Source organism: Phoxinus phoxinus, assembly GCF_949152265.1.
Source record: "Phoxinus phoxinus genome assembly, chromosome: 5".
Lineage (NCBI taxonomy): Eukaryota > Metazoa > Chordata > Actinopteri > Cypriniformes > Leuciscidae > Phoxinus > Phoxinus phoxinus.
Genome location: NC_136880.1, coordinates 40,140,489 through 40,284,667, shown reverse-complemented (window position 1 = coordinate 40,284,667; position 144,179 = coordinate 40,140,489). Strand labels below are relative to the sequence as shown.

Here is a 144,179-nt window from a genome sequence, read left to right as displayed (position 1 = left end):
AAGAAAACACAGATACTTTTTTTTTCAGAAAAAATAAATAAATATCTTCATTCATTTTGCATCTCAAGCAAATGTATCTTTATTTAGGAATTGTTTGCAGTGTTGCTAGTAAATATTACAAATAATAATTACAAAGAAACGCAAAGTAACACTGAAATAAAAATGACATTTATACGTTTTTTTGTTGTTGTAAAACGTAGTCCAATAGTATTTATTTACAACTTCGAAAAATATTTTTTACAGTGTACGTATATGGGCAGATTTTGGTTAAAATGTGCCTTCATTTGTGAGAGAAAAAAACCCCTTCTATTTAGCATTTTATAATTACATAGGACTTCATTATTATACAAATAAACTTATACACTTTTTTTTATAACAAATTTAATTAGCAACATAACCATAAATGTTGAAAATGCACATTAATTACATTTGTGATTCAATGGAAGCTCTAAATCTGACCGTTTGCAAAAAGGCTTGATTTGTGACCTAAAATAATGCATATTTTTTTAATATGTCATAATGTTTCGTTTCTTTCTTGACAGGTCCTGCTTGTGCTTCTGCGTGCACAGACCAGTAACTCTACATTAAGTCTGCACTTCGTGCTCAGGGAAGAAGCTGTACATCTGCACCAATTAGGTGACTTTTGGTAAAGTTGTCTGCTTTTGCATATGGGCGTGTGCGTTTCCATAGCCCTCTCTCCAAGTTTCCAGGGAAACAGACGGGCAGATCACAGAACAGCAAATCAAACACAATTATAATACATCCTCTTAGAGCACTATTTCATTCAAACAACCCTCTCTCTCTCTCTCTCTCTCTCTCTCTCTCTCTCTCTCTCTCTCTCTCTCTCTCTCTCTCTCTCTCTCTCTCTCTCTAATATTCCAGCGGTTGTGAATAAGACACAAAGTGTTTAATTGACAAGGCGTTTTAATTTCCTGCGTGAAAATAAGCACACTGTCTGTTTTTGATTAGTCTCGTTTTGGTTATGTTGGGATTGCAATATCATGCTATTGTCTTTTGAATGTGCCGCTCAAGCTTAATTGTCATATATGCGCTCGAAATAAAGTATACTTGCACTATATTAAATCATACTGTGTGCTATATTATATAGTGTATTGATAAATTAGCAAATGTAAAAAATTGCTTTAATTATTAACATGATAACTGAAAAACCACTAAGGTCATGTGATGACAACGTAGAACACTGAAATATTGATCAATGCATAATGCGTTTTGTTTACAAATAGACTATTAAAAAAAATATTGGTGAGATTTTTTTTTTTTTTTGCAGTGAAATGTGTGCTAGTATTCATTTCCTAACTTTGCCAATATGTACCCTTACACAAACTATTTAAGCAGTAATAGCCAGTATATTCCATTCCAAACATAACAAATGTTTACTTTTTGCATAGGCTGTTTTTTTCTTATTTTTTACATATCGGTTTTAGAACCTAAGCAAGTTGTCTATTCCATTTATAACATCGCCAATTTGTATTCTTTGGCATTCTATTAAGTACTATAGGCTGTATACAGTGTATTAAGCAGTACGCCAGTATTGATACGGACTGCGAGTAATTCCAGAATGGTGCGCGTTACCAAGCGCGCACTCCCATTGGTTGACATGCGCGCGCACGGGGGGTTGGTGCGCTATTATTAAAGCCGCGAGTGGACGCGCAGTGCCAACAGACAGTTCTGTCCTGGAGTACCGGAGACCCGAACGAGGGTGAGACGAACAACAACATATGGATTGAAGCAAGGACGTTAGGACCACAAACCACTTCACGTAAGTTCAACTGAGATTCAACAGGTTTTTAATAGAGGAGCAGTTTGGGAAAAGTTTAAATCCATTCAGAAATGATATGCATTCATATGCATTTAAAACTAAACGCCTGAGTCCTTGAGATGCAGTACTGCTCACTGGAAATGTGTTGTGGAATGTGGATATCGCAGACACGTCAGTTATACAGCGCTACAGGTGTTTTGAGATTAACTATTGTCAACAAGGTTTCTTAAAAATGTAAAATTAAGGTTCTTTATTGCAATTGATGGTTCCATGAATAACCATGGAATCTTTCCATTGCACAAAACTAATTTAGTGTCATTGTTTTGAAAACCCCAATTTTAAACCCTTATTTTAAGAGTAGGCTACATGGTTACTTCAGTTAGTTTATTGTAACAAAAAAGTAATTAATATTGTAACAAAAAAAGTAATTAATACTTACAAAAAAGTATCATGTTACCATGGTATTCTTGGAAGTTCCTTGATTCCTACACAATTTGAAGGATATGGTATTTTATTCGAATTTTATTACTGTGGTATATGTTTTTGTAAGGGATAGCCTTATCAATCATTATCACTTCACATGATTATGCACATGATTTACTTATGAATAGATACATTAAATGAATAGATTAATTTATTTACTTCAGAATAGATACATTACCCCCTTTGCTGCTCTGTGTCAGTGTTGTGCTTCTGTAGTCACAGAGCAAATACTGCGCAATACATATTTCATATCGCAATGTGCTGCGGTCTCCACACATTGAACTCAGATTGTGCAGAGGAGAAAGCTGTGTGCATCAAGTGTGTTCAGGCATTATCTAATATTAGGTGTTTTCAACATTTACATACCAACTCGGACCAAGACAAAGCAGCCTAGGGACTTAAAAAAAAATAAAAAATCTGGGTAACACTATTGCTTATTGTGATATATACACTTTACAAAAATAACTTAAAAAATAGTTGACTAATAGGTTATACCAGTGAAAGCATTTTTTTAAGGGTCAGATCAGGAAGAAATAGCTCACTAAGAAGACCTTCACGGACCTCAAGGTGTCAATAGTTGAATATCCCGGTAATACAAATTGAGAATGTATAAAATACTTTAATGTGTTAGGATATAATTTAATATTTCTGAATTACATAAGGTTACACCATGCAGCAAAAATCTAATTTTCATTAGAATAGGGAGAAAAAGCTCTTTAAAGTTATTTTCATTGACCGTGTACCTGTACTTGCATTTAATAAAATGCACACATTGAGTTTATTGGCTTTTTGAAATCAATTTTGCATAACCATAAGCTTTGTGGCATGAATACATAATGAAAGAATGATGTTGAGTGCATGTTAAGCGGCATCTCCACAATGTGACAGTCTACAATTAATAATGGAGAGGGAGGCAGGTGTCAGCTGTCTTTAACAATTGTTTGTTTAGTGTTAACAATGTGTTAAGATACTGTTAGAATCTCCCAAGAATCCACTGGGTGACAGTGTACCCAAAGCAGTGAGAAGGTGGACTGAATTCAGTTTGTATTTGCATTCATGAATTGCAGGTGTCAGTGTGGGTTGATGATTCTTCGTTTCACTATCTGTGCACACAGGGTGCAATTGCACATCTCTCCCAGACCTCGCAGAGAGATGTGGCTGCTGGAAAAGATCCGCGGTTCAGTGGAGGGAAACGTTCTCCGGCAAGGAGACTCGGCGGACAAACAGGGCAAAGCCCCCACCTACTGCAACGTCCTCACCCCTGACAAGATCCCTGACTTCTTTATTCCACCCAAATTCGTGTGCTGCCCACCAGAAGAGGAGACGCCAGAGATGAAGCCAAAAAACGAGCTCCACTCTTCAGCGTCAGAGCAGACCATATGCTGCAAGAAGCCTCAGGGCAGTCCGCGCAGCCCACGCCTCATTAACAAGTTGGCTGGAGACACCAAGAACTTGCTCAAATCTGCGAACCGCCACATCATCCAAATTGAGAGCGCAGATGACTTGGTGGCTGGGGAGGTGGGTGACCTCAACACGAACGCCGACCCGCAGTCCCAAACGGCCATGTCCCTGCCCTACGTACCCAAAGCGCAAACCTCCTACGGTTTCGCCACGCTCATGGAAAGTCCACACACGAGACGTAAAGAATCCCTCTTTCACAGCGACCCCACAAGTCCGCTAACCTCACCCAACACCCAACGCAAGTCGCAGGGTAACCACCTGAACCCCAGCGACTGCAACACCTCCCACTCCAACCCCTACCGGTACTTCAGCGGAGGGGAAAGTGACACTTGCTCTTCGGCCGAGTCCTCCCCATTCAACTCCCCTCTATTATCTCGTTCTGCATCTCTCCTCAAGGTGTTCACCCACGAAACCCAAGCCAAAGTATCCCGGGCCAAGCGCTCCTTCGCCCGGCACAGTTCTCTCTCCACTGATGAGTGCAGCTCTGTGGAGACCAGCCCGAATATTCAGAGGCGCCTCCGTTGCCCTCCTTCCCCTGCTTTCCGTGGACGGAAATACGGAGGTAACATGGATCGCTTCACGCAGCACACTGTCAACCTCCACAAGGGAGGAACTCTACGCCTCTGCACAGACTACGACATCGATGCCGCCCGGCTTCACGTGCGCGTGCTGGCGGCCGAGGACCTCTATGATAAGCAGTTTGACGTGAAGAGCATCAATTGTTGCGTGGCTCTGTACCTGAACCCGGGAAAGCTCCAGAAACAGCGTAGCACCATTATCAAGAACAGCCGCAACCCCGTCTTCAACGAGGACTTCTACTTTGACTCCCTTCCTGTTACGCAGGTGAAAAACCTTGCCATCAAGATGAAGGTTGTCAACAAGGGCACCAGTCTGAAGAGAGACCACCTACTGGGCGAGAGGGAGGTGCCCTTGAAGGAGCTGCTTTCTGGGATCTAGAAGTCTAGTTTCGTCCACCACCTGGGCATGGGACAAACGCCTCAATGCAGTCTTCAACTAGAAGAACCAGACAAGGAAATATTCCAGCTTTGATTCCAAGTATTGAAAGTGATTGGAGTTGCAGAACTCTTCAACTAACTGTGTGCACCTTCCTAATTTGTTTACCAGCAGTGAGAGTGTATGGATGTACTGTATGTGTGAGATCTTCTGTATATATCCTCTGTATGAGTGTACAGGCATGCTCCGATTGTTCCCAGGGCTTGTGTTTGTGCTGAGACCAACGTAGTCTTGATATCCAGACCCTGCTGGGTCTCACTGTTGGAGACACAGATAGATAAAAACAGCTCCCCATCCACATCGCTATCTCGACGGCAACAGCTCGTTTAGTTGACTGATGCTTTGAAGTCACTTAATGCCAAAACACAAATGCATGCTTCATCAGCTGGTTTGAGCCTTAAAAATTATGAGAATGATAACTATATATCTGTCCCCTGTATTGCTGTAATAACAGTGTTTCGCCTTATGCCTCTTTAATTCCAATTTAGGGTTTGAGACTGTGACATTTCTCTCAATCTCACTGTTAAACTACTGGACTTTTGCTGTTTTTCTTTTTGAGAATTGAATCTGTGCAGTTAACAACACCCTTCAGCCTTACTGAGTAACAAGCTGTTCACTTTGAGTGACAGAACTTTAGGGAGGGCGTGATTCGTGATTGGTCAGAACATATGACATCATCGTGCATGTCATGACATCATGACTTCTGTAAATAGAAAGCTGTTCTAAATCTGCTTTTAGCTGCACCTGAAATGACTCCCTGTTCCTTATAAAGTTGACTAAACCATGCACTGTTTGGAGAAAGAGTTCAAAATTGGAAACAAAAAATTACCATGGTATTACCATGCTAATTGGACCTGCTACTGTGGTAGTGCCATGACTTTTCTCTTCTTCTTTTTTTGCAGTAACTTGGATCAGCATGGGCTTTTGGGCATGTACTCTATTAATACTATAGATTTTTACATTTACAATGGTTATTTATATGAATATAGTAATCATTCAGAACCTAAAGTACACACTACAAAATGCTGGGTTGTTTCAACCCAATTTTGGGTAAAATATGGACAAACCCAGCCGTTGGGTTACAATTTTAAATTACATTTTTAACCCAATGTTTGGGTTTGTCCATATTTTACCCAAAATTGGGTTGAAACAACCCAGCATTTTTTAGAGTGTAACATAATCTGATACCATCACTTTATCATGGTAATACCATAGTTTTTGGATATGTGCCGTGTTTTCAGCACGAGATAATGGCATTCTAATTATAAATGGCACGAGAAATAACATTCGTCGTATAGATATGCACTTTCATAAGATCGTGTTGGGTAAAACCATGCTTTTGGACAAGTGCCATGCTAATACCATGGCAATACTTAAAGTACCATATTTACATGGCAGCCCATACCATGTAGTCCAAGATTTTGGATATTTACCCTGATTATACCATGGTATTGTTTGAGGTGCCATGTAAATACTATTCATTCAGTACCATGATACTGTGAATATCAAAGTATTGCTTTACCATGGTACTGGCATATACTAGTAACTATAAGCTACACCGGGTAAAGTGTTATATAAAGGCTATGCTAACATACACCACGTTTGCAAAGAAGTTTCTTTGGAAACTTAACGTGTGCGTTTATGTTTCTAAAGGACATTTACCGTGCCCACTAGTGCCATTTTAGCTCCAATCTCAGGTTAGGGAGCATATTGCTTTTTAGTACGTGTGCACTTTAATGGAGTATGTTGTTGATTTGCAACAGTTTATGGTGGGTTGTGGGTAACGTTTAGTAAAGTATACAATTGTTCAATGAGATTTGGGATATCCCCCAGGAAGTATGGCGCTTTTTCATGCACTGTTTATGTTCATAAAGTGTTCAGATGAGTATTCTTCTATTAAATATATATGTGCACTGAGTTTTGGCATGTTTATAGTAGATGTATGTGTAGATGTTTACCAATGGGAGCAGCATGGCAAAGTGTTCAAGCCCTCACAGTTTCAGAGTCAGATTATGAAAGTAAGATAACCTCGCATCTTTTCTTAACATCTTCCCCTGTGTTGGATCCACATCACTAGCGTTATTTTGTGTACTGTACTTTAATGTTTATGACGCCCAATTAACCTGTATTTTTCTCATGCATTGTCTTCATTTGGGATTTCAAGAGGAAAAAAAGGTGTTAAATAGTAATGAAAAGTCTGTCTTGAAAGATTTATATCTTTAAGTTCTTTTAAAAAATATTTAAAGAAAATTCTCTATGTAGAAAATGTATGGGATTTTCACCCCAGAACAGAACTTCTGTTGCACTCAAATACTGTTGATTAAAGCAAAGTTAGATACATTTGGACTTTAAAATTACTGTTGTATAAGACACTGTGATGCGTCATACATGGCAAGCTCTTTGTATGACCTAAAGAGTGTCCGGTAATATTCCTGAGAGCTCTTCAATCAGGTTACTGCGCTCCTCGGATCTTGAGTGGATTCACACAATTGCACCGCTATTAGAAGTGAGACAGATTGTCTCACAGTTCTGGCTTCAGTTCAAGGAAACACATCTGTGCGTTTTTGATGAATCATTTGCATATCCTTAAGGGTGAAGTGTGTAATTTACATGCCACATCTAACACCAAATGGAATTGCAACTAGGTTTTCACATTTCCCATTGAAATGTGAGTGATGTTTGCCTGTGCAAAAGTTGCTATGGAGTTGTTGTTGGTTGCTAAGGTGTTCTGAGTGGTTGCTAGGCCATTTGCAACTTCCATAATCTGGCATTTTTCTCTGTGAAACGGGATTTCAATGAGGAAAATCTCAGGTGGGAAGGACTTGATTCTATCCATGAGAGTTGATTGAATGGTGAAAAATAAGAGGAGTTGGTGATGTCAGAAGGTCGTTGGCTTTTGATTAATGATTCAAAATTTAAAAAAAATTCCCTTTGGAATAATAAGGACATATGAATCATGCCCAATAGGGATGTTCATGAAGCCGAATATTATGTTTGGAAAGGAAATGTCACATTCTACGGAGCCCCTAAAAGGACATGGTGATGAGAGAAAAAAAAAAATTTCATGCTTTTGCGTTCTCTCGCAATTATATATTGTATAATTATATTGGCATCAGGGAGTCAATATCGATATGTGGCGTATTGAAATCACTTTTGAATGCACACTAGCTTTTTACTTTCACTTCTTTCCAATTCGCAATCATGCATACTCTGTTTATAGGGAGTGGAGGTGCTGACCACACATTTTACAAGATAAGATATTTGTAAAGTCCTCCATCATCGTCAGTCGTCAATCATCTCTCCTTACTATATTCATGTGATAAATCTGATGTACTGTAATGTGACCGACCATATAATGCGTTATTCATTTTCTGTGCCTTTTCAAATTCGGATTTAGGCATCGGACACATCCCAATGCACAATAAAGGTGAGGTCACATTGGGAGAATTTTGCAGCCAAAAAAAAGGTCTATTGTCAATAGTGTAGCGATGCATGAAGCAATAAAGCAGCTTTTTGTTGGTCAATGTGGCAAACCTGTAGCCTGGAAATCCAGACCCAAATCCGAAAGATTAAGGGTCTGGCATTGAGTAATGAAAATCGCCCAACTCGAGGGGCGGCACCAAGCATGCGTTTGAAAATCTCACTGCACGCAATTGGATAACACTACAACCAATCACAACAGTTTTCGCTAAGCCCCATACGCTTAGCTGCCAGTAGAGCTAACTGGTAGATTAGACTCTTGCCGTATTTGGTCGGCAAAACAGCAAAAACATCCTTCTTGCAAAGGAACGATTCAAGCGCCGTCTTCTGTTCCTCTTTTAGATAAAAAGCCAAGTCTAAAGGTCCTTGCACACTGAGTCTGAAATTTTTGTATGCGTTTTTTCGTATTCGTGATTCGTTGGCTCTGAATTGTCAAAACACCACTCAAAATGCTTGCTACGAATGCGAAAAACACAGAAAATCAAACCCGATCCGAATTTTTTTATGACAAACGAAAGTTTTGGAAGCAGTGTGCAAGCGTGATTGACTTAACGTGAGGTCGTATTTATTTTTTAACGTGCGAAAATTTCGGACGCGAATTTCGGACTCAGTGTGCATGCCTTAACTCGTTCATTGTAGCGGCCAAAGCCGTTTCAAACAACTGGTGTTCATGATCATCCATAGCCATCTTGCAATGTTTACTAATGACTTCGACGTCGCAGTGCTGTCGTCATCTGTTTAGCTCACATCTGGCCCATATCAGATACACCAATGTGATTGGTGCAGCTCCACATTAAGTAGTTAATGAGCATCATTACTCAATGCCAGAGTGACTCGCTGAGCAAATTCAAATTGTGCTCTCGTGAGAACTCTGGATTTCCAGGGTGGCAAACCTGTGTGACTTAAAGAGATAGAGATAGTTCACCCAAAAATTGTTTAATTCTGTCATCATTTACTTCCCCTCAAATTGTTCCAAACCTCTATGAGTTTCTTTCCTCTGTTGAACACAAAAGAAGATATTTTGAAGAATGTTGGTAACCAGACATTTGACAGTAGCCATTTACTTCCATAGTTGGAAAAATTACTATGGAAGTCAATGGCTACCATCAAATGTCTAGTTCAAAATATCTTCTTTTGTGAAAAACTCATACAACTTTAGGGTGAGTAAATGATGAGTAAATTTTCATTTTTGGGGTGAACATCATTTTAAACCCGTTGCGAGATCTGCATGGGGAAATCTTTCGCCCATGTGCAAAATTCACAATCTCATGGATTTCATTTGAAACGACTGGATTTTGGCAGCAGAAATTCACCAAACAAAAGTAAACGTGACTGCGTTGAGAAAAGAGTTTTCATTTCATCTTGACTTTACTTGCTACTTTAGATTTTGACACCTTTCTCTCTCAATCAAAATCTGCTTAAATTTTCGGCTTCACTTTAAGTTTCATGAAATAGCATGCTGCATAAGTTTAAATGATCAGTTTTAGTGCTAAACAATCTTTCCTTTTAAATGCAATGACATAATTGATGAATTTGCCCTTTTCTAAATCACATTCCTGGTTTTCCTTCTTTCATTCATCCATTCATACTTGGGCATTTTCTGCTCTGTTGAGTTATCATCTTTCATCCTTCATTAAAACACTTCCATGTCACTTTTGCCAACCTGAAAAACCTTTATTTTAAAGAAAAAAAGCCTGAACACCTTGAGCACACGGTCTGTAATTACACTCCGGATATGAATCACTCCATATGTGCCTCATGCGTATTCTCCACTGTAGACGTTCAGAGTACAATGATTCATTTATTAAAAATTTTCCATTTCTATTTTCATCACTCTTTTAAAACGGCCAAATCGCCGCTGTATTAGATTTCACATCAGAGCCATATAGAAATCAAAAAGTCTTATTCCTTTTTGATTGGCAGAGATTTTAAATTAGAAGAAGAGAATGGATTCCAGAAGAGATTCAATACGGGGGGGTGTTAACTCACATTTATTTCCGTAGCCATATTGCTGTACGTGAGATTAAAGTGTCTCACACTTGTATTCGGATAAGTCATGGAAAATGAAGTGCCTATCCAATGTACTTGATTCCCGTTCCTTCCCTATACGCCCGTCACCAGCCACAGCGTTCCTATGCATGTGTACATAAACACACGTCACCTGTGAAGAAGTGCCATTTCAATCCCGGAAATCAACCTTCCTTTAATCGTGTATCTCAAAGATGTGGTGTTTCGGCTTGTTGTTATTCCGAAGATTGATGTGGTTATTATTAGATGCACTGTCGTCATGCCGTCAATTTTGTTTATCCAGTGGTTTATTCTCTCTTTGTATCTCTTCCTCTTTTCAGACTGATTTTCTATCCATAACTTTTACTGGATCATGCTATTGCTTTGTCTGTTTTCTTACCTTGCTCAATAAAAGTTGTGTAGATGTTGTACAAAGATTGCTTTCTGTCCTTTAACCCCCAGTTTTGAGTCCATAATGTTTGTTAAAAGCATGATCTTACATATTTGCAGCCTCACGCACAACGTGTGTGTGCACATTGGTTATTGTATGTTTGCATGGGCACTAAAACATACAATATCAACATAGCAGCATCTTAAACTTTAGAGACACACAAAACAAAAATATACAATATTGAATTCAAAGCTCAACAAAAAGAGTGCAAATGACATGACTTTTATTAGACCCATCTGTATTTCATTCAAGTTATTTTTCAGGCAAAGTGTTTCTGGTAAACGAGAGTTGCACTAAGGCATTGTGTATTAAACTAATCGACTGCATCAAAGGTTATGTGATTCAAATAGATTTGTAATATTTCTACATAAGAAAAGTCCTCAAAAAAAGTCCCAATGATACATGTTAAAATGATTTTTCACAGGTATTTTACCGCAATTTTGAATTACGCATTCGTTTGTGTTGTGCTTTAGGCTTAAAAGAAATATTAGTAAATTTGAATGGAAAAATTATTTGTAATTTTCTGCATGTACATTATCTGAAGTTTTTTTTTAAGTTGTAATGCAAAAAGGTTTACAATTTAGATGCTGCTTATATGTTCAAATTGTACGCTTATACTTTAAGTGCAAAAACCTATAATAAAGGATGAGATCACCATGAAATGTGGTAACCGTTGTCAGATTCATAGATGATTACTGATGTAGTCTAATAATAAATAAGAAAATGTTTAGAAAATCAATACATTTTGTCTGAGCCTGAGAAATCATAATTGGAGACACATTGTGTGTCCTGGGCAGATTGTGTGTCCAAATGGCAGATTTGTTGTTTGTGTTTCTCCAGCTGTTCTGTCGAAACGTCTGAAGATGCAGTTAATGGCAAAATGACAAAAGTGTGTTCATGTAAAAAAAAAAAAAAAAAAAAAGCACTGTAAACAAAAATGAAAGTGGTGCCAAAGTTACAGCTTGCAGTGATACAGTATGGCTGCAGATAATCATAAGTATGTTTGATAAAGTTCATTAGAGTTTTTGTGCTTTCCACAAAGAAACCTTATAAGCGACGTCAATTTGTAATGGTAAACGATTATTTATATGAAGCCGCAATGGAGCACTTTACATTAAACGTTTTAATGAGGATCATTAGTGTAGTTTCCCATGGCCAGGTTGCATCATTAAATGCTTGGATATTTTAAAGCATCTTCACAGCATGATGATGATGCCAAACAAACATGGTGTTTAGTCTGATGGCAAAAAGCCTTTTAGTCTCAGCAGACCGAAAACCCTTCTTCCAGCTGCTTCAGGCTCTCCCACAGGCTTTCTGGCAAATCTGAGATGTCATTTGGCGTTTAATGGCAGTAGCTTCTCTTTTAAGCCAGTGACTGGTGAAGGACTCGAACAGCAGTTGTTGTTTCTACAATGTCAGCCACTGAAGCTTGTGGCTCCTTCACAGTGGTCTTTGGTGGCCTTCATAATTTTCACGCTTGGTCCGCTTTTTGAAGATGTCCTTGTAAGGCCCGGCTCGATCGGCCCAAAGTAGGCATCCGGCCAGCGGGGAAGGTCTCTGCGTGTTACCGTCTTTCCTTGTGGCAAGTCATTTTGAATAAATGCAATACATTTTCTCATGTATTAAACTCGGTATTTCATCTGACATCTGGTTTTAATGATATATGTGCATCATTAAAGGTAGCCTACATTGTGTAGAAATTTCTCCCATCTAGCGGTGAAATTGTATTTTGCATTCAAACGAATAGTGCTCTCTAGCGCCTCGCTTTTCAAATGTGTGTTGCAACTACGGTAGCCGTTATGTACCAAGACCTTATGACAACGTCTTCCAATAGTACTTCATCGAGTTTAATACATGTTGTTATGCTGCCTATATAATGAATTACACAACCAAGCAATGGAAAAAAGCTTGTAATTTAGACCATAACATTGACTTACCCGTCGAGAAGAAAGCAGCAACCTTCAGTCTCTTTCAAAGTCTTTCTCCTTCATTAGCTCTTTCCACCTGGGAAAATCTATCCCGATATTTACCCTCGTTTTGAATTCGCCGGTAACGTTTCCTTTTAAATTCAATTTTCCAGTCACCAGTCACACTGAGACCTTTCAAATGATAGCAAACATGTATAATACTCGATGATAATTATTCACATTAAACCATATAGAATCACTCTCTGAGACGACTCGGTAGTCCTGAATCATATTAAAGATTCGTTCAAAATGAACGGATCATTCATGACCAACCCATCACTACTAGTATCTGCAAACGCTTGTTCTGAGACACTGCTTATGATTTATGAGGATTAAAAAAGAGGAGTGGGAGGACTTTTACCATTATAGAGTGGTTGTGTACACACACTCCCGACACACATTAAGTTCAAACATCATGTAAAAGTGAATTTTGCATAATAGGACCCCTTTAAACTAAACATTTGTGGTGTAATAATTCATACAGTTCATATCATATGGACACCACTTAAAATATATGAATGCCATTGCATTAGACACAAAAGACTCAATGTCTGCCATTGCATGTTCAACTTTTTGGAGTTGCTGTACCTATATAGATTTTTTTTATGCTTTGCTAAATGAAAAGTGTTTTCTTTTCCAGTGCCTCCGGCAAGCTGAACAAAAAATTAAGTTGTGTTATCTTCTTGTGCGAGTATCTCGGTTACCAAGGTCAAGTTATTTTGGGGAAATTGCAGTAAAAGAACTTTGCCACTTTAATTCGACTTCATATTACGACGTGATGTGTCATATTTGCCATTTTGCAAAGAGGAAATCCAAATTGTACAGCCTGAAACAATAGCGTTTGAATGCTCTTTTCTTCTTCTTTGCACATCATGCATTAATGACCACATATATAACAACAAACATGCTGTGCTAACATTAGCCACTGCATAAAGTGATTGGCAGATGTGTTTATTATTTGTGTAAGGATTCTGTGTTTCCACAGATGTTTAATGTTTTGGACACATGTATTTGGCCATATTTTATTGGCAGTCACTCTTTTATCGAGGTGACTTATAAGATGGTGCGTTATATTGTTCTGTTACATCAATTACATCCACTGCAACAAAAAACTAAACAAAAATCAAAGAATGATGTGCTATTAGCAGCAATAGGATACAGAAATCTTGACAGTTATGAAACTCAAGACAGTTATAAACCCATAATGAGTTTTTGGATTAGATTTCGGAGCTCTCTCTACTAGAGTAAGTGAGTTTGATGTGTGTAAATGTGTTGCTAGAGAAGTGCACAAAACGGTAAGCAGCCTTTGTAAGCCAACAAAAGAAAACATTTAAGATAGTTAAAGGGATTGTTTCCCCAAAAAATTATCATTCTGTCAAATTTATTCATCTTCATGTCATTTCAAACGACTTGCTTTCTTCTGTTGGAGATGGAGATTCTGCGACAAATCAATAAAACCAAATATAATGAGAGAATCTGTCTAAACTGGAAGCGACATGACAAATAAATGATGTCCTGTTTTATTTCTCACGTTCTCCAAGTGCTTTCAATACTTCTGACAAGAATGACAAATGGAAACTTTCAGTAACACTTTAGAATACTGTACCTTCATTAATGAATAACTACAGGAACAAATGAGTAATGTACTATTAACATAGTAACTACTATTAACTAACAAGAAGCTCTGATTAACGAATTAGTAAGTAATAGCGCTCAGTTGAATGTGGTAGTTCACTATTATAGCTAATCAGTAACTACTATTTTTCATACCTCACTGAAGACTACTGTACCTACTACCATATACAGGTTAATAATTAATATCAATAATGTATAATATAAGGTTATGGTAACCCTTATATAAGTATAAAACTTTCTCATAAATAGAAAAAACAGATTTCATAAAGCCCTACTTCTGACTATAAGCAACTACATGTCAACTTATTATACTAACTTGAACCCTTTATTAAACCATAACAGTCATAGTCAACTATTATGACACTAGTTGACATGTAGTTGCAAAGTTACTTTCAGTTAGTAGCCTACAATGTCTAAAGTGGACCATTAAACAAAAAAACATAATGAATTATGTAACCATAATTAGTTTTTCCACTCAATTCAACAAGCTTCACACAGATCAAATCAGGTCAGACAGATGTGGAAACCTCTAACCAAGGGTCAACAAGTCAAGAATCAATACATATTGCGATAAGTATTACATCGACCGAAAATTAGCTGCACCTATTTCAACAATGCACTAAAATTACAGGCGCTCTCTAGACGTAATAACATGATTTTGCCATATGGATGCTCATAAACATAACTTATATTTATGCTAATTATAGCTTTCATGCCTGACTGAAGAAGTCATTTGTCAGTCTTTCAAGTGGCTTTTCGGCAGAATAACAGCCAACTGCAAAAACTCTGCCATATTGCGTTATGGATTGTGGGTTTGTCCGAGGGTTTCTATGGCAACTATGCAGAACATTTACCGTCCGGTTTGGAATCCAAGTTGGAATCCAAGTTGATCAGTATGTTCTGTGCATCTGCTTTGAAAAATACTTTTAGAGAAGCTTCTGGAGTGACAGATGAAGACCACAAACTGACTGCAGCATTTCGGTCAGGTTAGCCTGGACTAGACTTTGTTCTGTCGTTTTTTTCTAGACTTTTTGAATTGTATTATGTTCATATACTGCCAACATACATCTTGCACGGGCAAGTCTGACTTTTTTACTAAAGCTTCTCAGTTGAAGACAGTGTTATAATTGCCTTTATAATAGGAAAGGTCAGTGGAAAGATCAAAGGTTGACAAACTATAGAGTATAGACAAAATCAAGGTGAAAAGCACTGTATCTTTGGCCCTGTTTACACATGGTATTTAGATGCGTTTCGGTCGATCGGATCACAAGTGGACGACACTAAATAGGCCTACAGGTGTAAACGGGGGCTAAAATGTTTTAAGCTTGTCCACTTTAGACCACTTAGTTGAAAATGCATTCGACCCGATTGCTTTTGTAGTACAGACGCTCAATTGGTTAAATGTGTTCAAACCGCCACAAAAGACCATCTACTCTCCGCCTACTGACCTAATGCGTAACATTATGTGAAGCGTTCTAGCCAGACGGGGTTTAAACTGTCGGCTGGAGACCCAAGATTAGTTTGAAGATGAAAAATGTACCAAGCTAGGGATGCACGATATATCGACCACCATATCGGTATCAGCCGATATACAGTATCTTCATATTTAATGTTATCGTTATCAGCCCGAAAGAAAATATATCAATAAAGCCGATAAATTATGGATTATTTCCTTCAGGTGAGACATTTCAGATGCGAACTGTTCAACACGATTGTTTTGAATTGCTTGAAATATGAGTGAAATCACTTCAAAGTGAAAATACAGTTTGTCTGTCATATGGCTATACATAAAATTACAATGAGAACATCATTATAATTGTGGGTTTAGGACATGGTGAGACTTTTGTTTTTGTAATCAGGCTCTCAAAAATTATGTAAAAATTTGGATTTCGATTTATCGACCAATATGGGTAATCGGCTTTCAAATATAAAGGGTTATCGGTATCGGTCGATATTTTCATATCGGTGCATCCCTATACTAAACACACTGTTCTCTTAACATTCCTGATTTCTAACACACACTCACAGCGTTCGGCTGTCAGAGCAGAAACTGAAGCTGATGCTCTCCGTGTGTTTTTCTGTTGTCTCCGGTCGCGTTCATATGTAAATTGCATGAGCTTATTTCATCCATTAAGATCCATTAAGATCGAAAGATCTGAAAAAACACACACATTCACCCGCCCATAGACCCTCCACTTGAAGAAATCAGGACAGAAGTGTTTGAAAGTGGACAAAAGAGACGGATTAAAACACCAGGTGTAAACGGGAATGTGTCTCCCTCGTCCACTTGTGATCCGATCGACCAAAACGCATCTTAATAAAAGCTGTAAACAGAGCTGTTACGAATGGCCTTGGGCGGTTGGAGGCTCCAATTGACAGCGGAGACAGTGGTCATGGTTAACAGGGTTTTTATTGCAGTACAGGATGACAATCACTCAGGATTGATGGGACGAGAAACAAAAACAAAACAAACAAAAACTTAGATGCCACAAAATATTGATACAAAACATAAGGTCAAAGCAATCTACATCAAATAAGCATAACCTGACCTGTATGTGCAACTGTACTACATAAGCAGTACTTTCCCAGAGTCCCCAATTGCAAACTCAGAACTATTCATGGTCTGCCTAGACCTCTCCTCACCTCCTATCTCTGAACTATCCTACTAACTTTCTGGAGTCATTTTATAGGCCTGACTCCTCCCACTCGGGAACATACCACCTGGAAGATAACATAGTTCACATACTTTACAGGAGTACATAATAATAATAATAATAATAATAATAAAGAAAACAAAAACAAAAGTAATAAATACAAATGAACATGCATGCAAGGAAGCATATCTGCAAGTACACATATTCACGAAAACACATAACTCAAGAAACTATGAGAATAAACTCTCCGGTGACGTCACTCACATAAACGCGCCATCATTTGGCGCGTATACAAAGATCTATAAATAGACCGGATGTCTAACCAGACAGGTTTGGCCAAGGACTCAACATGTGGTAAGCATCATCTATATCTCTTCCACTATTCAATAAAATATGTAAATCAAATAGCCTACTCGTGGTGGTGATTTATTTCTGTACGAGGAAAGACAATTATATTATGCCATCATCATATGCACTCCTATTACGGTTGCTAGTTCTCATAACTCCGATAAAACTACATACAGGACATCATACACAAGTTAACAACACAATGATATCAAATGTCACACAGGTCAATGCATACATGAATATATGTCGGCTAACAGACTGTAACACATGACGCCGGTGTATGCGCGTAACGTGCATGTGTGCGTGTAGTCCGTGTATGTGTGTGTGTAGTCCGTGCACAGTCGCAGGCTTACCCTGTGACATTTCCTCCCCCTTCCCCAGACACCACTCGTGGTGTCCTGGAGAGGAAATCTGCAGTGCAGTTTTCCGAGCCAGTCCGATAGACAACCTCAAAATCGAATGGCTGTAGAGCCAGGAACCACCGTGTTATACGGGCATTTGTGTCTTTCATTCGGCCCAGCCAAACCAGTGCCCGATGATCAGTCTCTAATTTAAACCTCCTACCAATGAGGTAATACCTGAAAGAGTCTAAAGCCCATTTGACAGCCAGGCATTCCTTCTCTACGGTTGAATACCGTGTCTCTCGTGGAAGGAGTTTCCTGCTGATAAAAGCAATGGGTCTCAAGTGTCCTTGCTCTCCCTGCAACAGTACAGCCCCAAGGCCAAATTGTGAAGCATCAGTCTGCACTGTAAAAACTCGATCAAACTCCGGACTCTGCAACATTGACTCTTTGCATAACGCATCCTTCAAGTCCATAAAAGCACGCTCACAGTCTGCAGTCCAGTTAGGCTTGTTGGGTTTGTTCTTCTTCGTGAGCTCAGTAAGGGCTACGGCTTTCTCAGAAAAGTTCGGGATAAAGCGTCTATACCACCCCACCAGGCCAAGGAACGACCTTACCTGCTTCTTGGTTACAGGCCGCTCAGCCTGTTTAATGGCCTCAACCTTCCCAACCTGCGGGCGTATGACTCCACGCCCCAGCACATGACCAAGATAGCAGGTCTCTGTCTTAGCTATCGTGCACTTGTCTGAGCGAATAGTAAGACCAGCATTCTTTATTCGAGTTAACACCTCTTTGAGATGTACTAGGTGACCCTGCCATGTCCTACTATAAATAATAATGTCATCTAAATATGCTGCTGCGTACCTCTCAGTTCCCCTAAGGATCTGATCGATCATCCTCTGAAAAGTCGCAGGAGCCCCATGTAGCCCGAAAGGAAGCACGCGGAATTGATAGTGCCCAAACGGAGTCTTGAACGCTGTAAACTCTTTACTGTCTGGACTTAAGGGCACCTGCCAATAGCCTTTGCACAGATCAAGAGTTGTAAGGTACTGTGCACTGCCAAGCTTTTCAATTAAATCGTCTACTCTGGGCATAGGGTAAGGATCAAATTTGCTCACCGAATTGAGTTTTCTGAAGTCCAAACAGAATCTTAGGGACCCATCTTTCTTAGGCACCAGCACAATGGGGTTGTTCCACTCACTGACTGATGGTTCTATGACCTCTAGTTTCTGCATCATTTCCAACTCTTGCTTCATGATGGGCACCAGCCTTTCTGGAACTCTGTACACTGATTGTCGGATCGGTTTCACATCCTTCAAGTAAATGTGATGTTGTACCAGATCTGTCTTCCCAGGTGTGTCCTGGAACAGCTGATCAGGTATACAATTTTGCAGCTGATTTCTTTGTTCAACTGTCAAATGTTGAAGATTTAAAGGATACTCACTTCCACGAACAGGCAAGAACTGCTCCTCTACCTCGTCCTCTTCCTGTACTGCCCTCACCAAGAGCTCCTTCACCTCCGCTCTTACTGGTTCTGGCTGTGAAGACGGACTGTGCCACTTCTTCAACATGTTGACGTGAAAAGTCTGCAAAGGTTTATTTCTCGCTGGCATTTCTATTTCATACGTTACTGGACCAACTTTCTTACTCACTTGGTATGGACCTTGCCATTTGGCCAACAGCCTGTTCTCTGACGTTGGAAGCAACAATAAAACTTGCTCTCCTGCTTGGAAAGTTCGGGACCTGGCCTTCTGGTCATACCATGTCTTCTGCTTCACTTGTGACTCTTGCACACTCTCTCGTGCCCGGGTGGATGCCAATTGCAACTTCTCTCTCATTTTGAGGATGTACGAGAGAATATTCTGTTTGGTAGGCTTGTCACTGGCTTCCCAACTGTCTCTCAAAACATCCAATGGACCTCGGACCTGGTGAGCAAACAGCAATTCAAAAGGAGAAAACCCGGTGGATGCTTGGGGAACTTCGCGGTAGGCAAACAACAGGTAAGGCAGCCATTTGTCCCAGTCTTTTCCATTTTCAGACACAAACTTCTTCAACATGCCTTTTAAGGTCTGATTAAATCTTTCTACCAGACCATCAGTCTGGGGGTGATACGGAGTAGTACGGACTCTCTTAATGCCCAGTAACTGATAGACTTGTTTTAGGGTACGACTCATAAAATTGGGGCCTTGGTCAGTCAAAACTATTTTAGGGATGCCTACGTGTGAGAAAAAATTCAACAGTGCAGCTGCAATCTGTTTTGCAGTAACGTCTCTCAAAGGGTAGGCCTCGGGATACCTGGTTGCATAATCACAAACTACCAGAATAAACCGGTTCCCTTTCTGACTTCTCTCCACAGGTCCAACAATGTCAACCCCTATCCTCTCAAAAGGTGTATCCACTGCAGGTATCGGAATAAGAGGTGCCTTTGCAGGTGTCCTGCCAACTGCTAACTGACACTCAGAACAAGTCTTGCAATACTCTTTCACTTCGGCATACATACCGGGCCAATAAAACCGTTTGGAAACTCTCCTCAATGTCTTCATGAATCCCATGTGACCTGACCAAGGTATTGAATGGCTGAGCTCTAACACCTTTCTGCGCTGAGCTTTGGGTACTACTAACTGCGAACCTTCCTCTTCACTCTGTCTGTAAAGAAGACCTTGTTTTATCCTAAATGTCTCACCATACAATGAACTCACCGTTGCATCTTTGCTAACTTTCCCAAAACATTCAGACAAGGTAGCATCCTCCTTCTGAAGCTGTCGTAATTCACTGGGTATGACCAAATCTGACTCATCAATCTCTGGTTCTTCCCACTCAAACTTTGTTTGTTCTGAGCTATCCATCAAATCTGCAACTCTTTTTCTACGTTTGTCCAATCTATCTTCCTCAGACAACCCTTCTTCAGCTAGACTTTCCTCCAGAAAAAATGGCATCTCCTGCAGGTTGCTATCTACCGAATCTTCAGTTTGTGCTACCTGGGTAAACTTTTGAGCCTGTGCTCGAGTAACTACCCCACACCAAGCTGTCTCCTGCACCAAGTCTGCTAATATGGGCATATCAGTTCCTAGCAACACAGGATAGGGCAGGTTTGTGGTAACACCTACGTTCATCAAAAATGACTGCTTGTTAACCTCCAAATACACCTCAGCAGTAGGCAATTCTGACTTATCTCCATGTACACAACAAACCATTACGGTTTCCTCGGTCCAGGACTCCCTAGCTATATATTGTGACTGTACTAACGTACGTGTACACCCCGTGTCTACCAACGCCATCAACGGCTTACCATTCAACAACACTGAAATAATGGGCTCCTTATCCGGCCTCACCACTACTTTAGAGCTAGACTGGGGCACATAACATAAACTGGCAGCTTTAGGTTTTCTCAAAGGACAATATGGGCTAGTGTGTCCTACCTCTCCACAATTATAACATACTATATCACCCCTAGGCAATATCTGGCGTGTGACTACTGGCAGTGAAGGCTTCGGGTCGGTGACTTTAAAACTTTGGGCTTGACTTTGAGAGAACGAACTACCCGCTGACCCCACAGACTTACCTCTCGCCTCCGGAAAGATACCAGAGTATCGAAAGGTCCCAGCAGATCCCTTCCGCGCTGCTATATAGGACTCTACCAGGTCGGCTGCTTCTCCTGCAGTACTGGGATTCCTCTCTTTAACCCAGATCCTCACCTCTGGATACAGCACTCTCATATACTGCTCCAACACCAAGGTTTCCACCATCTCCGTTTTACTGCTCACGTCCAGTTGGACCCACTTTGAGAACAAGTCTTTTAAGCGAATGTACAACTCTGTTGGGGACTCCTCAGCGGCAGTGTTCAATGAACGAAATCTCAGTCTATAGGTTTCTGGACTAATCTCATATTTCTTGAGAATCACCTCTTTGACTCGGCCATAGTCGGAGGTATAGGCAGGTGCCATAGCGACAAAAGCACTTCTCGCTTTTCCAGTGAGCAATGGAATCAGATGAACCGCCCAATCCTCTCTTGGCCACCTGTACACCTCTGCCAGTCTCTCAAAGGTAGTCAGAAAATGTTCCACATCATCACTGTCTTGTAGTTTTGGCAATGGAGATACCTGATTCAGCACTCGTACACCTTCCTGATCTGAACAGATAACTTTGCGCCTGGCATGCTCCACGTCCATCTGCATCTGTGTGACCTGATGATTGAGGACCTTGTATTGCTGTTCCCGCCTTATTGACTCTTTCTCTTGCCTCTCGTCCCTCTCCTTCTGGTACTGCAGGAAGGCCTGAAACATCCCTGCCAGGGCTGTCACAGCCACATCACCTGTGGTGGTTGGGACCTCAGCAGGTTGAACCCCTTCCTCTGGAACTCCACCCCCTGCACCTTGATCTCCTTCTGCTTCCAAATCTGTAGTCAGCTGACCCCTGGTCTTCGGTGGCATTTTTGAGTCACGGTCACTTTAACCACTGTTAAACACCAACTGTTACGAAGCTTCACTTCTGACACCAATTGTTACGAATGGCCTTGGGCGGTTGGAGGCTCCAATTGACAGCGGAGACAGTGGTCATGGTTAACAGGGTTTTTATTGCAGTACAGGATGACAATCACTCAGGATTGATGGGACGAGAAACAAAAACAAAACAAACAAAAACTTAGATGCCACAAAATATTGATACAAAACATAAGGTCAAAGCAATCTACATCAAATAAGCATAACCTGACCTGTATGTGCAACTGTACTACATAAGCAGTACTTTCCCAGAGTCCCCAATTGCAAACTCAGAACTATTCATGGTCTGCCTAGACCTCTCCTCACCTCCTATCTCTGAACTATCCTACTAACTTTCTGGAGTCATTTTATAGGCCTGACTCCTCCCACTCGGGAACATACCACCTGGAAGATAACATAGTTCACATACTTTACAGGAGTACATAATAATAATAATAATAATAATAATAAAGAAAACAAAAACAAAAGTAATAAATACAAATGAACATGCATGCAAGGAAGCATATCTGCAAGTACACATATTCACGAAAACACATAACTCAAGAAACTATGAGAATAAACTCTCCGGTGACGTCACTCACATAAACGCGCCATCATTTGGCGCGTATACAAAGATCTATAAATAGACCGGATGTCTAACCAGACAGGTTTGGCCAAGGACTCAACATGTGGTAAGCATCATCTATATCTCTTCCACTATTCAATAAAATATGTAAATCAAATAGCCTACTCGTGGTGGTGATTTATTTCTGTACGAGGAAAGACAATTATATTATGCCATCATCATATGCACTCCTATTACGGTTGCTAGTTCTCATAACTCCGATAAAACTACATACAGGACATCATACACAAGTTAACAACACAATGATATCAAATGTCACACAGGTCAATGCATACATGAATATATGTCGGCTAACAGACTGTAACACATGACGCCGGTGTATGCGCGTAACGTGCATGTGTGCGTGTAGTCCGTGTATGTGTGTGTGTAGTCCGTGCACAGTCGCAGGCTTACCCTGTGACAAGAGCCTTTGAAAAACTGTTTATTCTTTTAATATTGGTTATACACTGCAAAAAAATATTTTCTCACTCTATATGTTTTTGTCTTGTTAATATCTCAACATTCTTAAATCAAGATACATTTCTTGAGAAGCATTACGTATTAATTTCTGAAAAATGTACAAATAAATTGAGTTTTTGCTTAAAACAAGACACATCTCCCAATAGGGTAAAAACAATTCTTATTTTCTCTTTGAATCAGGTTTATTTTTCTGACCCCAACAGCAGATTTTTGTTCTTGTTTTAAGAATATTTTTTTTTCAGAGAACAAGGCTTAATATCTTAGGTTAGTGTTGGATATTTTAGCAATTTTTACATAAGGCTATTTCAGAAATAATCTAAAATATTATAATGAATATTATAATGCACTTTGAAAATGCATTTTCTACCTGCTATCCTCTATAGCCTCTGTTACGAGACTGTGCAGGAAACATAGTAACAACTTTATATAGACGCAAGAATACCAAGTAGAAAGTGTTGCTATGGCAACAAAGGAACCATTGTCTCCTGATTTCAAAGGGTGAATGTTCAGAGAGTGGCCGTATTTCATCAGATCACATGAGCCGTAAAAGTTCAGAGTAACTCACAGAAGTTTAGGAAATGTTTCCTCTAAGGCTTGTTATGGTAATAAAACAGGCGCTGTGATCTCTCGCCGGTTTCTCCCGACAACTGTAATCACTTCCATGGTTATTCTTTACTGGCAGTTGCTTGCAGAGTCAAAACAAAGGAGTATCAAAGCAGCCAAACTGCAGTTTGATGTCAAACCAGGAACATTTAATATAAGCAAACTAAAAATTAAGCTTATTTGGGAGCCTTATAAAAGAGAGTTCAACTTTTTTAATGGGTTTCATTGCATTCATAAAATAACGGAACTTAAAGCATGACTGAATAAAATGTTTTCTGCAAATAATTATAGTGAAGGCAGGTAAATTGCACCATGTTTTGACAAATCATCTTCTCAACTGCTATGATTTATCCTCGCTGCAAGTGAAGTGCATTTAATGTAATCTAGGTTATATTTTATTTTACCTTGCACAGTTTTGCTCATGGTTTATGAGGATGAAGGTAGGTTGCATGTCTAATTTGTTTATCTTTTTTAATTTGTACCGAAATAACAGAGTTTGAATTTTTGAGATGTACAATTAGATAAATAATTGCATTTTATTTTTAGCATGCAGCATTGTGTTCCCCTGCTGTCTGTGACCATCAGCTCAGACCTGCGAATCTCCACTTGAGAACAAGTATTAAATGTCTATGGACATGCCTAGCAATTTCCAGAAGTGTCTTTTTGTGTCGAGTAGTCTTGGGTACTCTCCATTTTTTTTCTCCTCAGCTTTCGTGGTGCTATTACTGTAAACACATCTGCAGGAGTGTACTGTATGTAGCTGGGTTTGTGCACATGATATATGCATATGATATGAATAACAGATATCCAGGCATAGGGGTGTGACGATACCCTCATGTCACGATTCGGTTACACTTTATTTCGATAGTCCACTTTAGACATTCTACTAAATATAAGTAACTTTGCAGCAACATGTCAACTAACTGTCATTAGAGTATTAACAGACTGTCTGCTTAATATCTGATAACACTTTATTTTGTTGGTTCACCAAAATATATTCTACTGTCTATAAGTAACTTGGCAACTACAAGTCAACTTATTTTCCTAACCCGAACCCACTAGTCTACTACAGTCTACTAATACTCTAAGGAGAGGTAGCTGACATGTAGTTGAAAAGTTACTTATAGTTAGAATGTCTAAAGTGGACTATCGAGTAACCCATGCACGATTCGATACATATCGATACTGAACTCACGATACGGTCTTATTGCGATACACCAAGACATATGGGAAAAGGTTCACAAAAGAATTACTGTTGATTAAAATGCTAGATTTGGTTTTACATTGTGTGTGTAAATGAATAGGCTTGGACTTGGTGCTGGAAACCCGAAGCACAGGACAATGCAACACCAGAATAAAAAAAATATTCATGATTCTGAACCTGAAAATACAGAATTATTTTAGATGAATATTCTTGCGCTCTGTCACTGACTAGATCTATTTAAAATAATGCAGGCCACTTTTTACTGGTAACAGACATTTAGCATTATCAGGACCCACAAATATTCCCCCATTGCATTATTAGACATTATACTCAACATTATATATAGTAGTTTATTGTAGTACTGACACTAAAACACTGAAAACTTGAATTTTTTCCTCACACAGTGATTTTTATTTTGGGTGAACTATCCACAATACATATTGTCACTATCCACGGTATTAAGGCATTTTTGTATTGCGATATATTGTGCGCGTGTAACCATCACATCCTTTTGAATTTCCCGGCAAAAGTCCTTAACATAAAAATCAGTCAGTCTTACTTCGACAAACTAGGAAGTCGGGGAAAATATCTTTAAGTTTCATTTAAGTTGGTGGTTGAGGAGAGACCCGACATCATTGTAAAGCGCTTTGGGTGTACAGTAGTACATATGAAAGCGCTATATAAATGCCTCATTCTATTCTATTCTATTCTATTCTATTCTATTCTATTCTATTCTATTCTATTCTATTCTATTCTATTCTATTACAAGTTCACACATTGGCTATAAATAAAATGTTTACACATAGCCCCTTTAAATCAATTAGGGTTTGTAAAGACATTATTCAAGATAAGATATAAATCATAAAAAACACTTTTTTCCGTTTCAGATTTTCATAGTTCCATTTATTTAAAATATAAAAGCTACATTTTATTTGATATTATGTGATCATTTTAAAATTGTCAAGTAGATTTTAAGCCTATTCCACTTAGAAAATAACACCATATGGGTTTTGTTATTAATTTATATAGTATTTATTCATATTTTGAATTAGCTTTTATTTGTATATTTAGATTTTCAGTTTTCATTTTAATTTGTTTAATTTTTAGTCATTTTATGTGCTTTTGTCATTTTAAGTAATTTTTTTTAAGCTAAATATTTCCATTGAGCTTTCATTTATCTTTTATTTTCAGTAATTTTACTTTAGCTGTACCTTATTTTATTTGGGGGGGGGGGGGGGGGGGGTGTAATTAAGTTTAAGTTTTTCCACCTAATATTTAATTTAATTTATTTTTGTTTAATACCGAAAAGTTTAAGCTAACAATAACAACAATGGTTTGGAATGACATGAGGGTAATATAAATAATGAGATCATTTTGAAAAACGTTTGGGTTTCTGAATCTGAAAAGGTGGTTATTTTGTTTCCAAATTTAAACCAAGCTAACAATACAAGCAAAACCAGGCAATGATTTAGTCTGAATGTGTGCACTAATGTAAAACACAGGGTCCTTTACTCACCCCACTGTGGAGAAGGAACTGGTGCAGACTGGGAGTTTGCGTTTGATTGGTCGGTGTCCTCCCCCTTAGACGGCTTTGAGTGTGTAGATGAAAGCTGGCGTGGTGAGTTTTGATGATTGCGAGGCAATGGTGAATAAAGGAGCCAAAACGCTGCCGCACACCAATCACAGCCTAATCAACATGAGCAGAATGCTATGTGCTCAAAAGGCACAGGACTGTGTATTCAACTGCTATTTATAAAAGATCAAATGCTGCTGGCCGCTCAGTGATATTTCGGTCAAAGCACAGCGCTGAGTTGTTTATTAGATGGCAATTTAGATTCGACCTAAGAGTTTTTGTGTCCAGCTTTTGTTGGCTGCTTATGACCCACTTTATATCCTGAAGTGCACACACACACATACACACACATACAGTAGCTGCATATATTGTGCCACACTGATTATTTGTATTCAAAAAATTAATCAGAATGCACATGGGGGGATTCTGGTCATGAGATTCCACCCATTCAATAAGCCTCAAAACACAAAAATTGTGTTGCTGCCATAGAAACATGAGAAGAAATGCAAAGTTCTGTCATGAAACTCCAGATGGTGCAGGCTAATAGGTCCTTAACTCAACCTGCTTGCAATCACATCATTATCTATAGGGTACAGCTGATTGGTTCCTGCCATTTCAGCAGCCAATGAGCTCGCGTGCTCAACCTTCAAATACGAGGTTAGCATTTCAGAAACCCTCCACCTTCCCCAGCTCCACCTGTATAGATCTGCTATGGGTAATTTGTGTACTCTACATATTTAGGAAATGGAAATAATGCAAATATTTAGCTTTAAAAAACTGATAAAAATGACAGAAGCACATAAAATGACACACATAATGACTAAATAACAAAACCCATATGATGTTATATTTTTTCCTTGGAATAGATGTTTATGCAACCCCTTTACATACAAAGATAGTTAAAAAATGAACTTCACAATTTTAAAATGATCACATAATATCAAGTCAAATTTAGCTTTTATATAAAAAAAAAATTAACTATGAAAATCTGAAACATGAAACATGCATTATATCTTCTCTTGAATAATACAGCAGCAGCAAACTTGGTTTGGAGTCAATATTTGAACTTTATAGAGCAGTTGAGCAGTCATTTCAGTGTGTGAGTTTCTAAATCTCGGCTATGTGAACAATATTTCATAATTCACTGATATGTGTGGGACGACACTGTTTGCTGGCAGGCTTCCCGCTTAAAAGTGAAGTGTGTGATTTCTTTGCAACTAGCATCACTGTTGATCGAGCCAATGTTTCTGTGCCGGGCGCTTAAACAGATCAATGTTATGAGTGTGCCACAGTGTTTATTTCTTTCAGGAAATCAACTTACACATTCATTCTGCATATTAAGCTGAAAAGGAGAAAATTACACACATCACCTTTAACATGATTCATGGTGATCCAAGCGAAACATTCATCAGATATCAGTAAAGCTTGAATAGCAAGCAATTATACTGTCTGAGCTTCTGTATCTTGGAGACAAAGTTTGTTTTTGATATAAAACAAGAATCACAAAAATAAAAAATGCTTTAGTATAACATTTTGTAGTTGAATCATTTGAAGGCAAGCAGCCATACTAACTTAATACATATTTCTGGTCATATTGTGAATGATACATTGATTTTTCCAAATATCTTTGCACCATTGATAGGAAGAAGACCACCCTCTTTTACCATCCAATCAACTTACGATGCAGTGTGATATATGAAATATAATATATTCATCCTTAAGAGTCTGTTAATTCATGCTGTATCAGAAAAAAATACTTATAATAATGATGTAAAGGGCTACAGTGTATAATTCAGAAACTCTTATTATTAGCGACACCGGTGGCCGTTAAGTGAACTGCACGTGATTCAATGACCCTGGCTGTGGAGTGCAATAAGGAGACATGACGAGATGCGTCGAGTCAACTTTACTCTCCACTTCAATAATAAATCACTCTGTACAGCGAGTGAGATCAAAACAGCTACACAACGTTAAACCGGAACTGGTTTGCTGAAAACCTCTCCCTTAAAGGTACAGTCCTTAGGTGAATGTCTCTTCCAGTCTTACTTGTGGGTCACCACAACCTGATATATTCACGGTGAAGTTATTTTTTGTTCTTTGCTTAGAAGTAAAAAGTAGGAGATAGGCTACCTTTGCCGCAATATACTGTTGACGCCCAGACGCCGTCCACGCTGCTGAGAATGAAGTTTAGATGAATATGCCAATGTAAGTATGTGCTGCACTTTCCTCTCAAGAAAGCATCTGATCGGTAGTGGATATGTCTGCACGACACGAGCTCTGCAATTCAACAGCCTCACGTTGACAGATGTGGTAAGTAAAATTACACTGTTGTGATAGTTTGATTTATGCGAGACTATTTGAATCAAGCATTTTTTTTTTTTTTTTTTTTTTTGCATGACACATTGACAATACAGTACAAAATTACTATTGCCCTGATCATTGTGGGCAACTAGCATTCGTGTCATGTCATTTAACAAGAAGAGAGGCTTTCGGGAGCGCGTGTAACCGTCACATCCTTTTGATTTTCCCGGCAAAAACGACCCGAGACCTTCAATATTCAGTTGACAGGCTAGACAAGGATGTCGGGGAAGATCTCGTTTTTTATGTTTTGTTACACTTTGTTCACACATTGACAATAAAAAAAGTAAATGAAATGTCTTACATTATATATTTTAATTTAATTCAGTCTGTTCCTTACTCAGTGATATATTATGACATCTCAAAAGAAACAAGTTTGAGTTTGGACTGACATAAGCGGGTGAGTAGGCTACATTTGGGGTGAAAATAACCATCTAAGAGCCTATGCCTGAAAAATATTTTCTCTAAATATAGTTTTCTCTCAAAACTAGCACTCATCTGCATTTAAAGTGGGCATATTCCATTTCTGCTCGGTCAACATGGCAATGAAGAGGTGTTTGGCAGTTGAACACAGCACTTACAGTTCATGAGTGAATGATTATGTGATATTGATTCGTTCAGTGTGCTGGAAATGTGGTAGCCTAGTGTATATCTGTCCTCAGGTTTCAGTTCAAAATGTATTCCCCTTTCTTTCAAATTTGAATATAAAATAAATAAGATCACAATATATAACATATGACATAAAAAAAAAATGTTATGCATATAAAAATAAAACATCTTGGGAAAAAATGAAGAACAGTTTTTGGTGTATGGAAAAAAGCAGTGTGAACACCATTCAGTAAATAATCTCAGGATTTTCTTTTTGAGTGAAGATAGGATAGTGGGAAAAAGTCTGAATTTGAGTCCCAGCAATTTGGGAAATGGAATTAGATGCCAGGAGCAGTTGTGAGCTTTCAAGCTTTTATTTTCTTCCTATTGACCTTTGAAAGTTACCATTTTTCTGACATAAATAGCTCACAGTTAAATGGTGGCATCTCTGCATGGGTCTAATAATCCACATTCTGGCACTGAGAGCATTTACAGCTGGTATTACACTGTGTTGACCAGGATTATGAGTGAAATCCTTCCGTTTCGCTTTCTGTTATGAACAGAGTTATAGTATCATTGATATACTATTATATATTTTGCTTATATTTTAAACAAGATTATTTTTTCATTTTCATTTTATTTAAAGTTTGTAATTGTATTATTATTTTAAATATCTAAAAAATGCTGGGTTGTTTCAACCCAACTTTGGGTAAAATATGGACAAACCTAAACTTTGGGTTACCTTTTTAAATTACTTTTTTAACCCAACGTTTGGGTTTGTCCATATTTTACCCTAAGTTGGGTTAAAACAACCCAAATTTTTTTAGAGTGTATATGATGTTTTTATTGATTTAGTTTTAGTTTATTTACTTAAACTAAGCAAAAATTAGAAAAATTCCCTTTACAACTATAAAAAATAGGTTTTCATATTTGATTTAATTCAGTTAATGTTTATTTTATAAGTAATGTAAATATTTTTTGGTCTTAGTTTTAGTTTGATCATAATAGCCTTGGTTATGAATTATGGCTTTATGAAATTATGGTTTATGGATGCCACTTTTTTCCAGTACTCTATAAAAAAGTATAGAATAACTCAACATATGCCATTCGTATTCATTATGCAGCCTTTGCATACATTGTAACCGACATGCAAGAAATTGAAAAAAGACAATGCAATTGTGTTTTTCTTTTTCAGAAGGGAAAATGGCATAGTAAATGATACAATGTTAACATTCATGGGATGGAATGGGATTCCGCCAGGTTGTCACGGCAACCCACAGAAGCAAACACCTGTGAATTAGAAGTGCTCGGTCCCCCCCCCCCCCCCCCCCCCATCCTTTAATCAGAGCCTGAACAGGAGAGCGGAGAGGACAATGCGCTTTGTTTCTTCAACCCAACAATTAACACCAGCCTTCTATCAAATCACATAGAATTAGTTCTCAGCTCAACAATTCTGACTCGTGCTGGGAAATTATGCTTAATATTCCCATCAAAACTCGTCTTTTCTAAGTCTCTATTAAGTCTCCCTTTCTCTTGATTATGGGTTTCTCTGCAGATGCAGATGTACTTTTCTTGATGGGATCGGACGGAGTTCACAGCAGACGGACTAGGACAGAGAGGTAACATTAAAATGGGTTCTAGTATGAACAGACGATAGACGAGGATGAATTAAGAAACTTTATTGACGTCACAACATCTGAGAGGAAGCTACAGTATTTTGAAGGTGAAAATTAATGTTAATGATCCTAAAAATTCAGCTTTGCATCACAGGAATAAATTACATTTGAAAAGACATTCAAATAGAAAACTGTTCTTTTAAATTGTAATAATATTTCACAATATTACTATTTTTACTGTATAAAGCCTTATAAGAGAATAAGAGACTTCTTTCAAAAACATGAAAAATTATTCTAAACTTTTAACAGGCAGGATTCACATCATGATGTTTATAATGAACTTTAGCCATGCTCTCATTTGGAAGTCAATTAGGAGATGATGTGGATGTGTCTATGTGGGGGCGGGCATTAATTTCAATTATTTTAGTGCAGATCGAGTCATTTTTGCAGCCTACTATCAGTGAATAATGATTTAGGACTGGTGAAGAAGTTGTGTAAATGTTTTCAGAGTACTGTTTGCAAAAGAAATTGAAGCAGCTGAGATATGCATTAATGAGTGTGGCCAGGAATTTGCATTGCTGCAAGTTATACGTTGGTTCACCTCCATGAGTTTGGATTGGATTGCGTTCATACCCTGTATAATCGCGAACTGTACCAGAGTTCACATGAGCTGAACCTTTTGAAACTTTTCAGCTTTCGCACCAACCAAACGAATCCATGATGCCTAAGGCCCCATCCACACTACTGCGTTTTCGTTTAGAAACGGAGACCTTTTGCTACGTTTGCACCTCCCGTCCAGACTACAACGGCAAAAATGAAGACCTAAAACGGAGAAGTTTAGAAACGCTGCCGACCCCGTTTTGCGTTTTGAATCTCCGGAGGGCGTTTTAGTGAAGACGGTCAAAACGGAGGACTTTAGAAACGATGACGCAAAGGCTCGCACTCGGCTCTATGATTGGGTGTCATCAGTCATGGCGTATCCTTCCCTGATTCGATTCGCACGGGACTAATATTATCACGGGACCTCTGTGTTCAGCGAAATATGGTAGGTCATTTGCGAGGGAATTTGTACTTCACAAATTACAGACATGGCCGATTCGCACGGGATTAAGATCTCAGACAACCTCCGCAATTATTACAAATAACTAGAGGTCACAGGGTAATACTTATCCCGTACGAATAGGGCTTAAGGCCCTGTGTACACCTGGTATTAAGATGTGTTTTGGTCGATCGGATCACAAGTGGACGACACTAAATACAGGTGTAAACGGGGTCTAAAACGTTTTGAGCTTGTCCACTTTAGACCACTTCCAGATGTAGTTGAAAACTTATTCGACCGGATTGCTTTCATAGTGTAAAAATGTGTTCGAACAGCCACAAAAGACCATCTACACTCCTTCTACTGATCTAATGCGTAAACATTACTGGAAGTGCCCTAGCCAGACGGGATTTAAACTTTATCTGCTGAAGACCCAAGATTAGTTTGAAGACGAAAAACATACGAAGCACAAAGTTCTCTCATCATTCCTGATTTCTAACACACACTCACAGTGTTCGGCTGGTCTTGCGGCTGTCAGAGCAGAAACTAAAGCTGATGCTCTCCGTGTGTTTTTCTGTCGTCTCCGGTCGCGTTCATATGTAAATTGGGTGAGCTTATTTCATCCATTAGATCGAAAGATCTGAAAAAACAACAACATACATTTACCCGCCCATAGACCCTCCCCTTGAAGAAATCAGGACAGAAGTGTTTGAACGTGGAAAGAAGAGACGGATTATAACACCAGGTGTAAACGGGAATGTGTCTCCCTCGTCCACTTGTGATCCGATCGACCCAAAACGCATCTTAATACCAGCTGTAAACTGACCACAAAAAGGTATGAAAGTGACCTAAACCTCAATCACACTCGAGTTTGAAATCAGAGTTTGTCTTTCTGCGAGAGTCATACTTGTTTAGTGACAAAACGCATCGCAGAAATGAAAATGTTCTGTGTGGCTTCAGCGCAGAAGTGTGTCCTAATGAGCATGCTGTGCTGAATGCCACTGTTTCACTTAGACAGGTTGATAAATAAACACATGTCCATCCGTTCGTACAGCACCTCAGCTTTGATATTTGCATATGTCATCTGAACTTATCATTTGAAATTTAGAAAAGACGGATACAAAAAAAAAAAATTCTAGAAAGCAATGAGACTAAATTGAAGCCCCCTCCTTTTGGATGTTTCTCTTACAAAATGTCCACATACTTATGAAGGCACAATGCATGGGAAGAATTCTGCATATGTTATTAATATCTTATTTTGCTTTGTAATTTAAATCATTAGGCTTAGAGATTGTACTTTTTTCAACGCTTACCGGAGGAGTCCGGAAAACAAAACTGAACAGTCATTTGCCCAAGAATCAAAAACGTATTTGCTCTATATGCTTTTTAATTCACTAAACGGGACTGGCTCATGATAAGATAATAATTTTTCATGAATCGGACTACACTAATTATGAAGTAACCCGAACCGGTTCATAAGATTTGTTCATGGATCAAGCCGCCATTTCACCGTCTCTGTTAACTATAGACCCGATATAGTCCGGCTATGAGTTGGTTACAATTTGGTTACATGTTGGTTTTGCCTAAATAACTTGCGAGATGTATGATATTCCATCATGTAAGCAAAGTCAACAGTGATAACAAGGTTTAATTTCTTCACTCATTTCATTTCTTTATTAAATTGATGACTAGTCTTATCTTGGGCTCTGGTTTAGACCAAAGTTTGCCTTGTTTTAGCCTAGACGTCTGGGATGTGTTTGGACGGCTATTAGACGTCTTTTAAACGTAAAATTGCTTGCTGGGTAATGCATATTTTGAATCACTAATGGTGCGTTCACACCGGACGTCAGGCGCGAGTGATTTCAATGTTAAGTCAATGCAAAGACGCGTTACGCGCGTAAAAATTCCTGCGGCGCGAATGAGGCGTTACGCGCAAATGATTTTATGTAGTGCTTTCTGTGCATTCACGCGTTTGACGCGAATTCGCGTCTGCCGCCCGAGTTGAAAAATCTGAACTTCTGCGTCAATTCGCGCCGCGTTAACCAATCGGAGCCTGCTTGCTACTGTCACGTGGTGAAGTGACGTGATAAACGGGGGAATGCCCGATGTCATTTTAAATGTTTGGCCTCAATAACTTATGTTTGGCCTCAATAAATTATTTTGTAATGACTAAATGCCCGCGTGAAAGAAGGAATGACATTGTTCAGATGTTAACTATGAATGTGACACGACACTGAACACTTGCAGTCATAGGCTACATTTCTGAATGAGATGAAGAAAAACTCACATAACGTTAATTAAAGAAGTCGTTTGACCTACGTTATAACGAGTCATTCGTGTATTTTAACTTATATGTTTCATATAATAGAGCCGATCGCTATAGATTGTGAATTTAAACATTTCTCGTTTACCAGCGGCAAACGTCAGGAGAACTAGCCGAGGTAAGGCTGTTCCTGGCGGGTTACATGAGTGCCGAGCGCCCGGTGATCGCCTGGATCTCACAACTCCGAAACGTCAGATCAGATTTTTTAAATAGGCGCTATCTTTATAAACAAACCACATATTTGAGCTTTAAGCAATGTGTGTGTGTGTCACTTTTGCTTCAGTGTTCTATTACAATGTTTTCTATTTATTTTACTTCCTGAGCTTTTTTTGGACACATCTACATTGTCAGTAAAATATAATTATGTTGTAATAAATGGCTATAACTTGCTTAGGGATTGTTACATGTAGTCAAAATTTCATCTGGATATGTAGAATATCCAAGTAAAACTTTCTAAAGAAAAAAATCCAAAACTTCAGGAGGATTTGTTTGAGTTGAGTAAAAATAAACCACAAAAAATGTGCTACCGTTTTTCTTAAATCTGGTAAATTCATCCATTCCAAGACAAAATGAATGTAAAATTGGGAATTTAAATGAGCTAGATGGAAACTTCAGGTTATCCTGTTTAAAATGATATATGGCACTTGATGCTAACTGCTATAATGGATTAGAAAAACAAAGAAAAGAACAGGCGAGTCAGGTGCTCCAAAAATGTTCTAGGTCTTCAAGGGTTAAAGGGATAGTCTAGTTCACACAAAAATGAAAATCATTCGCTTTAATGGACTTCCAAAGTCAAACAGACATTCACACCCATTATCAAGAAGAGCCAGGGCATTTTTTAATATAACTCCGATTATATTCGTCTGAACGAAGAATGTCATATAAACCTAGGATGCTTCAGGGTGAGTAGATCATGGGCTAATTTTCTTTTTTGGGTGAACTATCCCTTTAAAACTGCAGTGAACCGAAGACAGCCTTGTAACCAATCAGGTCAACGTGTGATCGTCAACGAGTGGATCTCTGAGCTGCTGTGAGTGAGTGGAGGCGGGGCTCATTTGCATATTAATTATAGACCCGCGTATACTAAATGAGGCAAGGGTGTAGTAGAGTTACATTCAAGCTATTTTAAGAAAGAAAAAAAAAATTCCAAGGAAAAAAGGTTGAAATATTTCCTTTTGGTGATCAAAGATGAGTTTTCAGGGATACAATTATTGACTACAGGGGGACTTTAAACATTTCTCATCAAATTATTGCAAAATCAAATGATCTGAGCTGCTATATAATTGTATAGTTCTACGCTCTTGACAGTCACATCTGATAACTGATCACTCTAAACTCTTTTGCATTTTCTGTAAAGCTGCTTTGAAACCACGTGTATTGTGAAAAGCTCTATCAAAATAAATGTGAATTGAATCGACTGTATTCTGTATTTCACCAAATCATTTTTCTGTATTAAATGTGAACCTAAACAATTGAAACTTCATTAACTTTCCCAAGATATAAACAGACAAACTTTGAAAGACAAAATATCTCTGATTCATCCATGACTTTTAAAACTTGTTGCATTTCACAGACTAGCGTTTGGAAAACGCTTTCGTCATTGGCTTTTGGTGACCTCTCATTATTTGCTGTAACCTCTTGCACACTCATGGCTTTAAAGGTGAGGTGTGTCATTTTTTGGATGTTAAAATACTTTCTCCTATGCCGGTTTAATAAGCAAAGACATCTGTAAGTGAGACATTCGTTTAACTACCGGAATAGTGTGAACACTGTTGGCACTTTTAAAACATTGCTCTGTTTTACATGTCAGTTTGGACCAGGACTTGTTTAATTGGTCTCGCAACTGTCTAGAAACCATCCAGAGTCCTGCAATACATTTTTGTTGCACAGTATGTTTTAAAGGGGTGGTAAAGATGTAAAATAATTTTCACAAGATGTAAAATAAATCTCTGATGTCCCCAGAGAGAGAGAGAGAGAGAGAGAGAGAGAGAGAGAGAGAGAGAGAGAGAGAGAGAGAGTGTGTGTGTGTGTGTGTGTGTGTGTGTGTGTGTGTGTGTGTGTGTGTGTGTGTGTGTGTGTGTGTGTGTGTGTGTGTGTGTGTGTGTGTGTGTGTGTGTGTGTGTGTGTGTGTGTGTGTGTGTGTGTGTGTGTGTGTGTGTGTGTGTGTGTGTGTGTGTGTGTGTGTGAGAGAGAGAGAGAGAAGTTTTAGCACAAAATACCCCACAGATATTTTTATTTAGCATGTTAAAGTGTCACTTTTTGAGGGTTTGCAAAAACGAATTGTTTTGTGCCTGGCCCTTTAAATGCAAATGAGCTGCTGCAGAGGGCGGGGTTTCAAGAGCTAGTGTGTGTTAGCAGCTGCGATTACCTCACGCAGACACACACTAAAATGACAGAAACTGCCCTGTCTTTAATGTTAAAACGGAGTCAGACAAAGATGGAGAGACTCGAGAAGAAGTGACAACATGTAGAAGCAACAGGACGACTCTGAATGGTTAGTTGATGAATTTATGTTGCTGATGTGGAGTTAACTATCTTCAATTAGCATATTCGGTCATGATAATCTATAAATGGCTCGTATAGGAACTGTTGTGAGATGCTCACAGAGTGACTTTCTATTGCATGTGAAAAGATGGATGCTAAAGTTTGAGCTGACTCACAAATGTGCTCGACTACAACAACTCTTCCTCTTCTCAACATGGACTGTGTGTTCCCGGGGGCGGGGCTTATGTACATTTTAGGGTTGGTGATGTCACTAACCCCGGAGGAATGTCGTGTAGTCCCTACCAGCCGTTTGTTGTAGTCCTTTTCTTTAAAAGCAAATATCTTCCTTTGGTTTGAACTTTGAGCGTTGTAACTTTGCAGATGTTGTTTATGATCAAACAGCAACATTACACACTAACTACAGTTAGAAAAGTCAAATCATACTTTACCACCCCTTTAAGCCATAGTATTCTATTCCGAAAATTGGGAAAGTGTCCAGTTTTTACAAGGGAATATTCTGTTTTATTCCGGTCATAAGCGATAGATCCTCCCAGATCAACACTAGCTCTGGTTGCTGAACAGGTGACTGACTGATGGACATCTGTGTTGTGTCAAAAGCACCAATTTAACCCACACAGACATCAGTAATTGCTCTAGTGTGTGTGTGTGTGTGTATGTGTGTGTGTGTGTGTGTGTGTGTGTGTGTGTGTGTGTGTGTGTGTGTGTGTGCACTCGCGCTGTTTGGAATCAGGTTTTGTTGTTGTTGTTGTGAAGACATGTGGACACTTTCTCCTTATCCTTAACGTTTATTCTGGAAATATTTTGGTGGCATGAATGGGAATGATCAGTAAATTGCATGTAAAGTACAGTATAATATCATGTGTTTTTATCATCATATCATTTTAATGTTGGTCAAGGTTTCTTGTGCCAAAAGAGTTTAGTTTTCTTGACCATCTTCCACCTGCTCTCTGACCCTCAGGCTATTTTTGAGGACTGGATGTAAACACCCTGATGTTTTCTTGCTCTTTGCTGCTCTTCCACATGGACTGTGTGTTTGAAAAAAGTCTGAATAAATTAGTCAGCCTCACCAATTGACTAGTCATCAAATTGTTGATGAAATGGTTTGTTTAATGTTTTGGTTTAATGCATTCATTTGCCACACATTAGGAGTTGTAATGATTCATTATTACAACTCTTACATTTATTTTTTATTGTACAACACCTGTATATCAACATATTGGGTGTTCGCTTTTGGCTAATTTAATTATGATTTCAACTATCAATAACAGTGTAGTACTTCCATGTGTTATTTTTGTATTATTTATACTATTACAATTTTCATTCATATTTTTTAAATTAGCTTTTATTTTTATATTTTCAGTTTTCATTTTAAATGTTTAGTCAATTTGTTATGTGCTTTTATTATGTGCTTTTTTTCAATCGTTTTTTAAATATTACTATTAAAGTTTTAATTTGTTCATTTTGGTTTTAGTTTTAATTTGATTATGCTTTCAGCTATCAATAAGACACTAATTTCCTGTTATTTTAGTATTATTTATATACTGTTATAGTTTTTTATTGATATTTTGAATTAGATTTTTAAATGTATGTTATTGTTTAGTCGGTTTAATTCTTTAGTATTTTTCTATCTTTTTTATTATTATTGTTATTTTAAAATATTTCTATTAAGGTTTAATACATTTTTTAATTCTGCTTTAGTTTTAATTTTTATTTGTCCAATTAAGAATTTAAGTTTGTTTCAATTAGCTGCCAAGACAACATTTAAACTTTTAGTTTAGTTTAGGGTTTTAACCAAATATTTAAACTTTCATTTATTTCATAATTTTAATTAACAATTTAAAAAAAATAAAAAATATTTTAATTAACAATAATAACTTTAGTACTTTCAACAAGGGTAGGCTATTTTCTGAGAGGCTAGCAATAGCGAGCTAACTTTGAACGCATGAGATCCCGTCCTCCCTTCAGATCGTCTCCAAAGTCACGACTCCTTCAAAAGTTTCTAAACACATGAACACGTAGAGCAGGGAGCAAACAAAAGAGTCACAAGAGACGGCGTTAAACTACCTCATGTCTCAAAGCACATAACATTGCCATAATAATGAACATAAACTGAAAGAGCGCTGACCTGTACCACCTGACTGCTGCAGATTCATTTCAGTGTTGATAGTGTTGCCAATGAAACACATAAATTCGAGTCACAAAACGCCCCGAGTATATCTTCACGGGTTTCCAATCTCTTGCAAATAACCGTAGTTATGGCGTGAGCGCAGTATAAGCTGGTTGTTTTGGTTCGGGAGGAACTGTAAAAGTTGCTGCTGTTTTGTTTGTGGTGCTCAGTGACTGACGTCTGTCTCACTCTGCAGAGCATGAAACCGAATTCAACCAAAAATTTGGATCGAATACAATGATTGAACGAACATTTTATGGTCCTAAGCCTTCCACAGATGATGATACATATAAATACATTTAGATCCAAGATTCAAGATTTTTATTTGTCACATACACATTTATAAAGAGAATAACCAGCAGTGAAATGTAAAAAGAGGTCCGCTCCATGAACAGTGCAATCATTATCAGAATACAAACACAAGAAGAAACTACAAATAAATATAAATATACTGTACTAATAAATATTTTAGGTGAGCAGAAATGTACAAGAGAAGAATGTGCAAACCGGTTGTACAACAGTTTGCTTCTTAGTAGTAAAAAAAACAAAGTGCAGTGCAAGTGACAAGCCAGTATATTGAATATTCTTACTGATTATTAAAGGAGAACTTGGCAACTTTTTTAACTTAATAAAACAGTCTAGAAATCATTTGGATGGTTAAACAACCTGTTCTGGTGATATTGGTGACTTTCCCCGCTCCCCCCAGCGTTCCCAGGCGGAAAACCAACCTTGCAACTTGGGGATTACCGTCCTGGCAAGATAGAAATTGGGAGTCTCGTGAGAAGCGAGAACGAGAATGAGCGAGAAACACAAACTGCTTTACGTAAAATGTACATGTCAATGTTCTATGATAATGTGTATGATGTATTACCTACTTCGGTAGACATAGCTCCACACGATAAAGTTGGCTTGCTCTGATCATAACAAATGCACATGAGCAGCGGTAGAAAGGAGGAGGGCGCCGCAAGTGAGGTTTTTACGACAGTGTTGAGAAATATACGCCCCACAGCTGTAGGGGGAGCTCGTGAGGAAAACATGCGACAACAAAAGTGAAAATCAGCAAAGAAATGACTAGAGTTGCCGAGTTCTGCTTTAAGTGAAGTCGTGTGATTTTAAGAGACTGAGTTTAGGAGCCTGATGGCCTGGGGGAAGAAGTCTCTCAGTTTTGGCCATCAGGCTATACGGAAGCGCTTACCAGATGGCAGCAGGATGAAGAGACAGTTACCAGGGTTGTTGATGATTTTAGCAGCTCTGCTTTTGCAGTGTTTGAGGGAGAAGTCCTGCAGAGACGGGAGAGCAGACCCTGAGATGCGCTCTGCTAAGCGCACAACTCTCTGCAGGCCTTGACTGGAGCTGATAACACTGAATGCACTGAGTTTGTACACTTTCTATGGCCCCTGAATAGAAAGTTTCCAGGATTGCTGGATTTCCGCAGATGGTACAGCTTTATTCACCTGAGTTTGAATGTGTGAAGATGTACCAACGCTATCTCACGACCAGTGGTGTAGTCTACGTGATACGCATGCAGGTATACACCATATACCCACTAGGAAATGCCAAGTATTTCCGTATACCCACTAAAAAAAGCGTGAGGATACGTAACAACTTCGTTTTGTGACAGAACTTTCACACTTTCATTCATAAATTCACCGCGTCTGTGTTTGCAATGGACACAGATCAAATCGCGTGAATATTAAAAACTCAAAGAGACTGCAGTTGTTCAACGCGTCTCTGGGAATGAGCGCTCAATGTGTGCTCTACTACACACACACACTGAAGCAAGCGCGTGCTTGTGTCAGCGCTTCACTGTAGCTATGTATGAGGACATGATGTAGGCTACACATGATGACACATGAACTTCATCACAGAGCTGCTATGAGAGTCACTTCATTTCTAAAAAGGGGGGCAGTCACAGTATACTCACTACAAAAAACTAGACTACACCACTGCTCACGACCAATTCGTACGAATTTGTACGAGTGATTAAAAGGTGGCTAATTCGTACGAATTTGTACGACCTCACTCGTACGAATTTGTACGATTTGTCTAAACCCACGTGACGGTTGGGTTTAGGGGCGGGGTCAGGGGTAGGTCATTCGTATGAATTCATACGATTTTGGCAAATCGTAAAATATGTACGATTTAGCAAAAAACTTACAAATTCGTACGAGTGAGGTCGTATGAATTGGTACGAATTAGCCACCTCGTAAAATTCATACGAATTGCCGTGAGATCGGGTTGGATGTACACACCAAGGTACTTACCTGCTCACCCTCAGTCCAATTAACTTAGTGATTGCTATCAGGATGTGAAGAGACTCTCAACCAGCGTAACAACAAATGTTTCTGGAACAAATCACCGACCCTGCCTTTAAATGCATTCTGCAGAATTCCTCAGATTTTTCCCTGTAACAATCACACTTCATCAACACACTCTTTCTCCTCAATCAATCTCTTTCCCCCCAACGCAATTAAGTTGCTCTCTGTATCTCCTGTGTTCACTGAAATTGCTCAAATAATCATTCCGGGAATGTTTTGTCCTCCTCATTAGGGGACGTGTGAATGTCGTTTACGCAGTCGTGCGGAAGACGAGTGGCCCATTTGCTGCTACTGTCACTAACCTTCCCAGCCCTTTTTAATGAGCGTGTGTGGCACATCAAAACTCCTCCGTCTCCTTCTACATGCGGAGATCTTTTCCCAGAGATGCGAACAGTTATGAATAATCAGCTGATATTGCTCGGAGGGAGAACAGAACGCTGGTAAATCGACCACCAAACTATAAAGCTAATGTTTTCTAGGAAAATAAAGATAAAAGATGACCGGAAGGAAAATGGTTGTGTTATAATAAAAGCTTGGAAATGTAAGGCAAGTGTTTGGGAAATTGCGTCAGGACACATGCTATTAGATCTAGTCTGCTGGAGGAATACTCTTGTATTTTATTTCAATCAAACATATGATACAATCTGAATGTGCTTTATAAACAAGCAAACTCATTTAGTTTGTTCTTCAGCTTACTATGTAATATTTACTTTTTCTGTTCATACGACCACAGCTCTGAGAAAGCAAACTGCAGATTAATAAGGAATGATATCCTGTAGTGTGCATACATGTAATATGTGTGTGTGTGCATGTTTTTATGCATACTTCACTTACATGATAAAATAACAAGGAGCGCTATTTTGGATTTGTGTTTTCACTATAAATGTAGATTTAAATTTATAATATTATTTTTGAAAAGCTCTATACTGTTATTCCTATTTTTATTTTAGACAAGGGTGAATGAGTAACTCTCAAGCCTAACAATCTGTAACACATCTTTACCGTGGTAAAAAAAAAATTTTTTATAGTATTCATTTTTGCATTATTATTAATAGTAGTATTTGTTATTTATGAATGAGTGCTATAGTAAATATTATGTTTTCAAAATTGTATTATTAATCATGGGGATGGGGGGGGGGGGGGGGTTATTGTATAGATTTTTTGTTGTTGTATTGTATTATTTTCATTTTATTTTATTTATCTATAGACCTTTCACACAATAACTGGAAATACGTAATCGTTGCTGAAGCGGAGTTCCTGTCAAGCGTCAACACATCAGAAAAACACACCCGGGCAAACAAGTTTAAACAAGTCTAAACAATACCTGTCTGCAGCTGAATGTATCTAAGACCAAAGATAATACTATTGATTTCAGAACTGAAGCTCATTCTTCCCAGTTTACGTTCATTAAAGGGACACTGTGTAGGAATTTCTCCCATGTGAAATTGTATTTTCCATTCAATCGAATAGTGCTCTCTAGCGCCTCGCTTTTTCAAATGCGTGTTGCAACTACGGTAGCCGTTATGTACCAAGAAGCTATGACAACAATAGCCTTTCGTCGAGTTTAACTATACGTTACATGTTCTACTGTTATGCTGCCTATATAATGAATTACACAACCAAGCAATGAAAAAAAGCTTGTAATTTAGACAGTAACATTGACTTACCCGTTGAGAAGAAAGCAGGAAACTTCAGAGTCTCTTTCAAAGTCTTTCTCCTTCATTCGCTCTTTCCAACTGGGTAAAGCTGTCCCGTTATTTACCCTCGGTTTTTGAATTTGCCGGTCACGTTTCCTTTTAAATTAAATTTTGGCATTTCTCCTGTGGCTCGGCATAAGTATGATCCTGAATTATGAAGTATTGTGCAGTGCAACCTTTCAGATTTACCGGGGCAGTGACACGCAGTACGCCTCTCTCCTCGTCCGCTTCTGCTGGTGTCAGTCACGTGACGCCGGCTCTGGACGAAAATGCATTGTGGAAATGCGTTGAGGTAGCCTAGTGCTTTTTGTCCCTCTCTGCTATTGTAGTTTTTCAAGATGGCGGAACGACATGGAAGCCTCCGTGGAGTTACCCGTCCCATGTAAATAAAGATAAGAAATGATTTGCATACGAGGATAAGTCGGATCATTGGGAGAAGTAATTGTACACCATTGAGGACATATTTATGAATAAATTATTTTAGCTAATAAAATATATATATATAGAGAGAGAGAGAGAGAGAGAGAGAGAGAGAGAGAGAGAGAGAGAGAGAGAGAGAGAGAGAGAGAGAGAGAGAGAGAGAGAGAGAGAGAGAGAGAGAGAGAGAGAGAGAGAGAGAGAGAGAGAGAGAGAGAGAGAGAGAGAGAGAGAGAGAGAGAGAGAGAGAGAGAGAGAGAGAGAGAGAGCGAGCGAGCCTTTGGCTCAAGGGCAGGCCAGCATCCGAAAAAGCCAGAACAACAGTTACAATCCTCTTTTATCATTTCCCCCGACCATGTGACTAACACCCAGGTGTGAGTTATTCAAACTGACCAATCAGACAATCGCAACTTCCGCCATTGTCCAAAACCTCTGGCCTACAGGCCTAGATCACAGCCTAGACTTAGACCGCTGTGGCTTTAGAGAAGAGGGAGTGAAAAGCAAATGTGTTTGTTCCTTTTAAATATCTTGGATTATTTCCAATCTTACACAGTCGATTATAATGAAAACACATCCCAGAGAACGGTCGACTCGGTAACCATGTGTTAATTACCCCTAGGTTAATTTTGCACCACAATTGTCTTTTAATATATCAGCCACATTTTCTTATCGGGCCGATAACGATAACATTAAAAATGAACATCGGCTGATACCTGTATGGTGGCCGATATATCATGCATCCCTATGATCTACAGCTATTTTTCTCTTTCAGATCAGCCACTGTCATGGATCTTGAATAGCCTATAGGTTAAAGTAAATTAAACTGTTGACATGATAATAACCTGTCTGAATAATACATCTAATAATACATACATTCAGTGACAAACATTTGCTGGAAACTATCACCATGAGTCCTGAGGTTACTGCCACAATAACAGCGCTTTCAATGCACTGACTGAGCAAGTATTTTAATCATCACACTTTCATAGAATATTCTGTATATCTTCCTTAACTACAAACAATGAAGCAGACACTGAAGTAAGATCATTAGATGAATACCTCTCTCCAGCTGTTCTCCTCTGTGCCTGTGTTAAATCAGCTCTGCGTTTCTGATTGTCTTATTTGTGTGTGTATTTCTGTCTGTTTGCTCGCTGACTGTAGCGACTCAATAGAGCTTTGTAATGTGCAGTATTATAAAAAACAGCAGGAGGACATTATCAGCAGAGCTGCGTTTCTAACAACTCTCTGTAAATGCAGGGGAAAGTATCAGGACGCTGTGTGTGTGTGAGTTTTCAAGAACGCGCCCCATTGCTGCAGCTGGGAAATTTATTATTATGGCATTGTTTTTGTTTAGTGTATACTGTAGTAAGGACCAAAATACCATTTGCAAGATCATACTTGTGTAGCGGGGTCTTGCATATTCAGAGTGAAACATGATATTAAACAATAAAATGTAGGAAGGCACTTGACTTAAAGGGATAGTTCACTTTGAATTAAATTTTGGTATGTTTTAGCTTACCTCAAGGGCATCCAAGATTAGGTGTCTTTGTTTCCGCAGTAGTTTCAATTTTGATATTTTTAGGTCAAACCGTTCTTGTCTGTCAGTCGTATAATGCAGGTCTATGGTCACTGTCTCAAAGAGCACGCACAAAGAAGTCCAAATTTAACAATTCCCCATCGTAAGTACACATTGATGGCCTAAGACACGAAACGAGCGGTTTGTGTGAGAAAACGAACAGTATTTATATAGTTTTTACCTCTTGTACACAACCAAGTCCAAGTGATCTGAGTGTGTGACGCTTCCTGGTGTGTGACGTGTGCGCCGGAAGTGATCTCTCGTGCGTGTACGTCACTCGTTGTTTACACAGAACAGAGATTGTAGGTAGGACGGCTAATAGAAATGGTACTAATTTGCGCTTATCCGGGATGTTTAAACCGACGTAAAAGAAAACAATTACGTATGTTTTCTTTCCGGCGCTTGCACAGACTAAGCCAGAACGTGTGCACACGTCACACACCAGGAAGCGCGCGCCCTCAGATCACTTGGACTTGGTTGTGTACAAGAGGTAAAAACTATATAAATACTGTTCGTTTTCTCACACAAACCGCTTGTTTCGTGTCTTAGGCCATCAATGTGCACTTACGATGGGGAGTTGTTAAATTTGGACTTCTCTGTGCGTGCTCTTTGAGACAGTGTCCATAGACCTGCATTATATGACTGACAGACAAGAACGGTTTGACCTAAAAATATCAAAATTGAAACTACTGCGGAAACAAAGACACCGACATCTTGGATGCTCTTGAGGTAAGCTAAAACATACCAAAATTTAATTTCAAAGTGAACTATCCCTTTAATAATAATTAAATCATGTAAAAGTGGGAGTTATGTATCAGAATGGAGGGGCTGAAGGGATTTGTGATGTCAGCAGAAAAAGAAAGTCGTTTTGGTGCTGCAAGTTGTTGCATTTTTAAAATAATATGCACCAAATAATCACTCACAGTAATATATTTTTATTTTATGTCACATGGAAACTTGTTTTTGCAGCATATAAAGGAAGTACATGGTTGTAAGTTTGCGGTTAGCAAGATTTTTTTAAAGAAATTAATACTTTTATTAAGCAAGGATGCGTTAAATTGATCAAAAGCAACAGTAAAGCAACTTATAATGTGCTTATAATGATATGATGCTGTTCTTTTCAACTTTATATTCATCAAATAATCCTGAAAAATGCATGACGGTTTCCAAAAATATGAATCAGTACATCTGTTTTCAACATTGATAATAATCATAAATGTTTCTTGAGCAGCAAATCATCACATTAGAGTGATTTCTGAAGGATCATGTGACTCTGAAGACTGGAGTAATGATGCTGAAAATTCAGCTTTGCATCACAGAAATAAATTACATTTTACTAAATATTTAAATAGAAAACAGTTCTGTTCAATTGTAATAATATTACACAATATTACAGTTTTTAACGTATTTTTAATCAAATAAATGCAGCCCTTGAAGAGACTTCTTTAAAAAAACATTGGCAAATCTTCCCGACCCCATACGTTTGAAAGGTTCTGTGTGTGAGAGAAACACATTGACTTGCTCTTCTCAGTGCAGGAGATTTTACACAAGATTCAACGCAATAATGAAAATAAAGATGCAGAGGCGGATAGGCTAACCATTAAAACTAGTCAATGTACCGCCCTCATTTTTGTGCGGATAATCAAAACCCCTGTGTTGAATGTGTCCCCACACTTGTCAAATCATATACGCTCCGGGTTTTGGTGGAGGCATGCTGGGAGAAATATTAAAACAGGGAAGCTAGCTCTAACGTTTGATGGAAAGAAATGAGCATATTCCTCCTGAAGTTAGCTTTCAAACTGCATTAAATAAATCGATATTTCATAGTCAAAAGATCTTTTTGACTAGTGCTTTATTTTCTAAGTTGAACTTTGTGTCATGAATATAGGGATAAATCAAGATCCGTCAGAGAATATGAAGGGTTTGCCTTGGGATTGTTGCTGTTTGCATAAGAAGTGAATGAAAGTTGAATATCAAATTATGCGAGGCTCAAAGGGTGTACGGTTTTCATATATTCATATTTGAGAGTAATCCAGAGATAAACAATTCCAGACAATAAGATGTATAATATAGTGTATTTATTAACATATTAAGAAAATGTTGTCTGCGAGCTAGAGCGTTTCTTTTGCTGCTACTTTTAAATGGCTAAGTTGGAGAAATGCTTGTTCAGTGTTTTATTTTAATAATCAATGATTGCTATAGTGGATATTATTTGTTTTCACTGTAAATGTCCATTTTAATTTATAATATTAATTTTGAATTACCGGTAACTACTGTTATTTCTATTTTAGACAAGGGTGCATGGTTAACTCTAATGGGGAAAAAAGCCTAAAATGTCCCCAATTAACCATGGTAAAATTTATTATTTTTTTTATTTTTTTTTATTTATTTTTATTTATCAAGGAGCGCTCTAGAAGGATGGATGGGAAGCTCTTGTAAAAAAAAGCCTAAAAATCTACTAAACAAGGTAAATTATTGTATTATTTTTAAGTTTTTAAGTTTTTGATTAGAATTTTATTTTATTTTATGAATATTATAATTAGATTTTTTTTAATACAGTAAGTCGTCCACCAAGTAGTTCATAGCCTAACTGTTGGCAGTTAGGAACATATAATTATTCATTACAATTACACTTTTATCCAAATAGCTTAGGCCTGCAGTGCATTCTGGGTATATATTTGATTAATTCACATATTCCCTGCGAATCGAAAGCATGACTTTACTTCAACTTTAGATTTAAATCTACAGGAATGCATTAATATTGAATGTGCATTCATCTGCTTTATTATGGCATCCAATCAGAGTTGGAAGTGTCTGCTTTAAAATGTTAATTAACTTTTTGGTTAATTTAGGTTCATGTCAAGAGAGACGGAAATAATTACATATATGTGTTTTTAACACACGTATATTCCAATGGTATCTGTAATTGTGTGATGTACTCTGTTTATGTGGAAAAAATCAAAATAAAGTGGAAAAAAATTAGGTTCATGTTAAATTGATAAATTGCTCTGGTACTCTTTGTATTCCTTGCCATTTTCAACATTTGAAATAGTCTATTGAGAAACTCCTCCTTTCTTAGTCGTCAAGTCACCTGTATTTATATAGCGCTTTTTACATTAGACCGTTTCAGAGCAGCTTTACAGTGATAACAGGAAAATAATGCAACAAATTTGGTTTCATAGTCCAAAAATAGTGTCATAGTCCAGCTTAAGTAAGTTCAGTGATGGTTCATGTTTGTTGTAAAAAAGTTATTAATTTAGTTCATTTATCTATACAGCCGCTCTGGAGAAAACAGTGAAGTCATCGTCCAGCTCAGCTCAGTCCTCTTATAATGGTGTCAATGCAGGCAGATCAATCATATTGTTGAATATTAAATGTCCCCAATTAAGCAATAAATTAGTGAAAATGGTTGTACAATATTAGTGAAACAATGCATGCAGTGAAGCTTATGACAGAAGACTCCGGTTCTCACAAAACACTAATAAGTTTAAAGGATTAGTTCACTTTAAAGGTGCTCTAAGCGATCCTGGGTGACGTCACTTCTTATCAAACAAAACGGAGGCTAGCTAGACCCTCCCTCCTCCTCATCTCGTCTCCTATAAATTAACATTCAAATTCATAACAAACAGTGGATGAAAACAACCATTCACATAAATTGTCGCCATACTATTAATTTGATTGATCATTTACAATACAGATTGATCTCTAGTTGCTACAAACATATGTTGTATTCACCAAAGGTAACGCTGACTGCATAGTTCTAGCTAATTATATCCTTGTGTGGGTTTGGCGAACATAAGCATCAATTTAGAAAAACAATTTTTTTTACGTTACCCACCTGTCAAGCTAAAACAGAGCAACCTGAATGTTGGACTTGAAGCCCTTCTGTCGGCGGAGTTCTCGCCATCTTTCGAATGCTTTACCGATGTAAATTCGGTACTTGGTGCGTTCTTTATCCTTTTCCCTCTTCTATGTAAGTTGATCAACGGAACGTCGTCTCTTTGGTCGTGTGTCGGCCATTATTCAGACTTCCCTCTTGATGCTTCTCTCTCCTTCACTCACACACCCCCTTCATGTGCACGCGCACTAACCCCCAAGACCCACCCTCAAATACTTCTTGCCAGTGATTGGCTGGAACACTGTTTGTTATGTTTCGTGGACGGGTTAGCCCAGTTTGTTTTTGTTGCCGTTTGTGGAGCCTGTAATGTCTACAGAGACTGCGTTTTTTTACAGTGTGTTCAGGGGACAGGCAGCTAGCGGATAGTGAGGAGATGTTTGCTGTATGTGACAAAAAATATTTTGGCCTGACATCACTTAGAGCACCTTTAAAAAAATACTTTTGCTGATAATTTACTCACACCCATGTCATTCAAGATGTCGATTAAACGATAAACTGACACAAAGACATTTAAATATGTGTGTATGGTCCTCCTTCCGCACATTTGTAAACACTGACTCGGTACGTCAAGCGTGACCTTTTCAACGTAATTGCGTATTACGTGACGTCAAGAGCGTACACGCATCACAGACCTGAGCAAGGCGAGCGTTTGTGCTCATAAAACTTAAACTTTTTTATTTATTTTTGAAATGAGCGATCGTTTCGCTAGATATGACCCTTACTCATCGTCTGGTATCGTTTAAAGCCCGTTGAAGCGGGATGTCCGTTGACATGGACATCTTGGATGACATCGGGGGGAGTAAATTATCAGTAAAAAATGTTTTAAAAGTGAACTAATCCTTTAATTCTTACTCAGAAAGCAAGCAAACAGGCAGCGCAAGCACATCTCAACACAACAGAGACTGGACAAAGAGTGAAGGCAGGGGTGAGGCTCAAATAACAAACCGAACCGAGCTAATAAATGACACACAGCTGAAACCAATGAACTAATAATGACGTAACCATGGAAACTGAACAAAGGCGGGAAACTGAACAAAGGAACATGTGAGACTCAGAAACAGATCGGAAACAAACATAACACTGACAATTAGCATGTACTTAAAAACTAAACTTGCATAGCATAGTATGTATACATTGGATAGATTGGATATCTTCTCCAGTCAGATCTCTTATTGTAATACTCTTCTGCCCGATTGAATCCGTATGCCACAACAGAAGCAGAATAAGTAAGTCATTTTGCATCAACTTCTTTTTATTTCTCGTCACGCTGTGAAGGAGTCAAACTGCCAGAGTTGATTGAGTCGTTCCCCACGCTCTCCTGCTCTCACACTGACATTTCCTTTGAAGCGCGTGATGGCGGAGTATTGAGAACATAGTGACGGTGTTTGTCAGATTCATAATTTCTCTTTCATGTCTCCCCGCTGGCAGCCACTCAGGACAAGCTTTAATAACAATACGAGGAGGACGTGACGAACTGTCACAAAAGCACAGAGACATAATATGTATTTATTCCTATATCAAGACAGTCGTTTAAAATCCCAGTGTACTGGCCTGAATCAAGGCCTTTTGGTTTAGCTTTAACAAGTTAAATAGAAGTTGATGGGCTGAGATATGAGAAGTTTTTAGGCGTATGGTTGTAAAGTGCCCTTAAATGTGTCCTGGAGGGTTATAACGTACAGCTGTGATTGAAGCAGCCTTGTACGGTCTTGTCACATCCAGCGATGGCTTTGTTTTCTCTCATCTGTGCACCATCACAAGCTCCTTTTTTTCTCTCGCTGTCACAAGCCTCTTCTCATCACAACCCCTTTGTTTCTTCCTCTTCGTTCTTTTGCCTTTGTCACATTAAAGTCAGGGATGTCGGTATCCAAAAACACATTTCCTCAACCTGCCACCTTTGACAAACGTGCACTGCTGAAAGGTGCGTGTGTGTGTGTGTGTGTGTGTGTGTGTGTGTGTGTGTGTGTGTGTTGCATCTGAGCTGTTTTACAGGCGAATCTTTAAGAGCTGACACCACAGGTGAAAAGGTTAAATGTTTTAACTAATAGTTATAATTTCCCAGTTGATCAATCACAGTACATTAAGACAATGGGCTTTATGCACAGCTGCACTACTTCCTGAACTTTAGCCAGCTACTTTGTTTCCTGTCTGCCATTATTGGACAAACTGATTAATCCAGGTGTGCCTGACCAACAACAATTGATTAATCAGTTTGTCCAATAATGGCAGACAGGAAACAAAGGAACTGGCTAAAGTTCAGGAAGTAGTGCAGCTGTGCATAAAGCCCATTGTTTTGTATTCTGTAATTGTGTTTATGTATGTAAATATATCATAATCTAATATGCACTAATTGAAATCTGAACATTGGATATGTTTCATTTTGTTAACATTATACGCCACTTATAACACTACAAACTACTGATTTGAAGCAAATAAGTATTTAAAAATCTGACAAAAATGCAAAAAGACAAGACTGTGTACTTAACGGCTTTAGTGAGAGAAAGAACTACAATCCCACAAAGCATTGAGAACAGCATAAACAAATTAAAAAACGATGGAGAAATAAAAAAACTACTTGATTATAAAAAAAACAATATATAAAATTTGATTGCAACATATGCGTATATATTCAAATATTTAAGTATTTTGAGAGTGTAGAGAGATCGACTAAATTTTCGACTCAAAAGATTTTCGGATATTTGGGATTTTTTTTTTAAAAACATACTTTTGCAAACTAGTCCTAGGTTTTTCACTCGATCAGAACCAAACCAGTGCAGAATGATTATCTGGTGTCTGATTGTCAATAATTATCACAAAAAAGTCTACATTTCGAATGACGTCAATGACTGAACGTCACTTTTACTAAAATGACTATCCCTCTTGAATAGAATGAGATCACTTCACCAAACTCGGTACACTTATGTACGGGCTCGGTCTGTGGTCGCGTGAAAAAGGACACAGTGACTGGCCAGATGGTGGCGCTATAAAATAAAAATAAAAACACGAAAACGGCTACAGTTACACAACAGTCAGTCCGATTGACCTGAAAACTGGCATGACATATATTTGTCCAAGGTGCCGTGATTGTTTACGAGGACATTCGCGTATCTCGAAAAACACGTTGGCCAATGAAATTTGAGCGGCTGTCAGACAAGGTTAATGGAGGCCGATAACGTATACGGAGGACTGTGTTTCTCACGGCCTGTGAGAAATTAGAAAATCGTTCACCGGGGTCGCCTTCATGTTTTTCACGCCCGTAAAGGATTGTATCTCACGTTTTTTCGCACATGTCCACGACACTCATTCTGAGCAACTTTGCCACTAGGACCACTGCTGTTAATCGAAGTGTTCATTAAATATTGGAGATCATTTAAAAAAACTACTTTCATGAACTAGTTCTAGGTTTTTGGCTCAACCTCGATAACAGTTAAAAAGCTTTAAAACTACTATTTCCCTTAGTAAATTGCCTGTATTGACTGTAATTGGTATTTTCCATAGATGATTCAGGTGGTTTCATGCTCGCTAAATAAAACATAATAGGCCTACCTTTTCACAAACATGTTTAAAGGCCTTAAAGCGCTTGAACCTCAATAATTGCTGCTTGCAGCTGTACGGCAAAAAACTACTGAATATATGGGAATAAAACTGTAAAGTTCGGTGTATATAAGTGATGCTGAAATGGAGATTACTGACTCAATTCATCTCAATTTAAGAAAACAGCCTTTAAAGATATGCAAGTAATTTAAATCTACAGACACAAATAATAAATGGGTATTTTTGATGTTTTCTTTCCAGTAGTCCAAAAAAAAAAAAACAAGGCTTTGTCTGTAGTAACTTGCCTTAAGTGGTGGTTTTTATTCGCCCAGGCTGTTTGTCTCTGGAGGGATATTCAGTGTTTTCCAGGTTCAATGGAGTGTTATAATTACACTTGGCATCAAGAGGCTTTTCGATCCGTTAGCTTCTTGCTAACGGCACTCAGCATCAAACAGAGGAATGTGACCCTTCACTCATGAGTGCTAAAGCACTATAAATAATCATCCCCTTTTAACTTGGAGATATCTGCCTCAATTGCAAGTTTTGTAAGGGTGTTTATTCTGAACAAAATATTGAAAATGACACAAACTGTCACAAGATAATAGCTAATATTGGCATTCTTTTGGTCATAGCATTGCAATGCTTAAAAAAACGAAATAAGAAATTATTTCAGATTTGAAAATTATTTGAAATTAAAACTGTGGTGGTACTAAGATACCAAAATGTACTTTCTCATACTGTATACCATTGTTGTGGAACAGGAAGAGGTAAGTGGAAACTTTTGCCTGATGCTACATGAATGAATCATGCAAATGACCATTTCATGTTTTTTGTGTATAATTTGCACTGGTGTAGATGTATTTATTCTCTTTGACTTGCACGTCACAAAGAATATTTGAAGAATGTTGAGGACCAAAAAACATTGAACCCCATTGACAATATTGGCAAATATGGCAAATATATATATTACTTTTTATTTTATTTTATCTCAAATCTGTTAACATTGCTCACGCAACATCTGATTTAAAGTTTTATTTTGAGAGCAAGAAACAAGTACCAGACTACACATGCCTAAAACTCTGGTGTACATAGACAGATAGATAGATTGATAGATGGATGGATGGATGAATGGATGGATGGATGATAGATAGATAGATAGATAGATAGATAGATAGATAGATAGATAGATAGATAGATAGATAGATAGATAGATAGATAGATAGATAGATAGATAGATAGATAGATAGATAGATAGATAGATAGATAGATGGTTCGATGAATAGATAGGTAGATAGATGATAGACAGATATTAAAGCTTTACTGTAAGTTCTGGCAGGAAGACTCAATCAGTATGTCACTTATTACCTTCACATCTAACCAATCATGTTCTAATACTTGCAGTATAAAAGATCAGTACTTACACATGTCTGAGTTCGCAGATGCTGACGCAAACATTGCCTCCATCCTCCCCACCACCACGAGGATGATCCCTTCCCCTCCATCCTCCCCACCACCACGAGGATGATCCCTTCCCCTCCATCCTCCCCACCACCACGAGGATGATCCCTTCCCCTCCATCCTCCCCACCACCACTAGGATGGTCCCTTCCCCTCCATTGATCGCCTTCGTCTTCAGGCAGGAAATGCAGATTGCGCAACCCTCGTATTACGCGCTACGGACGGGGCCTACGCCAAAGAACTTTATAAATATTTGCTTGCTGGGATGTTAATAAATAAATGCTTTTGTTACATTTTATCTCCTGAGTCTTTCTGGTAGAAATATAGGTAGATAGATGCTAGATAGACAGACAGGCAGGCAGACGGGCAGATAGATAGACATTCTACAGGTGAACAATTAGTGTTTATTATAGAGAGAAAAAAGGCATTTGTTGATTTTAGTTAAACTGACATGTACCTTGAAACAATGTTCTTGTTGCTATGACGATAGGATGGGAGCCATATTATTTTCCATTTCACCTAACTATCTAATTAGCTGTTGAGTGCTGTTGGTACAAGTTAGCTGCATGAAAACAATAATAGGCTTCACTATTAAAATACTTAATTTATTCTAAATCTGGATGGCTGATGACTTTGAAGACAACAACATGCACTGTTTAGACAGGTTAGAGCAGTTTGGAGAAGCTTAAAATCAATATTACATATTTATTTATATTAACATTTATTCATTTAGCTGACACTTTTATCCATTGGACTTACAAAAAAGTCATTATTCACAACTAATTTATTTCTGTAACCTATTCGGTATTTCTAACTCATTTCTAACATGACATTCAGGGTTGCTTTTGATTTCATGTTGGCAAGATGGTCTTAACTAAAAAATAAAGCAGAGCAGCGCTGCATGGTCTGTTAGTACAGACTGGTTAAGCTGGTTATTGCTGACTGACCAGCAAGAAAGTGCCTTATTGAATCCAGTAATATAACTGGTGACAAGCTCAAGCTGTTTAAATTTGGTCTTTTCAGCAGAGCACGGCAATATCGCAAGCCATAAGTGAGGCCAACATACAGTATACCCACTGACTTAAACTGACTAAAACATAATTTGCACATTGACCAGAATTACCGCAGTATGAATCAAAAGTGAAGAAACAGTCCGGGGTGAAGTGGCTAATCAAACGAGTGGGGTTCTGAAGCCACCAGCCCTCGGCAGCAGGCTAACGCTATTAAAAGATCTCAGTGAGTCAGAAGAGAGCCGCGCTGCTGAAGGGTGTTTATGATGGAGCTCCAGTATTTATAGTCATCCATCACGGAAAATCTGCTGGGGCCTCAGCGCTAGATGATCGACACGAGCCGAGCGAATGCCTGCCAGATCAGAGCACTTATAAACCATTCTGCATAATGGTTTATTGCATTAAGGGTGGAAACATATGGCAATTGTTATACTTTGTTTTTTTCATTTGCATGCGGCGGGACAACCTGTCACTCACATGAGATTGACCAATAACCATGCAGTAAATTCCTCACGGACAAAATCAAGTCCCACCTTTTTCTCTTGTTCTAGAAGCCGTTTGACTCTGATATACGTCACAATAGAGAAGAAAAGACTATCGCAACTTCTGTTTCATGCTGGCTATAACAAAGGTCCACTGGAGGCGAGTATTACTGAACCCAAGTGCAGTTTCTTTATTACTTTATTTACTTTATTACTTCTTTATTGTGACTTGACATAAACTTGATGAAAAACCGAGAAACTCACCAACAGCAGGTTACATTGACAAAGCTAGACAAGATACAATGGAAACATTAGGGCTATTTAGACACATGTGAACAATAAAGACAATCAACCAATCATAAGGCATATAAGACAAGGGAAGCACAAGACATTATCACATGAGGGCTATAACCCAGCAAACACATTTACGTTGTGGCAACGTCTCTGGCACGTTGCATTTCTGCTATGGCTCGCAACATTGTAACAATATAGTTTTGTGAGACGTGTCAGGGCTGTAGCAACGTTGTTGCGCGACATTCAGCAACTGAGAGACGACATTCTGACACATTTTTTATATGCTGCTAGATATGCCTATAGATATCCCTCATTTAGCATTTTAGATAATTATATAGCCTACTTTTTAAATATTGTTTATGCTTATAATTTAATGGGGCTATCAGTAAATTATAATCAACCTGCAAGTGTACACTTTGAAGAGTAAAAATGACAGAAGGTTTCGTTAATTCAACTTTAATAAAACTGTATGGTAGGCTAATCAAATTGCACTTCCAAAAGTCATACATTTGTGAAAAAAGAAATAAACGAATATAACGTTATACATTTATTTTAAGTATAATAAATTAATAAATAAAACATAAAAAGCAAAGGCAGATCAGGACATTTAATGAACAAAACCAGGTTCTGTATGGCAGACAGTTGTTGAAATCCGGCCGATAAAGGTCGGTAACCGGGGAAACATCCACCAGAGGAGCAAAGAAACGAATGAGACTAAATAGCGGACAATCAAATGAAAAACTAAAACAGAGCGAGCGAGGCTACATTAGTCACATTAAATTAAAGTTGTAGATTGTGTTTGATAGCTGAGGCTAAATTAAACGCAGTACTCGCGTATCTGCTCGATAATGAATGAGAACACAATGAGCCCAACAGGTGGTTGGAATTTAAAAGGCTGATTTTCCCGCTTCAGGGCCGTGACTATAGGCTACATTATGTTGTCCAGTGGTTGTCCAGACACCATAGTTTAATGTCAACATTGTGTCAACGCTGTAACAACCTTTACCACACAACGTTATAGCAACCTTTCGGCCATGCTGTTAAAACGTTGTTAGAAGGTTGGGTACGTTGTGCCAACGTTCTGTGTTTACTGGGAAGTCACATGACAAGAAACTAAGAAACATGACTGAGAGTTAACTAAACATATATAATAACTCCTTATTAACTCGTAATAACTAGTTAAAGCAGCTTGTACCCGCAGCTCAAATCATTGAATTGGATGCAGATGTAGGCTATGTGTGTGTTTTTTACATGCACACAGAGATCTGTGTGGTTTCTGACCTCTAGACCTGCGGGTTATCGCCTCTCAGATGAAAGCTGTCCCACTGTCTCGCTGTCTCTCACTCTGCAGAAGGTTTGGTCCGCAGGGAGACCTGTCCTCCACACTAACAGCTGTTCCTGAGGGGACGACACACATGAGGGTTTCAGGAGAACGTGGAGTGACGTTTATTGGCTTACAGTCGCTGTTCTGTCTGTAAAAAAGCTGCTGGTGGTAAATTCAACGTAAAAGTCAATCTACACGTTTACTGAACAAAATGTGAGTGGGTTTTCCATGGGCAAACACCATTCATTAGCCTATAGTATATACTTATACTTCTGTATTTCTGCTGTAGTAATAACCTGCCTACACTGGACGACAGAGGTACGGCACAGTATGCTGTAAGAAAACAACACATGCCTATACGGTGGGATGTACAGCAGGGAAAAAATTTGAAAAACTCACAAACCGCTCAAGATCACATGTGGGAGTTTCTCCGCACTTTTTGAATATAAACTTGCCTAAAGCACACTTTCACATTCTTACTAGTTTCATTGGTAACACTTTATTTTAAGGTGACATAGTTACACTTTACTACTTGTTCTTACTGTACTAATAACAGTAAATTATGCACAATTACAAGTAACCAAACCCTAACCATAACTCTATAGTAAGTACATGTAGTTAATTGTACTTACTCAAATAAGTACTGAGTAATATTAATGTAACTACGTCACCTTAAAATAAAGTGTTACTGTTTTATTTGTTTAATAATTAATAACTGTTATACAATACCAAAAGTTCATAAGTTGGTAACAATACCAAAATGTTATGGTTCTTGGTACCAATTCCGTTAATATAGCAAACACTAATGTAACTATTTTATTTTAATATTTTATTTTAATAGTTTTTTTTAAAGATTAAGCTATTGTTCAACTATTTGGAAATGAAAAATATGAAATAAATGTGGCCTTCAGATATCGTTCAAGCAAAAATAACAAGTAAATATTATATTAAAAGGATCAAATGAACAGTAATAATAAAAAAGAAGAAACAAACGTGCACTGTCCAACTTAATACACAAATCTATTTTAGCAATATCAGAATGTTTGTTCCATCCATTACCGTGGTCATAACAATGTCAAACATTGCAATTTCAGATCAGTCCCACATTTTAATATGCTTGTCACTTCTGAAACTTTGCAGTGTGTACTCAGCACCATGAAAAATAAATTTTATTCAAATTATGAATGGGTTATATACAAAAAGCAAGTTAAGTTATATAAAGAAAGCTACTGTACAACTGAAGCGTCAGTGTTGTGTGCGGACAACTAAGCAGTCAAAGCTTTGAAATACATAGTGGTCTACTTTAGTCATATTATTATTTGCCAATAAATAGCTGCAGCTTTATTGATTATCACTTCATGAACAATTTCAGGCCGTTTTCCATAATCCCTTTTTTGCAGCTGTTTGAAATGCATTTTTATACACTTTCTGGAGCTGCCGGCTGACCCAGAGTTTCTGACTTGAAAAGGCAAAGCAATCTATATCACACCACAGTATAAATAACAGCATGAATATTAATAAGTAATATTAACTGCTTAATACCAAGAGCTTGATACAGTATTAATCAACTGCACAGTGTCAGTCAGTTGTTAGCTGAACGCTGGAGTAAACTTTTCTTGTTCTATTGTCAGGAAACAATGTTTTCATCCTGAGGCTGAAGGTCAGAGGTCACCTGAACCCTGCGGTGTGTGGGTGAGGTAAAATGCTTTTTATTCTTGGCGCTTTGGTATTTGTCCTGGATATTTTACAAGCATCTTTGATTTTAGAGTCTATCGTTCTGGCAGAGAAGCTGCTAGTTGATGCAAATCCAACTCAAAAGTGCATCTTAGGGTGCTTTCACACTGGCAGTTTAGTTCGGAACGGGGCTCGGTTCGCATGAAAAATCACTAAAGTGAACGCTGTCATGCGGACCCGGGTGCGCACTGGGGTACCGGACCCGAGACTACCTGGAGGAGGTGGTCTGAGTTCGGTTGCTCCTGAACCAAGCTGCAGTTCGCGTTGATGTATAGCTGATTATGATGTATTTAGTTAAATAAAACACATGTAAGGGATTATAGTGTTGATGAATTACCTTGGATAAGACGAGCGAGAGTGAGCCTGCAGTGTATTCGCGCATAGCGTGTGGAATCAGGGCAACACATTTTGAAATCCACTGTCTCCTCAAAAGAGTCCGTTTGCAAGCAGCAGAAGACCACCTTATGCGACACACAGATAACAAACCTGTGTTGTTCACTCAACTGCGCATAATAGCACCGAATTAATAAAAAACACAATATATTGAGCCGCGTTAAATTTTCACGCCGTGCACGTTTGTGATGACGTCTTTTGAGGAGACAGTGGATTTCCGAATGTTTTGCCCTGATTCCATGCGCTATGAGCGAATACACTGCAGGCTCACTCTCGCTCGACGTATCCAAGGTAAATCATCAACACTATGATCCCTTACATGTGTTTTATTCAAGGGGGTAATCCATCCGCCGGAAACTGAAGCTTCCCCGGGAGCCGCCATTGTAGCAGAACTTCACCTGCTGTTAGCACTCCATTGACTCCCGTTCATTTTGGCGTCACTTTGACAGCGAATAACTTTACATCTGAGGCGTCCAAAGACTCCATTTGTCCATTATTTATTTATAAAGAAAAAACACGACAATGTGTAAAAGCCAGGCTCCATTACTTTGTATCTTACGTTATGGCCCCAAGCAGTTTTTGTAAAAATAGGCTAACGATTGCGTCATAACCACTCGACTCTCTGTCGCACAGTAGATAAATTACCGTATGGACAGGCAGAGAAGCTCGCAAGCAATCGGGGGGACGTGGAGGCATAAAGTGAAGGGAGAAGCCCATAGAGAGTGATAAAGTTGCTCCCGCTGCTAGCTCATGGACAGCTAATGCTCACGCTCTCCGTGTCTGCGAGATTCGGAAGGGAATGATTCAGATTTGTCTCGGCACAGCTACTAGAAGACTCACGTCACATCTACGTCGTCAAGCTCAGTTTGAGTCTGCGCAGTACGCCTGGCCTGGTCAGGAAGTGAGTGCTTCTAATGGGCTTCACTTCCTCCGTTAAAATCTATGGGGTCGCTGTGTCCATCTTATATACTGTCTATGGTTTTATTTAACTAAATACATCCTAATCAGCTTAAACGCATGCACAGGTCACTTTACTTCCCGAACAAGTACACACCCGAGTCCACCACCACACCCAAGTGCACGCGAACCACGGCATGGTTCGGGAGCAACCGAAGTCAGACCACCTCCTCCAGGTAGTCTCGGGTTCGGTACCCCAGTGCACCGGGGTCCGCATGACAGCATTCACAGTGGCTGTTTTGTCCAGTTTGAAACAATTCAACACAAAGTTGTCATCCTGATAGATTTAAAAAAAAAAAGTTTGTGTTTAAGTGCTTTCAGATGAGAGGATCAGTCTTTCTTGAATATTTCTGCTTGTTGCCACTTTTTATTTAAAGGGACAGTGACTGGGAGAAAAAATAATGCTTTCAGTTTAGAACTATTATGAAAGAATAAATTCACCCAATAAAACTTCAATTTTCATTTTACTTACTCTCATGTTGTTCCAAACCCATAACTTTCTTTCTGCCAACATAAAGGGTATTATTAAGAATATTAACAATATTCTTTCCCATACAACAAATGCATATAGTGACAATTAAACTATGGAATAGTCTAGATGATGAACTGAAAACATGTACATCCATAGGTAGCTTTATGAAATTATACTTAAAAAAAAACTAAACTAACTAACAATTCCGTCAAACACTAAAAGAACCAAAATTTGTTCTGTTGTTCTTCTAAGTCTTCTAAAGCTGTACGATGGTTTTGTGCGAGGAACACACTGAAATATATTTCATTCACTGACAGTCTCATTTGCATGCATGTTTGAATTTTCCAAATAACATCATAGACAAATGCAATTATTTATAATTCATGTGCTAACTGCTAAACGGTGGTTCTGGCAAACAGAAGCGTAAGAACCTGGAGAAACCAAACCTTAAATGTCTTAATTGAACTGTTGCATGTTGGGTACCAATCCACTCTTCATCACGTTTGAAGGTCCAGAAGTTTTAGGAGATTGTGTGCGCTGAAAATCACTCAGGGGTGCGTTTCCCGTACAACTATATAGCTCACTGCTTAACTACCATAGTATGATGCATCGTTGGAGAAATCAACTAGCTAGTCACGACTCTTTGCCGAAACCGAATGTCGTAAAGTATCGTTCAACCACGTTGGTTTATGACGTCTCGCACGTGGTGGACTGACTTTTTTTAATTAATCTGTTTGAGATCGAATTAACGCTAGATTTCGTCATATAAGTTACATACATGGCATCTGAAGACCATTTCAAATTTTTATCAGTTACTTTGCTTTATTACCAGACTCAATATTTGGCTCGTTCTTACATAGTTGAGCACGTTCGCACATGCGCAGTCTTCAAAAACGGTGCTTTAAATCTCTTGACAAACTAAAAGACGTAAATTACATTTGTATGTATTCTAAATAAAAAATACGGGTTGTACTGAATGTCAGCTTGCTTATTTTGCTAAAGATAAGGATTTATTCAGTCTACATCTCATGTAAACTAGAAACTATGCTTCTAACCACAGCTCCAGAGCTGTCGTTGCAACCACACAAGTTTGCGATGCTGTTTGCGAACGTTCGTTGGAACGATGGTTTCGGGAAACACCAAATCGTTGAACTATGCTGAGAACGACGGAACTTGCGACCATAGTTGGCCAACGATGCTTTCGGGAAACGCACCCCAGTTTAATCATACAAATACAACAGTTCTCATGAAGTCCAAAATGACCATTTCGAGTTAAGCGTGAGAGAACAGGATGTCTTATTAATGTGTCCTAATAATGAAGTGTTTACCTTACTTACAAGCATCAGGATCTGCCGCTCCAGGCAATGAAAGCACACACAGCATGTAAAAATAACCTAACACTAACAAATGTTTTGTACAGACAAATATGTCTCTCACGATGTTTTTTGGGTTCGTTGGATTTGTTAGTGAGCTAGAAAAGAGGCTAATGAGAATGCATTTACCTGTGGCTTCGAGCCTAATGAGTCAAGATGTGCTGCCAAGAGGGAAACTTGAACATTAGGATGCAGGCTGGTCAGGACGATGTTCCAGCTCCACATAAACAGCTGAAGCATTAATATTACATTAGAATGCTAGTGGTGCGGTCAATGGTGTCGAATCATTTTTGTTAACTACTTAATCTCCCCCATTGCCTGAAATTTCCATCATTTATTTATGAAAACGTCATTGACAAATTTCTGGCAATCCATGCTTTCACTGTTATAAGATAGGCGGCACTATTACGCAGAAACAACCGATAGAAGTATTGCTTATGCATATGTAAAATAATGCGATCGTCAAACAATAAACAGCATATATTTCTTTCAAAACTGCCTAATTACCAAATGAAATGTCGACCCATCAAGAGGTACAGGACTGTGAAGCTTTGGGGAGCTTTTACTTGCAGGTTAATTTTATATTACTGTATATCGAGTTTATTTAACTGCTCTCAGAAGTCAAATGATATTGTGTTTCACGACCAATACTGGTTATTATTATGTGTATTATTAAGTTGAAATCAATATGCATCATTATTACAACAAACAAAACCATATTATTATTATGATTAATAACAATAAAACAATAATAAAATATCATTATACACTGTAAAAAAAAAAGTTAGTTTAACTTAAAAAAGCAAGTTACCTTGTTGCCTTAAAAATTTGAGTTCGTTGTAATTAAAAATTTGAGTTAATACAATGAAGAAGAATGGTTTAATAAACAGAAACTCAAAATATCTTCACACATAGTTATCGAAGTTTATTTGACAAAAGATTAAAAGTTGTGATAACAAATCTAACAAATATTTTTTTTACAGTCTATAATAATGTTAATAAAATAATAGTAATAATACGTATTGTTATTAAGCATAATTATTAATTAATTATAATCACTTCCTTTTGTGTGATTAATCGCACACTTATCGTGAAATTATGCATACACCATTCATCTTGTTTAACACATTTATCTTGTTCATTGCTATATCCAGCAAAGTAAACCATCAGATTGAAGGGTGATTCTCACAAAACTGTATTTTCTGCAAGATTTTTTCAAGGTAAATTTAAGTGTCTTTCCAAAAAAAGGACACTTGGAGACTCCAAATGATACAAGGAGTCCATATAATTCATAAATGTATGCACACCGAAGCACCCATGAAAAACAGTGCAACACAAAGAGCTTGTTTACATTTTAGACAAGTCAATTTGTGATTTTTTGCATATGCATGTTTACGCATCAATGTAGCGGCCTCACACATGCTTACTGTACAACTCCTGTATAATCTAATCTAACTGTGTGACAAAAATTATGTTAATGGCGCAATTTAGCTATTTATTTGCATTAAATTATTTGGGATCTTGAATTAAGCGCATGCATGAATGTGTGAACATTGACAGCCCTAATAATAATAAGTATTATTATTATATTTTAGTTTATAATCTTTGTTTTGATAATGTTTAATTGGTAATCTACAATTTTTTTATTTGAGAATGGATGGATATATATAAAAAAACATTACATTACATTAAATAAGTTAGTCTGTGAATGTTGTTGTTTGGGGGCAACCACAACAATGTTATTTTTTAGTAAGGTAAGAATATTGTTAAAAATTATTATTCAAATCGATTATCATTCTATCTCTAGCTGTCACAACAAAAACTTGGCATTTTCGTTTCTAATGCGTTACCAAAAATCGTCTTTATTCGTGAAAACTGCCAGGTGTAGTGTGTGTGTGTGTGTGTGTGTGTGGCCTGTGATGGTGTGTCTGGTTCTCTGCTGCTAATTGCATTCTCCGAACAAGGAGAAGCCTGTCAATTATGCTCAGTTTCAGACAGCTTGACCAGCCGTGCCACGTCTCAGAACAGAGGAACAGAACTGTGAAACATCTGCACATCTGACAAGCTGTGCAGAAAGGAAGAGGGCAGGCGGACGGGAAGATCAAAGGTGGATCGAGAGAAAGAAATGCAGATTGGAGGTGAAAGAGAAAGTGTAGAGTATGAGGAGGGCAGATCTGTCAGTGCACAGACTGGGCCCGTCCAAAGCGAGCAGGCTTTAATGTGTGTCGGTCTGGGAGCAATGAAGAAGGCACAGCGATCGCTCACCTGCCCAATGGAGAGGAAGAAGGGACTTGAGAAAGTGAACTCAATAGCAGGTCAAATCAGCCATTAAACAGTGTCAGCATCATCAGCTGATGCCAGACGCAGAGCTGGTGACTATCCTCACACCCTTCCTCATATTCACTGCTCGTTCACCCCCATAGAATAATTGGAGGAAATGTCTATCATCGGTAGCTCTTTTTCTCATATTCCACAGCTTCTGGAGAATGATGCTCTTAGTGCTGTGACCACCTGATGCGATCGCTTGAGCGTGTTATCATGAAATTATGGGATACTGACACTGATGCTTTGTTGATTTGGAGATGATTTCCATGAAATAAATGAAAACAGCTGGGCAAACTGATATGCTTTAGCATAGATGCACTCCAAATGCAGGTGCATGAAAAATGTTTTCAATTTTTTTTATAAAAAATACATTGGTAATACTTTAAAGGGTTGGTAAAATGCCATTTTCACAAGATGTAAAATAAATCTATGATGTCCCCAGAGTGTGTGTGTGTGTGAGTTTTAGTACAAAATACCCCACAGATTTTTTATATAGCATGTTAAAGTTGTCACTTTTTGAGGGTTTACAAAAACGCACTGTTTTGTGCCTGGCCCTTTAAATGCAAATGAGCTGCTGCAGAGGGCGGGGCTTCAAGAGCTTGTGTGTGTGTGTGTGTGTGTGTGTGTGTGTGCGTGTGTGTGTGTGTGTGTGTGTGTGTGTGTGTGTGTGTCTGTGTGTGTAAGCAGCTGCGATTACCTCACGCAGACACACTAAAATGACAGAAACTGTTCTGCCTTTAATGTTAAAACGGAGTCAGACAAAGATGGAGAGACTCAAGAAGAAGTGACAACATGTAGAAGCAACAGGACGTCTCTGAATGGTTAGTTGATGAATTTATGTTGCTGTTGTGGAGTTAACTATCTTCAATTAGCATATTCTGTCATGATAATCTATAAATGGCTCGTATAGGAACTGTTGTGAGATGCACACAGAGTGACTTTCTATTGCATGTGAAAAGATGGATGCTAAAGTTTGAGCTGACTCACAAATGTGCTCGACTACAACAACTCTTCCTCTTCTCAACATGGACTGCGTTCCCGGGTTTATGTACATGTTAGGGTTGGTGATGTCACTAACCCAGGAGGAATGTCGTGTAGTTTCTACCAGCCGTTTGTTGTAGTCCTTTTCTTTAAAAGCAAATATCTCCCTTTGCTTTAAACTTTGAGTGTTGTAACTTTGCAGATGTTGTTTATGATCAAACAGCAACATTACACACTAACTAAAGTTAGAAAAGTGAAATCATACTTTTACCACCCCCTTAACACAATCTTATTGTTGTGTTTTACATTTAATCAAAAACCATTAGGCTGTTTTAAGTGTAACAGTAAGATATAGTATTTATCTCTTGTGCATCTTTTTCATTTTTTTAAATAATTTTGCCTGTGCTTAATCACAACTGCATAGATTTTGAATTTTAATATTTCACCTTAATTTCCTTTCATACATTTATTTTTCACTGTCTTAGTCTAGTCTAAGCAGTCTATGCAATCCAATACCATACTAACCCCATAGATTTGCCCTGGCAACACAGAACACATCTTGGAGGCGAGGTTTGCATGGAAAAGACCACCATTTTTTGATAAAATGTAAAAATATAGATAAGAAATGAAATGAATAATCAGGAAAACCCCTGGAGCTTGAAGGTGTGAGTGGGATTTCTGAGTTTGCAGTCTGCTTGCCACGCTCTGGCGCCACACGATTCTGATTCGAAAGTCCAGGGATTTGGGCGCTTTCGTAGAGAAGAGGGGGGGCATGATCGCGTGAAAAACAGTCCTATTATCAGCGTAATTAAGGAACGACCCCCCCTCACACGCCACAAGTGACTGCCCACTGAGCTGGAGCATTTCAGAGAGAGATGATGATCTCCTAATTCTCCATTCTGGGAATCGCTCCTCTTGTCATCAAGGTGACAGCGTGAGCACTCAAAAGACCACTTCAGCTTACCAGAGCAGTTATGCTGGTTTTCCTGGTTTTCTGTTTTCTTAGAGGCAGTGTCATTTGCAGTTCAACTAGATAAATTAGACTGGCAAACTTTACCTGCAAAGGTTTATTTAGCACTTTCCAGTACTTTGGAGAGATTTCTGTCAGGACCACTATCATCAAATACGATTGACAATTAGCATATAGTTTGGATTGACGGTATGGTTTCATTCTGGGCGATAGTCAAGTCAAGTCATCTTCATTTATATAGCGCTTTTAACAATGTAGATTGTTTCAAAGCTGCTTTACAGAGATAAACGTATAATTTAAGGTAACAGATTGTTTTGGCTTTATAGCAGTTCTTGAATAATGTTATTTTCCAGCTAAAGTTAGTTTTGATTGATTCACTTCCGTCGAAAGGATAATTTGTTATTAAATTAGAGGCCGCTAAGACGACGCCGTTCTCTCTAAACAGACTTTAAACGCGAACCTGTGATAAACACTGATGGCGCTCACGTGCGCATCAAAAATTAATTCTATAGCTATGTGCGTTTGAATATATGTGCACATGTTTGTAATTCTCTACAAACCAAGCCTAAATAAACTACTTGTCCTGCCTATAAATTTGATACAGAATTTTATTTTATCACTACGGGGTAGATACGCGAATTTTCCACATTTTTAAGGCGATAACTCCCTGTGGGTCCATGCAACCTAGCATCGCTGCTGATAATACTGAAGGAGCTTATATATGTATACAGTGATAGGTGTCGTGTTCCTATAGGTAGATGTGGATCAGCTGAGAGTCAGCTGATGTGAGCTTGACTAACGTGACCTGCCAGAACTAACACTACGCTTGATGTTTACTATCGCTTAGTTCATACATGTTTCATATTTAGTTGTAGGGGTGTTCATATCACTAATAGTAATGTTTGACTTGGCAAACACCACTAAGCATTAACCCTGTTAAGCCTGAGATATTGTAGTTTAAAAATAGTCTACACTCTAAAAAATGCTGGGTTGTTTCAACCCAATTTTGGGTCAAATATGGACAAACCCAAACGTTGGGTTAAAAATGTAATTTAAAAATGTAACCCAACGGCTGGGTTTGTCCATATTTGACCCAAAATTGGGTTGAAACAACCCAGCATTTTTTAGAGTGTATAGACTACTAGTACTATACAAATAGTCTATAAATGAACATTAGGCAAAATAATAAAAAGAAATCTAGGCTACTAAAAATGTTTGCATGCTTTTTTTTTATTTTATTTTTTATATCTTATTTTTTTATCATATTTGATAAATCAGGAGATATGATAATATGGAGCTCATACTTCAGAGGCCCAAACTGAGAAGTTTTCTGAGAATGAAATTCTGATGCTTGTAATCTAAATCAATCAGATTTCTAACAGTATAGCAGACATAAAATGCGGACATAAAATGCATTTAAATATAAGTTGTCACTCTATAATTCAGAATAATATATCTTAGTAAGATGATATTTAACTGCTTAGTTTTACTATCAAAGCTCTGTAGTTTTAAAACATATAATGCAACCGTTGCAACGCAATTCAATACAATGGCGATCGAGGGATGAACAAATAGCTAAACCTTCCTCGATCATTTGACACCCACATTTTAACACTATTTTCCTGATAAATGATGTATTGATAATTGCTGCTTCAGTCCAGTAAATATTTATTTAGAAATTTTGTTAACAATATGTTTACTTTATAAAAATCTGTAAAAATGCCACAGCTAAAAGACACGTGAACGCTGAAGGTGAACGTTTTTACAATTATACTAAAAGGCCTTTTACTTTCTAAAAAAGTATGAAGTGTCAATCAGTGTTTTTTCAGCAAAGTTTTGATCATGTTGAGGCCGTACAGAAGGCTTTAAAGGGTTCAACTTTGGTGCATAACTCATTCATCATGTTCGTCTCAAGTCATGCGGCTTGTAGATTGATGTGATTTCCATGGTATTAATTGGATATTTTCAACCAACCAAAGTTTGTGTACCTTTTTCTCTCGCCCTTGATGGTCAGTGGTTTTATTTATTGTGGTGTTGTTATGATAAAGACAGATGGGGTTTTATAGACACTCCTCCCAAACACATTTGCTGTCATCAGTGTGGAAAAAATAGATCTTGTAGGCATTAAAGATGATGAATCGCGTTCGCCCACACACATCGCATGTTTCACATGTTCTTGTTCTCTATCCCTTTTCTGTTTCTCTCACTTTCATTCTGTCTTTCTCCATTCGGTTTATTTTCTTACTGTACAGTTCTTTTGTCTGGTATGGTACATAGATTTTGCCTAAATGTGATAGTTATGAAAATGTCTGTTGCTCAGTGTGAGCAATAATAAAAGTCATGATTGCTTCATCAAGCACCAAATTTTGACTAGACACCCAAACAAAACCATCCGTTCGTATTCGCTTTGAAATGCAACCTCTCGGAAAAAAGGTGAAATAGTCTGATACTTTCTTCTAAGAAATTATCATCCAAACCAGACTGCAAAACCCCAGGAGCTCGAGAGATATTGTTGGAGAGGTGGTATTTTTTATAATGACAGATTAATGGAAACATGCGGGCCTGTGAAAACGTGAGCAATGACTTGAAACGACCTGCTCAGTATCACCAGACCTTCTCATACTGCCATTATAACTCTCTCTCTCTCTCTCGAAGTCACAGGTATTAGAAAGAGCAAAAAGGCCTTTCAGCTTTAATGAGATATCACAGCCACTTATGGGAGCTGAGCAACTTTTTCTAGGGATAAAAATTATTTTCAAATGAACATGACTTTATGATCTCCGTCTGCTGTCAGGCATCTGAGCTGGGACATAAATGCATGTGTGAGAAATCAAAATCCTAATGCAACTTGTGAACTCGACAATTACTGTGAGAATCCATTACTGCACCAATGAGCAATACAAAACTAGAACTCAAGATGTGATTTTGTCAAAGATATTCAAAATAAAAAAGGGGCATGGGAGTCATAAAACAATGCCAAATGACTCCATGCTGAATTCTAGTTGTTTGTGTGTGTGTGTGGGATTTCTTTAGCTTACCATTGAAAACGATTAAACACATTGCATATTCATTCGTGTGATTGCAATTGTTACTTTATTTATTTTATGTACAGTACTTTAGCATTATTTGGTCATGATATCTCACAATTACAGTGTTGTAGTTTTGACTAAACATTTCTACTTCATATTAAGGGGTGTCCAACTAGAGATTGGCATGGGGTACTTTCCATAAGATCATCTCTCAATGCAAAACAAACCAGCTATTAGGCGAACTGAAATAAAACCATGCCAATCTCTAGTTATGGTGAAGGGTGTGTGTGGATGTGGGGGATATTTTAATTCCAGAGGCAACGGGAACTTTATCAGGATGCATAGTATCCTGGATCCATGAAATAACTGGCCTTTAAAAATAAAAATGTAATGTAGGGGTGTCCTGACTTATGCACCCTGTATTTTTAAGGAAAAACATTTATTTATTTACAATACATTATTCTTCCACAAAGAAAATTGGTGTCCTTAAAGGTTTTTCAAAAAAATAAATTTTAATTAAAGGACAAGTTCGGTATTTTACACTTAAAGCCCTGTTTACAGATCGTATCTGATGAAATAGAACGGTTAAGATTAAACTTTGGACAGATGCTGCTGTCGCGAGAATTTTAGGTTTATATCGCTTTCCCCCCTCACCCCCACAATGGTTGTCTATGTTCACTGGAAGATTCCCTCCTAAAACACATTAAACTTTCGTTTACAAAGACGTGAAACTCACCGAGTGGTCAGGGGTGTTCACTGATACGGTTCCAAAAAAAATCGCTGAAAAAGATGCTTTCCAACAGGTTTTATCGTAGTTTTTGTCCAACTCCATGACTTGTATTGAATGTGCTGTGTGAGGTGCGGTATTACTCCGCCGCTGGAGTGTCTATTATTCAAGCTCTCAACGGAAGAATCACGGGTGTGACACGTTTGGCAAAATAGGTCCACAAAAGCTAAACAAACCTAAAATTCTCGCGACAGCAGCATGTGTCCAAATTTTAATCTTAACCGTTCCATTTCATCAGATACGATCTGTAAACAGGGCTTTAAGTGTAAAATACCGAACTTGTCCTTTAAGGCATTAAGATCAATTTCCAAAAGATGATTATTTTATTCCTCTTTTTTAGGCAACTTTAGCATGGGTGTTTAAACGTATGCATAGCACTGTAGTATCTATAGTACCTCCATCCAAAATCCAGCTTCAACAGAGGGTGACCTCACCAAACGTCGAGAAATGCACCCCCATCAGGGGGCAAGGTTAGTGTCTAGTAATTATAATGTGCCTTATTAAATCAATACGTCTTCTTTTAGCTAGAGAGGCAGATGTGTGCGTGCTGTAATTGCTCAGACAGGTGTGAAACAGACGCCAGCTGTGATGTGGAAGTGAAACAGAAAGAGGTGTCGGGGTGCAGGAACAGCAGTCAGACCCACTGAGACAATAACTCCGCATCCACACGCTTCCCCTCAATCAAATTAATGTTTTCTTAAAGTTCATTTTTTAGTGTTACATTTGAAACCGTGCCCCTGTCGCCCAATGTATAGTGCACGATGTTGTTTGGAGCAGAAATCACACGACAACAAGACACACACTGTGAGTAAGAAGCGGTTTTACAATATCGGTGATGCAAGTAATTAAGAAAGATAAAATTACAGCTATCTCACCGCAATTACATTTTCTTTCTGTATATTCTTTGTCAGTTTCTTTGCTACCAAAACATTCGCCATGGTTACACTGAAATCCCTGGTAACCATAGTTTCTGCCAAAGTGCCATAGTTACTATCCACCTTATTTTCAATATGGAAGTGTTTTCTGTGAATGTGTGAGACTTCCGATTTATTAGCCGCTATACAGGGAAATAACGAGAAGAATTGCTGTAAAAAGTGCTGTAAAACGCTACAAACAAGCGTCTTTGTTTATAATTAAGACACTATATTAAAATAATATGGTAAGAAATACCAGTTTGCTATATCAAGCAGCATAACAAGCTGTTTTGTACAGCTAAAAATAACTGGAAGGGAATGACACGGGAAGCCAGACACATTACAATTACAAATGGCTGCACCCGCGCTTACGTGAAAAATAAAGTGGATATAGTTTCATACTGAAAAGACCAGTCTTAGGTGGTTTAGTTGGTCTTAAAACCTCTCTAAATCATCAAACTGGACCAATCTGAGCTGGTCAGGTAAAACCAGCAAACAAACAAGGCTGGTTTAAGATGTTTTACGATTGAAAAATAGTATATTATGCAGGGATCTGCACATCATAATCTTTTCTTTAAAGGTATACTATGCAACTTTTGACCCTCTAGACTAGAGGTTAAAGAACAAAACTGCATGTATTTGGCGGAAGAACATTGTTTTGGTTGTGCTTCGGCTCTGCACGACTGCGGATGAATTTCATACTGCTCATAAAACATTCACTGCCAGGCTTCAGAGATATAACCAGTTTCGATGGAAAGGATCTCAAGCTGACTAGCTGAAGACGTTACTGTAGCTTTACCCATTAATAGACACGGTACTTCCTTGAAGATAAATTCCAGCACTGCAAGAACCATAATGAAACCATAAAGAGATAATGCTTTACAATGAACTCTGTTAGAGAGAGCGACATACTGTATGGCAATTTATCTGTTCAATAACACCTCACTCACCTGTTGAGTAATACAAACACCATCTCCATCACTTTTACAACATTTCAAATCCCTCAGTTCTCACCATCTCCGAAAAAACCAAGCCAATGTTGATTCTTGTTTTATTACGAGGTCTATCTTCTTCTCTTTTTGCCAGTAGACTCTCCTTTGTTTGACGTTTCTTTAAACGGGTGATTCCCCGGAAGCTGGCGATTTAACGGCTCCATTTCAACCTTTCTCACTTGTTGTGACAACTAACCTCAGACCTCACACACACACACACACACACACACACACACACACTCTCAACTAACCTCTGCCACTCCCACACCAGACACGCATCAAAGTAGCCGGTGCAAGTTTTCTCTATTTACGGATATTACAAGACACGCACGGGCGAGTTACGTATACACTCAATTTCCTGTGAATAACTAGGTCTACGGTATAAACACTTATAACTGGCTTACCATAGTCAACCAGAAAAAAAAAAAGAAAAAAAAAACATCTTTTGGTGGAAGGACTGTGTTACGGAAGCAGACGGACAACAAGGTAAGTAGTGATGATAAAGTTTAATTAAACAGCATAGTATCAGGATAAATCAACGTGCAGAAACGGGTGAGTATCAGAGTTCAGATATGAAGAATTCCTCAGTGCAATCCGTGAATGAATAATATCTATTTCCTTTGCAGGAACGCGGGAGGAGATTTCCAGAGTGGATACAAACTTCGTTAGAAGAGGCTGACAGGCTGACGGCACACACTCACGCACCACTTGACTGGACTGAATGGCTTACGGTTCGCACACCCCTGAAGAGGAGATCTGGACAGACTGGAATCGGCACAGAGAACTGGTAAGTAAACAGGTAAGTTTGGTTAGTGACACTCATAGAGAGAAGCACTATGAGTCCGCTTCGTATGAACGAGCCCGGACAATGAGAGCTGCGTGGTGTGTGCTTATGAAGCAGAGTGGTTGATGGGGTGCAGGTGTGTCTTGTTAGAACTCAGGTGACTGTGATCGCTGGGTGATTGCGGTGGAAGAACCTGGCCAATCCGTGACAGATTGATGGTGTATTGACTAATTTATGTTTTGTTAATATTGAACAAAAAAAGATATGGTCACACTTTTTTAGGGTCCAATTCTCACTACTAACTAATTATGAACTTCAACTTTTGCCTCAATAAACTCCTAATGAATGCTTATTAATAGTTAGTAAGGTAGTTGTTAAGTTTAGGTATTGGGTGGATTAAGGGATGTGGAATATGATCATGCAGAAAAAGGCATTAATATGTGCTTTATAAGTATTAATAAACAGCCAATATCCTATGCAAGCTTAATAAGCATCTAGTAGTTAATAGTGAGAATTTGACCCTAAATTAAAGTGTTACAAAAATTACATAATGCACCTTTAATGATGGTGTTGTTGGCTAACATCAAGTTCTAAAAAGTAACTATTTTAAGTAAATATTTCATTTGTTATGTAAAATGTAACAGAAATGCATGTCATTGTCTTGAAATGTAATGATATACGTCACCTAGGCTACTGAACATGCATTGATCATTGAAGCCTTTTCAATTCTGGCCCCTATCCAAATGGCTTAAATTATCCATGCATTGCGTTATTGTAAAGAGAGTGAGTCACATTCCTGGTTTAAATGGTCTTCGTTAGCCTTCTACATTCAGATGCGTCATTAAACTTCTACATGTACATATGATGAAAGCGTATCGGTGCAGAAAGCTAATCCCTTGCTTTCAAGACCCCTCTCTGGAGTTCAGATGTGTTGTTGCAATGTGATGTTTCACGGCTGTTGTACCGGTGCATGTGAGCGTTACACACACGCTTAAGAGACTGTTCTCGGCGGGGGGCTCGTCTCTCCAGTCCATACCCACTCTAATTGGCTACTGTTTGCATGTAGCCATATTTCTCAGCGCTGATAATGAAAATAGCTCAGATGCATCAACTAGTCAGAGCACAAAAAAAAAGAAACCACCCATGCTATCATTAAGGGGAGGATACAATGTCAGTCTTTACATTGTTAAAGTGTCAGTGTTAAATAATAGATTTTGCTTATTATTTTACCTAAAATCTTCAAATCAGGCAATTGTTGCGGATAGCATTATATTATTTGATGAGAAATATTTGAGTTCATATTGAGATCTCTGACCCTTATTTGCAAACTTGGTATGTGTGAGCGCAGTTTGAGACAATGTAGAAACATCATCATTTAAACTCATGCTGTCTGGGAGAGCAAGTGAGATATTAAATATTATTTTACTTGCTTTGCTGCATCTTTATTAGCTTCATCAGTTTGGCTTTTAAAAAACATTTCTGGTGTAATCATTTTCCGTGCCTTTTTCCCATTATTCTCAGATCATTTGGATGATCTGTTAATTAAAACATTTCCTAGAATTACACTCTAACACATATTACTAATATTAACTTATCCTTGTATCTGACATTGAGCCATTTTTATAATGACATGTAGCCCTTTTAGCAAATGTTGAAGTGGCACTTGACGCTGGTTTCATCATCACATAATGTCAGGAAGAACAACGTGTTCAAAAGGTCAATAGATTATTATAAGAATTAGTATTACTCTATTATTTTATTTCCTCTTAAGATTTCCCTTTGGAAATCCAATTTTACCCCTTGGTGGTGGCGAATTAAATGTGAAGTGTGTAATTTCTCGGCCATAAACTCACCGAATGGAATTGCAAAAGTAATTGACTGCCACGTCATCACACTTGAGGTAAGCAAATTAGGGGTTTTGAGATTATATCTCTTATATTTAACAGACTTATGTTAGATAACTGGGTTATGACCCACTGACTTTTATGCTGCTGACCTTCCAGTTAAAGGACAATTCCGGCACAAAATTAACCCAGGGGTTAATAACGCATGGTTACCGAGTCGATCGTTCTCTGGGATGTGTTTTCATGATAATCAAACGTGTAAGGTTGGAAATAATCCAAGATTATTTCAAAGCAACAAAGACACTTGCTTTTCTCTCAGACATTTCCAGCACAGCAGTGCTAAGACTGATGTGGGCCTGTAGGCCAAAGCTTTTGGTCAATGGGGGAAATTGTGATCATCTGATTGGTCAGTTTGAATGTCTCACACCTGAGTGTTAGTCACATGGTCGGGGGGAGATGACAAAACAGGATTGCAAATGTTCTTCTGCCTCTTTGTTTTGGATGCTGAGCTGGTCTTGAGACAGAGGCTCTGCCTTTGTCTCTCTCTCTCTCTCTCTCTCTCTCTCTCTCTCTCTCTCTCTCTCTCTCTCTCTCTCTCTTTCCCTCTTTCTCTCTCTCAGGTAATATTTCACATTTATGCTGGGTACAAATGGTTTAAATTATCATTACATTACATCCATGTTGTAACTATTTTAAGTGTAAACATAACCTTATTGCACATTGAACTTTTTTAATTCATGGAGTCAGATTAAAACGAGATAATTGCATATGAGAACATGTGTCTTATTTAACCAAAATTCCTTTGAGACGCTGGAAAGAATTGAACACGCCTTTTTGAAGAATTGAAGCCTTTACCGGCTATTTGGAAACCAGAAGTTGGGCCGAATAGCTGGGTTTTACAAATGTAAAGAGTTTTATCTCTAAAAACCAGTGCCCGAAGTGGGGCGGCACTTCTACATTTTACTCTTAAGCGTACCTGCACTTTTTCTTGCGTACCGCTACTTCTCGCATGTAGCCAGTACTCTACCACTGACAGAAAAGGCGTTACGGCCGTTTCACACCACAAGCTTGAGCAGCGCATATTTTTTTCGGCATGCATGTGTTACTCACTCGGTAACCATGTGTTAATTACCCCTAGGTTAATTTTTCACTGGAATTGTCCTTTAAGGACCGTTGACACCAATGACGATATGGGTAACGATGTAGTTCTAAACATCGTTCTAAATATGAAAGAATAGTCCACACCACAAATTTAACGATAACGGCACATGAAAATTGTATCGTTAGAATCAGTTTCATAATGATTTTTTTGCTGCTGATGAATGAAAAAAACACTTACAGCCAATCAGAATACATCCGGCTTTTAAAGAGCTTGAGCATTTAAAGCGACAGATGAAGTGTATGCAGAATAAACAGAATGATACTGGTGTGGATGGACCTTTATTTCCGTCAAATAATTGTAACATAATTTTTAAAGATACATTTTAAAAAGTTGGCAAAGAACATCATGCATTTTGTGTGTTCATTTGTGTGTGTGTATATATACAGTATATACTTGTATATTGATTAATAACATCTAGCAAAAGTTTTTTTACAGGTGAAACTCGAAAAAATGTAATATCGTTCAAAAGTTCATTTATTTCAGTAATTCAACTTTAAAGGTGAAACTAATATATTATATAGACTCATTACATGCAAAGTGAGATATTTCAAGCCTTTTTTTTGTTATAATTTTGATGATTATGGCTTATAGTTTATGAAACCCCAAATTCTATATTAGAATATTGTGAAACGGTTTTCATAAGCTGTAAGCCATAATCATCAAAATTATAACAAATAAAGGCTTGAAATATCTCACTTTGCATGTAATGAGTCTATATAATATATTATTTTTTTACCTTTTACATAGAATTACTGAAATAAATTAACTTTTGCACAATATTTAAATTTTTCGAGTTTCACCTGTATATAATAAACTGTATGTGTGTCACACACACACACACATATGTATGTATATATATATATATATATATATATATATATATATATATATATATATATATATATATATATATATACACACAAACACACCTAAATTAAATGCATCAAAAAATGCATGATGTACTATATATTCAGGAATCCAACTGAAAATGTTATGATTGGAATCATAAAATTAATAAATGTTTATGATTCGCTTGGCTGATTGGAATATGTTTTTTTTTGTTTTTGTTTTTTTAACTCCCCTCATCTTCCATTATTCAATTAAACTGGGATATATGAAAGCATTTTAACATCTAAAACAAATCATATTCATAAAGTTTATTGCACCTTCTGGCTGCATTTCATATGGGAGCAAACAAATGATTCTTCCTACTGTTTCGGTGTGACTTTCATGCCATCTGGAAATGGCTGTCAGCGCCCTTGATAAAGCCAAGAAATCTTAGCTTTTTGGCTCTAACAATATTTTTTAATGAGAATATTTGGCAGAAGTGTGAAAGGTCTTTAGAGTGAGTTGATTCAAAGTCCCGTTGATTCAGGCACGCTCTCATTACCTTTCCTCCCACTTCTCTCTCTCAGCAATGAGCATTTCATGATCAAAGGATGCCTCCGCGGTTAACACACTCTTTCCACAAAGCTCGGATTAATGAACAGATTTACCCAACATCATCCCGGCCTGGTTCACCTAAACATCGTCAGCAAACCCAACCAGCGGCGGCGCTGGAACATGTGGCGCGTGTGTACCGGCTCTCCACACGGGTGTTGCACATGATTAAAACCTCTGTGATGGATTTCTTCAGCTCATGGGACTCTCTTATATAATACCATCTCAATAATGTGGCTCTTTCTTTCACGCCCGACTTACAGAGGGATCAATCCATCTAAATGCCACCTCACAAAGGAATAGCACTAGTTAAAACCAATGAACTTGGCTCTGTAAGGCTGAAGCGCGTAATCGATATTTCCTCTCCTTTGATAAGTTCTGGTTGGTCAATGACGCATTGACTATCTAATACTGACCCCGGTACCGGAGACGGCAGGTGATGCTGCTCTCCAGCATTGAAGTCAATTACAGGAACAAAAGCCACTCTGAAATGCCATGACTGATTCACTCAGAGCGCGCAGAGCACAGCTGTTGCGCGGTCGAGGAGAGTCAACACCAGCGGTGTGAGCTGCAGAATCAGCCGCTGCATGCATGGGGAAACTTTCAATTTTACTGCTCAGTGCGCGAATGAATGGAAAATAACTAAATATATCACATTTCTCAAACTCACACAGTACAATTTGCTCACGGAGTCATTTGCAGTAATGGTTATTTACGATGGGAGGTGGCTGTAAAGTTTCTTTTCAGTCTCTCGAATCAGCCGGTGAAAAAAAGCTGAACGTTTACAGGTTATTACCAGCCATAATGGTTGAATGCTGTTTCCTGCAAAAACATAAAAAATAGCTTTAGTTCCAGGCAGGCGCTGAGGCTTTATTTTTTGGCACTAGATTTGGGATGGCAGTATGGATAATGTGTTTTGGAGCTGCAGTCCTGAACGCCAAAGGCTTGACATGGCTCATCGCATCACCTTCCACATCTCACACGGTGAACTCCCACACTCCAGTCAACAACACCTACAGGAGAGAAGAAAAACACTTTCACTTTAATATCTCAACTGTTGGTTGAATGGAGACTTTTCTGTAGAGCGAATGGTACCCAAAGCACCATAAAAACAAAATTGACAATTCTTGTTTTTGTTTTCTCATGCAATATTGGAGTATTTATTATAAATAATAAATCTATGTGCACATCATTATTGTTGTGTCTCATAATTTTTACTCTCTTGCAGTGACATCTCTTCTCTGATGATGAGGGCGGGGCAACCTGTCACTCACATGAGATCCACCAATAGCAAACCACAACCATCCAATCAACTCCCCAGGGACAAAATCAAGCCCCGCCCTACATTCAAGACGGATTGATTAATAATCAATAAACTATTGGCAGCTCTATTTCACCACAGTAACTTACATTTTTCGTAGCTTATGTTTGTTTTCGTTGTTTTGAAATGCAAATCTCTATGTAGCCCTACTTTATAAATATATACAAATACCAAGTCTGCAATAAATGTCTTGATCTCAGTATGAATTTGAATCAAATTTTCACAAAACCAAATAATCTGAGCTGCGGTCTACATTAGTTTTATATGGATGTGTTGCCATGCCCCCCAAAAAACATGGTAATAATACCATGGTACATAAAAGTAAACACAACTGAGACATATTTGGACATTGTTTGTGAAAACCACCCAGTTTCAGCAATTGTAATTGCTTTGCTTATTTATTCACAGAGAAACCATGCATCGAGCATGGAAGAATCTCCTGGAAAAAAAGCATGGGGTAAAAAATCAGTATAGCATTTTAAAGGTAAGCATGATGGGTATTTGTTCTCTTTCTTTTGAGTAAGCCATGTACTAGTTTTTTAGTTCTCTCTTTCTTTTATTCGCTCAGTTTCCCCTGCTTTGCCCCGATCGCTTTGTGATTATGGTGTTTCTATTTGCAGGTATGACTTATCTGTCTGGATAATCAACTCCATGGTGATGGTGACACACAACTTTGACATTACATCTCACATCCGGATTTCTAACATAACCGATTCCGCTTGTTTTGTTTTCTAAGGCTAGCGTCATTATTACTATTGCTTATACGTGGAGTCAGTGATTTGCCCCCTAAATATTTATATGAACAAGAACACTAAGATCTGTCTTTCATTCAGTCACCCAGTACAAATCTCTTCCAGTTTTTAATGGTACATCGTGTCACAGGGAGACCAACTTATTCTCATTACCAGAATAAATGAACACAAGCTGAAGATGAGGTGAAGAGTGTTTACTTTAACGTGTTATGTTCGGGTCCTTTTGTCCCAGAGAGGATTTTCTTTTCCCCGAAAATGTTAATGTTATCGCATTAGACTAAAACTTACTGACTTCCCTCACACAGTGTTTAAATACTTCCCAAAATGTTTTGGATAATTTTTTTTTACTTTTTGAGGATTTTTTCCCCCTTGTTACACTTGTGGTGTTCCCTGTGTTCAAAAATGACCGGCCTACTACAAAAAAACTAAAATGCTTAAAAATCTCTCTGTATGCTATATTATTATCAAATATTGGATTCAATCTTTTTTGTCAAGTTGTTTTCTTTCAATTAGAACTGGTTTTGTATTCATTTTTCAAAATGTCTGATAGTAGGCCTCATTGATCTGAGCTTATATTGGTAAAAAATGACCAGCTATTGAAAATGAATGCACACACACACACACACACACACACACACACACCCTCTATTGTCTATTGTCACCTATTTTTCGGTCATTCACACTCTAAACATTTTCTAATTTGTGTTACTCTTAAAAAAGATCCCAGATTTTTACTATTTGACTAAGACTATTTTGAGTATTACAGGCTTTCTTTGTCACAGAGATCAGTGAGGTCAAGATCAATGAGGCCTATGATCAATCAGTTTAAAAAATAAGTACAAAACCTGTCCTAATTGAAAGAAAAAAAGTTGACAAAAAGATTGATACCAAAATTTGGTGATAATATAGCATAATGAGATTTAGAAGCAATCTTTTTGTAGGCCAGTCATTTTTGACCCGGAAGTTTGACTGTACAATATAATTCAAGATAAAAGCATTCTTCAAACTTCTTGATTAAACATTAAAGCACACTAGTGTGATAAACAGTGCAATTCTTTCCAATATTTTGTTAAATATTGACAAAATGATCCACAAATACTGCTTTTTTTCCACTTAAAAACTGAGGTGCATAAACTCAGATCAATGAGGCCTATGATCAAAAAGAAATACAAAAACTGTATTGAAAGAAAACAAGTTGACAAAAATAATCAATCCAATAATGGTGATAATATAACATAACAAGCAATTTACAAGCAATATAAAAAAAAAAAAAAAGGCCAGTCATTTTTGACCCGAGAACAACACAACGTATGAGCTTTAAAGTCGGCATGAAACATTTTATGAATATAAAATGGTAAAAAATCATAGAAATAGAAGTCCATAATATTCAGTACAAGTATGAATACGGATGTGTCCAGTTTTATATAATAAATGCTTAGAACAGGTCATTATTTTCTCTCATTTATATATTAAATTCAGGCAAATAATGAAGTATCAGTCAGTATTTACAAAAACAGAAGTCTTGGGTCTAAAATATCCTCCTACAATAAGTATATTTATATTTTTTGGGATCTCAGGAGACTCATTTGCAGTATCAGCTTTGTGTTGGATGCTTCTCCTAAAATTAATGCGCAGGATTAAAAATAGACACAAATGAGACAATAGTTGACATACATTAAAGAGTATAGAGCCATAAAGTTAATGTGGCATAGCTCAGAACATGATGAGAAATGCTTGTGTTCATTCCTGTAAGGCTACAAGATTTTAGTCAAAAAGGAGGATTAAATAATTTTAGCGGACTGAATAGTTTTACGTGGTCGTCCTTTATAGCTCTGATTCAAACTGTAACCTTTCAGCCTCCTGTTGCTGGACAATTATTTCCTTGATTTCTCATCCTCGCCGACGGCGAACCTGTTTCAGGACCGACCGCTGTGCCTTAGTTTGCAGCCGTTCCTATTTAAACTCCCTCCCTGGCAATTAATCACTCTCTTAATTGGATCTGCGCATCTTAATTGCAAAAGGCCTCTTGGTTAGTTTCAATTTGTGACTCTGATGTCGAAGGAAGGATGTTTTAATTAATGACTCGGGTTTGCAAAAGGCAAGATACCAGAGACAACACACTGTTTCCGTTCACCGCAGGACCCTGGCTACCCTGCGCTCTCTGTGATAGATAACTGGGAACTTGTCAAAAAGACGCAGTCAGGGATTTTTTGGAACGCTACCGACTGTTTTTCTGCAGAACTACAGGGATGAAAAGTTGTTTAGCAAGTGATTTGTGCTATGAAAGGAGAAGAGTTTGGGTCTTTGTGCAGAGACTGTCCCTGGTGTGGGAACCGTCTTAGTAATCCTGATATCAGGAACAGAAGACGTTGAGCACTCTGGGTATTTATGTGGCCATTTCATGCAGCAGCATTTGGGAATATTCCTAATCCTGATGAATGCTATGGCCTGGAAAAACACTGCAACAGCATAGCAATACTCTTTATTATGCAACTAAATCTCCTATGCTCACCAAGGCTGCATTTATTTGATTAAAAAACAGCAATATTGAGAAATATTATGGCAATAGGTGTTTTATATGAAAATATATTAAAATGTTATTTATTTCTGTGATCAAAGCTGAATTTTCAGCATTATTCCTCCAGTCTTCAGTGTCTCATGATCCTTCAAAAAACATTCTAATATGATTTCATGCTCAAGAAACATTTATGATTATTGACAATATTGAAAACTGTTGTGCTTTTTACATTTTTGGTGAATTTTTTTTCAGGATTCTTTGGTGAATAAAAGTTTAAAAAGAACAGCCATTATTTGAAATAGAAATGTAATGTTAACTTTTGTACCATTAATGGTACAATTTAATTTATTTTTTACATTTAATTTCACTTAACAAGCCCCACAACAAGTATTTTCATATTTGTTAGAAAGGTCAGAATTTTAACAACATAATTATGATGCAAAACATTATGATACTGATTTGCTGTACCAAAAACAGCTATTCTCAAATCAAAATTTGCAACAACATCACAGATCCAGCCCAGGCTCATTAGAAAAACGTAAGATCATACACACAACATAGTTCGCGAGACATAAATTCACTGTTAATGATGGTCTAAAACTCTCTTACACGGCAGGCCATCCTTATTGTTGAACCCTAAAGTGTTTATGCTCATATACTCCAACAATCTTACATTCGTTGGTTATGTACATGTGTTTTTATGCTGTACAGCTTGAGCATTGTTGTTTTGCCAATTCTGTAGCCAAGGTAAATCTATCAAGCTGGCCGACATAGATGAGGTTTTGTTGTTTTGTTGAAGTCTGACAGTCTTGGAGTCACGGTTGACAAATGACTATGTTTTGCACCATAGGCTGTGCCATCATTTTCCAGCAAGTTTATAGCTGTCACAAGAGTTACATTATAACTTTACATTTCCTGCTAGAAATAGAACATCAGTTATTTGATGTTAAGTGCCTTTTCAGTGTTAATTAAAATATAGTTGCCGAAATCTTTCTGACACTGTTGCTATTTATTAGTGTTGGTGAGCCCAGTGAAAATGCAAAGAAATAACTTTTGGGCAAACTGGGTTAGAAAAGGGGTAACCCAGGGATCATATTCGTGTTTTAAAAAACCTGAATATGAGCATCTTCAGGTTTTTGCCGGTGTTTACATGGCCGTGCGCGACCGGGTTATTGTTAATATTCCGGTTTTGAACGGGTTATTGGCTGCTTTAAACGTAGTCATGTCTTTGAGAGCTGGACGGTAGGGATTGTGGGGTTGACAATAGAAAGGACCAAGTGGTAAGGGGAAAAAAAGAAGAGGCAATCAATCACTGTGAGGTGAAGACAAGCCAATCAACAAATGAGATGTCTGTCCTTATTTCCTCTTGTTATTCCAAATGTTACTGTTGTTTTCTCTATGCAACACAACAGAAACAATCCAGGGCCCATGTTTGTCAAGCTCCCAAAAGTACAGATAAACACCTGCAAATGAGGAATGCAGAATGAGATTTGAGAGCTGCAGCACAGAGGAAGATTTTCAGCGAATCACAGCATAAATTTCACACAGCAAATGCATTTTGCACAACTTGAGGGTGAGTAAATGATTTCTGTGTAAAGCAGGGTGTTGCCAGGTCTGTATAATATAACCAGCCCAAATGCCAGGGGTGTCCAATCCTGCTCCTGGAGGGCCACTAGCCGCGTTACAGATCTTCGCAAAACTTTTAAGATATTTCTAAATGTTGATAAAAAACTATTGCGAAATGACGGCGTTTCCATTAACCGATGTTATAGGCTATGACTAAAATGTCATTATTTCCTCTTGCGATAAGTCTTTTAAAAAATCATGGCGATGGATGTTAGGTTTATGTATATCACAGCCACCGCACTATAGTGGCTATAGCTAATATTTTTAATGGAAGTAGACGTGGGCGTGTATCCAAGCATTACTGGCAAGGAAAACCCCTTATACTGGGAGCTGCTGTGTTTCTCCCTCATATCTGCTTCAAGGTCTTGATAAATTGTGGCATTTCTTTGTTGTTTTAGAATCCAGTATTCCCAAATACTGGATAACATACAAGGCAGAAACAAAGCCACTTGAAAGCAAGCCTGCAATGTTAGCAAAAAATAAAAAGTGTAACGCCTGCTAACGCTGCGTTACGCATTGAGGAGCCCAGAGGCTGTTTTTTTAATGGATGTCAATGGAGGAGAGGCTTCATTACACTGAATAAACTGCTTTTGTGGGAAAACGGCTTATCATTTAATGAATTGACAGCCTATTGGCTTCAACATGTTTGGTCTTAAACATTCGTTTAGGATTAATCTATTTTTAAGAGTTTACAATGAAAAAATGCTGTTTTATAGGAGAACTCATGGATAATTGCGTGACAGGTTTCTGTTTACGGCACTTCTCATTCATCATATGGTATCTGCAAACAGTGACTGCCTGTCGCACATCTGAACGAAATTCAATGACGTCAAGGCTGTAATGGGATCCAAGTTAACCATTACGCTTTCTTATACAGATCCTCGTACATTTTTATGCCCTCCGTCTCGTGGACTCGAATGTGCACCCACTACTGGCAGATTTATTATTTTGGCTGATTTATTATTTAAACCCTCTTTTTTACACCATTATATATGCATACAAGTTGCTGGAGATAATAAAATAAACTTCAATAAAATCAATCAACTTTGACTGTGAACATGGGGTAGCTACAAGTATATTATGCGATTAAATCTCAACATAATTAATATATTATACAATTATGCGATTCATTCTCAAAATAATTAATATATATTAGTTAAGCGAGATTTGCTGTGATGTCACAATCAAGTTAAATTGTGGGATATTGCTGCTTGAGATCTAGGAGATCGTAGGAGTCAAAATCGAGGGGATGATCTCTGTGAACCATTGAACAAGTATGTTTTACCTGATCTTTGAGTTTTATACATTTGTAGATGTTTTAATTAGACATAATTAAAAGGAATTATAGTAGTTATCTCTTATTGGCCTGTTTAGTTGAGGTAATCCATCGAACAAACAAAACAAGCCCTGAAAATTGATAAAAGAACTCAGCCTATTATACAGACACTTGATATTTAATCTTATCAGATGATTAGTTAATTGCATTTGATAGTTTTACTTTCATTAAAACATTTGCAATGGGTGTGTAAAAGAGGTTTTTATTTATTTTATTTTTGTTGCATTTACACATTGACCAGCAGAACTCCTAGCTTTCGAAAGCTTAGTTTCATATTTTTTGTTTAATCATTGCAATCAATCTGCGAAGCAATTGGTTCAATTGATTCAAAGCTTTGAAAAGCTTTGTTTCTCACATTCATAGCCTATACTTCCAGGCAGGTGTGTAGCTAAACGCTGTAGCTAGTGTTTAGAACTACCTGCCAAAGGGCAATTAAAAATAGGCCGAATTAACCCAGTGGCCCTTTCCAAATATCAAAACTCAACATATGCCATACCCAAAATACATATTTCACAGTCTGGCATTACGCAATTTCAACTTAAAAAGCACTACAGCCTAGTGACTTTTCATCAAGGCTCTCAAAGGCCCCTGCCTCATAAAACTCATCTAGCACAGTTTCATCATTGGTATAATGGTAGGCTATTAAGTATTTCAGACAAAAACTACTAATGCAATGTGCCAAACCTTTTACACGCGGGGGGAATTAAATAAACGTAGCCCAATTCAGCGGGAAAACCACCGATTTGGCAACCCTGGAGGTGTACAGATACAGAGAGAGTTCTGGCATTCGGAACGTTCCATGACTGTCCGGGTGAAGAGATCGCAGATAGCCCGCGGTGAAACCAGATGACGACACGAGGGAACGTTCTGCGTTCCACATGGAACTCTCTCTAGTGAGTCGCTGCGCTGAGCTGCACATAATATGGTTGCCATTGGAAACAGGAGCTCTGGCGGGAATAAAGTGATCTCGGCCGCTCCCAGATCAGATCCAGTTTAAAGCACGTAAATCCAGGGCGAGACCTTCACTATCAACATCAAAACAAAAAAATCAATAGTGGATTTATTCTAAACGACTATATGAAAGGCAATTTTTCTGTTGCAGAGGGTTTGTGCTTATTGCGTAAATTGTGACATTAAAAGAAGTTCGAAGCCATAAATAACTTTTTTTTTTAATAAGCTAGGCCTACTATCTGTCTCGGGCTGTCAACTGACAGCTTGTCTTTGCGTGTTGGCAGCTATATGTCCATTTTGCAACTTGTTCGAAACGAGCTAGACGATATAAAGTGAGACTGGAGGAAATGTTGGCTTTGAAATTAGCAATGTGAAGAAAACGTCAGATCATGACGTGTCATGGGAGTTTTTGAGTTCTTCATGAAACTAAACATGCACTATGAAGAAGGATAGCAGATTATGCTAGGCCTAGCTATGTGAGAGAGATTGTTCTCGAGGTTTATTAGGCTAATTATGATAACTTTTCCCCTTGAACTGGGTCTGTGTGCACGGTTGAAATGAATAATATGCACGGCTGAGAGCATTTGTAGTCCAACAGTGCCCTCTTTCGTTTGAAGAAACAACAGCATCAGCGGATTGTTGATCACGAATATCTGCTGCCCTCTGCTGTCAGGATCTATTGTGGCCTACTTTATTCAGCAAGCGCATGCAGTTGCACAAAATAATAACATTAGCATGCAGATTTATTGTTTTTATGAATTGGTAAAATAGCAGAAATTGCTACCACGTCAAACTAAATCACAGTGAGGACATTGTCAGCATTACTGCCCAGTCAAGCATCACTATGCTCATAGAGTTAGGGATTTAAAGGGTTCGTTCACCCAAAATTGAAAATTTTGTCATTAATTTAGCCTTATCACCCTCATGTCGTTCCAAACCCGTAAACACAAGTGAAGATCTTTTTAATGAAATCTGAGATATTTCTGTCCCTTCATTGACAGCTAAGCAACTTTGACGCTTCAAAAACTTCATAAAGAGATTCTAAAATTAGTCCATATGAACCTCATTGGTTCTTGCTGAAGCTCAATCGTGCTGTAACACGAGAATGAACCTCATTGGCTCTTGCTGAAGCTCAATCGTGCTGTAACACGAGAATGAATGAACCTCATTGGTTCTCACACGTCAAGCAAACATGCATAGGCAGAGTTTGAGGGGGGACAAGGGGGCACTGCCCCTCCCAGAACAGAGCCAATGAGCTATGATTTTAATAATAATATAGCCTAATGAATATTTTCTTATTTTATTTGCCTTACCTTATGCTTTTAGCATATACTAAGTAAAGCTGTTTGTTGTTAGGATGAGCAGAAGTTTTAAAAGTTACATTTTTAGGCTGCTCTGCCTCAGTGGTCTAAATGTGCTAGTCAATGTCTAAATTATCGAGATGACCAATCAAATCAAAGAAGGCGGGACTTACTGTCTTTTTCACAACTCTTATTGTTTATAATACATTTTAATATTTTAATTATTTAATAATGAATGTACTCACTCATATTACATGAGCATCCATTGACCAACAATTAACATAACAATATTCCCAGCCATGTTTAGAGATATCCTATATTACTATTTTCTACATTTTAAAATAATAGTAAAGTCATTAAAACAATTAAATAACACAAATGGGGGTATGGAAATGTTTCAGTGATCTATAAAATACTTCTTCAGAGGCACCGGATTTTGTATAGATTTGTTGATTGATTTACACTTTTTTTGTTATTGTTTTACACTTCGCTATGAATCTTAAAGGATTAGTTCACTTTTAAAATGAAAATTCTGTCCATATACTCACCCTTAAGTTGTTTCAAACCTGTATGAATTTCTTTCCTCTGCTGAACACAAAGGAAGATATTTAGAAGAATGTCAGTAACCAGACAGTTTCTGGTTCCCATTGACTTCCATAGTATATTTTTTTCCTACTATGGAAGTCAATGGGAACCAGAAACTGTCTGGTTACTGACATTCTTCTAAATATTTTCCTTTGTGTTCAGCAGAGGAAAGACATTCATACAGGTTTGAAACAACTTAAGGGTGAGTAAATGATGACCGAATTTTCATTTTAAAAGTGAACTAATCCTTTAAAGCAAATTTTTAATGTATACCATTATTACCCACCCATCAGGACTTTATCAAGACGTTATGACGTATATTATTCAACATGTACTATCAGATATGTCCACTAGATGTAAGCAGAGTTCCACAATTTTGATATATATATTTATATTGATTATAACAGAGAAATAAATATATTTTCTTTTTCTATATTGATTTTTTATATAAATATGGTACAAGATTATGCTATTCAAATCAATGATAAAAGTTATATTAGCCTATATATTGCGTTTTTTGTCAACAACATGTAGTGCATTACATATAACATTGCGTCAGGGTTTCTATATAGCCCTTCTATAAATCATCAACATTTTTTAATTAAATAAATAATTTTAAAATAAAAGCAATCAAAATTAAACCTTTACTTAAAAGATTTTTACAATATTTGTTTACCTGCATGTCATGTGACCATAAACCAACATCAGAGGACTGCAAACTTAATTGTATTATTATAATTGACTTAATTTTATTATTGACCTAACTTATTAACTTCAAATCTAAGGGGGTACTTCAAGTAAATATATTAGTTCAAAGAGGTTCAGCTGACAAAAAAACGTGGGGAATCCCTGCATTGCATATAAATATGAAACAATGTGCATTTGTTCTAATGTTTGAAAGACAAAACGCCTTCCAAAGACAGTAATACAAACTTAAATGACTCATAATTGAGTCATAAATTGACTGATAATTCAAATAAAGAATGTGTTCGGCAGGAGCTGACTAGGTATGCAACGTTTAGATACTTCAAACTGAAATGATTTCTGTAAATCCAGTGATCAAATACTGTGTGAGTCTCAGTTTTCAGTGATAGTGCAACTCCACAAATCTGGAAGACATTCTGAACGTGTATATAAGCAGTAAGCAAAGCTATAATCAATTAATTATTATTTACCGCTATTGTGAGAATAACATGAATGAACTGTAGTCTGATTATGAGTATTTTAAAATGTAATATAATCTAATTACAATCTGATTATGTTATTACATGTATATAGTGTTCTCATAGAACAGAATGACCATAGGCAAGATTTACATTTTTCATAACTTCCTTCTTTAATTTATGTCTTTATAATTATGTAATAATGTTTTGAGAGATTTCCATACTATTTCTATATCAATGTTTGTCACGTCAGCTCAAATTACAATGTATTTGAATCATAGCCTATAATAAAAAGTTGAAAATTGTTTAATTTTGACTATAACTTCTATTTTGATGTGATTAAAAATACTCATCCCATAAGGGGAATAAGCTGATATTATTATTGGGATTATTAATAGTAGCCTAGTCTATTTACAATTTCCCTCATGGGATCATTAAAGTATATTTATCTATAAGTGCAAAACTGCGAATGCCACTAATATCCTTTTGTGTGTGTGTGTGTGTGTGTGTGTGTGTGTGTGTGTGTGTGTGTGTGTGTGTGTGTGTGTGTGTGTGTGTGTGTGTGTGTGTGTGTGTGTGTGTGTGTGTGTGTGTGTGTGCGTGCGTGCGTATGTGTGTGTGTGTGTGTGTATGACTCCTGTGAAAGTAATAGCGCTCAGCCAAGTGCACACACTATTTCCTCAGAATAAGGGACACACCCCGGAGTGAGCGCTTTCACATCAGAATGCCTGACTGACTTTGTGCCGTCGACCAAACTTGACAGTTCCTGTTATCCACACGCGCACAGTTCCCGCCTCTCCTCTCCCTGTCAATCATCCGTGGAATCACACTAGTGTGCGCGCGCACGCAGCTCCGCTCATGTAGGAGGAGACGCTGCTGTCATCTGCACACAAAAAAAGGAAAAAAAGTGGCATAATCCATTTTTAAAGGCAACTGGCTTTTTTCCTCCTCCTTCCAGGATTTTTTTATTTAATTTTCTACAAGTGTTGTGTCTGACTGAGAGCTTTCATTATATAAAAACGACACAAAACGGAATGTTTTGGACATTATTCATAGTGAAGCAGTGACGCTTCATTCACCCGAACGGACAGCAATTCCTCCTTTCCAGAGGAGTTTTTTTTCCCTCCGTTTGAAGGGGTGGATACGGCTGGAGAAGGGGTGGGGGTGGGGGGGATAGCCAGGAAAAGTGGATGTCGCGACTGTGCGATCTGTCCCGTTTTCACCGGGACCCGTGCTGGTGGTGAGCCGCCGCGGAGCCGTTTGTGGGAGTGTCGCACGTACGCGAGGATAGTTTGTCCTGGATTTTTCAATCATTTGCGAGATAAGGCTCCCGGACCTCCTTCTCCTCGCCGACTCTATCCTCCCTTCCTCATCCTCCCGGCTTTTCTTCCTCACGTAGCCTACCTCCGTGATTTCACCGCGGTCCGGACGCGGGGTAGAGGCTCGCGTTCGCCGCGAGAGGACTGAACGCAGCGCGCGAGGCCCCCCGGCCCCCTCCCCCACTCTCAAACCCCCTTCAGATCATCTCCTCACCTCCCTCTCATTTTCCCCTTCTTCTTCTTAATATTTTACCTCAGAGAAGGAGAATAAAGGGGTTATTTCTTTTTTTTTTCGCGCCTTTTTTCCAACGGCCACTCGAGCGAGGTGATATTTTTGAGTTTTTTTCTGGTTTCTGAAGCCCCGACGAGGCCAGTAAAGCAGTGGGGATGACTTTAGAGTCGATGATGGCCTGCTGCCTGAGCGAAGAGGCCAAGGAGTCGAAACGGATCAACGCCGAAATCGATAAGCAACTGCGTCGAGACAAACGCGACTCGAGACGGGAGTTGAAGCTGCTTCTGCTCGGTACGGAGACCGCAGTTGCCGCCGCCGCCGTTAAACTCACTCACACACATATACACACACACATACACACACACTCTCACTGTCAGTCGACAGGTTTCGCTGTGGTTTTCAGCTGTGACTTGTGGTGCTAAACACACCACCTCCGTTTTAGTGTGGTGGCGGGTTGAGGAGGTGTTTGTGGTTAATGTTTTTTCAAATATTATTATTCAAATGAACAGTACCAATGTTACGAAAAGTGCTAAGGCGTTAGCGCTTTAGCATATGTGGGCCGAATGCTGGACAGGGCCTGGCATGCAATGCAACAGCACACAAATCTCAGCATGCTCTCTGTTGTGTGCATGTACATGATACTTGTCATCATAGGTCTTCCTATATAATCGTACATTAGCCAGTTCATTTAAATGTCTATAGCTGTCACTTTTGTTATGAGTCAACCCAAGTGGTCTGTTGTGTGATATTGCATGCTGGTTGATAGAGCTATAAGAACATGTGCAAATGTGCAATCAATAATGAGTTTACAGTAATATGGCAGGTTTGCTCTAAAGGATGCAAGGTGTCAATAGGTGCAAATTATATGAGACTGTTTTGTGGTTTGTGTAACTGCATTACTACTACTGTCAGATTACACTATTCAAATTTTAGGGAAATTATGCTGAGGTTTGGGTGATTGTCAGCTGGGCTTTAGTGATTTGAAGTATAGAAATGGGCGTAGTTTTGGTTTGACGATTGGGTGTTGAGATGTGAACCATGTAGCGTGAGATTTATTAGTTTATTTTTGCTAAATGGTCTTTTGTGGTATCACCCACATGCACAGTTGGTTGATAGCATAACTGCAATAAAGTAATAGCCCAGTTAATATTCTTGGAATATTTTTGAAATCCAGTTTTTTTCTAATGCCTGTCATTCATCAGGACACATTTTACACAATTGTTTAGACAATAATTCAAGAAGGTCCAGACTTTAAAGCTCGTGCACTTGGACATTATGAAAAAGTAACATAGTTATTGTAATTGTTTAACTATACCATTTGTTAAAATAAGAATATAATTAGGTAAGACCATTGATGGCGCTTCATTACCATGCTAAGGCCAAAGTTAACGTATTTATTTATTTTTATCTATAGCATTTGTTATGAAAAATAGCTGCACATAGAAACTATATCTACAACATGCCACAGTTATAATATAAATCTGTAGTGAAAAATCTATTCCCTTAACAGGGAATCTATTATAAATTTTACAAGTTAGTCAAAATTTACCTCACGTGATATATTCCAGTAAAGGTGGTCATGAGTAGTTTAAAAAGCTTTCTAAGAACGGCATGCTGGTGAACATGCGCAGGCATGCACAATTAAATAAACCAGGCTTCTGACATATTGCTCAAGTAATTGGTTCGTATGGGAACTTGGTGCTTAAAAAAGCTCTGAATGTACAATGTATATAATTAATTAATAGCCTGATTCTGTTTCAATTACCTATGGTGTGTATATTGGGTGGTTATACCTCCCACCGCAAACTACGCCCCTGAGTATAGACACTTTTCTGTGGCTGCAAACTAAGGATGTTTTTCCCTTGATAATCTTCAAATTAATGAGAAAAAACAATTAGTTTATAGGTATCAGCCTTGGGCGCTAAATGTCAATCAATTTACCATGTCCGTCTGTGCCACCTGTCAAATTTGGTGACGTCACTCTCCATTTTATACACACAAATGATGAAAACGGCGTTGTTAATGTTTCTTGTCCCCTCACAATGACAGTAAACGAATTATTAGGCTACATTACATGTGTCATGTTACATAGGCCTATTTTCAGTTCAAAATGGCGAAATTAGACACAAGTTTATCAGTTGGCCTGATTATTTTTGTCATTCGTTTAACATTTATGACCTAAAAACGGTTAAATATGAAATGTTTACTTCTTATGCTTACATCTTATCTCGCACCTGACCGTAAAAAAAGGGTCGAGTCGCTCTGCTAAAATTCGCGCTCTGCAGTTTCTGTGAACATAAAGCCCGCCTACTTTGATTTGATTGGTTATCTCAAATATTCTGACATTGACGAGCAGTGACAGACCAATGAGGCACACACACACACACTGTCCTCAGTTTCCGCTGCGGATTGAAAATGAAGAACGCGGTGAATCTGATTATAATAAGACTGAAGCGAACACGAATTTGTGTAGCCTACACAATTACTACTTTTTACATTTTTTTTCAGTAGCCTAACCCCCAAACTATTATTTTCATCCCTTTTGGGAGGGTCCAAGTCTCATAGGGGGGGGTCGGACCCCCCCCAATACCCTCCATAATTCGAACTATGCTGTTGCACTTTTAACATTAATTCTTGGGTCAAATTATCTCAAAATGGTTGACAGTTATTTCCTTATGAGGGCGTGAGTGCTCTGCACACTGGACTCTGGTTACTCCCAAGGAAGGAGAATTGGATGCTTTATCAAGCTGTGAAGTTTGGTTGCTGTTCTGTGTATGACTCAGTGAATTGGTAAGCGGTGATATCTGACACGGACAACCGTCATTCATTTCCTATTAGTCAGGACTGTTTTTCCGCTTGAAACCACAAGATGAGCTGCTAGTATGGATCATAAAATACTATGAAACTGAGCTGATGATAAAGACAGATAGGGAGAGATGGACAGAAGTATGTGTTCTGTCAGGACCACTATCGTCAAATATGATTGACAATTAGCATACAGTTTGGATTGGCGGTATGGTTCCGTTCTGGGCAAGAACTCCCTGTGCATCCATGCAGCCTAGCATGGATAAGAGCAGAACAGAACAGAACCAACATGAAAGTATGCAAATATAATTAATTCAAGATTTTAAAGTACAACATAATTCGAGAATTTATTCTGATTCAAGGGGAATGAATGCCAAATCCTGACTGGCCGAGAGGAGGAGCTGGGGAGGGAGGAGGGTAATTCGCTCCTGAGAAACACAATCGCTGCTGATAATACTGCAGGAGCTTATATATGTATACTAGGGGTGTAACGATACACGTGTTCGTATTAAACCATTCGGTACGAGGCTTTCGGTTCGGATTTTCAAACCAAACGGTTCGTTGGACCATTTTTCTTGCCGACCAAAATTTCGTTATTTCAAATGTAGGCGCGTTGCGCGTGGCAAGCGCACTCATAATGTAAGAGAGTGGCGTGACCACAACATTGCCCAACTTCAAATGGCAAATGTAATGTAAGCGGAACGAAACTGAGCTACTCGTTATTGTGTGGTTGACGGACCGTTTATCAGTTTGGACCAATGCAGCGCGAGCCGATCTTGCAGCACTGTTACTACACAGCGAGATCCAGTAAAGAAAGCATTTGAATCCGCACAGATCAGCAACATTCACCATGGATTTACTGTAGTAACACTACTACCTGTAACCATGGAAGTTTGGCAGGAATAGTAGGCTATAATGCTTTCAAGTAACATTTCGTCGGTTTTATTTTGACATTATGAATACAATTGCTGCCCTCAAATATTAATCTGAACTAAAATAAACCTTTGTTTATAACTACTACAATATTACATTTCATTTTGTCCAAGGAGCTGTTTTGTTATATATGCTCCTAAGAAAAGTCAAGTATAGCTCCACCGTGAATTTTGTGAACCGTTACACCCCTAATGTATACGGTGATAGGTGTCGTATTCCTATAGGTAGATGTGGATCGGCTGAGAGTCAGCTGATGCGAGCTTGACTAACATGACCTGCCAGAACTGACGCTACGCTTGATTTCATGTGTTTCATGTGTGACATCATGTGCTAAAATTATGTCCAATTGATCCTTCGCTAAACTCCGCCCACTTTGGTTATGGTTGATGAGCTTTACACAACATTGGAATGAACTTGAAATTTGATTTTTCAGCAAAATATGCCACAATTTACTCTTCGTTATAACATTTGCCAAAGAGGGACATACCTGGAAATTCAAGTTTCGCCTTTCGCGCTTTTACTCTCAGTGGCGCCGTGATGAATGCGAGCAGGAGATTACTCGCGACTGCCAGCAGATAATACGCCCACCGTAGGAGTTAAAACGCCCTCAGAATGGGAGGAGCTAGAAAGTAACATTCAGTTGGTAGTCTCATACAATTTCACCGCTAGATGGGAGTATATAAGAAGCGTTATGTTCAAATAAACTTAATCTGTTTATATCATTTTCAAATGAGACTTTATGCATTTTTAGATTTTACTGTGTCGTTCATCAGCGTGTTTTACTGAAAATGTTAACAGAAATTTCTGGGATGTTCTGTGAAGCTTGTTAGCTACAGTATCCAAGGGGGCGGGGCTTAAGAAAGGGTCAGTTGATTTGAAATTTGCCTCTTTATTATTTGGAGTCTACTTGATACATTGGCGAACCAGTATTCAAGATTGTAGTACCCTTTATTTGAAGTTGCCACCACTCAAGCTCATCTAGTCTAGTGAACTCTAGTTAAGCGAGAACATGAGCAGTTCTGTAACAGTGAATGATTCTGAGGACACAGTGGCTCCTATGTGGCTCCGTGACCTCTGTGAAAATACAAGAGTTTGACCTTTACCGCCATGAGAGAATTAATAAGTAAAAGTTCTCTCCCTGTCTCATTCCCTATATCCCTATCCCCATGCCACCAAAGGAAGTATATAAAAAAGCAGCTTGTTGGTGCTCAGTCATCCTATTAATGGCCCATCCTAAATAAGTTAAAACTGTCAGCCTAACTCTGGATAAATCTTGGCTAGTCTGGATTAGCCAAGACCTTAATAGGCTTTGCGAACACATATTTGCTTCCATTGCTGATACCATAGCTGCTTTGTGTTAACCAGCTTCTCACTCTGTTAAAACAGCTTAGTCTAGTTAAGCTTTGACAAATTGTGGTTATTAGTAGGGCTGGCCGCTATTTCAGATATTCTATGTATTTGTGATGATTTTGATGCACTTTATGTGGTCACACATTTTGGGATCCTTGTCTTACATCTTACATGTAGTATTACTTCTCTGTGTGACTGGCATATTATGTTTTGGAAAATATTCTATATTATTCATATTTTGTGCTGGTAAATATTGCAGCCTAAGACAGCCAAGCCTTGGCACAATATTTTTACAGTATTGTAGACATATTTTGCATTAAATATTGTACATTACATTCAATTGGCTACAGTGGCTCTTTGGTCAAAATTAGGTTGTCTCTGAAAAATAAAATTTTAAAGCCATTTTAAACCAAATACATGAAGATAGTAGTCTGGAATATATATAAAATGTTATATGTTTTTCTTAGTTAATTAATTCCCTGGGAATCAAACCCATGACCTTGTAATTGCCAATGCTGTGATCTACTTTTTGAACTAAAGTAGAACATCTGATATTCTCTCAGAAACCCTTAAAATTATTTTATCATCATTTTATTCCAGGAAAATGGACCAGGGCTGTTTTGGCAACTTATATTAAGATCTCATATATTCACAAATTGAATGAATAGGTAATCCTAATGCCTGTATTATTAAGATGATCTCTGTGTGGCTTTACAGTTTGTTTGGACTACAGGTAATGCAGAATAATGTTGTGAAATGTAGAATTTGTCCTATTTTTGATTGACATTAATTGCACTTTCACGCTGAAACATACTGGGATGGTGTCGTTTTTACTGTGCCGCAAAATGGAAAAGCAAGTGTACTGGATGTTTTTGTTCAAATGAACAGGATTTAACATTAATATTGATGCCGTTGCACTACAACATTATTAGAAAATAATGCATTATTATTTAAAAATAATGTTTATGAATTTCCTGCTGAATATCTGTGCTTAGCGCTGAAGTAATGTGCCATGTATTGTTGTAGAGATTTTTTGTCCTTTGAGAGCTCAGAGAGTTATTGTGAAGCTGTCACATCTTGAACTGAAATCTGGATATGTTATGTCATTCATGAGTTTGTTTCCAACGCACAGAAAATTTTAACTGTAAACCTTAGGCTATATTTTCTGTATGACTTCTGAAACAAAGTAGTGTTGTTGTGTTTTAACCAACCTTAAGTGCAGGAGCTCAGTCCTTCTTCTGCAGATGTAACTGTAAAATATGCAAAAAGAAACAAGATATTATTCCATGCTCTAGGGTTTCTGTTTTTTTTAAAGTAATAATAAATTAGAGGTGTTAAAAAATGCTTGTTCACTCACTAGCGACACTCATTTGATGACACTCGATGAGACACTAGCGACCCTCATTCACGCATCTTTTTTAAGTTTTATTTGTTGTGTTAAGAGGTTAGTTTGTTGTTAGGGTCCTCTGATCTGCTCAAAAGTCTTTTAGAAGAAAATTGTATTGTTGTATCAAGAGGTTAGTCTGTGTTGTATGGATCCTCTGATCTGCTCAAAAGTAATTGAGAAGAAATACACAAAATTCTTGTTTTCTTTTAGAAGAAAACATCTATGCATATATGTGCATTCACTCTCCCTCATTTGCGTGTGAGTGGAACATTTAAGTGTGAAGTTAGCAGTGACTAAAAGCAGTGACTATTCCACTTAAGCATGATTGCTCATTTAAGAAATTCCTAGAGATTCCTAATTATGCAATCAAGAAGCATTCACAAAATATGCTGTACCTTGCTGTCATCTTATGGGATCCAAGTATGAGATCTTTACCAAGTTGTAATCTCATGCATGCTCCCAATTAAGATGTTCTCCCTGATGATATAATTATACTCTTAATGTTAACAGCGTGTTTTATGGACCACAGAAATGCTTTCACCCTTGCAACTTTTACATAAATTTAAAGGGTTAGTTGAATCTCCCAAGAATGAAAATTCTGTCCTCGTTTACTCACCCTTTGCAAACCCGTAAGACTTTCGTCCATCTTCGCAACACAAATGAAGATCTTTTTTGATGAAATCTGAGAGATTTATGTCCCGCCATTGAAAGCTACGCAACTACCACTTTGATGCTTCAAATAGTTCGTAAAGAGATCGTAAAACCAATCCAAATGAATTGAGAAGTTTAGTCCAAATTTTCTGAAGACACTCGATTGCTTTATATGATGACCAGATATAATTTGGTCTTTTATTCACATAAAAGCATTGACGCGCACAAACAACTGTTATTGGCTCTTGCTGAAGCTCAAACGTGCTGCGTAACACGAGAATGATCCTCGCTGGCTCTTGTTGAAGCTCAAACGTGCTGCGTGACACGAGAATGATCCTCGCTGGCTCTTGCAGAAGCTCAAACGTGCTGCGTAACACGAGAATGAACCTCATTGGCTCTTGCAGAAGCTCAAACGTGCTGCGTAACACGAGAATGAACCTCATTGGCTCTTGCAGAAGCTCAAACGTGCTGCGTAACACGAGAATGAACCTCATTAGTTCTCGCACTTCAAGCAAACATGCTTGAGCTTCCGTTTACCACAACTGATGTGTGAGTTGATGAATGTTTATATGTGAATAAAAGCTTAAATTGAATCTGTTCATCATATAAAGCGATTGTGTCTCTTCAGAAAATGTGGACTAAACCACTCAATTCATATGGATTAATTTGTTACAATCTCTTGAACTTTTAAAACGTCAAAATGTTAGTTGCTAGCTGTCTATGGAGGGAAATCAGAAATCTCTCATTTGAGTCTCGAAAGTCTTACGGGTTTGGAACGAGATGAGTTTTTTTTTTAAACTATCCCTTTAACATGCGTGTTGTAATGGGTTTAATGGACTGTTCATCATTTTTTTTGTATATTGCTATCCCATTTGAACATATGTGACCCTGGATCACAAAACCAGTCACAAGTCGCATTTGTGGCAATAGTCAACAGTATGGGTCAAAATTATCGATTTTTTTTATATGCCAAAAATCATTATGATATTAAGTAAAGATCATGTACCATGAAGACATTTTTAAATTTCCTACCGTAAATATATAAAACATGTATTTTTGTGAGTGAATGCAGCACAATCATGAACATAAATAAAACTTTAAAGGAGATTTTCTCAATGTTTCGATTTTTTTGCTCCCTCAGATTCCAGATTTTCAATAGTTGTATCTCGGCCAAATATTGTCCTATCCTAGCAAACCATACATCAATGGAAAGCTTATTTATTCAGCTTGTATATGATGTATAAATCTCAATTTAAATAAATTGACCCATGTGACTGGTTTTGTGGCCCATGGGTCACATATGATGTTTGGCCCAGTTCAAATTCCATTCAGAAGTCTTAATGGTCATATAGTCATTATATTTTAGCTCATCATACTTCTTCTTTACCCGTTTGAACCCAACTCGGGTGTTTGAAATGGTAAAGAGTTCATTTTATCCAGCTTCTCGCTGGCTTAGTTTGACAGGGCCATGACTTCCTGCCAGTGCCATTCATTTTGCTGCTCGCTTCACTGATCTTCTCCACCCTTTCCCCCATCCATGCGGTTTGTGCTGCCCCTGGTCTGCCCTGAAGCCCTTATCAGGCTATGGAAGGGCCAGGCGCACTGGACCTAGTTGCTGTCTGTACTTGGTCAAAACAGATTAAAGCTAGAAATTGTCCCCCAAAATGAAGTGTCCTCTGTTGGAATGGACAGAACTGTGAAACTGATGCTTTTTTCTTGCACTGGGCTGCATTCTTGCTAGTCAATAGTTTCAGGTGAGCCGTTGTATAATCGTCCCTGTTGACGTACTAGCACTATTCTGGCTTCAACCTTGACGATTTTATATAAGGATGAGTTGAATGACCATTGCAGCAGTTTTTAAACATGATCCCCAACTCTAGACTTTAAGCATGCAACACCGCAACAGTGTTATTTTAGTATTATTTATTAAGATTTTAAATTAGCTTTACTTTTGACATGTTCAATTTGTTAATTTTCTATTCAGCTGTAATTTTTATTTTGAATTCAGTTGTAGTTTTAAAAATTGTAGTACTTCAACTTATTTTATTTCAGTTAGTTCCCATGGTGCCAAGGCAACGTTTCTAATTTTCATTTATGCTTTGTACGTATACGTTTTTATAATATATATTTTCTTATATTTTACTTGAGCTTTTAGTTCTAACAATAACAACACTACACAGCAAAAAAAAAATAGGATGTCACTCTCTAGTAAATATATCACAACAAATAATCAATTTAAAATAAGAAAATGTATATTCTCCTCTCTTTTTGCGACACTGATTTGTATTTTAGCTTTGTACTACAAGTTTGAGACAGGGTATTTATCTATGTAATGAATTAAAAAATATGTACTTTTGTATTTATTAGCTTTTTTTTGGTTAATTTACTGTAATTTAGATATTTTCAGTACCTTTTAACATTGTTTTTCATGTGTTTTTCTTCTGTGTAGAAGAACCTTTGTAGTCTTTCTTGTAATTGCCTTGTTTAATGAAGTTGTAAACGAAAGTAGCCAAGTGGTCAATCTATGACTTTTAGATTCTCTGTCGGTCACGCATCTTCTCATCATTCAAATTCACAGGTCAGCATTTAAAATTTCATTTTAATACTCTGTGGAACTCAGTTTCTTTGCATAAGTTGCCATTTCCGGTCTCTTGCGTTTACATGCTATGGAGCACAATGTCTAGTTTTGACTGTGTCTTTACACTGAAGCTTTACACTGCTTTTATGTCAATGGTGGGTGGGGCCAGTGTCATTGTGAACAACAAAACCAGACAGTTTTATTTGAGATTTGTATGCACCAAAATGGCCTGGTGATGTGGTGTGTGTGAGTTTGTATTGTTGACAATCTGTTCGCATTGGTTTTGGAGTGCTCTGTGCCTGGCTGCCCTTCTGAAGATTAAACTTTGGTTTTGACGGCGCCATCATGTTTCAGTAAGGGCCTTGGCTCCTGCACACACTTTCACTTTCAATTGTAGTGCTCCTAGGACACATCCGTCTTGTTTTTTTTTTCATAAGCAGTCCTTTACTTTGTTTTCAGAGCAACACTTCAACTGTTCTCCAATCAGTCGCTGTCTCTTTCTCCGCTCCCTTCCCAAGCAAGGCTTCACGGTGGTTTCCACCTCCAGTGCAAACAAGAGGATTTGCACTTTGGACTTCCACCTAGCAGGCGTCAAAACTCTTGGCCGGCGTGTGCATCAGGTGTCTGCGCGGGGCTTTTGTTTGATTGCCACAATGGATATGAACATGCTGAGACATCCGTCTTGATCAAATAAGGCAGTGAAGTCATGACTGTGCCTCTGTGACAAGACGCTATGACAGCCTGGCGGGATGTTTCCTGTCGCTCCTGTCCATGTTAGGAGAGCTAATAGACTGAGTTTATCACAGAACCACCCGCTTTCTCTGCTTAGAGAACAGTGGATCTCTGTGGATGTTCCTGCCAGTCATTGAGATGATTTCCCACCAAATCACTACCAGAATAGGGCTCCGTTTAGACTGCAGGTAAAGGTGGCCCCAATCCGATTTATTTTTGCTCATATGTGACTCAAATCTATTTTTCTCATGACAGTGTGAACGGCACAAACCACATGGGATCTGATCTTTTCAATTCTGATTTGGGCCACCGCTTCCATATGTGATCCTAAATCCGAACAGGGGTGCGTTTCCCTTACAAACGACGCAACTCGCTGCTTAACTACATAGTACGATGCATCGTTGAAGAAATCAACTAGCTAGTCACGACTGTTTCCCAAAACTGTACTGTCGCAAATTGATCGTTCAACCACGTTGGTTAATGATGTCACGCACGTGGTGGAGTAATAACTTCTTGAATCAGTTTGAGATCGAATTAATGCTAGATGTTTTGCAATAAATTACGGACATGGCATCTGAGGACAATTTCAAATTTTTCTCAGTTATTTTGCTTTATTTCTCAATTCAATCATAGGCTCGTTCTTAGAGTACATACGCACATGCGCGCACTCTTCAAAAACAGTACTTTAAATCTCTTGACAAATTAAAAGACGTAAATGACATTTGATTGTGTTCGAAACTTCGAATTCGAATTTCTGCATTTTTCGCATCTGTAGCAAGTATTTTGAGAGGTGTTTAATCAAATCGGAGCTAACGAATATGAAAAAAGGCATACAAAAAATTTCGGACTCAGTGTGCAAGATCTTAAGAATGATTTCAGAAGTATTCATGTACCTGTGATTGTGCATTTGAGTAGCCTGGCTCCGCCCTCCTACGTACTTCCGCTCAAATTTTAATTTTCCTTCAGAACTACGTCTGGGATTGCGGTGTATTCTTGAGTTTTCTCCAGTCAATTTTTTACCGGTCCAATCAGCGAACACAGGGAGTGTCTGAGAACGATGACGATGAGGTCGTGCGCTAGTTGAGCCGTCATACGTCACGACCAAACGTTAGCGATTGGTTATGGCAGATCCAGAGTGTCTCTGGGCAGATCCAATAGTTTTAAACTTCAACAGAGTACCAGCCTTCAAGGAAGTTAACGCTTGTCAATGGAGAGAGGCCGGACTCTCTGTACAAATTAAATGTACGAGAGTCTGGTGGAACCAGGCTAGCATTTGAGGTCTTGTTCACAAGATTTTTCCTTGCATTTTGTTAATATTCATCATGCCTTCAGTCACCTACCCATCGTTCCTTCAAGGCCAGTATCAGAATTTTGCATAACAGCAGGCAAGTGGAATCCTGAAGTGTCCCTAACGGTAGGTGATGTACTCTTTAATGAGGCTGGATTTTAATTGGCCGTAAGTCCCTGCTGTTACTCTTATGTAAGCAGCCCCTCATCTTAACCGGCCTGTAGAGAGCGCTGTTGTCTGAACTGCACATGCTGCCACACACGGCGCCAAACGGGGCCAGGTGGTCTCGGAGGAGAGCTAAGTGAGAAAGAAGCGACACAGGCGTGTTGTGCCTTGCCCTCACGATGCTAAGAGAAAACCGTGAGTATTTCCATCCCAAACTTGCTGTTTGGGTTCTTACAGTGAGATTACTTAGTGAAGGGTCTCTATTTCTCTGATGTGTGTATTTATAGATGTTCTCTCTGTTATCCTTGATGAAATTCTTCAAGGTGGTTGACTGACCTGACTTCTGAGTTTGTCCTCTGCTCCCCCTGTGCCGGTATTTATAGAGCAGGTGCCATTCTCCGGCAACGCCACAGAGACCTGCGAGGATATATGGCACACACGTATCATTCTTTATTGCTGTCTTTCTTTCTTTCTTTTCATTATTTTTCATCTGGTTAGGCTCAGTCATAGCATACGACGAACAGAAATGGAGTGGCCAAAAATATGACTTTGTATGGTAACCATGTATCTAATTATACACCGCATGGCCTTTCCTGTTGCACACATGCACGTTTTTCCTTTTCTTATCCTTGACACATTTAACAGATCAATTTCCTCACAAAGTAGGCCATAGAAACGCAAGCCCACTGATGGAAAGGAACAGAAAGAGCTTTTAGTGAGTACATGTGGAACACAGGCAGTCTTCTTGCCACCTCATTGGTAGCAAACATTCGATTTCTTGACAGTTACTCGAAAATACTCGACCGTACACGCGCTCACATCCCAATAGGGTTGAGTATAATTAGAATTTTAATAATTCCAATTCTGCTTATCGATTCCAATTCTTATCAATTCCTAATTTCGGTTCCAATAAGGTAAAAAGCAAACAAACTTGGATAGGATATCAATCACATTTAATTGTAGCCGAATACCATGAACAACAGGCTAGTGTTGTCACGGTACCAAAATTTCAGTATTTGGTACCAATACCAGTGAAAATCCACGGTTCTCTGTACCAAATTCGGTACCAAAATTTAATTTAGATTCAATTTACATATATTACAGAGATGAAAACTGTAGTATTAAAACACTTTACAATAAGATTCCATTTGTTAGATAACATTATGACCTATCAATAAACAATAGTTATATACTGTAGCAATTATTCTCCTTGGGGTAATTTAAAAATGTACTAATAGGGTAAGTGTACCTATTAAGCCCATGTACCCTTTAAGCCCACTTTCAACTTTGAAGTCAAATATAAAAAAGAGAAAATCATATTTTTTGCTGCTCCTTATTTTAACCAATCCAGTGATTTGTTACTTACCTGACATTTTTTATTGCATATTAAACACATTTGGCAATGTTAAGTTAGCCCCACTCATGTGCATGCGGTCTCAGGGGACCTCAAACAAAGACACCCACAAACTTTGGTGTTTCTGGACCCTTCAGAAATCAACACATTTCTGCAATTTTCAGCCATTCTTTTGGTAACTACATTGATATTATGTCAAATAAGAGATAAATGTATTGTTTTTTGTGTATGAACAAATAATAATTCATAATTTTATAAAATACAATTTTTTTTTAAATGGAAAGATGAGTTTTATTAGTCACGACCAAACGTTAGTGATTGGTTATGGCAGATCCAGAGTGGCTCTGGGCAGATCCAATAGTTTTAAATTCAACAGAGTACCCGCCTTCAAGGAAGTTAACGCTTGTCAATAGAGAGAGGCCAGACTCTCTGTACAAATGAAATGTAGAAGAACACAACCTTTTCCCGCCTGTATTGAATTTCTTTAAAATACAATTCAGTCCTCTTCCTGTCCCTTCTTGTGTGCTATGGGTAGTTCAGTTTAAATCCACAAAATCATATTCTTGATCTTGTTTTACAGTAAAAATGGACATATTTTGAAACAAGATCATTTATTTGAGAAGCAAAACAACCAAAAAGCATAAACTATTTGCCAGTGGGGTTAGAAAAATAAACTTGTTTTCTCTTTGAATTAAGTTTGATTTAGTTTTTCTTGTTTTATTCATACGACTTAATATAACATACGACTTTCTCATAATATCTTGTCATTTTGCTTCTTAGGTAAATTAATCTCATTTTAAGGATGTTTACAGAAAAAAAAAAAAAAAAACTACAATAACACTACAAAAAATATAATCATTTGCCAGCTTCACTATCTTATTTGTCTTATTTGACTGTCTTATTGACTGATAATGCTTTCACATTGTTGTCTTAAAGAATGAAGCATTGATCCAGGCTTGTTTATTTGTTGGTTACTGTTCTTTTTTTATGGAAGGGAAAGACTTTTTAATTGTTATTGGCTCTGTCCCTGCAGCATTTCCTGTTTTCCTGTAGTAGCGTTGAGACATGGAGCGTCCCTGGTTTTCAGCATTTCCCTCCGTCACTCATAAAGAGCACAATAGAAACGGGAGGCGACGCTACCAGTCTACAAGTAGCCATTCATTAACATTACATTCCATCCAGACGGCAGCTTTAACTAGGAATCATAAGGCAACTAGTGTGAGGAACCACATACTTCTGAGAGATGACAGACGGCTCCAAAATGAGGACGTTTTTAAGGCCAGTAAAATGGAGTCTTTGGTTCCGTTAATAACATTTTAAAAAGCATCCCAGACGCTGTTGTGACACAAGTGCAGCTGTGCTTGTATACATTAAAGGGTGATTACACCAATTTCTCATAGTTTCACCAACACATTTTGGCCTCCTGAGAGCTTTATGTTTTAGAAAATTATATTGATTTATGGGATCATAAAAGGCCATGTATTGCAGAAATATGGCTATGCATTATGTTGTTAGGCTGGGTGTGTCTGTGAAATTATGCTCTAATTATGACACCATCACATTTAGGAATAATTATTAATGCGCAAATTATTAAATAATTAGACTGATATTTTTTTTTGCTGAAATAGAGACAGTTTCGTTTTAGCCATAATATACCATAGCAACATGTTCAGAACACCTTGTGTTAGTCACTTGTGTACAGGTAAAAATTATAATATTGTGCAAAAGTTTCAGTAATTCAACTTAAAAGGTGAAACTAATATATTATATAGACTCATTACATGCAAAGTGAGATATTTCAAGCCTTTATTTTTTATATTAGATGATTATGGCTTACAGCTTATGAAACCCCCAAAATTCAAAATTGTAATATTGTGAAAAGGTTTTCATAAACTGTAAGCCATAATCATGAAAATTATAACAAATAAAGGCTTGAAATATTTCACTTTGCATGTAATGAGTCTATATAATATATTAGTTTCATTGAATTACTGAAATAAATGCACGATATTATAATTTTTGGAGTTTGTATAATGTCTTTTGTTTAGCTGTTCTTGATTAAGTGAATAGTTTAGACTGAGTTTTACAGTGGTTATGTGGCTCTAGAGATCATTGTTTGTGCTTATTAGTTTGTCTTATCTCTGTTCTTCAGTTTGAAGTGCATAAGTGTCAGAGGTCAGAAGTGTGTTGAGTCAAGTTACTTTTTGAAAATGGTCTTGTTTCTATTCCCAGTAATATAAAGTGACATGACATGAAGGCCAAGTATGGTAACCCATACTCTGAATTTGTCCTTTCTTGTACACACATTAGCAGGGCCCGGGGAGCAATTGGGAGTTAGGTGCCTTGCTCAAGCGCACCTCAGTCGTTTCTTGCTGGTATTGAGAATCAAACCCGCAACCTTTGGGTTACCAGTTTAACCATAAGGCTGCGACTGCCCCCAATATAGCAGGAGTCTGTTATGGTTTCTGTGAGTGGAGAGACTATCTTAATTTCACTTTAGTTGGTGATATAGCACACCTTTAAAGTGTAGTTTATAATTCTGGCAACCAGCTGTAAGTTAATGGTACTATTAGATTGAACTAAAACAGCTTTGATGGACAGAATGTTTTGTTTTTTTTTTTTTACTGCTTTTGACCCTTATTTTAGTAGCTTAAAATGTATTTTCTGGATTTGTTGAATTTTTATACATTTGTCATCCCTTGCATTTTTTCTTTAGAGTTCAACAAATATAATTTATTGGTTAGAGAAGAATTGGAAAAAATCCAAGTCCAGGCACTCAATAGGATGCAAAAGTTAAAAAGCCTTTATTATTTGGGCTAAAACAACTGTTCACCTGTTCAACAGTTGTTTTATTTGGGCTGTTCAGCAACACCCTGATGAAGGCCAGTGGGCCGATACGCGTTGGTGTTTTAATGTTTTAGCCCAAATAATAAAGGCTTTTTAACTTTTGCATCCTATTGAGTGCTTGGACTTGGATTTTTTCCAATTCTTCTTTAACCTTTAACCCTTCCAAGAGCACCAGAGGATACAAGGGATACCAGCAGCGCTCCAGTTCCCCTTTGTCTAAATATAATTTATTTTTGGTGTCCAGTAGTTTTAATTTTTAGTATATATTTTAAGTATATATTTATATATATATATATATATATTATTATTTTTTTTTCCACTTTTGTGGGAGTTTTTATGCTACACGCTGGAAAATATACATCTATAATGTAACTAACTCCATAAATGCATAAACTCACGTTTGCAAAAAAAACAAACAACTATCGCATATTCATTCAAAATATTACTGATTTGTTTATAGTTTACCACATTCTTACTGATGCTCTCAAGAGTCTTTTTTTTTTAAGATAGCATGCTTATCTTATTGACAAATCAGCATCCCATATTTCTGAAGTTTTGGACCATGGGAATGTTTTTGCAAAAAAGACATTTGTTTGGTTTATTGGCTGAACGATTTTATCCATGTGACGTTCAATATTGCGGCTACAGTGACTTAAGATCCATTGCAGCCGCCGTATCACTTCTATGGTTTGATGCATGTTTTTTGCATGAACTTGTAAGACTTATTGGCCTCCGGGAGAAAGTTCAGTGCAACCGGTGCTAGTGGAGTTTACATAGTCAAATAAAATAACCAAGCACTTCCTTTTTGAATCATGCAAACCTCAGTACGTTATCTCTACCACTCAATGCTAATTGTGTGGTTGTCGTTTATCTGATACGCTCACCTCAGCAGTTCACTGTGGTTAAAGCGCGCTGCAAATGGCCTACTGGTTATATTTGCATGCTTTCCAGGAGCATCCGTGCCACTTCCCCCTCACAGTCTGGGCGTCTGCAGTGACTCAAACCTGCGCTGACCGAAGGGTCAGGAGAACATATGGAGGAGGGAGCGCTGTAGAAGTGGGTTCAGCTCATTTTGCTGAAAGCAGGACATGCTTTATTAAAACAGAGCCGTATTTGCGTGTTTTTGGACTAAATCTCTTCATTTCTGTCTCTCTTCCCAGCATCATCTCCTTTCCTTGCTTGACTGCAGTGAGGTGATAAGATACAAGTGCTCTTGTTTTATACGTACGCTCAGGAATTGACGTGGTGGTTTGTAGCGGGGGGAGGGGGTTCGGCCTGTCTCTATGGCAACAACACAGTTTCTCAGCTCTGTCCACCCACGTGCCCCCCCCCCCCCCCACACACACACATGGTTTCAGGCCGGTCTCTGAATGAGACTCCTGCAGGACATGAGGGACAGTTGTAGCCTAGATTGGAGTGAGTTTTCTGGCTCGCGCGCTCAACTGCTGCCAGCATCTCTCGTGTTATACAGGCCACTCGTGCTGGGCTGTAGCCCGAGGTGCCGCCATATCCTACATCCCAAACTGCTCTCCTATTTCCACTGTGCTTGGAATAATTATTGAGCCTGAGAATTGCCAAGTGGTTTTGGGACGCTGTTCAGCCCAGATCCAGATTCGGTTAGTTTTCACTGGTTAATTTGAATCTAAAATCAGGATTGTTGAAGAGGACAATCATTAGACGTACAATGACATAACTTGACTATGTTACTGAATTACCTGCTATAAATATTAAATTTATATATATTTTGTATTTATAGTTATATTGGGATATAGAATATATAAATTTGTACTGTTCAAATCGTTTTGAAAGAAGTTTTTTTGTATGCTCACAGAGGCTGCATTTATTTGATCAAAAATTCAGTAAAAGCAAATATTAATATTGTAAATATTAATACTATTTAAAATGACTGTTCTATTTGAATAAAAAAAAATATTTGTAAATTTTCTTCTTATTTTCTAACCTAAGAAAAAAGTAATCTTTGGTGTTCTTTGATTGAAAGGCAGGTCTTGCTGAAGACCATCTTTTTGCTCTGTCTGTAGATTACTGTAGTTATCATAATAAACACGCAGAACATTTTCGTGGTGACTGGCTTGGCGTGAGTTAATCTCTCAGCACCGTGTTTTTAATGCGCCGTCAAGTTAAAATAATGATTTCAAAAGAGCCTGTCTCAAGAAGATGCACCGGTCTTTCTTTCCCATTCATTTCCCTCTCTCTAGAGTGTGCTATCACTGTTTTAATGATCGATCGGTCACTTCAGACTCAGAGTACTCGTCCACATTACTGGTAATATGTATTATGTGTAGCCAGTGTTATATTGTAATGCTTAATCTTTGAAACAACCCAATAAATTCATTAAACATCTTACCTTTGGGGATTTAAGATGGGTTGGGTGTTATGCTAACTCTAAGAAGTTATTAACAATGATTTTTATAAGAATGTTCTTTTCAGTATTTCTTAAAGGGATAGTTCACCCAAAATGTTTAATTCTGTTATCATTTACTTTGTTCTAAAGCTGAACAGATATATTTTTATTATAAAGATATTTTGAAGAATGTGGGATACTGAACAGTTGTGAGGCACCATTGACTTCCATAGTATTTTTGTCCCTACTCTAGAAGTCAGTGGTTCCCCAAAGCGGCCTGGTTACAAACTTTCTTTAGAATATCTTCCTTTGTGTTCAGCAGAACAAAGACATTTAAACAGGTTTGGAACAACCTGTTTTTCAGTGATTCAATGATGACAGAATTTAAATTTTTGGGTGAACTATCCCTTTAAATGTTGTCTTAAGAAAATAAAATTTGTATCTTTTTTCTTAGATTAAAGAATAAGAAGAAAATAGCGGTTAAGAAGATTTTTATTCTTAAGACTTTCATGAATCCAGCCCCTGGTCGTCTTCGTCTTTTCTAGGGCAGTTCACCAAGACTTAGTTGCATATTCCTTGGGCGGGGATTATTTAAATGAGTGACATTGGGACTTCACAATATCCGGAAGAAGTGTGTTGTAGACCCAATGAGCCGTTTGTTGTAGTTCTTGAAAAGTGTTTCCTGTTAATGAGAATATCTCCCTTTGGAGTAGACTTTGAGCTTTGTAACCTTGCTGATCTTTTTTTATGCTCAAACAGCAACATTACACACTAACTAAAGTTGAAAAAGTGAAAAAGCATAATAGGACATCTTTAATCATTTTTTAAGAATTGCAGGTAGGAACATTCTTACAAACTTCTTAGAATTTATCTCAACTTTCTTAAATTCTTTCTTAAGAAGCTTTTCGTGAATCCGGTGCCAGGTTTTAGATATTGTTCAACTTGAATGGCTTCTGAAGGCTTGAAATATAGTTATATGAACTTGTTTTATGAGGCTTCTATGGTGCAGTGTGATTCACCATTCACTGTCATTGCTGGTAAGTACATTTACGAAGCTTATACAGTAGTCAACATTTGAAGTGGATCAAAAAAGTTATCCTAAGACAAAAATGGTATTGTTCAAAATTCATGTACAACTTTGATGAAAGGTTTTGATCCACTTCAAATGTTAGATTAACTACTCCTGTAAAGAAATGCACAATATTTTGTGTCGGCCTACTGATCGGACTCATGTGTTTCCAATGCTGTACTAGTTTTCTTTTGCGCTGACAGATCCGGTTGTCCAGTCGGCAGGTCCTGCGTTTGGTTTGTACGAGCTGAAGCCGAAGCGTGACCTCAGGCCTGCACCGTACCGGCTGGAGACCATAATAGCTGCCCTCCTATTTCTAGGTCATTTCAAAAAATAGAATAAAGAAGCATTTGAGTTATGAATATGCCTAATGCTGGACGAGGAGGAGGGCTGGCTGTTTCGGAGGAGCTAAATGACTGATTTAAGAGGAGAGGCTGTCTGTCCTCGTACACAAAGCAGAACGAGAGAGAGAGAGAGAACTGGAAGGGTGGAGTGTATGTTGGGGGCTGTTGTAATCTTGTGACAGGGTCACGAGAAATAAATCAGACGTTTTAAATTATTCCATTTCTTTTGCTCGGCTCGTCTGGGAAGGGTTTGGAGGAGGGTCCGTTCGCTGCATGAATGAATGAATGTGTTTAGAGCTCGGTCGGAGGAAGCGCCATGTTTAATTTGATGTGAATGAAAACAGCGCTGTGAGGGACAGAAGTACAGGCGTTCAGTGTGTTGTAGTGGCCTGAGGTCGTGTCTGAACTCGTCACGCGACTAGTGTCCGACAGAGAGCCTGCAATCCTAACCCATCTATTTATCGTCTGTCCGTCTGTCTGTCTGTCTATCTCTCTCTGGCTATCAGTCTATCGTTCTGCCTATCGTTGTATCGTTCTGACTATCGTTGTATCGTTCTGCCTATCGTTGTATCGTTCTGACTATCGTTGTATCGTTCTGACTATCGTTGTATCGTTCTATCTATCGTTGTATCGTTCTGTGTATCGTTGTATCGTTCTGACTATCGTTGTATCATTCTGCCTATCGTTGTATCGTTCTGACTATCGTTGTATCGTTCTGACTATCGTTGTATCGTTCTATCTATCGTTGTATCGTTCTGTGTATCGTTGTATCGTTCTGACTATCGTTGTATCGTTCTGTCTATCGTTGTATCGTTCTGTCTATGGTCGTATCGTTCTGTCTATCGTTGTATCGTTCTGACTATCGTTGTATCGTTCTGTCTATGGTCGTATCGTTCTGTCTATCGTTGTATCGTTCTGTCTATCGTTGTATCGTTCTGCCTTTTGTTGTATCGTTCTGTCTATCGTTGTGTCTGTTTATTGTTCTGTCCATCGTTGTATCGTTCTGTCTATCGTTGTATCGTTCTGTCTATCGTTCTGTCTATCATTGTATCGCTCTGTCTATCGTTGTATCGTTCTGTCTATCGTTGTATCGTTTTGTATCGTTCTGTCTATCGTTGTATCGTTTTGTCTATCGTTGTATCGTTCTGATTATCGTTGTATCGTTCTGTCTATCGTTCTGTCTATCGTTGTATCGTTCTGTCTATCATTGTATCATTCTGTCTATGGTCGTATCGTTCTGCCTTTCGTTGTATCGTTCTGTCTATCGTTCTGCCTATCATTGTGTCTGTTTATTGTTCTGTCTATTGTTGTATCATTCCTTCAAACTTCAAGGCATTTTAAACCGTTTAAAACAAGGCTTTGTCAAGTCATCATTGAAATGATTTTATCTTTACGAACTATGCTTATCTACAACAACAAAAAACAGTTATTTGAAATTCAGTTAATTTACATTCTACTTTTATGCAATTTTTTTAAAAACAGAATAGCGACTCTGAATCCTGAACAGCCACTTCTGTCTAAATTTAGTTCAAATTCCAGAACTGAATTGGAATTTAAGACATTTTATATGCATTATTTATATAGTTCAACCCTGATCATCAAAGGGAAACAAGTCCTTGTTTCGTTTTTTTTTTTTTTTTTTTTTTGTCTGGTGGAGATTTGGAAATATATATTTTCAATGTTATTCATCCTATTGAAGAGTCTGTACTTCTATTCCTCACACGTTTGTTTTTTCTGGCTTCTTTATTAATGCAACATAAAAAAAAAAATGTATAGTGCACATTCAGGAATTACCGGTACCAACAACAAGAGTGAATGCAATGCTGCAAAATGTATCAGTGTAGAACGGCACATGTCATGTTGTTGTAGAGTATGTTATATTACGTACTACTGGCTTGTAATATTTTACACAGACATTAACATTGTCTGCATGTCTTGGTATGAGATCAGGGTCTAAATGTAAAGACACACAGATTTTCAACCAGCACTCGTACGCATTTGTACTGTGTCCAAAAATCGAGATTCTGACAGACTCTTTTTTTTCAGGCAGGTAGTCACCTGATTGACTAAAAAAGTGAAATGTGACGTGCCAAAGTTCACATTATACTGCATTATATGACTGTAAGAGCTCATTCACGAGAGAAGCAGCACTGAGAGATGCTGATGCGTGTAGTATTTCTCTGACGGAAACTGAATGCACTAAAACAAACAAAGGGAAAGCATTGTTACCATAGCAACCAAATGACTGGCACTTTGAACCTTGAATGCAGATTCTTTTTCCTTTAAAGCCCTGCAAATATTTGTTAGCAGACTTTCATTCACCTTGTAGTAATAGTTCATAGAGGTATAGAAGAGTTTGTGTAATAATGCCGGATGTGCGTCTTTTAAAAGGATTTCCACCTCATTGAAAGCATTGTGAAGCTGGGTCTTTTGGGGTTAAAAGGTGTGTACGGCCTTCAGTCTTTACCCACTGTGTTGCTTCAGTCTTCATTTAATCTCGTCGTTGTCTCAGAGAAACAAGTTCGAATTATAATTTTTCTGTCCTTTAGGTTTGCTGTACAAGACGGACACATTCATACATAAGAATGAGTCATATACTCATTAGATACTAGAGATCTATGTAACATCAGACATTTCTAGAAGATTCCCTGCTACCTGAAATGAATCATGGGTCATTAGAGCCAAATCTCATCAATCTTTTGCCCAAATAAGCTTAGGTATTGTTTTTGATGACCATCCTACATTAAAAGCCAGGTATCTCTTGGCATTAATGTATTTGAATGTAAATGAAATTATGTTGGTGGTTTTTGTTTTGTTTTTTGTGATCGGGAAAATCCCCTTTTCACATGCTTTCAGCGTTCAGGACATGTCCTGGGTCTGTGAGCAACAAAACCATCTTTTCTGCTTTTGTTCTAAGATGCAATTACATTGTGGCGTGTTGCTCGGCTGAAAGATAAAACAATTAGACCTTGCGCTTGTTTTGCGAGTTGCACGTGAGTTTTAAATGATGTACAGATACTGTAATTTGATGCATTTAGATTTGCATCTGTTTAGCATGGGAAGCAAACGCTGCTTGACCTGTTTGATATGAAGCACATTGACTCTCCAGGGATCCAGCCCTGTCATAACATAATCAGCACTGACCCATTAAAAAACAACTCTTCTTTTTGCTTTAGAAAAGCGGTTTAGACTTCTATGGTCTCTCTCTCTCGGTTAAACCTCGGGTGTTGCTACTTCAGTTGTCTAATGCATCACGTCTTAATGTGTTTCCATTTTGGACCTGCTACACAATCAGCGTGTTTAATGGTGATCTCCATTAGCAAGAATCCACAGAGAGAAAAATAGCATTGCTTGTTCTTCTTCTAAAAGATCAGTAAGCTTTATTTCTATAGTTTTTTTATTTGGTACTTGTAATACCTGCAGAGAGAAGGTTTAGCAAAAAGAGGAGGCATGTTCTGGCGCAAACGTTCCCTGGAGCTATTTTGCAGTTTCAGAAAACAAATCCGCCACTGACCAGGAAATAGTCTAAAGTCAGTGGCGTGTTATTCTGATGCTATTTTAAGGACGCATGCTTGGCCATAATGTAGCGTGTGCACTAGAGGATGGATACCCGACCCGAGCCTGACAGGACCCGCCGGGTTCGGACGGATATTTAGAAATGATGTTCGGGTTCGGGTCGGGCTCGGTCACGTCAGCGCGATAAGTCATTGAACATTTTAAATTTAAAACAGCTTATTATGTAGGTAGCCAATGTGCCTGATGCTTTCACTTGATGCAAACGTTCGTTTTTGGGAATAAAATACATGTAAAATATTACCATAACATCCGTCTTCCTGTGTGCGGAAATTTGTTTATGTAGCCGTGACAACGAAACACGTGCATGCGTGCCTGTGTTACGTGCACTTGTTGCTCCGCGCGCTGATGCGCTCATCTGTTGACATTTGCGAATGCCTTCCTACAGTTGCTTAATAAAAGCGGGCTTTCCACACAAACAAACGTACATGTGTCATTAGTATGAGAAAAAAAATGGGATTTTAACTGTCGGTCTCAGGTCGGGCTCGGACATAAATATCTTATTGCCTGTCGGGTTCGGTTACTGCTCTGTCGGACGCGGGCCGGGCTCGGACAGAAAAATTCGGCCCAATTCCGCACTCTAGTGTGCACAACACACATACACTTTGCTTTTATCATCTAGACAGATGCAGTTTTGCATACCATACATAATTACAAGGAAAAATATTACCACACGGGGGAAATCATTGTGGTGTCCATGAAGATGTGAAAAAATAGGCATAAATCTAGCTTACACATTTACCCAAATTTTTCAGGCTAATTGTAGTAATGACGGATCAAACGTGACACATCGGTATATAAGGATATCTGACAAAGTGGGTTGTCCGTCAAGAACCAGGAAACAAAATTCTGAAGACTGCAAAATCACTTTTACCAGTAAATGCAGTTATAGTTATATAAAGTATATTGGCAATGGCTGTAAAAATTGAAGGCGGGGGAAATGTTTGTGAAACCTGCTTGGAAAGTGTCATTAGTATTACCTGATGGTAGGGGTGTAACGATACACTCATGTCAAGATTCGATACATATCACGATACGATATTATTGCGATACTCCCAACACATATGTTAAAAGGTTGATAAAAATTTTTACTGTTGATTAAAATGCTAAATTTGATATTACATTGTGTGTGTAAATGAATTGGCTTGGACTTGGTGCTGGAAACCCGAAGCACAGGACAATGCAGCACCAGAATAAAAATATTCATGATTCTGAAGCTGAAAAAACAGAATTATTTTAGACGAATATTCTTGCGCTCTGTCACTGACTAGATATATTTCAAATAATGTTGGCCACTTTTTACTGGTAACATCAGACATCTGGCATTATCAGGACCCACAAATATTCCCCCATTGCCTTATTGTACATTATATATAGTAGTTTAATGTAGTACTGACACTTAAAACTCTGAAAACTTGAATTTTTTCTCACTGTAATTTTTGGGTGAACTATCCACGATACATATTGTTGCATTTTTGTATCACGATATATTGTAACACCCCTACCTGATGGACAATAAAAGTGTGCGGTAGATTTTGTGCCGCAAGTAGAGTCGAGAGCTTCCACCGCAGCTTTAACTGCAGCACAATATTTACATTCCTCACAGCCTCAACAATTTTTCAAAACCGGAGCAGGATTTGGCTTTATTTGTGCAGATATGCTCGTGCCCCTTCGCTGATCGGTTCACTTCCTGCAGTCACAGAGGGGATGAAGGACTTTTCTCATTCTGAAAAGCGGCCTTCGTTTGAAATCCTCACTCGGCTGAACCGAGAAGCAAAACAGGAGTGTTATGTAACGAGAGACGGGGAAGGAGAAAGAGCTTTTAATTGTGTGTAAAAGAGAGGAAGTCCGGGGTGACTTTTTTGTTTGAGAGGGTTGTTGTTCGAGGTGAGTGGGGACAACAAAAACAAAAAAATTACATCTTTTGGTATTGTCTCTCAAAAGGTTCGTGTTTCCGGCGGTTGGAGGTACCGGTGGTACCTCTGTGGTTTTCCAAACCAAAACCTACACAAAGTTTTCACCTCCTTCTACTCTGGCAACAGTTTGAGCGATGAAACTTTACTCTCTTAAAGGGATAGTTCACCAAAAAAATGAAAATCCTGTCATCATTTACTCACCCTTAAGTTGTTTCAAACCTGTATGAGTTTCTTTGTTCTGCTGAACACAAAGGAAGATATTTTGAGGAATGTTTGTAACCAAACAGTTGTGTGGGCACCATTGACGTCCATAGTATGAAGAAAAAAAAGCCCCATAATGTGTGTGTCATTGCATGTTGACTTTAATCTCTGTCTGAGTATGAGTGTGTGTGTGTGTGTGTGTGTGTGTGTGTGTGTGTGTGTGTGTGTGTGTGTGTGTGTGTGTGTGTGTGTGTGTGTGTGTGTGTGTGTGTGTGTGTGTGTGTGTGTGTGTGTGTGTGTGTGTGTGTGTGTGGGGGCGAGTTCACATGTGTGACAGATCATATCAACCCTATTGAACTGGGATTCACAGACATTCAACATTGTTTGGATTTTTTTTTTTTTTTTTTTAAGATTAAAACACATTGCATTAATACAACCTAGAGGTTCCCAAACTTTTTTGTTAGTCAAACTCCTTAGATGTAAAATACCCCCTGAGATGTTAAGTTAGCATTTCAATAATTTAACAACATGTTCATATATTCTAATGGTGTAATGCAGGTCAGCAGATAAAATATTTGTATGTGTATACATATTAAATACAAATATATAAATCAAAAGACATTGAAACGGGCAAAATAAATTACATTAATGTGAGTCATGCAGTTATTTTTTCAAAAATAGACTGATGTTATTGTAAGGAGGAGCAGCACCCAACATGGCAAAGGCACATATTTGCTCTCATTGACTCTTTTTCTTTTCCTCAATTGAACAATTAAGTGTCCTGATGGATGCCACATTGTGACCAAACCATCTGAACGGATGATCATGAATGAAGGATGCCGTACCTGTGGTCTTGATATATAAACCTGACCTCTGACCCTTCTCTCTGCTCTAGGCACGGGTGAGAGCGGCAAGAGTACGTTCATCAAACAGATGCGTATCATCCATGGCACTGGGTACACAGACGAGGACAAACGTGGCTTCACCAAGCTGGTGTACCAGAACATCTTCACCTCCATGCAGGCCATGATCCGCGCCACCGAGAACCTGAAGATCGGCTACAAGTACGAGCAGAACAAGGTTAGAGTGGTTCATGTTGAGTATTTCAGTCGTGATAAGCAGACCGTTTTAAAGCATTTAAGGTTGAATCTGATGAAAGCGCCTCATGTTTCACCCCTAAATCAAAAACATTTTTGCATTATACATTTCCTGCCAAATTTGTTATGCAGAATAACATTTATTGTTTCTTTCTTTTAATTTTGGATAAGTTTGTGACCGGTTTCATGGTGTTTTCCTATTTTGACCCTAAAAGGTTTTATTTTAATATCTAGCCTTTGGGGAAAAGAAACATAATTATATATTTATAAAGGGGGTCGCACACCGGACGAGAAGCGCCATGTCGCGCAGCGAGAACAAATTCATTATTCTCTATGAGTGTACACACACCGACGGCGCCATTCGGCGTCTGTCCGCGGCGTCCAGCAACAGCTCAGGACCTTGTTCAAAATTATTTTATAAATATAAATAATTATATTTATTTTTCATTAATGTATATTTTGACTTCACCCTGCGCTCCAATATACATTTAGTTTTACATTAATTTACAGAAATCAGCTGCTTGAATGAAAATTGCTGATGTTATCGAATTTTCAGGTGATATTCTCAATTCATTCAGTTAACGGACGCTCTGAGGTAAAGTGTTCAGACTGCAGACTTAGCTACGATTGTATTTAATTGTACAGTACAATCATAACATAGTGCAGACATTATCTTAATTCCATAATGTCCTTAAACATAACAATATTGCTGGCCATAAACTGAGAAAGTGCGCGTCCGGTGTGCGATACCTCGAGTTGTCCTAGACGCGGCGCTGCGCTTCTCGTCCGGTGTGCGACCCCCTTAAGGGTACCTGTACATGACAAGGATGTACTAAAGACGGAAAAGTTTTTCCTTTGAGTTTTTCGTGTACAGACGACGTTGTCAAACCGATCCCCGTTCACACAGATTCATGAAAATGATTACCGTAAGAACGCTGTACAGATTGTGTTGTGTAAACGGGCCCTTAGACACAATGTGATGAACATATTGCAATTCTTTTCAGTTGACATACATCATTTATTACAATTTGATTCAGAATTGTGTTATTATTTATTTGAATGGGGCAAAATTTTAATTTCCCGAATTGCTGTACTCAAATAGAGTGTTGCAATTTTCATATAATCAGCAGTTCAAATGTGAAATAATATTACTCTACTATCTAGTGTAAAATGAACAGAAATAGGCAAATAACAAGGACTTTAAAGGTGAAGTGTGTATTTTATGCTCCACTAGTATCACCAAATGCAACTGCAAAAAGTTTTGTGAAAAAATGTAAAACAGCACCTTTAACCTTTTTCTTTAAAACGATTTTAGGTTCAAATTTATATGTATGTATATGAGGAAGTTTATTTTTTAGCTGCTGTAACTGGTCACCTTTTGCTTTTAACCACTTATTTCAACCATAAATTGTTTTTTCACCATTCATAATTCTTTGTCATTCTCTTAAAATGTGCTTTAGTGTGGCAAAAAAAAAAAAAAACGACAAATATTCCATGTGGTCTTACTATTAATAAGACTTCATGCATAATAGAAGCTCTATCTATAATAATTACAGAAACATTAGAGCATGTTTAAAATAGGTTTGTATAGAAGTACTGCACACGTCAGACTTCTGTTTTACACATACTTTTAAAAAGAGTACTTATTATGAAAATAATATACTTTAAAAGAATATACAGTCCTGGTCAGAAGTATTGGCACCCTTAATAAATATGGCACCTTGTGAAAATAAATCTGCAGTGTTTATCCTTTTGACCTTTTATTAAAAAAATCACAAAAATCGAACCTTTCATTTGAAGTATAACAGGGGGGGGGGGGGGGGGGGGGGGAGGATCCCAGAAGTTTTTCTCTACGAAAGATCGAGGCGCTTTAGCTTCACTTTTCAGGGCTTGTGCGGCACGCTTGGATAGAAACCATGTATGTGTGAAGATGTCCAGGACCTCCAGCAGAAAAACAGGCCCACAACATTAAAGATGTCTCCTCGCTCACTGTGCATTAAGACAATCAAGACACACATTCTCTTTTAGGCAATTTTGTAACATCTTCTTAATTATTGCCCTGATGCTGGAAATGGGAATTTTCAATGCTTTAGCGATTGTCTTACATCCACTTTCTATTTTGTGAAGCTCAACAATCTTTTGCTGCACATCAGAACAATATTCTTTGCTTCTACTCATTGTGATGGACGATTAAGGGAATTTAGCCTTTGTGTTTCCTCATATTTATACTCTTGTGAAACAAGAAGTCATGGCTGGATAATTTTATGTGCCTAGTCACCCTGGTGTGCTGAAAATTGTAAATATAAAAGGGAAATATGCATCAGATATATTTTACTCATTAAAATTTCTAGGGACACCAATAATTGTGGCCAACGTGTATTAAAGAAATACATTTATTTCATAATGCGATTTTCGGCGAATTCAAACGCTTTCTCACTTGATCTCCTGGCGCTGTGTAGTAACGGTGTCGCGTGATCGAACTCGTGCCGCGCTGTCTTAATATTGGTATAAAAACTATATAAACTCTCAGCCAGCTCAAAGGGAAGGTTTTGTTCTGCTTTCGTTTCGTTTTCCATTTTTCAAATGCAACAGAAAAGTCAGCTCTTATCAATTGGGCAACATGGTGATGGCAGTGCGACCTCCAACAAAATGTACTCGCACCGAGAAGAAAAAAAGGTGGCAAAATGCAACAATTTGGTGGCAGTCTGGAGCCCTGCATTTCATTATTACTTCTGTTGTCTTTGAAATATGGTTAAACTGCACTGCTGGATGTACTGACAAGCATTTATGGTAGACAACAATACACTTTAATGCCATTTCTATTAAAACTTGTATGTCATATATCTAAATATATGAAGTTGCAGTTTAGTACTTTGAAAATATATTACATTTAAATGTCAATTGAAGTAACACACTACAGTTAAAATCATCATCTACTTAACATGTGCTTTAATATAGGTTAGTCAACACATCAAAATAAGTGTGTATGACAAAAGGATTATGGATTTAAACATAATGATTAAAAATAAATATTTTAATTTGACATTATTACAAAGTGCACTTTTTAAAAGTGTACTTAAAGGATTAGTTCACTTTTAAAAAAAAAGTGCTGATAATTTACTCACCCCGATGTCATCCAAGATGTCCATGTCTTTCTTTCTTCAGTCGAAAAGAAATTTAGGTTTTTGAGGAAAACAGTCCAGGATTTTTCTACACAGAATGGACTTCAATGGCAACCAAATATTAAAATGTTCAAAGAAGGTTCAAATGTCCGTCTCAATGCAGCTTCAAAGTCTCGACACGATCCCAGTCGAGAAATAAGAGTCTTATCTAGCGAAACGATCAGCCATTTTTTTTTTTTTTTTTACATGTAAATGGAAAATGGACTGCATTTATATAGCGCTTTCACAGACCCAATGGCCACCAAAGCACTTTTACAATATTGCCTCACATTCACCCATTCACTCACTCATTCATACACCGACGGCGGTGTCAGCCATGCAAGGCGATCCAGCTCGTCGGGAGCAGCTGGGGTTAGGTGTCTTGCTCATGGACACCTCGACACTTGGTCAGGTGGAACCGGGGATTGAACCACCAACCTTTCGGTTTGTAGACAACCTACATGAACCACTGAGCCACTGCCGCCCCTTCACCGTACCGTATATTTACCGTATATACTTTTTAACCACAGCTGTTCGTCTTGGTCTGGTCGGCGACACGCCACGTATTACGTCATCACTTTGGAAAGGTCACAAAAAAAAATTCTAATAATAAAATAAATTAAAACAAAGATGTCGGATGATTTTGAAGTTGGAGGAGAAAATGAGATGGAGTTTTTCGCCCTCCCCTACCTTTTTTTTAACCGGAGTACACAGAAAAATAACTTAGATAGATGACGTAATGCGTGGTGCGTCGCAGACCAGCACAAGACGAACAATTGTGGTTAAAAAGTATATAGCCTACATTTTTTATTTATTTTTTAAATGACCGATCGTTTCGCTAGATAAGACTCTTATTTCTCGACTCGGATCGTGTCGAGACTTTGAAGCTGCATTGAGACGGACATTTGAACCTTCTTTGAACATTGGGATAGATGGTTGCCATTGAAGTCCATTCTGTGTAGAAAAAGCCTGGAATGTTTTCCTCAAAAACCTTCATTTCTTTTCGACTGAAGAAAGAAAGACATGGATATCTTGGATGACATCGGGGTGAGTAAATTATCAGCAAAACATTTTTTGAAAGTGAACTAATCCTTTAACTGTGTTGAGAAACAGTCATGAACGTGTACACTTAATTGGCCTTTTATTTCATTAATATTCTGTTATCTTCAAGTATGTTTTTTTTTATATACTTCTAATATTTGAAGTACACAAGTGCACATTGAGTACAATTAAGTGCACTTCTTTTTCACATGGAATGGCAACTGCCCTATTGCATTGCTGTTGTTATCTATATGTTTGTCTTAAACTGTTGATCTGCTCTGGACTGCAGGCTAACGCTATGCTGGTGAAGGAGGTGGACATTGAGAAGGTGATGTCATTTGACCACCCGTACATTAATGCCATAAAGATGCTCTGGACAGACCCAGGCATTCGAGAGGCCTACGACAGACGCCGAGAGTACCAGCTGTCAGACTCCACGAAATAGTGAGTATCATCTCTGTGTTGAATACAATATGATTATTCAGTGTTTAAACCATGTCAAATATTTATATCATATTGTATCTCTAAAAAAGAAAAGTCAACATACTTTCTTAAAGGGGTCATGACATGGGTTTTTTATTTTATTATTATGTTCCCTTAGGTGCAATTATAGTATTACTATAGTTTTTTTTACAAAAAACTTTTAAAATGTAGTGATTTATGACCTTTTCCCACCCTGTTTCTCATCCTCTGATTCAAACAGTCTGTTTTGGGGGTGTTTCCCCTTTAAGAGTTCAGTGTTAACGCCCACTGTTATGATTGGCTAACGTCAGTGCCTATGCATCAATTATTAACGCCCCCAGCCAGAACCTTTGCGGATTCAGCGTATTTAAAAAGTAGTTTAAAGTTTTAAATACATTACTTACAGTTTGCGTCGTCGTTGTTGAGCCCAGAATAGTCGGCACGGACTTATCTTTGAGCAACAGTTTTCTGGCAAAGCCAGCATCATTTTGGGATTTGTTCTCAAAACAGTCATCCTTAAAATGTATAGAACAAACGCTTAAACTAACACTGCTGTGACTGAGACGTCCACAAAAAATAAAGTGCATCCATTTTTCCCTGACTTCCCTTTCGCAGCGTATTCAAAGATGTTGTTTGTCCACAGCCAGGAACAGCACATCTGCGGCATCGTAATTTCCCTGTACACAGACCCACTCGCTGTCCGTCGACTGAACACTTGTGAGGCGCGGCGCGCGGGCGCGACAATGATACGAAATGAGCGTAGTTGTCTTGCGCTTAAAGCATAGTTGTCTTGTGCTGGAGGCGGTCATATGCAAACGCTGGTACGTCACTTCGTACCGTGACGTCACTTCTTACCATGGATCCAGAACGAGCTGTATTTAGAGCTTGATTAAATAAATGATTCGTTTATAATGGGGAGGACGTCTTAAGCTATGAAACTTGCAGGACGTTTTAATGGTACAAAGACCTCTTACATACCAAAAGATCAAGGCAAATTTGGTTTCTCATGTCATGACCCCTTTAACACATTACTGGTCATATTGTAAATGATCATCGGTGCAAGTTACTCCATTGAGAAATGTTTGTTCATCTGGAAATCCGTCATCATTCAGCTCTAAACTCTTATGTGGGGAACAGACTGAAATATAAATCTTTAATCACTCATAGTCTTGAAATGAATCTGTCTGATTCATCAACCGGTGATTTTGTGAGCTAAATCAACTGATTCTTTGAAAAGATTTGATTTAAAAGGTCAGTTTGAATTATGCTTCCTACATCGCCATTGCTCATGATCTCTGATGAATGAGAATGATTTTTAAGTAAATAACTCACACAAAGCAATCATGTGACTTCAGAAGATTTACAATACAGCACGCGAGTCACATGGATAACTTTTATGGTGCATTTAGAGCTTGAAAGCCTGCATTCCTATTCATTGTAATTGTGTGGAAAAATGACCAATACAATTTCGGGAAAAAATGATCCTCAGTTGTTCCAGTGAAAGAAAGAAACAACCGATAGTTGAAGTAAACACCCGAAGTAAAAGGATTGCCATTTTTGGGTGAACTATTTCTTTAATGCTAGCCAATATCCAATATGTTATTAAATCTGGAATAAGAAGGGAACAAATCAATTTCTACTTAGAAATAACATGTCTTCCAGCTTGTGCAACACACACAAATCAATTAATCTCTCAAAGAACGCGCTTCAGTGTTTCGTGGTCCTTTTTCTGAATGGGTTTGTGTCCGCTGTCTCTCTGATGATCTAATTGAACAGTTTGGCGGCAGTCAGTCTTGTCCTATTTCTTTTACTGGCCCAATAAAACATGGAGGCAGTGCATATTTCACCACATTAACACACACAAATGCATGAAGCTTGGAGTCGTTGGCATCATGTGAATCACACCCCCTGCTGGTCTGTTGGGGTAATACAGGTCACATCGGCACAGTAGAAATATCGTCTCGGTTACGGATGTAACCCTCGTTCCCTGAGTAGGGAACGGAGACGTTACGTCGAAATGACGACGAATGGGGTTCGCTTAGAAGCCTATCCTCTTCGAATATTAATAAAACGAGCCAATGGCAAGCAAATGCCATGGGTCTGCTGAATTTGCATAGCGTAACTCCGCCCCACAGTGTGGGTATATAAGGAAGTGAGCCGGCAACATGCAGATATGTTTCTTCGCTGAAGGAGCCAAGCTGAACTCAGGCTGTTCCAGCGGTACAGCGGAAGTGGCAGGAAGACGTAACGTCTCCGTTCCCTACTCAGGGAACGAGGGTTACATCCGTAACCGAGACGTTCCCTTTCGTAGTCACTTCGAGTTACGTCGAAATGACGACGAATGGGGTTCCCAGTCCAATCACGCCACCTCGGCTGTCTTCCAGTGCCCTGCGTAAGTCTGAGCTCCCTGTCGTGAGACTAGCACGGACGAAGGACTCCTACTTAACACAGGAATACCAAGGTACACTGGGAAGCATATCACAGTGGAAATATGCAATCAGTGCCCGCCCGAAGGGGGGGGACTTAAGAAAACACATATGACCCGGAGGGGGGTGCATACGGATAACACTGGGGTGTCCAGCCCGTAGGGTGGAGTATTTCAACCCCAGGGGTGGCAGACTGGCTTGCCAAGGGAAAGACACATGCTCGAAGGAGGCTTACAGTGGAAATACACACGTGGGGGTCGCCCAGCGGGGGAACCATGCACATGGTGGCACCTAGCCAACGCGAAAGCTGCCGGAGGCATAACTCTGGCGTTGACGTCAACAGCGCTGGAGGAACTCAGGGCTTATCAGGCTCACCTGAGGAGAATATCGCACGTATCCAGTCCGTGGAGTGGAATGGCGAGCAAGCGAAGACACCTGAGCGGGTCCTAGCACCGGCTGGTTGAAGCGAGTACTCGGGAGGACACTGGCTCCACTCGGAGATTGTAGAATCTGGCGAATGTGTTGGGTGTCGCCCAGCCTGCAGCTCTGCAGATGTCTGTTAGCGAGGCGCCATGCGCTAGAGCCCAAGAGGAGGCCACACTCCGGGTGGAGTGGGCCGTCACACCAAGGGGGCACGGTCGACCTTGCTGCTGGTAAGCCAAAGCAATGGCGTCCACTATCCAGTGAGACAACCTTTGCTTGGAGAGAGCCCTTCCCTTCAGCTTCCCACCATAACAGACAAAGAGCTGGTCTGAGGTCCTGAAACATTGCGTTCTGTCTACGTAAGCACGGAGGGCGCGTACTGGACAGAGCAATGCCAAGGCTGGGTCTGCCTCCTCCAGGGGCAGCGCTTGCAGGTTCACCACCTGGTCCCGGAAGGGAGTGGTGGGAACCTTGGGCACATATCCAGGCCGGGGTCTCAGGATCACGTGAGAAAAGGCCGGCCCGAATTCCAGGCACGCTTCGTCTACAGAAAATGCGTGCAGGTCCCCTACCCTCTTGATGGAGGCCAGAGCAACCAGGAGCGCTGTCTTAATTGACAGGAACTTAAGCTCCACTGATTGCAGAGGCTCAAAGGGAGCACTCTGCAGGGCAGTTAGTACCACTGAGAGGTCCCAAGAGGGAACGAGAGGAGGGCGAGGAGGCTGTAGTCTCCTCGCTCCTCTCAGGAACCTGATGACCAGGTCGTGCTTTCCCACGGACTTACCATCAACTGCGTCGTGATGTGCGGCGATAGCGGCAACATATACTTTCAGGGTGGAGGGAGACAGCCTTCGCTCCAACCCATCCTGCAGGAAGGAAAGCACGACACTGATCGGGCATGATCTGGGGTCTTCTGAGTGAGAAGAGCACCAAGAGACGAAGAGGTTCCACTTCAACGCGTAGGCATGTCTAGTGGACGACGCTCTAGCGGAAGTGATGGTAGCCACCACCGCTGGTGGTAGGGTACTCAAACCTGCCTCGTCCCGTCCAGGAGCCACACGTGGAGGTTCCAGAGATCGGGACGAGGGTGCCAAAGGGTGCCCCGTCCCTGAGAAAGGAGGTCCTTCCTCAGAGGAATTGGCCAGGGAGGTGCTGTCGCGAGGAGTACAAGTTCGGAGAACCAGGTTCGGGTGGGCCAGTGCGGCGCAACCAATATGACCTGCTCCTCGTCCTCCCTGATCTTGCACAGGGTCTGTGCAAGAAGGCTCACTGGGGGAAACGCATATTTGCGGAGGCCCCGGGGCCAGCTGTGCGCCAGAGCGTCCGTGCCGAGCGTGCCCTCGGTCAGGGAGTAAAACTGGGCGCAGTGGGACGAGTCGTGGGAGGCAAACAGGTCTACCTGTGCGTCCCCGAACTGATCCCAAATCAGCTGGACCGCCTGGGGATGGAGTCTCCATTCTCCAGGAAGAGGCTGAAGCCGTGAGAGCTCGTCGGCTGCACAGTTCAGGTCTCCCGGAATATAAATGGCTCGAAGCGACCTCAGATGCTTCTGACTCCATAAGAGGAGGTGGCGGGCGAGTTGCGACATACGGCGGGAGCGTAGACCACCTTGTCGGTTGATGTACGCTACTGTCGCGGTATTGTCTGATCGGACTAGTACGTGCTGGTTCTTGAGCAGCGCCCGGAAGCGGTGCAGAGCGAGACGTACTGCCAGCAACTCGAGGCAATTGACATGCCATAGGCGGTGGGGTCCTGTCCAGGAGCCCGCGGCAGCATGTCCATTGCACATGGCACCCCAGCCCGTGGAGGAGGCATCCGTTGACACAACAACATGCCTGGAAACTCGTTCTAAGGGCACTCCGGCCCGTAGAAAGCTGAGGTTCGTCCACGGGGAGAAGGTCTGACGGCAGGTCGGAGTAACTGGTACTCGGAGCTTGCCCTGGTGCCATGCCCACCTCGGGACTCGATCGTGAAGCCAGTGCTGAAGCGGTCTCATATGAAGCAATCCGAGCGGCGTTACCGCGGCTGCAGATGCCATATGCCCCAGGAGCCTCTGAAAAAGTTTCAGTGGAACCGCACTCTTGCTCTGGATTTGTCTCAGGCAAGTCAGCAGTGACTGCGCGCGCTCGCTCGTAAGCTGCGCGCACATGGCGACCGAGTCGATTTCCATACCGAGAAAAGAGATCCTCTGCACGGGGCAAAGTTTGCTCTTCTCCCAGTTGACCCGAAGGCCCAGACGGACTAGGTGCCGGAGCACTAGGTCCCTGTGTTCGCAAACCTGGTCCCGAGAGTGAGCTAGGATTAGCCAGTCGTCGAGATAATTCAGGATGCGAACCCCGTGTTGCCGTAGCGGCACAAGGGCTGCCTCGACGACCTTCGTGAAGACGCGAGGAGACAGGGCCAGCCCGAATGGGAGGACCGCGTACTGGTATGCCTGCCCCTCGAAAGCAAACCGTAGAAACGGCCTGTGTCGAGGAAGAATGGAGACATGAAAGTAGGCGTCCTTCAGGTCGATCGCTGCAAACCAATCCTGTGGCTGCACACATTCGAAAATGCGCTTGGCCGTGAGCATCTTGAACGGAAGCCTGTGAAGGGAACGGTTCAAGACGCGCAGATCCAGGATTGGTCGTAACCCACCGGTTTTCTTGGGGACAATGAAGTAGGGGCTGTAGAAGCCGGACCTCATTGCGGCTGGAGGGACAGTCTCGATCGCACCCTTCGCCAGCAGGGTGGCGACCTCCGCTCTCATGACAGGGGCATTGCCACCGACCATAGTGAAGCGGACTCCCCTGAAGCGGGGAGGAGACCGCGCGAACTGAATCGCATAGCCGAGCCTGATGGTCCGCGCGAGCCAGCGGGACAGGTTGGGAAGCTCTAACCAGGCTCCCAAGGACTGTGCCAGCGGGGTCATGCGGACGACAGACGTCCCCGCGGGGGTGCAGCGAAGCGGAATGACCGGCCCGGACGTGGGTGGCATAGCGGCCCGGTGTGGGGGCACGGTCATTAGCCGCGTCCTGCCAGAGGGAGCCAGGGAAGGACCAGCGTTCCACGGGGGCGTGCTCTGGCAGGGGTCTGGCGACAGAAGGGGATGAGAGCGGCGGGGCCCGTGGGCGGCGCGCACTGTCATTCCCTTCTGGGGGCTCAGAGATGGGGATATCAGTTCTTTCTTTAACCACATTAGGGTGCTGCCCACCCGTGGGTGAGCAGCGGGGAGTGGAGAACAAAGGATTCTCCCCCGGCCCTCCACCGGGGGAAGGAGTGGTCCTGCTACCATCTCCTGAGAAGAACTGATGGCCATCTCTGAGCAGCCCGTCTCAGGAGCGCCGCTTGGCCTGGCGTTTAGCGGGGCGCGGGGCTGGAGAGGGCTGGGGCGCCTGCCTGCGGCGTCCTCCACGACGCGGCCCGGGTGAAGGCTGCTGCTGGGGCCGTGCGGGAGGGGCGGGAGCCGCGGGAGGGCGCCCTCGGCGGCGAGCAGGCTGAGGCGTCTGAACCGACGGCTGGGTGGAGGCAGCAGCGGGCCGTCGGGGCAGAATATGACGAATAGCCTCAGTCTGCTTCTGGGCGGTTGAAAACTGTTGGGCAAAATCTTCAACCGCTCCGCCGAAGAGGCCAGCCTGGGATATGGGGGCGTCAAGCAGACGAGTCCGCTCAGCGTCCCTCATATCGGCCAGGTTGAGCCAGAGGTGTCTCTCCTGGACCACACTAGTGGACATCACCTGGCCCAGGGAGCGTGCGGTCACTTTCGTCGCCCGGAGAGCGAGGTCAGTGGCGGCACGCAGCTCATTGAAGAGCCCTGGGTCAGTCCTCCCCTCGTGCATGTCCCTGAGCATCTGGGCCTGGTAGACCTGCAGAGTGGCCATGGCATGCAATGAGGCGGCTGCCTGCCCCGCAGCTCTATAGGTCTTCGCCACCAGGGTCGACGAAAACCTACAGGCCTTGGAGGGGTGCTTAGGATCACCACGGGAAGAAGCACTCTGTGGACACAGTTGCATCGCAACAGAGCGTTCAACCATAGGCACCCCAGTGTACCCGTAAACAGCCGCCTGATCGAGAGGAGGAAAGGCGGAGGAGGTCGCCGAGCGATCACGGGAAGACAAGGGTGTCTTCCAGGACCTCGAGACCTCCTCATGCACATCCGGGAAGAAAGGCATTGGGGTTGGACGCCGACGTGAATCGGCGGCCGCGCCCAAAAACCAATCGTCCAGACGCGAGCGCTCGGGGCAGGGTGGCGGATTGCACTCTAACCCGATGCTCGCGGCTGCCCGGGAAAGCATGGCCGTCAGCTCGGGATCAGGATCGGGCAATGCTGACGCGCCCGGAGGCGGCAGCACAGCCGACCCCTCATCTCCCGAGGACTCCTGCCCACCTTGTGATGCTGTGATCGACATAGCATCGTCATTAGGAGCGCCAGACGGCGCACTCGGTCCGCCGCCGACCGTTGGCCGGGACTGATCGAGCGCATCATCTGGTCGGCTCGCGGGTTGCGGCACTTGAGAGGGGGATGTGGCCCGAGGACGAATCGTCGGTTGTTGTTGCCACACCGTCACCCTCAGGTCACCCTGGCCACCAGCCGAAGTACCAGCTCTATTACTAGAGGGGGTAGATCGGGGTGTGGATGAGGGGACTCTCACTCTTTCGAGATCACTGAGTCTCGACCGTAGTGTCGCGATGGTCATGTTTCCGCAATGAAAACATGAGTCATCCACAAGCGCTGCTTTGGCGTGCTCTAAGCCCAAACACGCAAAACAGCGATTGTGCCCATCTAAATCAGACAGCCAGTGACCACAACCAGAAGGGCACGGGCGATGCATCTTTAAAAAGACGTGCCACGCGCTTGCTCTTTTAGAGAGAAGGAGAAATCCCCGCAGATGCTGAAGCGACCAGGGAGAGAACACACACACACTGGCAGATCACTGCTCAGATCGCAGGGAATGTGCACTCGCTGGAACTCGCTGTCACACCAACACCTGGAGGGAAGCTCGTCTCGAAGAGGAATAGAGATGATACTCAGGATGGCTTGTGGAGTGAAGGATAAACTTGGCTCCGAAAGCGAAAACATATCTGCATGTTGCCGGCTCACTTCCTTATATACCCACACTGTGGGGCGGAGTTACGCTATGCAAATTCAGCAGACCCATGGCATTTGCTTGCCATTGGCTCGTTTTATTAATATTCGAAGAGGATAGGCTTCTAAGCGAACCCCATTCGTCGTCATTTCGACGTAACTCGAAGTGACTACGAAAGGGAACTGAGATTTACACACAATCAACTAACAAAACTAGAAACATACTCGTTTATATAATATTTCAATACATTTCTGATCTCGTTCAGAGTCGACAACCGTGACAAACCACAGCATTTTACTACATATTGTGCTTCAAAATGCAAAAGAAACAAAATGAATCAGTGGATATTTTTTTCTTTAATGAACCAGTTCACACAAATGAGTCAGACCTGTTCTGTTTGATTATTGATTTAATAGTTTCAATTGTTTATTTCTTCAGTTCTGTAGATATAATCTATAATAGTTTAATTATTCTAATTATAAAATTATGTTTAATTATGCTACATTACATTGCAGTTTAATTGGTAAAACGGGATGCAGATGGTTACATCTCATTTAAAGTATTTATTTCAGAGATGCTAGCATTTTTTTCTGAATTAAACATGCCACATAATGAGGTCATGTGACAACATTATAGCAGACTGCGGTGTGTTTATTGTTGCTTACTGCTTTACGTGCTATGCAATATATTCATACCACATACATACTATTTCGAGAAAAGTAGTGTCAGACAAAAACCCTCATTAAATTTGTCACATGAAACTATTCAGAATAATATGCAATTCAGAAAAAAAAAAGAAAAAAATTATGCAATTTTGTGTTAAAATGACTACAATTTATTTCTTTATTCTTTTTTGCATTACATTAATGGAAAGAATTTTATATTCTGATATTTTGATAGTGATTGATATTTAAAATAGTTGTTTTACGGTTAGTTTCTGCAGTCCTAGTTTCGGTTTGAATGACGAAAATGGACTATTGATACCTGCCGATATAGACAGATATTTACTTACACGCAGGCGCAGAACACACGTGTTATCGGACAGTCGCCTTTAGTCCTTTCGGTGTGTTCAAGCGCAGCTTTTTGGCCGAGACGCAGTCGACGAGAGGCGACAACACAGTCAACTTTTATCGTCTCTAGTTCTTTGATGTCGGCTTGGTGTGTCCTGGGCTTTATGCGATTTAAAGAGTAAAAAGGAGGGCTAAGAGATGAAATCTCCAGTGCTACATACAGGTGAAACTCAGAATATTTGAATATCGTGCAAAAGATAATTTATTTCAGAAATTCAACTTAAAAGGTGAAACTAATATATTATATAGACTCATTACATGCAAAGTGAAATATTTCAAGCCTTTATTTGTTATAATTTTGATGATTATGGCTTACAGCTTATAAAAACCTTTTCACAATATTCTAATTTTGAATTTGGGGTTTTCATAAGCTGTAAGCCATACTCATCAAAATTATAACAAATAAAGGCTTGAAATATTTCACTTTGCATGTAATGAGTCTATATAATATATTAGTTTCACCTTTTAAGTTGAATTACTGAAATAAATTAACTTTTGCACGAAATTCAAATTTTTGGAGTTTCACATGTAAAATCAAGGCTGAGAATAGAACACAACGCTGCAGACAATGGTGACAGGTAAATGCCATTAACTTTAGCTTTCTGTATGTTTATGTCTTATCGCTGTTTTCCATGTCCGTGGAGTAAGTATATGTAAACTGTGTGTTTACACGGCTTAAAAATGTCGGGTGTCGTTGTTTTGTATGGCATGCGTTCGGCCAATCAATGTACATGTACGCCACTGGTAGTTTCTAGGAGCTAATTTAGTTCCCCATAAACTTAGGGTGCTTTCACACCTGCCTCATTTATTTCTGTTGAATCGCACTAGAGTTCGTTGTCTCCCGTGGTTCGGTTGGTTTGGGCAGGTGTGAATGCAGCAATCGCACTCGGTGCGCACCAAAAGTGGACCAAACAAGCGTGCGGTACGCTTTCAATTAAAGGATAATTCCGGTATTTAACACCTTGAGTCTATATTGTAGTTTGTTTTGGATGAACAAGAGTGGTGGACAACATTTTTTTGACAATGGTTCCTCTCTCGAGTTTTTGACTATAATAGAATTGGCCATGGACCCATTTAAAATTGGAGTCAATGGGCATGTCCGAAAATGTCATTAAAACATTAGTGTTAACATTAGTTTTCAAAACTGTGCAACTCACCGAGTGATTAGTGGTGTTAGTTGATGTTCCAGAAACAAAAAGTGTTGCGAAATACAGTTTCTGTCGTGTTTTATTCGTCATTTTGTAAAATCCCATTGAATTCTGTTGAAGGACTGAGTGCTCGTTAATATAAATGCGCTACCGGAAACGGAAAGGGGGCTGTTTACATTTGGTCGATGTAGTCTTTTTGCTCGCTTCCGTTTCTCATAAGGCTAGCGAGCAGAGCAACTGTGCTCCGGGAGAGTAAGCGAATTCTAACCATATTGAAAGACGTGACCCCTGACCAGTGCAATATGAAGTTGAACTCGACTGTGACCGTGAGTGTCCCGCGAGACATAAACATCGGTTATCGCCATCAAGTGGTCGGGAGTGTGCTAACGCTTCAGATTCAAATATTGAGCGGAAGTTACACAGTTGTGAAGTGTCTGAAAAAATAGTTCCACTATAGCAAAATAAACGGATTGGAATCATATATTGCGACGATATATTGTTTATAATCATCAACGAACACCACTAACCACTCGGTGAGTTTCACAGTTTTGTAAACGAACATTATTGGCTGTTTTAATGACATTTTCGGACATGCCCATTGACTCCAATGTTAAATGGGTCCATGGCCAATTCTATTATAGTCAAAAACTCGAGAGAGGAACTATTGTCAAAAAAAGGTTGTCCACCACTCTTGTTCATCCAAAACAAACTACAATATAGACTCAAGGGGCCCTATCTTGCACCCAGCGCAATTGACTTTGAACACCGACGCATGTATCATTCCTATTTTGCACCCGCGCACAGCGGACTTTTCCCTCCACAGACGCACGTCGGTAAATTAGGGAATGAACTTGCGCTCGCGGGGGCGGTTCAGCGCAAAGAGAAGGCGTGTTCCGGCGCAAAACTTCCATGGTGCTATTTTCCAGTTTTAGAAAGCAATTGCGCTACTGACCAAGAAAAAAACAGTCTAAAGACAGTGGCGCGTTGCGCGTTAGTGATATGGTATTTTAAGGGCGCGTGCTTGGCCATAATGTAGTGTGTTAACGCGCATCCACTTTGATTCTCTAATATAAACAGACGCAGCAGTTTTAATTTTTGCAAATCATACATTATTACAAGGAAAAATATTAACACACGAGGGAAATCATTGTTGTGTTCGTGAAGATGTGAAAAGATCTATCTAGATTTAAAAAAAAAAAAAATCTAGATTAGGCTACACATTTACCCAAATGATATGTCTGTTTAACCGAAGCTAATTTGGGCAAGCAAATGAATTAAGCCCAATGTCACTTCTCTGTGTTTTACGGTCCTGACGAGAACGTCGGCCTCCTCGGCTGTGAACTGCTCCTGGCGCGCTGGCAAACCCGCCGTTATAATAGCAATCCGCCGTGGAACAAGCGCGTCTGCTCTTAAAGGGAATGTGAGAGGACGCTCTGATTGGTTTATTTCACGTTACGCCCAAACCACACCTATGAATAATGAAGCTACTTCAGACCAACCCCTTTTAGATTTGCGCCGGGCGCAAGAGTCGTGTATCCCGCCGGGAAAATAGCAACAGCGCCGGGATCCGCCCACAAAGTTACTTGCGCATTGCGCTTTGACACTTGCGTTTCAGATCGTTAAAATAGGGCCCAAGGTGTTAAATACCGGAATTATCCTTTAACTCTTGTCTCTGGAGCGATTCGTTTGTGGTGAGAACGTGATCTGACCTCGAACAGACCCAACTGCCAAAGAACTGCGCATTTTTGGATTAAACCAGCCGCCATAGTCAGCTGTGCTGTGCATTATGGGATGTTTGTTGACAGTTTGCACTTTTAGCATGGCAGCTCGCAGACAAACTTGGAGTTGTGAGGAGGTGCGGAGCCTCATAGAAATTTGGTCTGATGACCATATTATGTCCCAACTTTCAAAAACTCACAAGAACAGCGACATCTTTTTCATCGTTTCATAGATTCTGTGTGAATTTTCCCGCACGTAAATTTTGACCAATCGAAGTGCAGTTATGGAAATACTTTCAAGACACATCCGGCCAACGAGTGATGTTATCACATGACTGTATTTTGGTTCGTTTCATCAACTCATCAACTGATTCGCACCAGAGCAATATCAGTGTGGTGTGAAAAGGAACCAAAACGCCTGAAAAATGGCACAAAGTATAATTTTTCGCCCTTGGTCCGGACCAAATGAACCGAACTACAGATGTGAAATAACCCTAAAATCATTCCCAATTCGCGTGGAGCAAACACACCAAAAATCAGGTACATCCGTTACAATAGTTATAGAAACTATGAAAATGTTCCTCTGGAGCGAAAGCCCCTGTAGTGTTTTTATTCTCTTCATTCTTCATTCAAATCAAATAAGTCAATAAAGAGATTTCTATTCATCAGGAATATTTTATACGTCTGAAAATAAAAACCTTAGTTTGAAAAAAAACATTTGTCTTCCCTTTTTTAGCCGTTGTGTTCTTTAGGTTGTCTCACAAGACACCATAATAAGCATCCGCTGAGATCTGCTGACTGGGACGTCTGGAAACTTCCTTTACCACAGGGGTTAATGATGTTTTTATCTCTCTCCTTCTCTTTCTGTAGCTATCTAACTGATCTGGATCGTATCTCCGAGTCCTCCTACCTTCCCACCCAGCAGGATGTTCTGAGGGTTCGAATCCCGACCACAGGGATTATTGAATACCCGTTCGACCTTCAAAGCATCATTTTCAGGTAGAAGAAACAGGGCAATTATTAATCAGCTTTCCTTTGAAATTTAGGAAATGATTTTTTTTGTCCCACTGAAATGTAGGTTAGCATCGAGAATACATCCACCGCTGGAGAGTTATTAATATTTTCCTGAGCTGAAGATGACTTTCTAGTGTGACCTACAAAGATCCAGTCACACCCCACATCAGTCAAAGTTGTATTCTTCAATTGATTTGTCTTTATTGAGCCATCAAAACCCACAAAACAATTTTCAGTTTTCTCTTGAGAGAGACACACTGTCGTCGGCTGAAGCACACATTTAAATGAGTATTAAAAAGTTTGTTTTATGTTTTTAAAGGAAGTCTTTTATGCTCACCAAGCATGCATTAAGTTGGTCAAAAATACAGTGATATTGTGAAATAATATATCAATTTAAAATACCTGTTTTCTATTTGAATATATTGTAAAATCTAATTTATTCTTGTGATGCAAAGCTGATTTTTCAGCATCATTACTCCAGTCTTCAGTGTCACAATCCTTCAGAAATATGATTATTTGCTGCTCAAGAAACATTTCTGATTATTATCAATGTTGAAAACAGTTGTGCTGCTTGATATTTTTGTGGAAACCGTGATACATTTTTTCTTCAGGCTTATTCGAGGAATAGAAAGTTCAAAAGAACAGCATTTAAATATTTTGTAACATTATAAATGTCTTCACTGTCACTTTTGATCAATTTAATGGCAAGGCAAGGCAAGTTTATTTATATAGCACATTTCATACACAGTGGTAATTCAAAGTGCTTTACATAGAAGATATTAAAATAATTACATAAATAATAAAAGAAATAAGAATAATTAAAACAGTTTAGAAAATAAAATACAGTGCAAACAGTCGGACGAACAGTGGCACAGTGCTCATTCAGTAAATGCAAAGCTAAACAGTGGTAATTCAAAGTGCTTTACATAGAAGAAATTTAAATAATCAAAAGAAATAAGAATAATTTCAAAACATTCAAATAAGAATGTTTCACTTCTGCTGTTTTAAACAAACAGCGAACCTCTATACTCTCCGTAGTATAGATAATCTTCACTCGCCTCGTCGGAGTGAAGCTCTCCCGTTCCCCTTCAAAATCTCTTCCAATCAGACAGCCCTAATAATTAATAATCACCCCTACGAGATGGAAGTGATTGAGCAGGTTTGCGGTGCCACTGGATGCATCCTTGCTGAATTAAAGTATTAATTTCTTTAATTAAAAACATTTGATCGGTAGTGCACACAGGTGCGTAGGAACGTTACACTTTTGAAAGATGACCATTATATTTTAAAGAGGTTTATTTTTCCTGCCCGCAGTGTTTTGCCAGTTAAAGGGGTGGTAAAATGCCCTTTTCACAAGATGTAAAATAAATCTCTGATGTCCCCAGAGTGTGTGTGTGAAGTTTTAGCACAAAATAACTGTCGCCAGTTAAAATAACATCTAGCACAGATATTTTTATATAGCATGTTAAAGTTGTCACTTTTTGAGGGTTTGCAAAACGCACCGTTTTGTGCCTGGCCCTTTAAATGCAAATGAGCTGCTGCAGAGGGCGGGGTTTCAAGAGCTCATGTGTGTTAGGAGCTGCGATTACCTTTAGTTACGCACACACACTAAAATGACAGAAACTGTTCTGCCTTTACTGTTAAAACGGAGTCAGACAAAGATGGAGAGACTCAAGAAGAAGTGACAACATGTTGAAGCAACAGGACGTCTCTGAATGGTTAGTTGATGAATTTATGTTGCTGATGTGGAGTTAACTATCTTCAATTAGCATATTCTGTCATGATAATCTATAAATGGCTCGTATAGGAACTGTTGTGAGATGCACACAGAGTGACTTTCTATTGCATGTGAAAAGATGGATGCTAAATTTTGAGCTGACTCACAAATGTACTCACATTACTGTTAAACGAATGCACAAGTGGTAAATTGTAATCCAAACAACTTCCGCAAATTTAATTTCTAGACAACATCTGAAACTTTGTATTGCAGACTTCTCATGTTATTTCCTCCTTAGGATGAGTCACTTTAGTTGTTGTCCTCATTTGTATGTCTCTTTGGATAAAAGCATCTGCTAAATGAATAAATGAGAATGTAAATTAGTGAGGGCAAACATCATATAATGTGATTAATATTCATGACCCAAGGGTGTGGCCTATCTGGACAAAAACTAGCTAAATAAACTAGTTTAAAACCAAAATGAGTGTTTTCAAAAGAATGTGAATTAAAATTTAAACTCCTTAAAATTACAAAAAATATATATATTAAGTGTGCATTTTTACATTTTCTGTAACCTAGATTCATAGATTTTGCAACAACGTTTTAGACCTAATTATTGAACTTTCATGACAAAATTGCTATAAGTTTATGGAAAGTTTTCGTATCTAGTGCACCCACACATTTAAAATCTGTCCCGCTTATGAAAGACGCTGATGAGACTCACAGTGTGTTTTTGAATCGTTCCTACTGTATGTACGTGATATGAAAATTCATCAAAACACACACCAGATTATTTCTGCCCTCTTTGCCATATTGACTCCATAAATGAATACCATCAGCTCTGTGGTTGTTAATCTCTGTAAAACTGTCTTAAACCCGCACGCACACCTCGTGTCGAGCTTACCGGAAGAGAAAAAAAAAAAACCGAGTGCGCACGGCCATCTCTCTATCTTTTCACATCTCTCTCTCTCTCTCTCTCTCTCTCTCTCTCTCTTTCTCTGTCTGTCCTCCTGCCAAAGTTCGCTAAGTGCGGAGTGAATGTGGAGACTCGTCCTACATTAAAGAGCGTGTGTATGTTCAGAAGTAGGTCACCGAGCCCCTGGCTGAAGGAAATGAGGACGCTTCTATCTGAAGGAGCTTTATTTTGGGCAGCCAATCCTAGAGGGCTTCATTTATCAAAGGCCCCTCTGTGAACTGCTGGCTCAGGACTGGAGCTCGGACTCCACTAGGGGGCGCCGCGTAAACCTGCACACATTTACCATGTTACTGAAATCTAGGGCTATGGCTATGTTCAGAATAGCATGCTAGCATACTACTTTTATTGTTTGCGCATTATGCATATGCACACTGTTTATCTTTATTGACTAATTAGGTGATTGGATGTGTATGTGCAAGATGATTCTTGGACTTGCTGGATTTAAAGGATTAGTTCACTTTTAAAAAAACTTGCTGATAATTTACTCACCCCCATGTCATCCAAGATGTCAATGTCTTTCTTTCTTCAGTTGAGAAGAAATTAAGGTTTTTGATGAAAACATTTCTCCATATAATGGACGTCAATGGGTCCCAAAGGGTTCAAGGTCCAAATGACAGCTTCAAAGGGCTTTAAACGATACCAGACGATGAATAAGGGTCTTATCTAGCGAAACGATCGGCCATTTCAAAAATAAATAAAAAAGTTTACGTTTTATAAGCACAAATGCTCGCCTTGCTCTGTTCTGTGATGGGCGTTCGTGACGTCACGTAATACGCAATTACGTTGTAAAGGTCACGCTTCTATGAAAAGTAAAAAAATTCTGTCCTGACGAAAATGTTCTTTTAGGCTTTTTAATATTACAACACCCAGGATACGCACACGCAATGGGCATTTTAAACGATAAACTGACACAAAGACATTTGAATATGTGTAAATGGTCATCCTTCCGCACATTTGTAAACACTGACTTGGTGAAGCGTGACCTTTTCAACGTAATTGCGTATTACGTGATGGCAAGAACGCGCATCACAGACCTGAGCAAGGCGAGCATTTGTGCTTATAAAACTTAAACTTTTTTATTTATTTTTGAAATGGCCGATAGTTTCGCTAGATAAGACCCTTATTCATCGTCTGGTATCGTTTAAAGCCCTTTGAAGCGGCACTGACACTGTCATTATTTTTTTTTTAAGTGAACTAATCCTTTAACATAATAAGGGTCAAGTGACAACAACGTAGCATACTACAGTTTGACTTTCTTTAAATAGTAGCTAGTATACAGTATATATTGCATGGTATGCATAAGGTATGGTCCAATGTATTCAGTACAGTATATGCATACATATGCTGTACACTGCCTACTATTTTTTAAAGAGTATGTAAAACTGAAAAGTGCACATTATTCAGTGATAAAAAACAGTACTATGCTATGTTGTTGTCACAATACCTCGCTATGTTGTAGATTCAGTATATCCAGCTGTCATCTCAGCAATAAATACACTCATTTTGCTTAAGTCAAGGAGGAAATAAAGGAGTTAAGATATCGCTTTCAGTGAATTCGGCACACTTGAAACTAAAGTCAGGTTGAGCGCATTGCATTATGGGATACATATGCAGCGTGTTCTGGTTGTGTGCTGTGAATTTTAGCATGCTGACAAGGTCCTTCCATGCGTACAGAAGATTTGCATACTGTGCACAGAATTAATTATTAATGCATATAATGTCTGTAACCAATCAATAATGCAAACGCCCGCTCTCTTTGTTTCTCAGGATGGTTGATGTAGGGGGTCAGAGGTCAGAGCGCAGGAAGTGGATCCACTGTTTTGAGAATGTGACATCCATCATGTTCCTGGTGGCTCTGAGCGAGTACGATCAGGTTCTGGTAGAATCGGACAATGAGGTGAGCAGCTCTCAAACCGCCACAGCTTTATTTTACTATAGATGTGTTTACCTTTACCTGTGTGTGTGGGTGAGTGTTTTTTTGTTTTGTTTCACTGTGCATATATTATGATCCATTCTTTGTGTCTGTGTTCAGAATCGTATGGAGGAGAGCAAGGCTCTGTTCAGGACGATAATCACATATCCATGGTTCCAAAACTCCTCTGTCATCCTCTTCCTCAACAAGAAGGACCTGCTGGAGGAGAAGATCTCTTACTCCCACCTGGTCGACTACTTCCCAGAGTTTGATGGTAGGTCTTCTTCCTGTCGTACAGAGTTTTTCACATAGACTGGTTTAATGCAGACGGTACCAATGCATACATGTGTTTTAGTAGCTTATGATATTATTAGCTTTTCCTTGGCATGTTTGAAGGCATGTAGAGCGTAACAGCTGTAAAAATGCTGGTCAAAATCTCAGAACTAATGTTAATACAGATCTGCCATGAGTTCTTAGAGTTAATTGACAGAATAAAGCAGTGTAATTTAAACTTTTTAATAGAAAATTGTTCTTAATTGCCAGATATTGGATGAAATACTACACTACTTATCTTGCAATATTGCTAATCACAGAAATCGTTTTTATCTGGGTACAGGGTGAACATCAGGAAATGTCCAGGCCTAAAAAAGTTATTTAAAGTAATACAATCTTTAAAGGTCATGGAAATTTCTATTGTCAGCACATTATATAAACTATACAGTAAGTTTTCTTTGTTTGTTTTTTTAAAGAAATGAATACTTTCATTCTGCAAGGACACATTTAATTGGTCAAAAGTGACATTAAAACATTTATAATGTTATAAAACAAACTATTTACTGTTTTTTTTTTTACTTTTTATTTATCAAAGAATCCTGAAACAAATTATCACGTTTTCCATAAAAAATATAAAGCAGGATTGAGTACTGTAATGTAAAAAATCAATGACTCTGAAGTCCCTTTCACACAGCGTGTTGATCCCGGGAAATTGCCAGAGTGACTTCTGTGTGAACGCAAACACGTCCCGGGATTGATGCCGGGATCGATCCCGGGTTGGGGACCGAGTAACATTGCCGGGATCAGTCCCGGAACGCGCTCTGTGTGAACAAAAGACGTAATCAATGCCGTAAGGGGTGTTTCGTAGTGATGACGCACGTGCCATCGCGCGACTCTGCTGCTCTTAGAAGAAAGTTTGTGTCCGTCATCAACAAAGAAAGAAGGAAAAAAATTCTGCAAACTGGAATGAAGCAGAGACCAGGAACTCCTTACTATCCGCACTGAAGCTGAGATCGCTCGCCAGCTTTGTGGAACGGTACGCGATGCGTTAGTGTACATGTTTTCGACGCGTTCGCTACACGTCTCATCCTGACGTCACGTGTCTTTACGGGATCTTACCGGGATGTGTGTGAACACACTCACAGATCCCGGAAAATCACTGGCAGTGTGAATGAACCAAAATCAAACGATCCCGGGACACATGTATTTTCTGGAATCTCTGTGTGAAAGTGGCTTAAGGGCCCTATTTTAACAATCTGAAACGCAAGTATCAAACGCGAAACGCAAGTAACTTTGTGGGAGGATCTCGGAAATCTAAAATGTGTTGGTCTGAAGTAGCTTCATTATTCATAGGTGTGGTTTGGTCGTAACGTGAAATAAACCAATCAGAGCGTCATCTCACATTCCCTTTAAGAGCCGGCGCGCTTGTTCCATGGCGGATTGCTATTATAACGGCGGGTTTGCCAGCGCACGCAATTTACATGATGGTAAAGGTGATTTTTTTCGCAGTCTTCAAATTTTTGTTTCCTGGTTCTTGACGGACAACCCACTTTGTCAGATGTCCTTGAATACCGATGTGTCTCGCCACTATTGATAAAACAGGTTTGATCCGTCATTACTACAATTAGCCTGAATAATTTGGGTAAATGTGTAAGCTAGATTTATGCCTATTTTTTTTCACATCTTCATGGACACCACAATGATCTCCCTCGTGTGGTAATATTTTTCTTTGTAACTATGTATGGTTTGCAAAAATGGCTGCGTCTGTATAGAAGAGAGAAGCAAAGTGTATGTGCGTTGTGCACACACTACATTATGGCCAAGCATGCGTCCTTAAAATAGCATCTGAATAACGCGCCACTGTCTTTAGACTAGGTTTTTCCTGGTCAGTGGCGGATTTGTTTTCTCAAACTGCAAAATAGCGCCAGGGAACGTTTGCGCTGGAACACGCTCCTCTTTTCGCTGAACCTCCCCCAACCTTTGATCACAGGAATAAATTACATTTCAAAGTAAATTCATATAGAAAACTCTTAATTGTGGTGTAAATGAACAGGAAGGATGGACTCTTCTTTAACTCCATGCACACCTTGTTTTGCAGGGCCCCAGAGGGACGCCCAGGCCGCACGGGAGTTCATCCTGAAGATGTTTGTGGATCTGAACCCTGACAGCGACAAGATCATCTACTCGCATTTCACCTGCGCCACCGACACGGAGAACATCCGCTTTGTGTTCGCGGCGGTGAAAGACACCATCCTGCAGCTAAACCTGAAGGAGTACAACCTGGTGTGAGACGTGACGAGTCCGACACCGCTCTCACGAATCAGCATAGAACAGGCACCCACAGAGCGTGCGCACACCTACGTCCACAACACACACACACTCACACACACACACAGGCATCATGTACACCTTCAAAACACACCGTTCTTTTCATTTCTCTTTCTCAGCTTCCAGAGTTTTTCTCTTTATGTCCAGCGGAATCGTAACGGACTCATCGTTTATTTTTTATTTGTTTGCCAAAGTCTGTCCGCTTAGCCCCGGCAGCTCTCGTCAAAAGGCCTCTTTCCCTTTTATCAAATTTGACCACCAAAACGTGGCTTGGATTTGACAAAGGGCGTTAGACTCCGACTCGCCACTCCCAACGTTTGCGTATTTCAAGGAAATGTTGGATTGGCGGAGCTACGATGAGAACGATCTGTGATGCGCTGGCCTGAAAAACTGGATGTGACGTTCCTTCCTCTTCCTGTACTATCACTCGCTCCAATCACATCATCTGCTCCGAGTGTTTCTCGGGAATTCTGCCAGGATGAATGGAAAAATGTGGTGTTCACAGCCCTGCAAAAAGACAAATGACTAAAAAAAAAAGAAAAAAAATCATAACATATTTACATACTTGTACATGGACACAAGGACTAGTGCTGTGGTGCCAGAAGTTCCGAAACGGATCCTTTGGATCCTTCTAGAATTCTGAGGATTCCGGCGGATTCTAGAAATCCAGCGGGTTCCACTGATGGTGTGGAGAACCTTTCACTCGCAGAGATGATTCTCCCGACGAGGCTAGTCTTCAACTCGCATTGATGAATGTAAACTTCATGTGAGAGCATCGCAAATGCAAAAAAAAAAATCAACAAAAAATCAGACAAAAAAAATGATAATGAACGAAAATAGTGTAAGAATGCCTATATAAGCAAAAAGCACGTGAGGGAGAGAGGAAAATAAATAAATCTGTGTATATTGCTGAGATGATCATTTTAAAAACTTTTTAATGATAAGTAACTATAGCTTCTTCTACTGCAACAGAATATAAAGTAAATTATAAGAGCAGTCGAGTTAATGATGGGTAAGAGACAGCGTTAAGGATTTTTAAATGTGCGCGAAACAGGATTATACACATACGATAGGTATTGTTCTGCAGATTTCCACATTTAGAGTTGAAAATTATTGCATTGCTTCCTTCCCCCATGGTTGTTATCTTTTATCTTTCTTCCCGGTTTCGTTTTAACTTCGCGATCTAATAAATTAGTGCGCGGTTATCTTTTTTTTCGCTCATGAACAGATACTTTATCAATTCAGAATCCGGGCCGTAGACTCGCGGGTATCGTCGTCATCCAGCGGCTCAGATGCACACAAATCATTATTTGTTTATGCAGTTTATTTTATTTTATTGTCATAACATACATTTTTCGCTCAACAATTTCTGAACGAAATTCCGGTGTGAACGTGGGAGGACGAGGGTGGAGGGACGGGAAAGCATTTATGCGCTGAACTTAATTGATTGTGTATATTTATATTTGTAAATACGTATACACATTATTGCTTATGTACAAAACGTCTGTGGTACACTATCTTTGGCAAAAAAAAGAGAAAAAAAATCACTTTTTTCGTAATTGTGTATGGTTCTGTTGGTTTTCTTATGAATTACAATATTATTGATACTGTGATTCTTCGGTTTAATTTTTGATTTTTCTTTTTTTTTTTTGGTCACTATGAATACGTCAAATGATATACACATAACTGGTAACGTGTGGAGGACGAATGTGGTTTTAAAAATCAACGCGCGCGGTTATGATGAGCAATAGTCTGCGAAAACCTTGAGCGTTTGGAAACATCAGAGAAGGATAGCGAAACGGCCTTCTCTGCGGTGTGAATGTTATATGAGATATATGAAAAATATAAAAATAAGATTTTTAAGCAAAAGAAAAGATTAATTAAATAAAGAACATTTTATTTATATAATTTATGGACCAGATCTGAAGTTGTTGATAATTTGAATGCTATTGTTTCCTCTTTCCTGTTTGAAGCACTCCCATGTTGTGAGACAGAAATAGGAGACTAGTGTCTGTACTGCTGTATAAACCTCCGTTATGGATAAAAATTATCAGTTTTTTATTTTATTTTCTATTTTAATTTTACCCCCCAAGCACACAATATATTGTACTATAAATATATTTCCCTTACCACACTTTTCACTTTCCTACAGATCTTTTTTTTTTTTTTTTTTATTGTTAAATTTCCAAATGATGTTTAGGTGAAGTGCTTAAAAACAAACATAGGAAATGTACCATATGAGAATAGACAGCTTTTTATTTGTGATTGAAGATCTCTTTGGTCGACGCTTGCAAGTAGTGACTTTTTCTTTCGATTCTGATTTTATTTGAATTTCTTTCTAAATTCA

At 39.0% G+C, this 144,179-nt stretch overlaps 2 protein-coding genes across 2 annotated transcripts; both read left to right on the top strand.

Annotated features, from left to right (window-relative positions):
* The first annotated feature begins 1,657 nt into the window (after positions 1–1,657).
* On the top strand, positions 1,658–7,648 carry LOC306998439 (C2 calcium-dependent domain-containing protein 4C). Its single transcript, XM_079612516.1, has 3 exons — positions 1,658–1,780; positions 3,379–5,746; positions 5,907–7,648. The coding sequence occupies exon 2, from the start codon at positions 3,416–3,418 to the stop codon at positions 4,679–4,681; it is 1,266 nt and encodes a 421-aa protein (XP_079468642.1). The 5' UTR covers positions 1,658–1,780; positions 3,379–3,415; the 3' UTR covers positions 4,682–5,746; positions 5,907–7,648.
* Positions 7,649–89,704: 82,056 nt separating this feature from the next.
* Positions 89,705–143,357, top strand: gna11b (guanine nucleotide binding protein (G protein), alpha 11b (Gq class)). Its single transcript, XM_079612825.1, has 7 exons — positions 89,705–90,736; positions 116,896–117,080; positions 121,589–121,743; positions 134,483–134,611; positions 139,087–139,216; positions 139,352–139,505; positions 141,603–143,357. The coding sequence occupies exons 1-7, from the start codon at positions 90,601–90,603 to the stop codon at positions 141,791–141,793; spliced, it is 1,080 nt and encodes a 359-aa protein (XP_079468951.1). The 5' UTR covers positions 89,705–90,600; the 3' UTR covers positions 141,794–143,357.
* Positions 143,358–144,179: the final 822 nt, after the last annotated feature.

What these genes read in the sequence shown, in the direction of transcription:
- gna11b (XM_079612825.1), top strand. Translation starts at nt 90,601, where the DNA reads ATGACTTTAGAGTCGATGATGGCCTGCTGCCTGAGCGAAGAGGCCAAG. An exon ending in TGGTAGAATCGGACAATGAG is followed by an intron (nt 139,217 to 139,351) that starts GTGAGCAGCTCT and finishes GTCTGTGTTCAG; the next exon opens with AATCGTATGGAGGAGAGCAA. An exon ending in CTACTTCCCAGAGTTTGATG is followed by an intron (nt 139,506 to 141,602) that starts GTAGGTCTTCTT and finishes CTTGTTTTGCAG; the next exon opens with GGCCCCAGAGGGACGCCCAG.
- LOC306998439 (XM_079612516.1), top strand. Translation starts at nt 3,416, where the DNA reads ATGTGGCTGCTGGAAAAGATCCGCGGTTCAGTGGAGGGAAACGTTCTC.